Raw genomic sequence first — 142373 nt, 5'->3', positions numbered from 1 at the left:
GACCAGGTCCCAGCTGCTGCTCGTTCTGCTCAGGCACAGCTTGACTGATTTCCAGCTTTTAGCTCCGAGCACATCGGGATAATCAAAAACCCATCACGAGCACAAGCAGTTCAGAGTTCGCTGTCTCCAGGACCATCCAGGCCCGTGTCTGAGCGCGGTGTTTTGGAAAGGAGCCAGGTCCTGTGTCCAGTGCAGCCGGGCAAGATCCTGGGGGGGTGTGCAGCATGGGGACGTCAATAGCATCAGCTGCCAAAACTTCATGAGGAAACGAGCCCAGGAGGAAGGCAGGAGGGGTTTGGCCCCATCAGAAGCAGCCACAAGCTGCCCAGGCAGATGAGGTTTCCCAGCCGGCTGGAGGAGCTGTGCCAACACCCCACACTGTACTGGGGCAGCCAGGAGGGGACACTGGGGTCCAGCCCCTCTCTGCTGGGTCACACATGGTCAGAAACGTTGTGCTGGGGCTGTGCACACACAGCATGGCACGAGGAAGGCTGCATTTCACAGTTCTCCACCGTCTCCCCAAAACCTCTCCAATACACCTCGCCACGCTGACATCTCGTGCACCCACCTGAAGTTTGCTCCACTTACTCTGCTCTGACAGTTTTCCTGGCGTGGTTTATCTGCAGCATCCAAGGGCTGCAGGACGTGGGGTTTGCAGGAATATTTGCTGCTGTCAGCAGGAAGAGCTGGAGGCAAACCCTGCACCAGACACCTGCAGGGTGCTGCAGCCCCCAGCGAGGGGACCCAGTGCCTGATGTGGCCACGTGGGATCCCTAACGGGGCTCAGCAGAGCAGGAGCATCCTGCAAGCTGTTCACGTGCAGGGCTGCAACCAGAGACAGGCTGGTTTTTGCTTGTTTTGTTTTGTTTTAAATGGTTTACTCAAACATTGGTGACAAGTTTTCATCCATAACCGGTTATCCCCAGGCGGTAATGCCTCCCCTGCCTGTAGCATGCTCCTTTCTCCAGAGGGTAGCCTGGTTTAATTCCTCCTTCCTAGAGAGAAAATCTGCCCTGGATGTGGTTCTGTTCCTGTCCCAGCACGGTGCCACCAAGGAGGGACACGGCTCTGACCCCAGCCTTCCCAGGGCCTCAGCAAGCCCTGGCGGCACCGAGGACCTTGCTGCGCTGCTCCCTGTGTCCTGACACACAGCTCAGCGGAGTAAAATAAAAATAAAATCAAAGTGTGGGGTCTGTGATCAACACTCTCAGTCTGAAAGGCACAGAATCATGGCAGTTCTGCAACAAGATGGTTAAAACCATCTGCAGAGAGAGCTATCCCCTCTCCAGAGGCTGAGCAATTCCGGACGGTTTCTATTTCTTTGCAGCTTTCACGCTGAATGGAGACAGCTCATATACCAGGCTTTCAATACAAGGGCCATTTAGGATTGAAAAATAGAGAGAGGTTTATATACAAAATGGAAGCATTTCACAAAAACTCTGCCTCTCACTCCCTTCGAGAATTATTGTCCCTTATTATACCCCAACAATGGAAGGAGCCGCTTCCTCACCCAGGCGAGCACGATCAGTTCTGCTGTCATTTTGCACAATGGAAGAGGAAAATAACGTTGACCTGAAAGCTGAGCTGAGGGGCCCGTGAAGAGCTGGCACCCTTTTTGCCTGCTGCTCCCCACCCCTCCGGGGCAGGAGGGCACAGCAGGATGCGGCCACCTCCAGCTGCCCGGGGCGGGGGGCTTCATCCTGCAACGGGGGCGGCGCGGAGCACGGCAGCAATTTCTTGCCATTAGCAGCATCCTGCAAATGTCACTCAAAGCACCCATCGTTTTTGTAGGTATTTTTGGCTCCCAGCAGCACTGAGGTCCGTTGTATAACCCCCTCGCTGCCGTGGCTCTGTGTTATCTATTTATATCCACGCGGGCAGGGAGAGGTTGGGTTCTCCAGACAGCCAGGAACTGAAGAGCTGTGGTCAGCCTGCTGCCTTCTGCTTGATGCTCTCTGAAACCTGCCCCAAAGCAACCCAGAGACCCCAAGCCGGGCTGGGCACCCTCACCTGGATGCTGCTGGACACGAGCAAGACTTGGAAGGGGTCTGAGAGTCCTCGGCCTCACCCTGCTGCGGTGCAGCTCCAAGGGCAGCCGACCTCTGCCATGCCACAGGGCCCCACGGGCTGGGCAGGAAGGGCTTCAAGGGCTTCTGCTCAGTCCCCAGGGGATGTGGAGCTGGCTCCCAGTGCCCCAGACTGGTGCAGCCTCGTTGGGCTGTGTTAGCGGGGTCGGGAACAGGCTAGCATCAGAACCACGCCTGGAACAGATGGAGACTTCTGCTGCGAGCACCAGCCTGTGCCCCAGGTTTCTCTACAGCGATGGAACCAAACTGGGAGAGCTCAGATGAGCCTGCTGGGTTCTGCACAGCATTTCCCTGCCCTGTGCTTCCCAGAGCAGCAGCCGCAGAGACCTCGGGAGGGAAGTGATGCTGCAGGGAGATGACTGGGAGCAGCTGCTCCGTGGGCACGCACCCATTCTGCCCATTAGTGAACTCCTTGCAGGTACCCTGGGGGTGCCAGCAACGTCCTCCTTCCTTTGCTGGAAAGCACCAGGAGATCCTCAGGTGCTAACACATCACAGAGACAAAGCAGAAAGGAGCCAGGCTTTAATCACACTGAGCCCGGGCACGGCTTTCTGCAGCACCACAGGACCACGAGCAGGAGCAGCTCCACAGCACAATGTGCCCATAGACACCAGAACCAGCAAATCCTTCCCATACAGCTGCCATATCAGGCCTTTTAGGTCAATTTTGCATGCAATTGGAGGCAGCTACATTTAAAAAACGTGCCCAGAGCTTGGGCGTTCAAGGAGCAGCAGCGAGGCTCCGTGTGCTGCTGCATCGCCGCTCTGGTGTGCAGCCAGCTCGAGGAACTGCAGGACTTCTGAAGTGCCTTACCAGGCTTTATTAATTCTTTCTAGAAAGTGCTGCCAAAACAGACGGTGTGCAATTATCCGCAGACGTATCCGCCACCAGGAATAAACATCTGCAACGAGACCTAGTAAAAAAGCTCTCTTCCCTTTGGAAACGTTCAGTCCTGAGAATTTACAGCAAACAGAGGGAAAAAAGGAAAGTAGTGAGGGGGCTGTAGCAGGAAGGGCAGAGGCAGGGCTCTGCATCCCGAGCAAGCTGCTGCTGTTTGTGATGGAGCCCCTCCACCACCAGGCTTCCACCTCCAGTGGCTGCTCCGTTACGCAGGGGAACAAAGCAAAAGGCGAGACTTACAGTGCCAAAACTCTGAAAGCAAACAAACTGCATCTTTTTGTGCTTTCCAGCTGGGATTCCAACGGGCACCTCTCCAAAACAAGGCTGAGGGGGGGTGTACCAACCTGCTGGCCACTCGTCTGCTCCAGAAACTATTTCGCCCTGGATGTTTTCTACCAGGCAACTCAAGCTGTGACTCAGCTTTATGCCTGGTGCACAGGCTGATGAGAAGGACAGGTTCAGTATCCAGAAGCAGAAGATGACTTGGCCGGCCTGACCCATGGGACCTGGCTGTGGGACAGCAGCGCCCAGCAGACCCCATCCCTTCCTCGCTGCAGCCGCACGCCCCAGTTCTGCTGCTGGAAACCTGACTGCAGGCAGCAGGGATGCTGAGGGCAGGAGGGCTGGAAATCCTCCTTGTAGGGGCTGCAGCCCTGCCCCATCCCAACCCCAGAAGCAGCAGCCTCATCTTACCTAGGGGAACGTTTCTGTTTGTGCGAGCCTGGGAAATAAAACAGCTCCATCCCCCCCCCCAACGGGCATTATTCACCGCTTAGCACAGGTGCTCCAGTTCTTCCTCCCCCAAATTAATGCCTGGCTCTTTGGATCTTGTTCAAGGTGTCTCACCCTGCCTCCCTTTGCTCCTCGCGGTGTCTCTGCTCCAGAATATAGCAGCTGAACGTTTTTGCCTTAGGTCTTTAATAAGAGGAGTTTTGCCATAGCTTATTATCGCTAAAATTAAATGTCACCTTGGGTTTTCCTCGCTCACTTTAGCACACTTTGCTGCTGCCTGCTCCATCTATAAAAGGAAATTTTATGGCTCTTTGCTCTCCGCTTCTTAAAAACTGCATGCAAAGAGGGAAATATCACCTTTCTTTCTTCCTTTTCTTTTTTTTCTTTTTTTTTTTTTTTTTTTTAAATACGCAGAAATTGTTTGTGAAGTTGTGTGTTCATCACACAGTGACCTTCTGGGAAAAGCTGCGCGACCGCGCGTGAGTGATGCAAATGAGGCTCTACAGCAGCAAGGGGAAAACGGGGAGGAAGTAAAGATTCTTCACCGATTTTTCAGGCCTCTGGGACTCCACTAGCTCATAAATGCAGGTAGTATTAACCTATAAAGCACTTCATCCTGACCTGCTTTTACTGCTTTAACCCTGAGCTGAAGGAAGGTTTGTCTGCTCTTGGTGGGACAGGGACCGCAGGGGTGCCTGTAAGGAGAGTTCTGGGGACGTCGCTCCTGTAACAACGGGGATGTTGCCAGACAAGCATTTCAGAATGAGATATTTAAACCCAAATCCCTTTACTGCTTTCCAGCAACAAGAGCCTCATCCCACAAGACCGCTGAATTAACCCTGTTCCCTTTTACTAAACCATGCTGGGGCACGAGAAGCCACTAAATAGCGCTCCTGCCCTTGATTAAATCCAGGGAGGGGATGAGGCTTCCTCAGTCCTTCACCACTGAAGGAAAACAAGAACTGGGGTACCAGTAACCTAACACAGAAGTTCATCTTTTATTCTACCCATTTATTCTACCCATTCACTGCTCTTTCAAGCCCAAAGAGAGCTGGAGTTGGATGATGTAGCACGGACTCTCCATGGATTCCACCAGGATTCTCCATCTCTCATCATTTGCACAATTTCTCCAACTTTACTTAGAAAAAGGACAAAGATTGAGCTAAATCGGAGTCCTAGCACTCTGATTTGCTATACAGGCTGGCATGGATGTATGGAGAGTAAAAGGGCCATGTGCAGAGTGACATTCAGGGAGATATTCGGGAATTTCCTGGCTGGTCGGCTCCTCGATGCTATCAGCCGCCCTTGGACCCATCCAACAGACTCAAACCCTCTGCACTAGCACAGCATCACATTAAGCATCGCTGCTCCCGTCTCTCCTGCCTCAAAGCAACACTCGGCTCTGTGCGAGCTCCGGGGCTACCCCCAGCAGTTATTTACAGGCTCTCCAAAGCCTACAGACAGATTTTTATTCATTTGTTTTCGGGAGGATCCCTAGGCAGCCTTCCTTTCGCCTGTGACCAATCCTTCCTTTAAACTATTCTCAAATGGATTCTTTCATCCGACGAGAACACAGCTCCTTCCCCCCCAAAATAACCGGAATACTTTTGAAGTTGTTTTGCCAGCATCCAGATCAAGCTGGGTTCATTTTTAATGATATCCTTATGCTCCTGTTACACAGCTACAAAGATTGTTTTGATACTTCAAGAATATTTGACTCACCCATCAAAATAAAATACTGGAAACGAAATAAAAAAACCACCCTCGAATGCAGGAATCACTTATCATTACCACGAACACGTTCCGCGCGACGCGATCCGGCCTGACTTCCCAATTAGCTCCCATCCCAGAATCTTCTCTTGGAACCAACGTGCACCAGAAGTCGGGCTATTAATTAACTGCAGAGGCTTTCTGCAGCTTTTGTCAGCTCCTAAATTGGTTTTTCCTCGACGAGACGGCGCGCACAGGTACGACGAGCGGGCAGCTGAGGAAGGGCGGCAGCGCGGGGCAGCACCGCATCCTCGTGCCTCCAGGTTTGGAGCTGTAGAGGTGCCTCCAACCTCCAAGTTCGGAGCTGTAGAGGCTCCTCCAGCCCCCAGGTTTGGAGCTGTAGAGGTTCCTACAGCCGTGGAGCCCCTGGCGAGGCCACCGAGCCAATTCCCTGCCCAGCAGCCAGCTGGGGAGCTCGCTCTGCCCCCGTTCCCATCTCAGGCACGGATGCAGGACCCCTCCATCCCCCATCCCACCCCATCCACCTCCCGCACCCTCAGCCTCCAGCCTAATCCCTTTATTATTGCTGAAACACACACAAACCAGCCCTCCGGGGACCTTGCAAGTTTTTATGATTTTTTTTTTCTTTAATTTCGCTAAGCTGCATTTCCCTTTGCCAGGAACCTTATTTTGATGTAAATCTTGTAAACAGGGGACTGGCTCGTTCAGATGCTGAGAAAAAACAAAACAAAAGCTCTTCCAAAGAAGTAGATCAGAAGTCTGCAGTTGGCTTAAATAAAGCCAGACTGACAATTAGGTTGGGAAATTCGGCATGGATTGAGGGGGGAGAAAAGTGACAGATTTAAGGGCTTTATTAATAGGAAGGAGAGGTGCAAAATAGCAAGAAAGGGTAGGGGGGATGAACACATCTTCAGTTTTATTGCCATAAATACCCTCCTGTAAAACGCCCATTGTTCAAGCCGGTACAAAATGGCTGCACAAAAAGCTAAGTGCTGAGGCAAATAGAAAATGTAGACCTTCAGAAAAAAAAAAAAAAATGTTCAATATTTAAAGTGTTTTCTTTGCAATCAGGTGTACCCATTTGGATTTCTTTTCAAGTTGTGTGCCATTCCTGAAATGACTACCAGGGGATAATTACAGTACTTTTCGCAAATGAAGTATAGACGATGCAAGGAAAGAAGCCAAGCTGTCAATATCATGGCAATAACGCACAGACATTGTCTTGCCTCCACACAGAAAGCATTGATCCTCCCTTCACCACGACGAGCAACATAAAAGAGAAACGAGCAGGGGAGGACCCCGCCGCGGTGAGGCACCCCGCTCACACACCGGGGAATAATGCTCTCAACCAAGGTCTGAGCATCCCCCAAAGCCGTGGTTTGCATGGCTTTGAACTTGGAAGGGCTCAGTCACTTCTTGTGGAGGGAAAATAAAGCCTACTGGACACGCTCCGTCATTCTGCTGGATGCCAGCACGGTGCCTGTAAGCTAAATTCATCTCCTTAGGGCTGCCACCATGCCAACGGAGGGCAGGAGGCTGACGGCACATGGTCAGCAGGGAAGTGATGGACTGCTCGGGTCACCTAATTGAGAAGGACGAGGTTTCTGTGATGGACACAAAAAAAGTTCAACCCAAGCACAACCCAACCGGCCGTCACTTGAAGCCATCCCACCAAAGCCAGGCAGGGAATTATCGCTGCCCCAAAAATTTTGCTAGGAGATTTCTGCACTTCACACCACAACCTGAAGGAGGTGGCTGCTGTAGCACCTGCACCAAGCAGCAACCACCCAAAAAACAGCCATCCCCAGTGAAATCTAGAGCCAAGAGGAGTGCGTTAAGCACCGAGACCTCATCTCTGGGTAAGGAGAAGGAAAACAGTTAATGCTGGAAAGGAAGGAAATGATCCTGCTGTTATCTGATCTTAGCCGGACACAGCAGATTATGCAGAATACCAAGGAAAGTAGCATAAGCAAGATCCTTTGGAACTTGAAATTATCCACGTTATCTTAAAAATAGATCAGGCCCAGTGCCCCTTTGAAGTTCTGTCACTATTTTTAACCGCAGAGTTGCGACTTGGATTTTTAGGTGAATTCATCAGTAATTTATGCTAATGGATCTCTGTGCTAACGCTCCATGCCTATCTCCAGATCTGTCTAGATGCCAGCACCACGATAACCACGGGAACAGCAGTGCAGACCCCTCGAGCCCACAGGAGCTGGAGCACCCCTGCTCTGCCGCAACCGGGACCGCATCCTGCCATCCCCTACGCATGGCTCACATTCACCCGTGCTCTTCCCACTGCATCAACGCTTGGAAAAACTTGAGTTTTCTTCTTGGCAGGCCTGCACCTTTCTGTTGTGGCGTGGTGGAGACTGAGCGTGCCGGGGGGCAGCCGATGCACCAGGGGTTTTGCTGCTCTCGCTGCCCCCGCGGCACTCAGCAGCCTCGTGTAACTCCAGCACTAGATTTTATTGACACATCAAAGAGCTCCCTGTAAAACGTATTGAAGTTATGGTGCTGAAAGGAGAATGTTTCAGCAAACTTCTTGTAAAATAAAGCCGTAAGGAAGAGGAAGCCCCCAGCTGGCTGCACGCACCCAGCTCTCGCAGCAGCACACGCTCACCCAGCTCAGCGTGCTGGAGCTGGCCCAGGAGCAGCACCACTTCCACGCACCCTCTCCTGAGCCACGCCACCAAAAGGCACCATTTAAATCTCCACCTTGTGCCTCCTGGAAGGCAAACAGAAGGAGGGCTGGAGCCCAAGGCTGCTGGTTGCTGGTCTGGGCAGCATTCAGGTGCAGGAATTTAAGAAGGGGCTCCTGTGAGCGCAGGCAGGTAACACCAAGCTGCTGTGAGCCCTCTGGATGGGAGCAATCACTCCAAGGAGCGATTCATTCTGAAGCAGGAACAGAGATGGTTTCTTCTGAACACCAAGGGCTGCAGGGCTGCAAACACCACTGCTGGTGGAAATCCCACCCAACTGCCTCCCTTCGGAGCGCAGAGACCCCAAGCAGCCGGGTTTGCTGCCACCGATCCCCTCTCCTGCTTCCCTAAGAGCTGCCAGGAGAGCTTGGTTGTCCTCTGCTGACTCCTGAAATTAAATCAAAACCACGAGAATCCCTTTCTTGGCTCATAACATTAACGTCTTGACTATTTTTTTTTTTTAAATATCTATAAGAGCAACACCTCCAGGTGTTTTTCTGCTTCCATTGTCACTCGAGTGTCACTGCCAGCAAACAAGGATTTTCTCCTCTCCCATACTGCAGGGTTGTTTTGTCAGGAGTGTAACAAGCTGTCTGTTAGCTTGAATTATTCAGCCACACAACATATGTAAATCTGACCAATTTACAGCAGCTGCAAGCCTCGAACCACCTCCAGAGTTGACCCTACAGGTGTTTTACCATTTTGATAAGGGCCTTGGAGGTAGCACCAGGTATCAGCCACCCCAACCCCAGACAACCCAGGGTCTCACATCTATACAAAGCACAGGCACGACACCCGCCTTGCACCAGAGAGAAGCGAGGAAGCATTTCTTTGGTCCCATTACTCAGCAACAGGCGCATTCACGAGCACTCCAACACCCGCAGCGTGCTCGTGCTGAAGCAGTGTGATGTCTCGCCCTTCTCACCCGCCTCCTCCTTTTAATACAGGCACTAAAAGTTTAAAGTGAACCCGTTTAATGTAGAATAATGTGAAATGAATCCCCACGGAATATCTCACCCATGAAGGGTGATTACATCCATCGTGTAAGAAAGACCTTAAATAATATCGGGGCTTACAGTCCTCGCCTTTGGTTTTGGGGAGGACGAACAGATGCGTGACCTTCATGGGTGAGGGGCCGTGTATTTATTGTTGAGCGGTGCAGGGACAGAAGACCAGACCAGATCTGTTTAGAGGAAGGTTTGTGAAATTATTCAGACAGTTGGCAGCAGGGGGACAGCATTATTTAGCACTGGGGAGGGGAAGAGGATTGTGCACAGAATCCCCCATCCCCAAGCCCAAACCCTTTGAGCCCCCACTCAGCCCCATGAGCAGAGGGACAGAGAGAAGCCCACATGAGCAGGAATTGGTGACAATTACCACACAACCTGCCCAACACCAGCAGTATCTGCCCTGTACAACTCAGATCGGACTCGGGATTCTTTTTTTTTCCTTGGCACTCTGGAGAACCCGTGAAGCATCCAGTGTCACAGCAGCTCGTGCCTTTTGGCATAAACTTTCCCCACGTTTCAGTTCAGCTCCACGCTTCCCAACTTGTTCGGCAGTAGCACAGAAGTGGAAGAGAAAGAAAAAGCATTAATAAAACCTAAATTAAAATCAAATCTCAAATTCTACTGGAATTTGCTCAAAAGGAAGGAGAATCAATTGCAGCCCATTCCCAGTTCTTTAAGGCAGTCTCATATTGTTTCTAACGGAACAGAAATCAATGAGAAATGCTTCTGATGGTTCATTTTTTAAACTCAATACCAGCTATGCAATTTGGTTGACAATTATGAATGATCTGTTATGTCATCCAGCCCTTTTTCTGCTACCCAGCTTGCCAAATCCTGCAATCATGTGTTATTGCTTGCAGGTACATCTTTAAATATTGGTTTGCTTTCCACTTTTCTACAATGATCACTCAGAAATAAACTGAATTCGCTGATCAATTCCATTGACTTGAAAGCAAAAGTTATTAATGCCTTCAGTTTGATGCTGGCTCCTAAACTTTTCTGATCCATTAGTTATGAGAGCCCATTGATTGAAAGCACACATCCTCCTTTCTTTGTTTTTTCAATGAAAAAACAATGCTCTTTTTACAGCCCCTCTTCCCCAGGAGGCACAGCTTGGTTTTTCAAACCAGCACGAGACGACAACGTAATTCCACCACAATAACCTCCTTTGTGGGTAAAAGTGACAAAGCTATTTTTGAAGCGCCTCATTACGGATGATTTCATTTTATTTCCAAGCCGTGCATTCTTCTTTCATCTCCTGCATGCGTTTTCCTGGATCTCTGCGCTCCAGTCTTTGGGAGGGTGGATGTGCAGCTACAAAGGCAGGGTGCTCCTCAGCTCCGCTCTGCAACGCCTGCAGGAATTCGTGTTGGCTTCGCTGTGAGCATCAGAGCAATCACGGTGCAGCAAGTTGGGCTTCAGGCCCTGCTCTGGACCCCGCTCGATGCAGATCCCGCAGCACTGGGCTGTGCCCCAAGCTGCCCTCGAGCCTTGCTGCATGTGAGGGGCTCCTCCAAGCCTTCCAGCCCCAGAGGAGAGCAAGAGCACGTTCATTTCTGAGCAACACATAACCGAATGCTGCCCTCGGCGAGCACAACCCTCCTCCTGTCCCTGCTCAGGCAGATTTGGCTGCATCAAACAGAGAGGGCAAGGGAAAAAACCTCTTCCTCCTTACCCAGAGGGAGGCACCAACTAGGAGCCTGTTGCTATTAAAGATGCTTTTCTTCTGAATTTACCCCCATTTTAAGTTACTATATTTTTTTCTTCTTACAGAAGAATAATATTTGAACTGAAGTGTGCCTGTTCTGAAAGCTGCTGTTGATCAGTGGAGACACGGGATGGACTCACCCAGTCTCTGCTCTGAAGGAGGTCATAGGAACTGCCACAGCCTTCCCTCCAATGTCCTAACCATCTAATCAACCTGAGGAAAAGAAAAAAACCACACTGACATACATCTAATTTGAAAACCACACTGGCTGGGCTCCATTCTGCAAATCATTAAGCACATCCTTAACTCGAAGCTAATGAATCAACTTACTGAAATCAAAGATACTTAAATGTCTTTGAAGCTCCAATCTGAAGCGCTCAGCACCTTACAAGCTCAGAGCCCACCAGAGGTCAACAACAACAAACTGCTCCAACAAACTTGTTCAAAGCTCACCGCAGGCCAATGCAGAAATAACAATTTCTACATCTCCACGCTACAAACTTAGCCGTTTTCAGTGCAATTTACAAGTGTTTAAAGTCGTCATTATGTCTCATTTGGTGATGAAAAAAATCACGTTTTAATTTTATCAGTCAGCTTCCCTTAATATATCTAATCATGGCAGGGAAATCTTGTGCTTGAGCAAGTCTGACATCAGTTGCCTTTCCTTTCAGCTGAAGATATTCCTGAAAATGTCCTATTGATCCTGAGGAGAGAGCCATTCATTCTCCCCTGAAGGCTGAGCTGGAGCCGATCAACGTGCTGACATGAACGTACAGCATTAGATCAGCATCAAGGGAAAGGCAAACCTATAAAAAAGGCAAACCCAAACGCCACGCCAGAAGCCTCCACGAAGGCTCTCAGGATTTTCCCTTATTAATGGCTCATAATCTGGAGCACGCCACGTGTGCATTTGATGGTGGACCAGAGGGGCAGGAATGAGAAAGGAATGGGAAAGAGAGGAAAAAACCTCCCCAAAGCCCTTTCTGCTGCTTCTTTTTTTTTTGCTTTTGGAGCATCCTCGGGGATTGCCCTTCTCATGGAGGAGTGTGGTTTGGAGGAGAAAGAGGGCGACACGTTCTCAAGGAGGTTATTTACAAGTGCTCTTTCGCTGGAGATCAATGTGTTGAGTCTGGTGAAGAACGATTTCAATTTTGCCTCTAGAACTTGGATCAAACAATGCTGACGATGCAAACTTCCCTGCCATCCAGAGATTAAACTTGTTCTGCTGTTTTTAATAGGGGGCTGAGCACATCGCTTGCCAGCGGGCACTCAGCGCCGTGCTGCTTGTCTTTAAGCAGGCTCTGGGAGCAGAAATAACTGATGTGCGGCTGCATCCTGCTCGAGATGCTCCTGAGGCATCAGCGCAGTGGGGGGAGTGCCCCACAGGATGGAAAAACAAAAAGCATTCCTGAAACCAGGTGCAAAGATGAGACAAAGTTAGGGCAGCCAACCAGCCTGGATGTCATTCTGGGCTCTTCCTACGACCTTGAACAACTCTCAGTGATTGAGGGCAGGATGACAGCGCAAGGACACAAGCGTCCTGTGCAGTGCTGGAGTTTATAAGAGGTCTACATTCAACCATCCAAAGCCATTTATAGCACGAGGTACCCTTGGCATGCAGCATCCCCTGGGAACTGACTGCCTCGCTGAGGCTGATCACCCTTGACTTCACCTAGAGCTGGTTCCTCCCTGAGCCAGGCATTAATCCCACTGCCTCCCCATCCCGGACTCAGCTGTCAGAGGCACACACCCAGTGAGTGATGGGCTCCTGCTGATGTGAACGGCAGCTCCTACCTAGCAGGAGCTGCACCTGCTTCTGCAAGATCCTTCATTCCACCAGTGTAACACAGAGCAATGCAGAAGTCCCAGGACCCCAATGTTTCAGTAACCACACAACCCAATTCTTCTGTTTGCAAGGGCTCCCCGATACACACAGCTCATTGTCCAGGAAGGACAAGGTCAGAACCCCTGCCTGTCCTGCGAGGCATCTCCTGGCCACATCTCCACGGCACTCAAGCACGAGCCAGGTCTGCCAAAGCCTTCTCTTTCTGAAAATAAAGATGTTCCTGCTGTTCTTCTGTGCCTCAAGGACAGATCGTAATCTTCTGCTAGGATTATGTTACGATATTTCGGTTGGCTATAAAACAATAATAAGCGCTGGATTATGCTTTGAAGCACGTTAATATCAGCTCAGCAGGATCTGCGGGCGCTCCACAAAACCCTGGAGAACCTTCAGCCTTCGCAGCCACCCGCGCTAGCAGCAGCCCTCTCCGTGGAACGCTTCCCAAAGGCTTTGATGACTCATTAGCTGCCTTCAGCTAACTAGCAAACAGCAGCAAACACAATAAGGTGCATTTTGGCTTTTTCCAGAACAGCACCATTCCAAAAACATACTTAGAATTACCCCTAGGAGCAGATGGCAATGCCTCACTCCCTGTTACTTATTCCAGCACTATTGAATCCAGCACCAGTTAGAATAGCCTCAGCTCTATCCACGCCACTTTGAGAGGGGCATGGACTTAATGCCAAGGATCTCAGCTCTCCTTCCCTATCTGCAGGGCAGGACTGCACAAGAATTTTACCTTTTTATCTTTACCTGCACAAGAATTTTGCCTTTACCTTTACCTGAATTTTAGCACAGCCCCCCAGTAGGGAGGACCAAGCCAGGAGAGCACCGTGAGTGCCTGCACAGAGGCTCCAGCCTCCTATCACCATAACCAGCAGCTGAGGCTCCTGCTCATCCCCCATCCCCTCTCCTGCACTGTTCTGGAGCTGGCAGGCGTGCTACTTTTCCCTTCTCTTCCTGCAGCCTCTGCATTGTAAAGCAATATTAAACTTGTCCTTAGCCCCCTCGGTGCAGCAGACGAGGCGGCCACGCTTCACCAGCGGCTGATTAGTCAGTCCTGCAAGACTTTAATCTACTCGGAGGGTTTTTTCCTTCTCCTTTCTAATTCATAAATGGCTATCTTTATATTTAATCTCTAGCCAAACCACTCCTTGCTTGATCTTTAAACTGCTAACACGAGGGGATGTAATTGCATCTCTCCAGGGCCGCCTCGCCCAGCGGTGAGCGGCGCTGGCAAGAGAGCCGCAGCGTGCTGCTCTCGCCCACTCCCGGGCTGCATCTTGCTGAGATGTACTGAGATGTGCCAAAATACTGCCTTAAAATTGGGATCGCTTTTCGGGAAAGATGTACTTTAGATTCACTTCCAATCTAAACATCAAGGAGCCCGACACCCGCGTTGCCCCCAGGTATGACAGGCAGGCAAGTGTTAACTGATGGATTTGGGGTCATTTCATCCCTAATTGATTAAAAGCAGGTGCCCAGCATGGTGTGCCGCCACACTGGGATGGAGCAGGCAGCACCAGGCACTGGCACACCTCTGGGACACAAACAAGGGGATAGATTTTGATTCAACAAAAAACCCATCCAGAATGCTTCATTTTGCTTTATTCCCATTCGAGTCTCCCTCCCCCTCCCCCATATAGAACAGAAATAGTTATGCAGAATTAATCATTTTTTTTTTTTACATTTGAAAAAAGCCGACATGAAGTACTCCTCTATATGACATCTTACTTTAAATATCCAATGTTCACTGGTTTACTGGACACGGTTCCGTTTTTTCCTCTTTGCATTTGAAAAAAACCCAAAAGCTTCCCATAGAAAATTATGAAAATAGGCTGTAAAGAGAGGCTCTTTATTTTCCAGTCGGGTTTCAATATGCTGGTCATGTTCTCCACCATGAAATGGAAGCGGTGAGGAGCACAGATACAATGCAGGGAAGATTCTGCACACTGGCTAAAATAAAGCCTCATCAGCCCTGTTTTATTTGTACTAAGACCCGCTTATAAATATTATTCTTCTGTCCCACCATCAAACGGAAAGGGTATGTAGAAATAACAGGGGTCAAGTTTAAGCAAGGGATTTCCAAGCCTAAAGAGTCCCTGGTTTTTAACCCAGAGCTCCATTGCTCCGGTCCCTCCAGCTCTTACAGCACAAACACGACTGAGCGCTTGGAAACTGGGCAAATTCTGAGCCCTCCGTCTGCTGCACGGCCAAAGGAGGTCTCCAGAAATGGTGCAGAAAAGAGACACAAAGTGCACGGCCCGAGGCATGCGAGGTTTCAGCTCCTCACTCAGGGTGAAGCTGGCAGTCCCCAGAGGAGCTCAGAAAAGGGGTGCTGTGCCGTGCATGCCACCCCAACACACGCATCCATCCCTGGACACATCCACCCACCCACCCCAGCCCCTGGGTGCCTCGGAAGAAGTGGGGAAACCAGAGCGCATCTTACAAGTCCTATTTCAAAACGCAATGCATTTCCAATCTTTTTTTTTTTTTTTTTTTTTTTCATTTTCTGTTTTCTTAACACTTCCAAAATACCAAATAAACATCAGATTTGAAGAAGTAACAGCAGAACATTCCTCCCTTCCTGCGAGGAGGGCCGCAGGGTGCGCAGGAAGCCTCCCACGCTCCCCTTTCACTCCACGCACACCACGAGCTCCCTTCCAGCAGGAGAAAACAGGAGACTTTATTGCTTGCTAAGCTGAAAAGCACCAGAATTAACCCTGTGCCCAGGCTCTGACGGGCATGAAAGACAAGCATTTAGCTGGTGCAATGGCTCAGCACCAGCTTTACGAGGAGCCCACCTGAAACCTTTGCTGCAGGGACCGGCGCTGACATCTCCTCGCAGCTGGTGCGCCGAGTTAGGAGCCAAGTGCTGCTGCCAGCAGCTGCTGGAGGTTTTTTTCCCTCCCTGACTGCCTCCATCTGGGCCATCACGTCCAGAAGAGCATCTTTCCCCATGGCTGATGTTTCTGGGAAAGTTGTTTTCCCCCCAAATATCCCGCCCCATGCCCCACATCGGGTCATGATGAGCAGTGATGCCCAGCCCTGCCTCGTTTTGTTCTGTATAGGAAAGGCCAGATGCAGGCACAGATCCCCTGCCCGACATTTAGACTTCCTCCCTTGTTCCAGCACACCCAGAGAAGTTCAGCACGAATTGGAAGCAGGCCTGAGTTTGTCAGGGGACTGGGAAACACGGACGGGCTGCAGCTGGCCAAATTAATTCCCTGCGTAATTCCACCGACGTCTGATCTGAACAGGCATCTGAAACAACATGCTCTTTCCTTGCCCTTTGCATGCGTGGTAGGGAAAAAAATAAAAAAAAGGTATTAACAACTCGTTCTGCATCTTGGCACGGGTAATTAGGCACGTGGGGAGCAAAGAGCCTTGGCCACTGGCAGGTCACAAACCTTTTGCTCTGCCACCATGCGAGGAAGTGAGGAGATCCTTCCCGGCCTTCAGACAAGGGGACACACCTCGATGTTGACAGGCCAAAAATAAACCACTGGAGAATTTATCAGAAAGCCAAGGAGCATACCAATGTTTTATGTTTTATTTTTTCTGTAAACCGGTTCCATGTAAAGATAATTGCAAGCAGAGTCTAATTCTGCAGTCTCTAATTTTCTTGTCTGACTAAGCAGGCATAATTTACACCCATCATTCGCAAATGGCTTCTCCCACCAATCCTAAAGATAGGGATTTTTTTTTTTTTAAGGAAAAAAAAAAAAAAAAAAAAAAGATGATTTCCTACCTCTGCAGAAAGAGGACAAAAAATGCACGCGAAGACCATTTGGCATGGGTGTGCATCTCCGCTCAGCCTAGTCCACAAGATTATATTGTAGCGCAGGAAGGGGAGCGCTTGACAGAGCTGACTGGCCAAAACAGCTCCTCCTGTCAGGTGCTGGGATAAAGATAATAATTTGCACTGGTCTTACTTACTCATTTGTTCCCCGTTGCCCTTTTCAGCCCGTAAGACACGCTACAATTTCACAACCCCGCCTGCTGCTGCGTGGACCCTGGGGTGCTTGGATGCCCAGGCAGCTCCTCCCTCACCCCAGCACCTCCGTGGCTCCAGGAACACCGAGCCCCAAATTCCCCAAATTTCTGCTGCCTCTGATAACTTTGCTAAAGAAAAATAACTGCTGATGGGGGAGCCAGCTCCGTGCTACATGGCACCATGCCGCAGGGCCACCGACCCTGCTGGGCTCCTGCCTGGAGCTTTACGCAGGTAGGAGCCACAAGGGCATCTCCAGATGTGTAATTAAAATAAAAACCAAGATCTCTTCCTGCCCCAGTTATTATTTTCTTATTTAAAGGGTGTCTCTCAGGTGTAATTAAGCCAGCCCCAGGTGACAAAGCCCGGCACACATCCCCAGCATTGTGGTTGCCCCAGTGGCTGCTCGCTGGGCTTCCCAGCACCCCTGGAAAGGGCACAGCGAAGCAGTCAGGACGGGTGCAGCACCAAGCAAAGGACACACACATCCCCACCTCCTGCACACCCAGGAATGGCTCCACCACAGAGAGGAGCCCCCCGGGACCAGGGCAGCCCCAACCCCAGCTGCGTCACCGAGCAGCAGTGACAAGGTTTTGATCCCCAGAGATGTGCCGGCCACACACCGGGCTCTTGTCGGCGTTTTCACTGCAGCATCGGCTCCCCGCGAGCACCCATGTAAAATTAACGGAGCACAGCAGCAGGTGTCAACGCCCTTCTCCTTCTCAGCTTCTGATCTCGGGTTTGACAGGAGCTCACATTCTCCCAGTGTTTGCCTGACTTCCACGATAATATATTCAGCAGAACTGGATACATTTCAAACCAGCTATTACACCACAGTGTGTTCCAACACAAATATATGCAGTGTAGCACAGCAACAATTCTGCTAGGAGCATTATTCAGTAACACAGATTGGGGGAAAAAACCATTTCCCTCCATTCCGGCATCCACTCCACCTGCCCAGCGGCTGCACGGAGCAGAGTGCGCCACAAAATGTGCTTTCCTGGCAAACTTGCATGAAGTTATTTACAGAAAATAGACCTGATAAAAAAAAATCTAAGAAGTCGGAAATCCGCAGACTTTTAAAGCACCCTTGGTTTGAAGTCTGGTCTGTTTGCTTCTGGCATTTTCCTAAGCCCTCCAGGGCAGGAAGGGCAGAGCAGGGCAGCAAGAGCCTGCACCGCCTGCTGTGCAGGGACAGGACAAGCTCCCCCATTACGAGTGAGGATTTGGAGGAATAAAATCAGCACTGCAATTGGTTTGTGGGGGCCAAAGCGGTTTTCTTGCTGTCTGTTTTCACAGGAGCCCCACTGGTATGGGTTCTCTGTGGCCAAGGCACCAACACGAGCTGTCCCAGGCAGCACCCGACTCTCCCCAGTGTGGTCCTCGGCACCTCGCCAGGCATCTACAGCTCCCCAGAGGACCACTGCAGAAGGAAACCTCACGTACCTGTGCTCACCACTCAGCAACAGATGCATTACAGCACGTACAGAGCTGCAGGAGCCAGAACCAGAACCAGAGAGGTCAAAGAAGAGAAGCGAGCGTATGCTGAGATGAGAGGAAGAGGAGCAATTTTTCCCCGATGGGTGAACTTGCCAAGTGCAGGTTTGGGGCTGGTTCAGCAGCCCATCCATCACGCCGCGAGGTGTCCGAGCTAAGGGATAGCGGAGAACGTTTCAGTAGAGGGCACCCAAGCCCCAGAAATGTGCGTCTGCCAGCCCCCGTGTTTACTCGCCGGTGTTTTAGGAGACGACTTCGGCACATGAATCTCGGTAATGCGAGCGCTGGGCCTCATAACTCACCCTGATTGTAGTTGTATTACACTGGATGCATATAAATCTGAACAAAATACATGTGGATGCAGCTAATTCAAATGAACCCGTTTAGGTGCCATTAAAGAAAAAGAAGCCTCTTTTTCTTCATTAGTATGGAAAATTGTCAGAGCCATAGAAATGCTTGCGTCTCTCTCCGAGGCTCATACGTCCTCTTAAGCACAGATCTGATTTGGAAAAGTCCTTACTCAACCAGTATTTTCCCCTAGATATCAATGAAATCATTTCAACTTCTTTTCCTACTTCTGCAAGCAGTTCCTTTCATACTGAGCAGTGAGAAGCCTCGCATTAAATTCATCTTCTTTAGAACAACCACAAGCCTACAGCTTTATTTAGGGGCGAGAGAACCGAGGCTTTATGCATCTAGGAAGTGTAAAGCACACTTGAGGATCCTACACGTGTGGGAAACAGAGCTTTAAATACCACAGGCAGTCACTGCGAAGAAGGCAGCATGAAAATCCCAACGTATCTCAGCGCCTCCCTAACTTGGAGTAACCAAACAGTCCTAGAGCACAAGTGGCACCCTACAAGAGGAAGTTGTATTTATAACAAAGAATTCACACTAACTGGTACCAAACACACTACGAAGTGATGAATCACCACGGTGAAGCCACTTGCGCATCAGCTGGGAGCTGGACAAACACATCGTATTTTTAGCAACACAACGGGGAACCATAAGAGAACACCGGAGCCCTTCTGCTGCGTCTGGATGTCCTTCAGCAGGGCGCCAGCACAGACAGCTGCAAACGGCCCCAACTTTATCCTCTACAAGCCCACCCCCTGGTGTCCCCCACTCTCTGTAGGGTCAAGGACCACCGTGACCCCACAGCTCACGCAAAACCCCAGCAGCAGCACCAAGCTGGAGCCCTGTCCCCAGGAGCTGCTCCGTTCATTTCCCAGACACCCTGTCCTTTGGCACATCCATTTTGCCATGCTTTAATTACAGGATAACGAAGTAACCCCACCAGAGCTGATGGGAAGATATGGCCTAATTGATAAAGATCATTACTCACAGGGGGGTGACAAAAAAAAAAGGGGGGGAGGGAGAGAAAAAAAAAACCCTAAGGCAATTATGGCATGTCACCTGGTAGCTTCAAATCGCCCCTTTTCCATCACTTGAGGAGCAGCCCAGGGATGGCCCTGGGGGGCAGCTGGGGGCTGCTGAGGCTGGGGGCAGTGTGGGAGCTCAGTACCAGGAGGGGGGCAGGATGGGCAGCGCTGCATCAGTGTTCGGCTTCTTAGGGGAGGGGAGGACGTGCAAGTCCCGGGATGGGGCTGAGTGCACCCCTGCCTCGTGTCTGAGGGTGTCTGATTTCATACACTCATCAGATGCTAATCGACTAAAACAATATGAAACATGTTTCATATGTTTGTGCTGTTCCTGCAGCAGATTCCAGAAGCTGAAGCAGAAGTCAGAGCCTTATTAGAGCCTGGTGCCAGCAAGCAGCAGCACCTCGTCGCTAATGAGCAGAATGCATCATCCCAGCAACTTCTTAATTTGAAGTTTACAAAATCAGAACTTCTTGTCCTGAGTTGCTGAAAAGCAAACTGTTGTCGATGTACAGCCTCTAAAAAGAGTAAAATAGTAACAGCCCTCTCTGCCCTCTTCCTCCCACTGGATTATTTTTTACCTCCAGGTGCAAAGATTTACCAGATTGTGACATTTAATTTTCTAATAATTCCCCTGCAACAGCTGTCCCTCATGTAAGCAATAAGTAAAGAAAATTCCTTGCATGCACTTTTGCCGAATCTTATCCTTTCTGGTGCCCTGAGAGATAAAACTGCCCTTAATGCAAGGCTCCCTTTTTGGTAACTCTGATTTGAGCACGGAGATTTCCTGCTGGCAGTCGGAGCCCGGGCTGTCCCCAGGAACAACAGCCCCGGAGCTCCTCGGAGGCTGGACATTTGCACAGGGCTTTGGAGGCGTTAAGCAGTGCCTTTGCCTCTCTGCCTCGGCTCTTAGGGAGGAGCAAGCAAAATCCCCTCCGTGGCGAAATAAAGCGGAGAGCCAAGGTCACGCTGGGGGGTGCCTTCCCCTGCCCCAAAGGAAGCGCAGGCAAAGCCCGAGTTTTTAGGACAGTGGGGCCAGCATCTTCCAGAGGGGCTGGCGCTGCCCTGTGCCTGCAGCTCCTCCCCAGCCCCTCGCAGCCTTTCCTTGGGGCTCGTGGTGGCTGCAGCCGCCCTGCCCAAGCTCCCTCCCCAGCGCAGGGACCTGGCGCCGCACTGATGGGCGCACCGGGTGTCCCCGCGGCGCGGGTGCCTCGTCGGCGTGCTGCGTCTGCTCCCGTCAAATGCAAACCCCGGGAGCTTTGCTTTGGCTTTCAGACCACAGCGATTCGCATTTATCCCCTCCTCCAGCTCATCAGAGGCGCCCCAGCCGGGGTGAGCCGCCCGCAGACAGGACAGAGCTCTGCTTTCCTCACGGCGCGGAGCGCTCCGAGCTTTGCTGCCGAGGAGCGAGAAAGACAAGGGAAATTAAAAGGATGAACAGATACGGACTAATAGTATGTTTGTAAGAGAATTAAAGATTTGCTCTTCAGATGTTCCAGGCGATGTAGTTAGCAGACAGCTGGCAAATGGGAGCGATTGGAAATGATGGAATAGATCAAATTATTTAAATGAGAAAAAATAAATTCACCCTAGCCTAGCCCAGCAAGTTGACAAAGCAGCCTACTTACCCGGTGCCTTCGCGGCGCTTTGTCTCCGTCACCGAGGTCATTACACTTGGCAGTGACAGCCCACGGGCACCAAACAGAACCGTCCCCAGGCCCCCTGCACCCCCCAGCTTCAGCCCCACTGGCCCAAGCCCCCAGCCCCACCACCTCACCTCGCCCTGCACCTGCTGTCAGGGACACTGGGGACACCGGGAGCTCTGGGGACACAGCAGAGAGGGGGATTCCCAGGACACAGGGGACAGTGGGGACCTCGGGGGACACTGGCACGGTGGGGTGGCCGGGGCTCAGGGGGGAGCTGTTGGGGTGGGTTGGAGCCACCCCTGTGTCCATCCTGTGTCCCCCGTGACCTGCGTCCCCTCTGTGTCCTGTGTCCCCTGCGTTCATCCCACATCCCCTGTGTCCGTCCCGTGTCCTTCCCTGTGTCCTGTGTCCCCTGCGTCCATCCCATGTCCTGTATCCCCTGTGGGTCCCATGTCCTATACCCTACATCCCTTCTTGTGTCCTGCGTCCCCTGTGTTTATCCCACATCCCCTCTGCGTCCCGCGTCCCCTGCGCCCCCCTCGTGCCCCGTGCCCCCCTGAGCTGCTGCTGCGGTGCGCGCAGAGCTGGGCGCAGCGGTGCGTGTGCGCGCGTGTCCGTGTGTGTGTGCACACGCCTGTCTGTGCGCGTGTGCTTGTGCTTGTGCTTGTGCTTGTGTGCGTGTGCGTGTGTGTGTGTGTGTGTGTGTGTGTGTGTGTGTGTGCCCGCGTGTGCACGCTCCGCGCCGGGGCTTTGTGCGAGCTGCGCGCAGCAGCGGTAGGAGGGGACAGAGCCGCTCCGCACCGCACCGCCAGCCCCGGCTCCGCAGGTGCCTCCCGACCGCCACCGGCACCGGCCCCGGCCCCGGCGGGACGGGAGCCCTACCATGAGCCCCGGGCCGGAGCCCCCTGCCCCGCTGCCCCTGGGGCCGTAGGGCCGAGCCCCCCCCCCCCTCCGCCCCAGTGCCCCCCCCGACGATGCCCCGGCTCTGGGCGGCTCTGGGCGGCGTGCTCTGGGAGTACTGCGCTGCGCTCCTGCTCGGCGGCTTCTGGGGCCAGGGCTCGCAGGGGATGCCGCATGTCATCCGGATCGGTAAGGGGGGAGATGGGGGGCTGCGACCCCCCGGGGTGGGGGGGACGGGGAGCCGGGGATGGGACCCCGGGATATGGGGGGGGACTGGGAAGGGATGGGGGGGGATATGGGGACACAGAGGGGACGCGGGGGGCAGCAGCACGGTGGCCGGAGCGGAGCGGGGTGGCCCGGGGGGGGTGGCCCCTGGTATGGGGCAAGGGGTGAAAGGCTGGGGAGGGAGCTGGGAGTGGGGAGAGGAGGGCTGGGGGCTGCTGGAGAGGGGGTGCGGGGATCCCGGAGATGGGGTGCTGTGCCCAGAATGGGGTGCTGTGCCCTCCCAGGAAGGGGTGCTGTGCTGCTGGACACGGGGATGCTGTGCTCCCGGGGAAAGGGGTGCTGTGCGCCTGAGAAGGGAGTGCTGCGTGTCTGGATGGGGGGATGCTGTGCCCATGGAGAAAGGGGTGCTGTGCTTTGGAGAAGGGGGTGTTGTGGCCCTGAGAAAGGGTGCTGTGCTTTCAAGAAGGGGGTGCAGTGCCCCTGGAGAAAGGGGTGCTGTGCGCCTGGACAGGGGGATGTTGTGCTCCTGGAGAAGGGGGTGATGTGCCCTGGAAAAAGGGGTGCTGTGCCCCCCAGATGGAGATGCTGTGCCCCGGAGAAGGGGGTATGGTGCCCCAAAATGGGGATGCTGTGCCGCAGAGAAGGGGGTGCCACGCCACGGAGAAGGGGATGCTGTCTTCTTAACGAAGGGGGTGCTGTGCCCCAGAGATGGGGGTGCTGTGCCCCAGAGACGGGGGTGCTGTGCCCCAGGAGAAGGTGGTGCTGTGCCCCGGAGAAGGGGATGCTGTGCCCCCAAGAAGTGGAGTACTGTGCCCTGGAGAAGGGGATGCTGTGCCAGTGCAAGCAGCGTGCTGGGCGAGTGGTGTCAAGGCTGCTGTAGCAGTGGTGCTGAGCAGAGGTGCAGGGCCAGGAGCAGCCCCTGGTTTTGGGGTCCTGCTGTGGGGTCCGTGTGCCCGGTACAGGGCTTGGGCTGTGCTGGGGGCCGAGGCTCGGAGCCCCGCAGCAGGAGGGTGCAAGCAGCTGCCTTTGCCGCAGCCGCTGCTGGGGGCCAGGCGTTTTTCATTAAATTGCTGAGGTTCTGGGAAAATTTAATTTTTAATAATGTTACATAAAGTAATTGCACAGATAACAGCTCGGGAAAGAGTCTGCGATCTTTCTTTTCTCTAATTAAAGTAGATTCTTAAGTGTGTCATGTAAAGAAAGTCTGATTTCCAGCTCCAGCCTCTGCACCTCGCCAGCAGCGCGCGTTCCCGGGGATTTGCTGCCTGCCCAGAAACACCGAGGACGGCTTTACCTGCCTGCTTGGGGAGCAAATCCTAAGCCAGGGAGGGAAACAAGTGGATAACAGAGAGATGTCTGAGTGTGCTTGAGGGAAAAAACGGATCTGATTTATCCCGGTGCAACTACACGGCAGCCCAGGGGAAGGAAGGAAGGAAGGAAGAGAAAAGGGAGCGCCCTGCGGGGCAGCTGCTGGCTGCCGAGGTGCCGTCACCCCTTGGAGGGCTCCGAGGGGGTCGTGGCCCAGAGCAGCTCACAGACTAGGGCCTGAGCCCCACAGGGTGACCGTCTGCCCCCCCACGGGCTTCTGTGCGGGGTGCTTTGCCCGCAGCCGTGGTGCTGTGCGCGCTGCAGCACCACCGATCGCGGTCGGAGCTGCCTGGGGGGCCCTCGGGGCTGCCCAGCTTCCCGCAGTGCCCAGCTGCTTGCTGTGCTCGGACAGACATGGGGGCTGCTGGAAGCATTTCGGGCAACAGACCCTCCAAAAAGGCTCCCCAAAAAGCCCCCGCTGCCACGGCCGGGGTGCTGCAGCGGCGCTGCGCAGGCAGGGGACGGAGGCTCAGAGGGGGACAGGGCGAAGTCAAGACTGGCGGTGCCGAGAGCCCTGCGAGCATCACCACGGCTCCAGGGGGGCGTTGGGGGCCAGGAGAAACCCCCAGGGCTCTGTCCAGCCTCCCGTGTCCTGCAGATGGATTCAGGGCAGGTGCAGGGCTCAGCGGGTGCGATCAGGCGGGTGCTGCAGCGCGGCCTCGCTTTGTCCCGGAGAAACGACGGCAAATTCAGCCCCTGAGGACACCGTCCCTCGTCAGGAGGGAGAGCAGGGACCTAAAAGTCAGGGGGAAGCTCTCGGTGGGGCTGCAGGGAGCTCTGTGTTCACCTGTGCTCTCGGCTGCAGCTGGAATAATTCTGACCTCTCTCTCAGTTGGCTGGGAAATTGCAGCTTTGTGTGTCCCCCCCCCTCGCATTAATTTGTGCAAAGCTGCCCTGGCTTTCAAGTAATTCGTTTAATTATTAGGCTATGCCAAGACGCGGGAACAATTGCATGAGAATTGTTTTAAAACGGCAAATTAAAGCAGAGGGAAAACAGGTAACTTTTCAAAGCGCCCTTTTTCTCTGTGAAGCTGACTATTAAAATAAATACAGTGGCGTTTTTTTATCTACAAGAGATAACTAAGAAAAGAGAGGAAAAGCCAAAAGCGCCCTTTTTCTCAGAAGTAAAATATAAATATTTAATCTGCACATCTAAACATAATCTACACGTACAAAGAAAACCTATGCCTCATTGCTGGATTTTTTTTTTTTTGGCTAATAAGTAGGAGTTTGCGTCTGAAGCTCGCTCAACAGCTGTTTAATTATTATGCAATCTGCTAAATATTTGAGAACGCCGGAGCAGAACGCAGTGCCCAGGTCTGCGCCGTGCTCCTGGTGCTCGGTCTGGTGCCGTGTTATCCTGGTATAAGGATGGATAAGTAAGGATGGGAGCGCAGTTACTCCACCTTTACACCGCCATGGCTGGGAGCCTTACTCTGCGTTTACACCTCCGGGAGCAGGCTGAGATGCGCGGATTGTACCCGTTGTAAACACCACACCGAGCGGCTGGGTATTTGCAGGATCATCCCCTCGGTGAGCGCACGGCGATTGCTCTACCCACGACATCCTGCTCAGCTCTCCTCCCTCCTGCTCAGGGGGTGGCTGTGGGACCCCACCAGGGACAACCGGGGGCTCGGTGCCGTTCTGAAGGGCCCCAGAGGGGAGGCCTGGGGTCAGCATCACGCTCCCCAGCCCTTGGTGTTGGATGGTGCCGTGATCCCAAGCGCCCAGCTCTGCTGAGGCACCGCCAGGAAGGACTTGGCGCCGTGAGGGATGGCCTGCGAGCAAAATGCATGCATGGATCAGACGCGTGCCAGCGACGTGAGATTAATAAGGGGTTATAAAAACCAGACAGCGGGGGCAGCCCGCCCCATTCCACCACTCGTGTGTGTGATCTTTGGGGCTGTTGGCACTCGGGAGCTGACGCCCAGGCGGTGCAGCCCAGCTCTTGGTGCTTCCCTCCCTGTGGAGGCAGCAGCAGCGGTGGCCACACAGAGCCCCCAGTGGGTCCAGCACCGTGGCCCCCCCAGCCCTGCACCCCCTCGCCCTTCCTCTGCTGGAGAAGCTTGGCCTGGAAGAGATTTCATTTTGCTTTCTACTTTTTTAAAAGGAACCACCTGCACCTCTGGCTTTTTGCTTTTTTTCTTTCTATTTTTTTGCCTTTTTTTTTTTTTTTTCTATTTTGCTTTGGTTGGTTGATTGTTTTTTTCATTTTTTTTCCCTACGATCATATTGCTGCTGATGTTTGCGACAATAATCATACATCAAGAGGTTCTGAAACTCCCCCTCTCGCCTCGCTGAAGTCTCCATGCACGGGGCTGGGTTTTGGCCGAGCTTTACCTGAGCAGCCCGGGTTTGGTTCTGGCTGCCTCCTTTGAAGCTCCGTTTGCCTAGGAAAGGGGTCAGGGCATCGATTGTTTGTGTGATTTGCAAGTAACACAGAAAAGACAATCAAATTGGATTGGAGTCTGTGCGGGAAAAAAAAAAAAAAAAAAAAAAAAAAGCATTGATTATTTTGTAGAAATAGGCAGAAAACAAATTCTGCGGGCAGTAATCCTCCGCCGTGCGATTGGCTTTTCTGAGGCTCGTTCTGCCTGCCTGGAATTTTATTTTGCAATCACCTTCCCACACTCTGCAAATGAAGTTTCACATTAAAAAAAAAAAAAAAAAGACAAAGCCAGGCTTTTCCAGGCTGAAAAAGGCAGTGGGCAAGGGCTGGGGACCGCAGTGTCCCCAGGTTGGGGAGCCAGGAGCCCCAGATGGGATCAGAATTTGGAGCACGAGTGCCCAAAAGGGGAGCTGGGGCCGAGCTGCAGAGCATCGGGACCCCTCCTGCCACTTGTGGGGTCAAGTGCTCACATGGGTTTCTTTGGGATTCTGTTTTCTGCGTGTTCACTGCTGCAAGTAAAGTGCTTTTTTTTTTTTTTTTTTTTTCTTTTTCCTATTTTCTTTTCCTTTTCTATTTTTAAATCACTCGATTGCCTTTGTGGCTTCTGCAATATTTCGGTTTGTCCTCCCGTGGCCGTACACCCACTGCTCCGGCACTTGGTGGCTGATGAAGTTATTTCAGGTCATGAGATGCTTTGTGTGTCAGATAACGTATTCGAGTAATTTCAGCAGGATATAAGGACGGCAGTGTAAATTGTTTGGTGGTAAATTAATTCTGAATACATTTGAATAACAATGTTACCTCTTTATCGCAGAATAGTCTAATTATTTGATCTTGGCATCCTCTTGAGAACTTCATGCAGGAAATTAAGATCAAACCGCAGAGCAGAAAAAAAAAAAAAAAAAAAAAAAAGAGCCCCTCATTCATCCTGGGGGAAGGAGTGCCGCCAAAACACACAGCCCTGCTTAGTGCTGGGCTGCTTCCTCGGACACAGCGCGTGCTTTCTCCTGGCCGCGTGCCCAAAACCCGCAAATTTCTGCAGAATTTGGGGGCTGGGGGTGGCTCGTGGGGGTGTGCAGGGACCCTCCCTGCTCTGTCCGTGCCGCCGGGAGCCCCGCACTCAGGCGGCTCCGCGGTGAAGCCGTGCGCTCGCCCCGCGCTGCCGCTTTCTGCCTCGTCACCAGCAGGTGCAAATCCTGAAATCCACCGCTCGGCACTTCATTTCTCTGTCTTTTTTTTTTTTTTTTACCAACGGGGCCAAACGGAGGCTGGTAGCACGGGAAGATTTTTTGGTGAAGCCTTCGTGATGCAGTCCTGCACAGGACAATACAAAAGGGATGGGAGCAAAGCTTGTCTCGCCCCGGGAAGCGAAGCGCTCCTCGGGCACGGGTCGGCAGCCTCGCCAACTTCGCAATCCCAATGCAATGCTGCTCTTCCCTCTCCCAGCTCCGGGCCCCGCAGCAGCAGAGGGCACTGTTCCTCGCCGCTCCTGCAGCTGCAGGTGGGAGGCAGCCGCCTCGCCGGCCACCCTCCTGCCAGCTCCTGGGTGCTGCTCGCCTGTGCCAGCAGCCAGCAGCAGCTCCGTGGAGTGGCTCTGCCCGAGGAGCCGCTTCTCCGGGGTGTTTTGGGGAGACACAACACCAAGGAAAGCCCGGCCCCATGCAGGCTGGCTGTAGCAAGCTTTAAGCCTCTTAATCCTCTGTATTGCATTTCTCCGCCCGTTACGCTGTGCAATCGTCTTTCCCTCTTTCTGGCTGGAGGTTTAATGGGATGCTGTCTAGACTCCTTTTCTTTCCTTTTGTTTTTTTATTTTTTTTATTTTTCCCTTTGCATAATTAGAAACCGGAGCGGTTTAAGTCTCTGGGCAAGTCAGGAAACAAGCAGAAAGCACCAGAACTCGATGGGCGTGGGGGGAGAGAGGCAAACGATGAAGAGGAGCTGGGGGCTGAAGGCGAGGCTAAAAGCTCTGCTACCAGCGATGCTGCCAGCCAGAATACACATGAAACGAGCAGTGCTGGCTGGCAGAGCTGCTGAATTTCAGCTGCTGCGGCTCTGCAGAGGCTGCTGTTAGTGGGGGCTGCACAGGCAGCTGCAATGATCCGCTGCTGAACAGCGCAGGCTTGGGGGCCCAACTCGAGGCTGTGTTTTCAGACAGGAACTGTATTTTTGGGCAGGGATAGTTTTTTCAGGCAGGGATGGTCTCGTTTTGGATTATGTAGAGGGGATCCAAGCATGTCGGGGTGGCACAGTACTACCGATGTTCATTAACAGTAAAAGCAGATAATGTGCTGGTGTTTAGTGCTCCTAATAAAGCCCCAGATGGATTCAGGTCGTCACTGTGAGGATGAACCACCTTGTCCGTGGCTCCTTGAAGCACAGCCAGGCCTTCTTGCTGAAGTCACACCAAGATTAACACCAAAACAAAGAGTATTTGCACCTTGGATTAGGTGTAGTCAGCGCAGGTACCACGTCAGCAAAGCACCCCCAGCTAAAAGTCTTTAGCCATTGACATAAAACCAACTAATATCAAGGAAATAAAGTAAACACCCCAAAATACAGAATTGCCCAGGTGAATTCTTGAATGAGCACCTTGCTCCTGGCTGGAAAATGGGCACCGGGGAGCCCCGTAAGGGGCCCGCAGAGTGCCAGGTGCTCCAGCAGTGAGCCCACACCAAGGCTTTTGAGGCTGATTGTTGAAATTAACCTTCCCCATCCTCGACATCTGCAAACAGCAGCTTCAGGAGCTTTCATTAGTGCCGCTGTGGTGGTTCAGGTTATCAGGGTGGTTGGTGATGTCCAATAAGGAGCAGGAAGAGGCCATCAGCTGCTCGCACATCGGCCACGGGGTCCTCGTTAGCGGTAATGACGTTTGATTGCTGCAGCACGTCCCTTGTGCAAATCAGGGCCGTAGAGGTGAACAGCCCAGCTCTTTGAACTCACCAGCGCCCAGGTGAGTAGGAACAGAAGCCGTTCTTAAAATAACAAAGCTAGTACTGCGGAAGCCAAATTTGCTTGAAGACGTGGAAACGCGGCGCGAGAACCAGCGCGAGCTGTGGGCGGCTTCTCCCCCACTTTAATGACTAGATGGCTGTCATCTCTTACTGATCTCCGGGATGAAACAGTAAATAAAATCTGGTATAACCCACAAATTTAGCTGAGTTATGACTGTCTATTGGGACTGAAGTGTTAGACTTGGTGGTTAGTTCTGCAGCAAATTCAAAGCACTCAGTAAGTCACGGCAGTGATTTTGCATTCCACCCCCTGCTCGATGCCGGGCTGCCTGGCTGCAGCCTTAGGTAATTTTCCCTGGCTGCAGCAGAAGTTGCATGCTGAAACGGGGCTGGTTTTGTTACCAACAGAGCAAATGGCTACAGCACCTGCTTAACTCAGGACCCCAGAGCAGATCTGCAGATTTTCGGGCTGTGCTGCCCGCCTGAGCCCTGCCGGGGGCTGTGCTGGGGGGAGCACACCTTGCAGACATCCACCCGAAATGGTGTGTCCTCGCCCCATGGTGCTGGGGGCTGGAGAAGCAGAGGGCTCTGCTCAGAGCCCTATAAATAAAGGGTTTCTGCAAATTGAGCAGGTGCTGCTCGGCCTGAGTGTCTCTGATTCACGTCCTGCTAGAGGTGAATTATTAATCTCATATATTCTGCGCAAAGACGGCTGGTATCTATCTTCTAGTAAAAGCCTGAGCAGATCGAGACCATTTCCTAATGGTTTCGGTAACTATTTGCTTTCTTACCTCCATTTAAAGAGTTCTGACAGCATTACAGGACTGCTGCGGGTTGGCTGACAGCCTGACCACAGCACGGGCAGCGAAAGCTTCTGGGTCCTCCATGGTGGAACGAAGGAAAAGCTCTCCCCAAAGAGCTCAGCATCAGCTCTCACCTCGGTGCCTTCCCTGCCCGCCACCTGGCAGCATGGCCAGCACAATGACTTAGCCACAAATTCATTTTCCTGCAGCATTTGGTGTTTCAGCCGTCCGGGGTGGTGTCAGATCCCCTGCAGGACGTCCTGCAAAGGTTTCCATCACCACCAACGCTGCTGCTTTGTGTGCTGACAGTCACAGGCGTGTTAAGGCACCAGGATATGATCTAGAGGTTTTTAGAAACACCTGAGCTCTGCAAGATCCTAGCCCTGACCTGCAGAAATATCTGTACTCTTTCCTGCAGATTCCTGTTACAGGAAGTTTATCACAGACTGTTTCAAGTGCTTTTCCCTAGGGGAAGCATCCAGCCACCAGGCATTTCCTTTCTAAAGCACGGCTGTTATCTGAGCTTTTGCTGTTGTTTATTAATACTGCTGTAAGGCATTCCGACGACATGCTTTGCCTCAGTTTTTTAGAAGCCTCTCCCTTCACCTGTTTCCTCCTTCTTCCCTTCGGAAGCAGATGTAAGCTCACCATGGAGAAAAAAAAAACACAAGAAAACCAGCTAGAAACAGACCCCAAAAACCTACCGGCCAGATCCCTAGAGTGACAGAGAGGCAGGTGGTTTTTCTGAGCCACTTTTCATTTTGATTTCCCTTTATCCTCCCTTTCTGCTCCAATTCTTGTGATGCTCCTGCTTCCTCTGCCCGTCCCCTCGCTGCACCTGACCCTCTGGCCCTGCATCGGTGCCATGCATCGCGCTGCAGCACCGAGCCCAGCTTGGGGCAGGTACAGCCACGCTCGTCTTCACCAGGCTTTGAACCCAGGCCTCTCTGCAGCCTCGGATTTGATGCTGTGTTTCGGGGCTCTTTCTTCCTTTGCAGTGATCTTCCCTGGCTCCCCAGCCTGGCAGCAGGGCAGTTTGGGGTGCCCAGGGCATCCTGCAGGACTCCCACCTTGTCCTGCTCCACTCTCAGCATGTTGCTGCCCTTGGGAAGGGCTCAGAGCAGTCCCACAGCCCTGCACCGATGGCAGCTGCAGGTGTGGGCACTTCCCAGAGAGCCTGGGCAGGAGAAGTGGGAACAGAGCGGGCAGGAACACAAGGCGCTCTTCCTTCACTGGAGGGGCAGTAAAAGCCACGCATGGTTAACCTTACAAGTGGAGGCTGCTTCTTTGCCTGCACAAGGCAGGTTTATAATGTTTTCCCTTTTTTTTTTTAACACTGGGTCCTTAGTGCAGCTGGTGATGTATTGATTCAATCCATTTCCTTATTGACAGAACCACAGAATCATAAAATCAGAGCGTGGGTTGGGTTGGAAGGGACCTTGAAGCCCACCCAGTCCCAGCCCCTGCCATGGGCAGGGTCCCCTCCCACCAGCCCAGGCTGGCCCTGAACACCTCCAGGGCCGGGGCATAATGCACTGAAGTGCCCCATCAGTGCCAGATCATCAATCCAGATTGTGATTTTAAGTGTGCAAGAGTACACATCTGCGTACTTGGATATATATTTTCACCCTGCACCACGCCGTGTCATTGTCAGAGCAAATACAACCTGCCTCGCTGTGTTCCCTTTCCAGTGGCTTTTGTTTATGGTGTGTAAAAGAAAATCACGACGTTCCATTACACCTTGTAAGTTTTACGGTACTTGAGAGGTTTATGCTGTATGAATGTAAAGGGCAATGCAATAATGCAAAGGGCAGTGAGACATTTTTAAGCACAGACGGATACACAAGGAGCTGCAGAGATAAATCTGGGTGGATAATCATCCCAAAGTGTCTCTCCTGTTTATGGGATAAAAAGACATTCACTGCAAATCGTGCTCCAGGTCACTTCTGCCCTGCTTTCTGGCTCTGCTTTGCATTATAGGCTGGCTAAATTGTTCTTAATCGTGATCTCTGCCCTGGCGTGCAGCCCGGTCTCTGCTGTGTCCTGCGCACAGCGCTCACCCCGGGGTGATGCTGCAGCTCCCCATCACGGTGTGGCATGTTGGTCTTGTCCGGTTCAAGGACTTGTGCACAAGGATTGCTTTGTTTGTTGTCCTCTGTGAATTAGGAAGGGCTCATCTAAACAATTAATGACGGGAGGAAGCAAAAGGAGTTGAAATTACCACGACTGATGCTCACAGAGAGTTCAGATGAGAAAGAAGAGCCAGGGTTCAATGTCTCCTCGCTGGCTGGGTGTTCGCTGCTCCGTTTGATATGGGCAGAAAATTGCCTGTGAGCACAGGTCAGGAGTTTTGGCAAAGCGGTGGTCATGCTAAAACATCAACTTCACAGCGTACTGCTGCTCGCAGAATTTTTAAATGGTCGGTCCATGAACCCTGCTCCAATTTGAATGCTCAGAATGAGGCACTTGTAAGTAGAATACGAGACAAAATGTCATTACTTTCAGAGGTCACACTGGGTGGTACACACGGGTCACTGTTCCAAGTACTTCATGAAAAATCTCATTTAATGTTTTGTGAGCTCACAACATCAGAACCCCTGATTTTTTATGCTATCTCCATGTGCTCAGCACTTTCTGCTGCGGGTGAGGATTTTCCCTTCATTACATTCAGTTCTACCAGCCTGGCACAGAGACAGGATTTTCCTGGCCGCAGCCATCTCACCACAAGTTGGGAACTGAACTGCAGGCTGAGGTCCCGAGGTGAGGAGCTCCCGAAGCAGCAGGCGCAGGCTGGCTCCTGGGTCCCCACCTGATGGCAGGGGGGTGGCATCGCTTCAAAGACCCCTGCAGTCTGGATGCCATCCCTTCTTTTTCCTCCTGCAGTAATCCCATCACAATTCGAAGCTGTAAAAGGGAGGTTCTCAGTTTAAATTTCTGGTCTATAAATTCTTTAAAATCTTTTCTTCCCTTATAGGGAAAGAAAACCATTTTCGTCCTCATTTTACGCACTTTTCTTCTTACAAAGTTTTATTTCTGCATGATCAGATTTTGTCATCTTTACTTTGAAGAAATTCAAAGCGAACCCTTGGACGTTTAGCTTCAGGGTGCTATCTAGGTCTGCCTCCTAATATTTGAATGGAAATTGGCACTTACATTTCTTTTCCTGTTCACCTCCAACATGGGGAAAGGGTTGTCCAGAAGGCATGCTGCATGACGTTAGATGAAGCTGGTAACATTTTTTAAAATATAGAGCTCGTCTTTGCGCAGGAATCAACTTCAATTAAGATTTAAGTTATAAATAAAAACGTTGAATAAGAACAGTTCTCTGCTCTTCTAGCAGCTACCTTCAGCCCGTGATGTGTTTCCGTAGACAAGGCTGGGTTTGTACACACGCCCATCTGGCTGTAGGCTGCTCAGTAAGGCAGCAGTTATATCCTGAGATCCGCTTCTCCTTCATTTACTTCTACATTAATGCAGTGGTGGTGATTTGAGGAAAAACGTGGCACATTTCCATGTCTGCAGTGTAACTTTAGATCTTAAGTGTGGCAATCTGAGGGGCTGGCTCCATCTCCTCCAATTAGTCGGAGAGCAATGGCATGCTAAAATCTGAAACCCAGCCTGATTCGCACACCGTCCTCTCCACATTACAGATTCCCATTTAATTTTCACACTTTTTGGAGGCAATTCCAACCTGACTAGCTCCTCCCCTCATCCCTTCTCATCCCCCTGCCTGCTGCTGGGCCACAAAGAAGCCAACGACATTCATTTGGGATTGGCAGAGGGGATTTGTTGCTCAGCCCCGCGCAATTAACCCCCGCTTCCCTCCCACCAAAACGCCCCTTCAGTCTGGATGTCCAGCTCCAGCCCTCACCCTCTGGCCTCAAAAGCAGAGGGAAGAAATCATACAGTTGAAGTCCTGCACAAACCGTGCTTTCTCCTATTTTAGGACTAAATAAATAAAAAAATAGGATTAGAGTTAAGGTTGGGTTAGTGTTAGGGTTGGGTTAGGGTTAGGGTTGGGTTAGGGTTAGGGTTGAACCGCATTACAGAGGTCACTCTATGTAGTTACAGACCTTCGTGTGTTCTGCGAGTTTTTGTGGGAAAACCTATTTTGGTGTGAATTATGGAAGTTTATGCCGACAGGATTGTAATTCGTAAATCATTATGACAGCTGCATTTTGAAAAAGGCACAGGGAAACCTGAGTAATAAAACTTGCTATCGAGGGAGCAGACTTGTGGGTCCTGGAAAGAATTCTTGTCCAAGGGTTGTTTATGATTATTGCAAAATAAAATGTGTTTTTGCATTGTTATTGCTAGCACATTACCTGTAACCCCACTAGGGAACTAGTAATTTTTCCTTTGTGGCCATGCTACTTCAATTTAATTTTTTTTTTCTATATACAATTTTCTGACCAGATAAGCCATCGCTTTTGATTTATAATAACAATAATTATTTCTAAGTGGTCAAGATGCTGAAGGGTTAACCACCCTTTGATTTCAGCTGGCAAAACCCAGGCACTGACAGTGATGGATGTCAAGGGGGGAACGGCTGGTGGCGTACGTGCCTTTTTTTCTCTGGTTTGCTTTAGCGGTGCTAACGGACTCTAATGGGGAGCACAGATTATTTATGTTCTTCAGCACTTCCTCATTAATCTCACACTGTACTTGGTTTGGAGATTCCTGATTTCTTTGTTTCTTAGTTAGCATTACACACTCAACAATGCCGAGCGGTGGAAATGACTTCGGAAAGTGCAATCCATTTGGATTCCCATTTGGAAGTAAAATGATGCAAGAACGCGAGAATGCAAGAACGGAATCATGGCATCAAAGCCTCACCTGAGAGCAACAATCGTGGGGATAATTAACCCTGAGAGGCTAGCGAGGATGCAGGATTGATGCCCAGGGTGGCATCAAGTGGTGACCTCCTCTAAATACCTCTGCATGCCATGGATGGGGATTTACTGGGACTACAACAGAAATTATGGCTGGAGCAGAGCAGGACAGAGCTCCAGCAGCTCTTGCCGTCATTTCCCTGTCCAGAACATGCCGGGGATTTTCCTGCAGCCACTGCTCCAGGGGCAGAAGCCCGTGCCCACACTGTGAGCATCTCCTCCAGGGCGCCGGGAGGGACCCGCGCACACCCCGCTCCTTCTCCAGGTGCTGGCAGTTGGCTGTAACAACCCTGCCTGCAAAAAGCAGCAGGAAACTCAAGATCAACCTGAATATGAAGGTGAAGCGAGTCCTAAATTATTCATTGCCATGGTTACCGGGATGATTACACCTGTTGTTTCCGATGTGCTACCTCACAAGGTCCCCCCAGTGCAAGGTGGTGGCAGGGGACCACGGCCCCTCACCCCCCGAGCTGCCCGCAGCCCCCAGACCCGCGCGCCCTGAGCACGCGATGCCACGTCCACGAGGTGCTGCCCATGGCAGGGACAAAACCAGCCCGTGACTAATTGCATCTCTGATGGCAACACAGCGATTTGTTAGAGCTGCATTTCCTTTACAGCCTTTCAAAGCCTTATTTTTAGAAAAGTATTTTTTGATCTTTCGCTAGCTCTCATTGCGCGCTGTACCAGGCTCCCCGCTTGGCTTTGAACAAATGACTTTGCTCTTCTGGGCTTCAATTCCGTGCTTGCACAGGAGGGCTAAGCCCATTCCCTGCTCCTCTGGGCTGTTGGAATTGGGGGGTTTAAGGCCTGTGACATGTGTGTGCAAATAGCTGAGACTTTGGGGTCTTGGAGGCAGAGCAAGTAGACGGGAGCAGGCACAACCCTATTAAGTGGTGAAATAAGGAGATTACAACCCGGAACTCTCTCAGTTGAGTCGTTTTGAAAAAAAAAAAAATATAAAAATAAACATGTATCCTAAATATGCTTTACTGCTTATTTAATGTAGATTTAAAAACTTGTTTATTGAAATTTAACAACTGTTTACTCAATATAGGACTGTAAAGCCTGAAAAACATACTCTTAATAATCCCTTGGTATTTAACTAATGTACAATAGCATGTGCTATTACATCCCAATTAACTCCCTATTCGAGACACTTCATTAAAAAGGAGGCTGGCTTTAAAGAAAAGTTAAAACATCATTAAAACATCATTGGCTCCCCATCACTTGGCTCCCCCCCAGGATGCAGGGTTCTCCCTGCCGGTGCTGGGGCTGAGCGGTGCTGGGGCAGCCCGGTGGGGGCACGGCCAGGAGACCGGCCTCTGAAGGGCTGGGGTGGAGGCTGGCAGCCAAGACAGTGCCCTCGTGTTGCCCTCGGGCCCTGGAGGCAGCTCCCTGCCCTATAAAGGATGGCTTCGACCCCATGGAGCAGCAGGGCCGAGGTGCGGGCAGCAGGAGGTCGTGGTGCGGATATTTTACGCTTTCTGGATGCCAGAGCTCTGCAGGGACTGAATAATCCCACTGGGGTCTGCTAAGGTTAAGAACACCCCGCAGAAACAGCAACAGCAGCTTGGGTTTTATCACTGTCATGGGCCACGGCACAAGGCCACCCCCCTGCAGGACACAGCCACCAGCCTCACGGCCCCTTTTCTGTGCCAGGAGCGCTGCGGGGGAGCAATCCTGGAAGCTGCACCAAGGCCACAATACAGAGCAATATTTAAGGGAATCTTGGAAATTCGCCACTGCTGCCACCCCTGCTGGGTGCCCGAACGGTGCCCTGCCCTGACTTGCCCTGCAGTTGGTAGGAATCGAGCTGGCAAATTCAGCCCCGTATCCTTATCCTGCCCTGTGCCAGGCTTCCTCGGGCAGCCCGCGTTAGCCGGAACCCTCGGGACATTTCCGTCTGCAGACAGCTGCTTGCCATCCAGCCAAGAGGCTTCTCCTGCCTCTCTGGCAGAAAAAATCCAGCCCCCCTCTAATTCCGGCGTGTTTGAAATGAGAAGTGACAATAGCTTTGTGCTAGCTCCCCAGCATGATGTGATGTTCATTTGTCTAAGTGCATTTTTGGGTTTTAATTATCAGCCTGAGATTCACAACTAAGGAGTATGGGGGCCCCACAAGGCATGCCTGACTGCTTCAAGGATGAAGTTTGTTTGCTCATTCAAGTGCTTAAATAGAGCTCTTAATTGTGTGCCTGATACTACAGCACAATGCAAAAAAAAGGGGAAAGATGGGGCAGTGGGATCCAGGAGCCTCAGGTACAAGTCCCACATCCCCGTTTCCTCCCGGAGGCAGATGCACTAAGAGACGGGTCTGCCACGTGGCAGCTCGATGGATTTTGCAGGGGATTTTGAGGCCAGCCCCGGTTTATGAGCAGCCCACTGACACATCGTGTACAAACCCTCAGAAAAACCCTGCTTTCCCCCATACAGCCCACAGCTGTATTTCATTCTCAGCCTAAATCTTAGAAGAGGTCAGCAGAGATTTCGGCAGGGGAACCTCTGCTCCCCCTGCAGCGCCAGCAGCAAGGCACCGGGGATGCCAGAGGAAAAGCCAAAAATGCCCTCCTCTTCTCTGGGATGCTTGGGTCTGGAGGGAAAAGCAGCTTCAAAGCGAAAGGGAAATGCAAACATCCACTCCTTTTGGGTGTTGTTGCTGTTCCAACCCCTTTAAAATAATGTTTGGATTTCGTGTATTGCTAATTACATACACTGGTGTTCCGCGGTACTTAATGCCAGCCCGTGATGGATGCTCTGTAATCTTATATAAGAGAGAGCACATTTGTTTTCTAAGGCTAACTGCACACAATCTGTTATTGTATAATGCTGAATACTTCGAGGGTTGGTGCCTTTCAGCGTGGAGCATAAAAGCCAGGCCTCCCTGACAATAACCTTCATTAATCAGGCCTCCCCAGTCCGTGAGCGCCGGCGACCACGACGTCTCCTTTGTATGGCAAAGCTTGCTAGGATCCCACTTTGAAAAACCTCCCCCCGATCTTCCATTCTTTCATTTTTCTTTATTTGCTTTGGATGGGAAAACATCCTCCCGGTCCCTCCGCCACCGTTTGGGTTGTGTCCCCGACGTGGCAGAATTGCTGCTGCTTTTTGACGACCAGGCAGCTTAAGGGGAGGGGGGGAGGGCAAAGCAGCTGCAACTTGCTGAGAGGAGCGAACTTCACTTCAAGCGGATTCAGCTTCTTTTGTTTTTCACAAGAGCTGTGGAGTGGTCCAGAGCTTTAAAAAATGCGGCCACTTCTCCAGGCTCCTGAAACATAGGTTGAGGGGAGAGGTGTTCTCAAGGCTTTCCGGAGAGTTCGAGGCGCAAGCGAAGGTGGCAGGGAGCTGTGCCAGCGTCCTTGGGGACACTGGGGTAAAATCCTGCAGGAACCTCACCTTTGGTGCCTCACCTCTGGGTTAGGGACAGGGTTTAGTGGGTGATGGTGGTGGTAAGAGGATGGCTGGACCTGATGATCTCGCAGGGCTCTTCCAACCTTATTGTGTGACTCTCCTGGTTGTCTTGGAGTCCACGGCTGTGATTTTAGGTGCAGCCCAAAGTCGCTCTGAGCAGAAGAAAATCACAATATTTAGAAACACCTGAAAATGAGCCTGCTTGTACTGAGGTGCCTGAATATGTACCGTGAACAGGAGCACTGTGGCTGCAGCTGAACAGTTCGGACTTGGGCAGTCTGTAAGCCTGACCTCATCCCAGCAGTGTTTTTCTCTGCAAGGCAACCTCAGCGGTGCTTGCCTGTTCTCTATGGGCAGCTCCTCCGTGCAGGCAGAAGGAGCTGCTAGCCAAAATGATGCTAATTATTAGGCTGTGTCGGAGCAACTCGGAAAGTTGCTAGTAACAGCTATCTCGTGCCATTCCCATCATCAGAGCTTCAGCTTTAACTGCTAACTGTGGCTTCGAAAGAGCAGTTGGCTTCCAGCTCGGAGCCTCACAGTCGCTCTCCCAGGTTTCGAGATGCAGGGAAAGTTTTTGGGTGTTTTTTTTTTTTTTTTTTTTTTTGCACTGTACGTTTCAAATGCTTCATTGTCAAACTGGTTAAAGGCCCTTATTTATAAAATGTGTGCGTCTCTTTCAGCTTAACTGAAAAGGCATTAAAATAACTGCAGCTGTGGAAAGAATAATTACAGCGAGATTTTGTCAAGGACTCTCTTGTCTGATGTTGCCATCTGTGACATGGTGAATGCAAAGATCATTTTAAACATAGGCAGTTAATGTAGAGAATAATTTGAGAGCTTTAGATATTTATGGTAAATTATTTAACTTTATAGTTTGGTTTTATGGCCTCATTATTCCATGTAGGAAGGATCTCTGCATTCTCTGTTGTTCTGCACTTTGATTTTCACTTTGTGACGGAAAAGTACACCGCAGAGCAAGGAACACTTCACGCGTTTCCGAAATGTTTCAAGGAGACCTCGCATTAATCAGATTATTTTCATGCTCTTCACTATCATCCTTGGTGCTTTTTTTAAAAAAAAACCTTCAGGGAAGGATGTTGTTATTGACCAGGTGCTAATAGTCAGCCCTTCAAGCATGGCCGGTGACAGGGGCTTGTGAACACCCCATTTTCACATCAATTCTCTCCCGGCTCCTGGAATATTGGTTTTCAGACTCCCACGAGGACATTGCCGCATTATTTCCTTCACCAAGCCCCTAACTGCCAAATTAAGGGCAGGCTGCCCTACTGGCAGAGAGGAACTGGCTGCCAGAAACAAAGCAAAAAGGGAATTTGGCTTTCCTGATACGCGCTGCTCCGTCAGCGGAGCTCAGGCTGGAGGGAAGCCGGCTGTGCTAATTAATCAAATTAGGGCGCGAGCAGCCCGTGGGGGCCGGCTCCTGCACGGGGCGCTGGGCGCTGCTGTGCTCCCAGGGCTCTTCTGTCTCCTGCTGCCACTTCCTGAGAAGTCATCGTGTCCTGAAACAGGGCAGCAGCCCCCAGGGGAGCTCCCCCCTGCCCGTGCACCCTTCGTGCCACTCTCGGGGAGATTTCGGCTGCTGTCCCCAACCGGTTCCCTCTGCCAAGGAGGACGTACAGATGTATAGACACATATCTAAAGTGAACGAGTGGCTCTTAACGTGCGGTTGGGAGGATGTTTCTGCTGACTGAGGACAAGGTTTGCTCCTTCTGAGAGGCTTTAATGTGGCTACATGTGAAAAGCAGCGCTTCCCTCGGTGGTGCTGCACGTCGTGTCCTTAACCTCGCCGTGCCTCCCCCTGAGCTCCTGTGCCAGGCTCCCGCTGCAGCTCCGCAAGCCCAAGGACGTCCAAGAGGGCACAGAAGCCTTTTAGTGGATGTGAACTTCACAGAGGAATTAAGGTTATTTTTCTGGATGCTGAAGTTATGTGGCTGCAGCCCTCGCCTGGCCTCCTTTGGGACTTCCAACATGTAAATGGAAGGGGAAAGGCAGTGCCCCTTTCCGCCCTGCTGCCTTCAGCACCGGGTTCAAGCACACACGTGGATAATGGTTATCTCGTGGTGGAGACAGTGGGCAGCTCCAGACACCATCCAAGCACTCGGTGACTGCCAGAGGTGGGCAGGGGAAGGAAGGAAGGTTCCCTGCTTGCCCCTGGCTGTGTTGGTGACACGAGGAAACCTCCGGAGCCTCACTGTCCTCTCCAGGCTGTAAAGGAGTCGATGTCACATCTGGCTCCATCCTCCCCATTTCAGCACCGAAAACTAGACAGCCAGCTCCACCCGTTATGTACCTAGCTTCAGATGCAAATATTTGAGACCACGTGAAGGAAGATCTGACAAACAGCATTTGTGAAGCCCTGGAAGCCTGGCACTGCCAGGTGTGGGAGCAGAGGTTTGTTTAAAGGAGGAGTGATTTTGTGTGCACAGGTCTCTCGCACTGTTTGGTGAACTTGGGTGATTTGTGCATCGCTGGTAACCTGCCTGCAAACAAAGCACTCAGCAAGCAGTTCTTGGCCAGCTGCTCACTCCTCGTGCTGCAGCAGGTAAATAAGCGTGGTTTAAACACCGTTTCTCCCAGAGCAGATGTGCCTGCTCCTCTGTGTCACCTTCCCCTGCGTGCTGGGCCATGGGAGATGCTCCCATCCTGCAGCCCCTGGCACTAGCCAGGGAGCCCCAGATCACCCATGGAACCCGCACCCCACTGGAGCTGCCAGAGCTTCGGGCGATGAACACAGAGGCAAAAGCTGAAGCGATCCTGGGTTCCAAGAGATTAGTTTAGTGATGGGAATGTAGAGGCCATGGGAACATCTCTAGGCAGCAAAATGTGCTCATCGAGTGTGTGCTTCTCTTGCTTGGCATCCTTCAGTGCATGCAAGACCGAAGTCTCCACCCTTTGTCAGGTGAGAGGTTCGCTCGGTGTGTTGGCACCGGCATTACTTTGATGGATGGGCAGAGCAGCCTGGCGCTGGCGCTCGTTCCTGAGTATGAAGGGCTGTCTTCTGCTGCCTCCCAGTTTGGGTACATAAATAGAAAATCTAGGAGGTGTTTGCTCTGGAGGTGGAGCGAGAAGCCCTGGCGATGAATGGGGATGTGCAGAGCTGCCTCCCCCTGCCCGGCTCGCGTGTGCACAGCCCAAGGGGGCGGAAATCTCCCCGCGCCCTCACCCCTGCCTACTGAATCGACGTTTGTTCGCAGCCGGCTCAGCCCGTCAAGTGAAGATACCCTTGGCTCTTTTTAACACAGCGCTGCTTAAAGATGTGTCTTATGGGAAAAGCCCTTCTCTGAAGATCACAGAAGCCTGGCCCCGCGGGGCTCTGCCAGCGGCATAGGCTCCTTTTGTCCATACGTTCCTTTTCTCGGTGCATAAAGGCACAGATGGGCAGTCCCTGGAGGCTGCCATGCGGGGTCTGTGAGGACACGTGTGTGTGTGTGCATGTCAATACACACTTGTCTGAGAGGGAGAAGGGGAGCATGCATGGCTCCGAGCACAGCAGTAAGATGCACAGGGAAGTAACAAAAATTCCCAGCCTTGCTGCAGGCTTTGCTGTTGCCTCCGAGAGGAGTTTTCAGCTCGGTACAACTGCAGCGTGAAGGTGTGTAAATAGCTATTTGTGCACAGACCAGGCAACGCACAGCTGGCAGTCACCAGGCTCCTTGGTGAATTGGTCTTCCTTGGACCCGATGACCAGACATTAAGATAAATTTTTTGCTCTTCTGTTCCCACCGGTGTCCTACGGCTCCCCGGGGTCTGCCGACAGAAACACCGGAAGATTTGAGCTACTTTTACCTTCTCTGAATGTGACTTTGTAGCTGAAAATAAGGGAACAGGGGATAATGCAATGGGATCTGGCAGCTCTCAAATATCCATCCACATACCCCCTGGCCAAAGCACGAACCTCCCGCTACATCCAGCTAAACCTGGGAGACCAGAACAGGGAAATGAATATCTGCAGCCCACGAGGCTGTCTGCAACACGTGGACACGCTTTCATGGCCCAGCAGCAGCAGCAGGAGCCTCGGTCCCTGGCCCAGTTAGCAGGAGATGACCCAGCGCCTGTTGTCTACAAGTCCTCGTGCTCTTTGGTTTCTTTTCCTCTAGCTATCTTCCTCGTTAACTCAAATTAACATTCATAATGCAACATCTATAGGAACATGCCTTCCAGACTCGGAGACATTTCTGTTATGGTCAGGATTAATCACAAGGGATAACTAGAGTATTAAATGAAATAATTAAAGCATTATGACTCTAATAACCAAATTCATGGATATTAGCTTCCAAGAAAAGACAAATATCAGAACCAGAGAAGTTTTGATGGATGCCTCTGGCTGCATTTATTTTTCTTTGCATTTTCAATTCAAAAGCTCCCAAGCATCTGCCACAGCAGAAGAACTCACCTTAATTTGAAAAGGCTGGGTAGCAGACAAGCAGTGGGGCTGATAGAGCAAAGGGCTACTGCAGAAATACTTCATTAGTGGTGATAACGAGGGGACGGCAGGCACCGTGAGCTCTGGAATAGCAGAGGTGGGTTGTAAGGGAGAGCTCCTCCATCTCCCTGCCCCTCAGCAGCTACAAAACGCATTCAGGTGCCACCAAGGCCAAATCCCTACCCCGATTCCTTGTCCTCAAGGGTCTCCAGGCTCTGGCAGCTCCACTGAGGAGCTAACGCACGCACGGTCCCCTTCCTGCATCCCGCGTCCTTCTACTGGGGAATAAATGAAGTCTTAAAGTACTGTGCAACTGCAAATATTTAAAAATACCGACCATGGGTATTTATGAATGCCTGCAGAACACAGTGCTGAGAGCACCACGAGCTGCTGTTACGTCTGCCCGCGCATCTTCTCAGCCGAGGGAATGCAAAACGCTGCTGGGAAAGCAGACGCAGGCGCTGGTAGCTATTTGGTGCACAGCTCTCAGCACGGGCAGATAGCCTGTTACAAATGCAGTAACATTCAACATACCCAGACTAAGCAATTTCATCTTTTCAACAAGAAATATTAATTCTAGATAATAAATTAGGATTTTTATCTTACAATCCCTCAGTGACTTAGAGCACGGCCAAATTTATATTAATACTGCATAATTCCTCTATCAGGCAACAAAAGAAGAGTTCCCTTTGGTGTCTGGAAGCGGTTCCTGCGGTCGGTGGCAGGCATCAGCTCAGTGTGAACTACTAATGCGCCGTGCTCCACATGCAACCTCGCATCTCTGTTTGCAGCCTATATATGCTACTCGTTGGTATCGTTCAGTTCCCCAATAGAGATATGACTTACTGAGCATTTACACTTCACAGCGTGCATCCATATGCATTGTTTCCTGTGGACATGCAGCTCTCTTTCTGTGCCCCGAGCCCTCATATTCATGCGCAAGTTCCCCCCGCACAACGCCGAGCAGCAGCTCCCTGCTTTGTATTTGGGTGCCACTCGAGTCCCCTGCCTGCAGAATACATTACGCCACTTCAGGCCCTGAATTCCTTCACAATATTACACGACGAGAAAATTTGTGCAGAGTTCTGACAAAGCAGACAAAATCCAGTTGCAAATGCTGCGCTGTTTATTGATAGCTCCATAATACCGGCGAGGTGGCTTGCCAGACAGCTGCATTTCCTGGCATTTAAAAAGAATTCACTGTAATGTATTGTAATACATTAGCATAATAATTGGTAAGCATTCGCAGATGAATAGTTTACTGACTGATAGATTTTGTACAGAAACTGTGAAGGTTACGTGGAGGGTGAAAACATTTCACTGTGTCAATGAACACACTTAATTTTTCTGGAAGTGCTATTTAAATTGTGCAGTGCTGGGACATTAGCATAACAAAGACATAATGCATTAGTTTGTGCCGTAATAGGGAACACTGCCCTACAGTGCCTTCACCAGGTGACCCATAAAAGATGGGGGTTCGCAGTGTTCCTGTACCTGCTACTGGAACGTGGAGAGATTCCTCTCAACCTGCAGCCCCGTGGCTGCCTCCTGTCCCTGCACTGCCTTCTGCATGGGCAGAGCTGCCTCGGCACACTCTGCTTCCCTGCCAGATCAGGTCTGGATCCTGCTCTGCTTTCCCACGTCATCAAGTCTGGAAGTCCCTGCCACTCTCCTCCCCATCCCCTTCTTGTCCTAATCGCTTCCATCTCACACAATCACAGAATCTCACATCCCTTGGGCACGGACTGGGTTTCTCCCTGTGCACATTCATCAAGAACCACCCTGTGGAGGACCCCCGATTCCTCCTGCAGCTCGCAGCGAGCGCCCAAGCCCCAGCAGCCACAGGGCTTGAGGTGCCCAGGGGAAATACAGTCCCCTCTAACCTCATGTCATCTCCTCCTGGGATAACTTGGCTCCCACGTTTTCTCTGGGTCTCCTGCGTTCTTGGACATCCACAGATGTCACCTGCATCCCCTCAAGACACTCCTAACACTGGCAAATGGTTTGCACTCGCTGGCTTCTGCCTCATTCTTCCTTTCCTTCAGCCCACAGCAGGCTGTTGGGAGTGACAACTTGGCAATTACCTTACAGAAACCCAAAAGTGAATCGAAAGGGACAGAGCTGAGTCTTTTGGGCAGAAAGTGTTTGTGAAAACATTCTAAGTCAGGTTTTTGCTTCCTTTATGTATTTTAATTCCACTGGCATCTCGAATAAATTGGGAAAAATGGATGTGGAGAGGAATGAAATATTCCTGCAAGGAGAAGACGAAGCTTTTATCTCCGCTGTGACCAAGCAGAAGATCAGACATACGTGGAGACTTTGCCCGATATGGGATCCCAAATCATTTTACGACGCGGTTACTGCTCATCTCCACATCAGGAATGTGTTTAAAGAAAATAATCAAAGGAGCTTTTTGCCCAGGTGACAAACCATAGATCCTTTCTTTCCGCACAACTATTTGACCTGCAGTTCCTACCAGAAATGTACAAATTTTAAGTGTTTCAAGCTTTCATCTGAAAGCCTCACGAACAGCAAACTCTGGAGTTCAATGCATTTCTTCCAGGAATGATGGAAGGATGAATCAAACCTCATTTGCCAGAGATCTTTAATCTTCAACAGCATTTGTGGCTCTCGCTTTTGCTTTTCAGGACGTTCCTGTGACATAAAGAGGGAAGGTGCAACCCGACTTGTATTTACCTTTAGTGCTGCTAAGGAACGAGACATCTTTCTGTAGATTCTTAAAACCACTGTACAACAGGAAACACATGGGATATGTATTAGAGATTAAAATCCTTCCTAAAGGTAAGGATATCTAATTGCCAGAAGAGATGCCCTATTAAAAATCGAGATGTTTAGGACTACAGGCAAATGAACCCACTGGCAAGGGGGTCCCATGGACAGACAGACAGACAGACAGACAGAGAGCCCCCCTTGAGGGTGTCTGTCCCCCAGGCAGAGCTTTTCCAGCAGCAGTGCTTGAGCACTGACCCGCTCCCTTGTGAAAGGCAGAGTAAACAATTAAACAGCTCTTGCTCTTGTTATTTTAACTGTGAAAGCTGGCTTCTGGCGGCTGTACACAAATATGACCCGGCTGGCTCCCTCCGTCTAATTGGTAATAAGGAAATTGAAATGCAATTTATAGTAACAAATTCCTTCCTGCCTTACAGCCGCAACGTGTTTCATTAACACACAATTCCACAGCAATTTGCACTATTAGGGACACATTTGCTTTCAGTTAGAAGAGATAAAATTGAACGATATGGAGTGTAATTATGGGGTCAACGCCATACGTGTCAGTCCTGTCGCAACACACCGGGTATCCAGCAGGGAACCGACTCCCGTAAGGCACTGGATCACCGCTTCCTATTTGTGCCGCTGTGTCTCCAGGAGCCACGGTGGTGGGTACAAAGCCTACGAACAGCAGCGTTGCCCTCATGCTCCCAGAATTGGTGCCTGAGAGGGGGTGGCTGGTCTCATGAACGAGCCCACAGGTTTCAGATTTATGTTTGAAAACTGACCCCACTTCTAGAAGCGCATCATTGATTGAATGGCACGGGAATACGGCGTTTCCTGCTCCCTCTTCCCCAAACCCGTTTCTATAACGGCAGTATAACATCATCATTCTTTCCCATTCCCCTTTTTCCCCGCTCACTGATTTCATTGTGGCGAGGGGAGAAAGGGAACAAATCCCCCAGCCCACCCCAGAGGACCAACTGTGCTGTCCCCTCTCACCCACTCCAGCCCCCGTCGGGCTCCACCAAAGCCCTTCGGGACCTGTGCAGTATCACAGAGCAGCCTCCCTGTGCTCCATGAAGGTTTCCAAAGAGTTTAGGGCTGTTCAGACAGCGACACGGGAACTGTGCCAGCACCTAGACGCTGTTTTTCTACATTACCACCTCTGTGCCGTTTTTAGCTGCTGCATTAGGTGCACGATGCACGTACGTCTGCTTCATTCTGCACTCTGTATTTTAAGGGCGCAGCACTAGGCAAGGAAGGGCACCGTATTGCGAGCTGTTTTGTGAACTAAGTATTGCTGTTGATCCTGAATATCCCTTCCCGTGGAGGCGTGAGGCTAGCTTACAAGGAGGAGGAAAGACCGAGGAAACTGAGCGTGTCCTGGTTGGGTTTGATGGGGCAGCTCTGCAGCGGGTGCACTGGGTTTGGCAGCCCTAGGAGAAACCCCAAACCCATCCGGACCAGCCCTGCAGCTCGGTTTGGAAGGGGCTGGCAGTGCCACACAACATGTGTGCACAAAAGCACCGAGCTGCCAGAGCCAAGGAAGGAAGCAGAAAAATGTGCACAGGGCAGCTGGGGGAGCAGGCGGCGCTGGGGGCGAGCACGATGCCTGTAGGGCAGGAGGCAGTAGGGCAGCTTCAAAGGGAAACCCTGCCAAAACAGCAAACACTCATCAATTTTTACTTCTGCTTCTTTAGAAGATATCTATTATTTATTTCTGCTCAGACGTATTTGATAATTAGCAGCAAAGGGAAGTCTAGTGGCAGATGGGGACATTCCTGGGGAAATTTCAGTGCTGGATATTTCATGGAGTACAAATGTAACTTTCAGCCCTTTGCTTTGGACCGAAAGTGTTTGCAAACAATTTGAAAAACTGAAAATTAAAAAAAAATAAAGTTATTTGCTAAACAAATAAATTGTACTTTATTAAAACCACAAGATTTTGTGTTGTCTTGAGGACACTGTTAAAATTCATTTCGACACTTTGATGTTTTACTCCCGATGAGAACAGATCACTCCAGCAAATGGAAATGACGGCAATCCCTTGAGAATGCAAAAAGGAAAAAAAAATCCTGAGTAATTGAGTGATGAGGAAATCCTGCTGGTAATTGGGATTTTACAGAAAAGGAAGGAGACGTCTGCAGGCACAGGCACCCCGGCACCTTTTCAGGACTGGCGGGGCGTGAGCTGTGCCTGGCTTCAGACAGGGACCGCAGATTACTGCACTTAATTACTTTCTGTCCCAAAGGACGCCAATTGTGAAGTCTCATTCTTGCCTTTGTTGCTCGGGGTGAATCACTCTGTTGCTCAAATCCTCAACTGTCAAGTCGTCATCAGGAGACAGTAACGGGGCTGCTCGGCAGCAGCTCTGCAGTGCTCGCTGTGTGTTCGTGGGACAAATGCCGGCTTCTCCCTCCTCTTCTGGCATGGTTTCCCCTTGTCAACGCAGAGGGGGAGCCCACAGAGAGACAGCCAAAGCCTGATCGGTTCTTTATTTAGCATGCCTTTCACGTCTTCCACGCTCAATATCTATCACTTTCCTCTCTTCCCCTGCCTTCTTACAAATTCGCAGAAAACTCAACTTTTAAATGTTACATTTTAGTGTAGCAGATACCGTTTGCCAAAAATACTGACGGTCTGCCATTGGAGACTCGACAGATGTTAGATATGGCATCAGGACAAGAAGGGTGCTGCCCCATAGCGCAGCACCAGGACACTGGTGACTCTCAGACCATGTACATTTTCCTGAGTGCTTCCCTGTGGGTTTCATAAGGGCTCAGTGAGAGCGGTGAACGGAGTGATGCAGGAACAGCGAGAGCATGGGGGGAGCAAATCTGCAGTTACATGGTCAAGGAACCACCGTGAGACTTGGATTTCATTTGAGAAGCCCAAGTAGCAAAGCGAGAGTGCTAAGACAGTTTGGAAACGTCTGTTGCATTCTTCCTTCAACACTGCTGCTTTTCCTGAGCATACTGAGTGCCACGAGTGCTCTTGATTAGGAGATGAGCTTTTGGGGAGGAGAAACAGCCTCAAGTGTCACGGCTGGAACAAGCTGAGCCTGGGCAGCGTGGCGCAGTGGGATGGAGAGGGAAGGAACAGATGAGCAAGCAGAAACTGGCAGAAACCACGTCTCCATCCACACCAGGAGCCTCCCGCAGAGCCCTGGGGGTCCCCCCATGGGGAGCCGTGTGGGGACGGCACCATCCCCTTGCTGAGGACACAGAGAGTTTGTCACAGCACGGCTGGCACCAGGCAGCAGTGACTGAGTGCACTCAGGACTGAGAACACCCTAGAAATGAACGGTGCGGTGCCACGTCGTAAAGTTGTATCCTGATATTAGATGCTTTGTGTGTGCAACACCAGGCTGCCCCCATATATATCGGGTAATAAATGCCCCTTTGGTAGGAGGAGACCGTATTTCATTGCAAAAGTAAAAAATAATAACGGGGGAAAGTGCTATCTCAGCTTGCTGCATAAACAGCTAAAATAAGCAATATGCAGGCGTATCATTTCGAACACAGATTAATAATTTCTGTTCTGAGTGGTGGTAGCAAGCCTGATTTATCGTGGCGATGGTATTATGGTCCCAGACTTTATTGTCCTCTAAATTATACCGCAGTCTATACAGGAGGCAGACAGGGATCTAAATCAAGGATTATTGCCTGTAAATTTGGAAACAAATAGTAGTTTTCCCCTCTTTAAATCACTGAGTTTGTGGCTTTTATAAGGTGAGCGTTACGACTTGTTATGCGACCGCAGCGCTTGCTTCCCTCGGTGCCTTTTTGCACCCTGTGGAAGCCCCCTCCGCAGGGTGACACCTTCGCTGCTCTCCGTGTGGCTGGAGTGGCCGAGGAGCTCCATTGTTTGAGGATTTTTGAGTACCAGAGATGCCTTTTGACCATCTCACAGCCCCACACGCAACCTCTGGATGCAGCCCGGTGAGCGGGACGGCCACCCCCTGCTCCCTGCCCTCGTGCAGCCGGCAGGGAAGCGATCTTTGCACGCACATCCATGAGCACGGATCGTACAGCAAGCACCACGGGGAAGCCCTTTCGGAGATGCTGGGTGCACAGCAGCACCCGCATCCCCCGGGGTGAGCAGCACAAAGCGAGGGCAGCGCCGGCTCCCTCCGAGCCCCAGCAGAACGATCAGCAGCGCCCAGGGACGGAGAGCTCAGCAGCCCGCTGAGCTGGGCTTTATTCCTCAGCTCTCCGAGGAAGGGAGGACCAGCTGCTGGTCTTTCAGCCGCTTTCTGTAAGGGCCTGTGACTTTTCTGCTGTCTTTGTGTGGTCCACTTTGCAGCAGGTAATTGAAAAGATGATAAGAGGAGCTGTCATTCTCCCTGTCAGCCCTGCTCGCCTGGCTCCTGAATTGCAATTCATTTACCGGCACTAGCATGCTGTTTATGTTTTTGTCATCTTCTACCTGAATGCCTGGATCAGACTCCTTTATTTCTGCCTTGCCCTTTGTATCTCTCAGTATATTTTCAGTCTCCCCGTCTGTTCTCTGCCTTGATTACACCGCGCTCCGCTCCTGCCCGTGCCAGGAGCGCAGAGCCAAGGGAGGGCTGCCCCTGGCAGCAGTGGTGATGGGAGGGCAGAGACCACCTGCGGCAGCGCCATGCCCAGTGCGACCCCTGAGCAGATCCAGTCCCAAATTCATGGCACTGCTCCTGCGGGTGCTGTGCTGGGAATGCCAGGAAGGGTCCTGCTGAGAGGGGCTCTGCCGACACGCTGCCAGACAGCAGCAAAAGGGGATGGAGGAGGGGAAGGAGCCTTGTGCCGCAGGTGGAGGAAAGGGTGACGGGAGTACGGCTGTGGAGAGGATGAGACATAGCATGGCTGCACAGCTAGACTTGGAAAACGGGTTCAGGAATCCTTGTCTGAGACTTCCCTAAGCAGAGTATTTTGGCTGTGGGCTCAGTACAGAGGGAACAGGGCAGATCCCGGTGTCCTGCTGTGGCAGGGGGATTGGACCTGATGATCTTTCAAGGTCCCTTGCAGTCTCTTAACATTCCGTGATGCTGTGATTCTGTGTCACTTCGGTCCCCTGCTCTGTCCTGCCCAGCCCAACTTTGGGCAGCGCAGGGCACAGACCGGGCAGGGCAGAGGTCACCAGGGGCAGTAAGAGCAGTCCCCAATCCACGTCAGATGTGGCCAGGCCATAGCGTTTTCCTCCATCACTTGGTGGCTGTGGTGTTGCTTTCCACAGACCACCACTTCAGGCAAAAAGGAAGCCGGGGAGATTCCACCAGCTAAGCAAGAGGCGGGTGGGCACCAGCATTTGTTTGCTTGCCGTCTGCGCCGGGCCGTATCGTCTCGCTGCTGTCTGCTCCCCAGTCTATCAGGAGTGTGGGTGCCAAATAGCTCTTGGCAGAGCTGCCAGGCAGAGCCCTGCCAAACTCCCCGTTGGCACCCGCGAGTTGCTGCGTTTTGGTGGCGAGGGAGAACACTCCTGGGCTGGGAGGAGGCTTGCACCCGATGCTTTGGGTCCCATCCTCTGCCTCTGGTGCAAAGCTGCCAAGGAGCTTCAGTGGTGCCCACCAGTGCGCTGGTCACAACCTAACTAAAAGGTACCCGGTAATGCCACCTCGAACGCCAGTAGAGAACAAAGGATTACGTGTCAGTAAACTCAAGACTTACACTATCACACTTGCACCTTTTAGTTGAGCACCAGCCAGAGTTACATGCAGCAAGAAATGGCCTTTAAGTGGAACAAGAAAGCTAAAACCCCAGCAGTAACCCCTTCCTGATTTACAAGCGCCCAGTGCCCCCGTAGAGCAGAAACAACTGAATAAATCCAAATATATAAAGTCCCTACAGCTCTCCTAGCATTCACTACCCACACCATCAGGCAGCTGGGCTTCCAGCAGCCTCTCAGCTCATGCAGTGCTGTCACTCGGGGAGCCCCCTGGGTAGGACAGGCAGGACCCCGCTGCTCTGCTCCGTGCTGAAGTGGAGATCTGCACTTGAGAGATGCAAAGAAGCTGTAAAATACTGCTTTTCAGAGGTGTAAGTGTCCTACGCTGCTCTTGCACAGGTAGAAGTGATGATAAGAGGCCCTAGGCCTTGGACAACTGAACGGTGTTTCTCCTACCCTCTTCTGCTCCTTTGTTCAGGCACTCAGAGCGATGACACAGGCGCAATCAAGGCTGAACTTAAGACGACTGAGCTGAGTTTTGAGCCCCTGCTTCTTGAGTGGGCTCATAATTTAGGCATCACATGATTCTTTTTATGCTTTTTTTTTTCCCCTTTGTGATCTATAAAAAGCAGAGTGAAAAGTGCTCCAGCAGGGCATCAACACCAAACGTCATCATTGTGAGAGCAATTTCCCTCTGGCTCCTATTTTTAACCAACCTCCCGGAGTCCCTGCTGCCCACACTCTGGTGAAAGCTCTCCAAAGCTTAACAGGTTTGACATTTTCATTTCTGTTTTCCTTGAAATCCCTAACATCACCGGATTGAGCATTACGGCTTGTTTGTGTCCTGCTGCCTGCAAACATCTATCCCAAGCCCTACTACCGAGGGAGGCCGGGTCGGAGACGTCCCGATGAAGCAAACGACCGCAGTCGAGCTGCTGCCGACCACCCCAGCTTGGACGATCCCTTCTGCAGCTGATTTGCTTTCTGGCTAATGGCTTCTGGCACGTAGCTCGAGAGGCGTGTTTTTATTTCATGAGTGCCGTGGAGGCTGCTGCCCGGCTCTGTTTTGCTGCTAACACAACTTTGCACTTTCCTTCCATCAGCACTGCCCGCGCTGCCTAATGGTAGCCCTCGGCGCCCCTCTCGTCCGGCACAATCAGCTGGGAAGGAGAAACGCAGCCTCTTTGAAGTCAGCACTGCCCTTGACTGCCTGCCAGTGCTGCTGTGTCAGTAGATGGAGCTCATTTCAACCGCTTTTACTGCTGGGAGCTCTCTAACTAAAGAGCTGTTGTTGGGAACACTGTCCTGTTATTAATACTCCATATAGCTTCGCATCCAGACGCACTCCTCACAATTCTGTGTTCTTGTCTCGTGTTTCTGAGGCATCATTTTCCATGGAATCAGGTCTCTTGATGTGCCGAGTGCCTCTCGGCGGGGTTGGGTCCTGTGCACAGAGCTGGGGCCACGAGTTGCAGCCAGCAGTGCCCCGATGCACTGCACTGCCTCCAAGGAGGCTGGAAGCAGGAGGCGAAGCAGCACCCACCTGGCCCTGCTGCCTCCCGAGCTGCACCACCTGCTGCAGCACTGATCTTCCCCCCACAGCCTGCTTTGCTCCCCCCTCCCCGCCTTCAGCACATCCATCACAGACAAAGCGAGGGCTACAGACTCCCCATCCATCCAGGAGCTTGTCCAAGTCCCATCCAGCTCTCAAAGGCACCGAACATCGTAGGAACCCGGTGTCCCTTTCACTGAGCAGCAACCACTCCTGCCAAAATCATGGTGATGACTGTCCTCGTTTCAGTGCTGTGCGCTGCTCCCCTGCAGGGACAGCGTGGCAGAGGCGTGACATCAAGACATGCCCGTGTCCCTTTCCCAGGACACATGCCCCGGGTGTTAGCACATCCCAGGAACAGTTTCACCTTTAATCTCTGTTTTTTAAACAACTCACCTTGTGAACACAGCCCCAGACCTCAGTGTTAGGGCAGCCTCTGCCCAGCAGACACAGCGTGCTCTCGGTGCACGAGCTTTAGACACGAGCAGCTCTAGCAGAGGTGGCCCTGGTACAGCCGCCCCCACGTCGTCTGTCCTCCATCCGGGGGGCCCAGCGCATTGCAGGGTTCAAAGAACCCCTGGCAGCATGCTATCATCTCTGGGAGTGAGATTACAGCTAGTACTGAAAATTGCACAAAATGCCTCCCCAATGATGGAGATTGCAGGGAGGCTGGGAAAATTACCTTTTTCATTATGTCTTAAAAACACTGCAATCTCAGCCTGTGCCTGAGATTCTAGGAACCGGTACGGTGTTCAGAATAGCACTGCTGGAGTGGGCTTGCAGAGAGCAGGAAAATGGAGCCTTCTCTTAGACAGATACATCAGGACCCTCAGGACTGCTCCTTTTAAATCCCAGGACTTTGTGTATTGGTGGTTGCTGGAGAGCTTTCTGCAGCTCCCAGCAAACAGCAGGAAATGCTGCAGGCAGGTTTGCAAGAGGAGAAACTGGCCCCCAACAGCTGCTTTTGGAGGACCTCAGAGGGTGCTTCCCAGCCCTCTGCTAACCCAGTACCGGTCCGGAGAGGACCCAGGCACCAGGGACACCCAGGTGCCAGCACAGAGCTGCTGCATGGGGGGCTCAGGGTCCCTCGGGGTGCTGCATGCTGCTGGGAGCAGGGCAGCGGCTGTCAGCACTGCAGACAGCAGCACTGCTCATCCCCATTAGCAAAAAACAGCTTATGCTAACTGGCAGGGAGACATATGCTGAGGTGTGAGTGCTGAGGTTGCCAGCCAGGGCTCTGCACAGCAGCCTTGTTACCGTAAGCAAAGATGTGACAGCAGTTTTGCCACCTCCATCCTCTGGGACAACTGGGGAGAAGCACGGAGCCAACCTAACCCCAGGCAAATGCAGACCACGGAGCACCTGCGGGTGTGGGTATGGGCTGCCTGGGCTCAGATCCTACCTGGGAAAGGGAAAAAGCTCACGAGGAGAGGGGACCCTGCAACAAGCAGCAAATGTAGGTGGTGCTCTGTGAGCGACACGTCGCTTCCCCCAGATCTCTGGGAAAATTTACAAGGAGAGAAATGCGGGAGATCCAGAGAATTTACTGGAGCCTGGAAATACATTTTCTTTGGCAAATCAGAGAAGGAGAAAGCTTTGGCTGGGAGCCCATCTTGGTTTATTGCTGAACCGAAGCCAGTAATAAAATTAAAAAACAGGAGAAAGAGAAAAGACATGAGAAGCATAAAGAAATGGGAAAATATTAAATCGGTAACAATAAAGGTAAATTACGAGTTAGGCAAAGTAGAAAATTTATAAGAAAAGTAAAGGCATCGTGGTAAAATATTCATGGTTAGGAAGGTAAAGAATAGGTGAAATCCTATGCAACACTTATAAATCAGGAGGGCATTGTCAGCTGAATTTGGTGTAATTGCTAACTGCAGAAGTAATCCACAAATGACTAATAATTATTTTCTACATTTTATGCAAAAGGAAGGATGATGTTTATTAGCACTGAGGGATGACGAAATCCATTCCTTCCCATCAGTAACCGAGGGGGAGCCAAGGCTGGGGCTCCACGGAGAGATGTCCCAAAAGAAGTCAGCAAACCCAGAAAACCTCCCCGGGCCCCAAGGTGCTGCCTGCGGGTGGCTCTGGCTGACTGGGAGCTGCTTGGAACAAAACCTGTAGGAACAGGGAACAAAACCCCAAACCTGTAGGAACGGGGAACAAAACCCCAAACCTGTAGGAACGGGGAGGTTTTGGGGGCTGGGACTGTCAGCACGAGGAAAGTGGGGCAAGGTGGGTAGCACGAGCATTTGCAAGCAGAAATAAATGCCTCTCAACACGTCTTTACAAAAAATGGTTGTCAAACCTAACTTCATTCCTGATGAGATTTGGGATTTGTGCAGTGCAGCCCCTCTTTTATTCTGTGTAGGGCTGTAACATCAGTCTGTGTGCATGGCCCCTAAGGAAGGACTGCCATAAAGCAACAGGAGGAGCCCCCTGGGAGGATGCCCAAGGGGCAGAGTGCCCGGGGAAGGTGCCTCTGGATGGGATGAGTGGCACAGGGTCTGGTACCAAGGGCAATTCTTGCTTTCCTGACAAATTTTATCAAGAAGTCACCATAAGACCAACTGAAGCCTCCCTAGAGAAGACGCCACCCTGGAGGGTTAGATGAGTGGAGGCAGCACACAATTTTAAGAGCGAGGGATGAAGGTTTCTGTTTCTTACAGTGGATATCTGAAAACTGAAACATCCCCCTGCTTTGGGGCATCAGAATCAGAAATTTGATTTTGGAAGAAAAGGGACTCGAGGGCTCTTTCCCTCTGCTCATGTTATTTGGTGTAGTCATTCTTTTTGTCCCCTCGCCCTCCCCACCACGGGCACGTAACACATCCTACGTGCTCTTGAACGGAGAGCTGGAAACAATGTGCCATCCCCAGCTAACTGTGAATACAGCAGGAGTCAGCACATTTCTGAAGCAGTTTGTGTTTCTGCTATAAAAAGTTGTTTAAATAAAATGCACGAGCAGGGCACAGCTGCTCAGGTTGCTGTTGTTGCTCCATACAGACTTCCTCTGCCTGGCTCCATTTTTTCTGTCATTTTAATCAGCCAGTGAATCTTATTTCCCCAAACAGTGTAATAGTAGGGTGCTAAATAATGTCATTAAGGCAGGTGAGAACAGATGCATCCTGTTTGTGAAAGCGTTACTTCCAATTGAATCAGCCGGGCGAATTCACTCCCTGTGCTACGGGAACACTTAATAACGGTGCCTCCTCTCCTTCACTCGCCTTCCTGGGGCACAGACCTGACACACCACTTCCCAGTCTGCTCCCTACTCAATTTGCACAGTTTTCGTGGCTACCAGAAACAGTGAGTGGCTCCAGACTCGGGGTTTTGTGGCAATGTGGTGGAGCCAAACATCCCCCTCCAAACCCAATGCCCCCAGGCACCAAGGAATCCCCGGCTGAGCTCGGTGCTTAGCGCAGACCCAAGCAGCACTAAAAAGCGAGGTACAACCTGGCAGCCCTGGGACCAAGCAAAAAGGGCAGTGTCATTTCAGAAGGCTGGCAGGTGGGTTGCTTTCCGTGTGATTACTGGGGTACTTTCCATGGGATTACTGGGATACCCCAAACCCGCAGGAATTTATAGTCCCCCAGATCCCTTTGTAAGGAGGGGAAGCTCCTTCCTAGACCCCATTTAAACCCGTGAGGTGGGCTCAGTGCTGGCCAACTGCAGCGACACCCAGCTGCTCCTTCCTCTCTTTGAACCAGCCTTAGGGAAAGGCATCGCCGGGTCCCCTGGCACTCACTACCAGCATTTTCCCCAAACAAAATGTACTGCTGCTGCTGTAAATGTTTTCCAGAGGAGACTCCAGATTGTCATTTTTCAGGGAAAGACGTGAAAGCAAATAAAAAAAGAACAAAAGCATTTATCATCAGCATTAACTGCTGCTACGCCTGAACGTTTCAGCCACCATCACCACGGCGTTGCTCCAAGATCCCGGGGCAGGTATCGCACTGTGGAGAACAGAAAGGCATTTCTGCACGGAGGCTCCGCGTCTATCACCACCCATTAATTGAAAGGAGTCCTCGCCCCATAAAGCATTCCATTAGGGAAGATGTGCAGAGAGCTCTTTTGTTGCCACTTGACCCTCACAGTCTGTCCTTTTTGCCGCACGCCTCCAGACCTCGTTGCACGCCCGATCGCTCGGCAGATAACCGCGCTGAGGCTGCAGGAGCACACTCAGGGAGGTACACGCGGACCTCGGCTGCTGCCCGGAGCTCGCAGGGCTCCAGGAGGTCCCAGCCCCGCTGCGGAGACATGGCCGGGAGGGCTCCTGCACAATGCAACAGCAGGCAGACCTAACAAAGGAGCTGGGAGGCCTCAGACATCTGCTTTGTAAGGAAAACCTTTGCTGCTCCTGTATTTGCTTGCTAATTCAGAAGAAGAGATGAGTGAAACCAAGAGGGTTCGAGCAGCTGCCCGCGCCAGCCTCGGTGACACGTTCAGTGAGCGCTGCCCCAGCGCTGTCCCCGCTGCAGCCCTGTCCCCAGAGCCCCACGAGCCCTCTCCCTGCTCCCTGCTGGCCCCATACTGGCTCCAGCCCCATCCTACTGCAGTCTGGTGGGAACAGGGCTCAGCTCCCAAACCCTGCAGTCACCCCGACCCCAACCCCAACCCTGTGGCACAGCCCAGCAGAAAAACTGCGGTGAGCTGCTGGCATGGGACAGAGAAAAGCCCCTGCTGCATGTCAGCTTGGCTTGTGCCACGTGCAAGAGGTGAAAGACCACGTGCAAGAGGTGAAAGGGATGAGTGCTACAAAGCCTTGTGAAGCACGACGGTTGTGGCACAGAGGCAGGAATGACCCAGCAGCCCACCAGCAGCCCAGCAAGGCTCTGCAGAAGGCTGCATGGGGTGCTCTGGAGAGGGGACTGTGGGCAGCGCTGCTGCCATCGGTACAGACAGGTCCACTGGGACACAGTGACACCTGGAGTGAGGTCACCGAATGCCTGGCACGAGCTGAGACGCAAGCAAAGCTTCCAAAGCACCTCCCAAATCTTATCTGAGCAACCTTTTGTTCAGCCAGACCTTACCTGCCCTGCCCTTCTCCTTTGCTTACTGCATTACGCTCGCAAAATAGATTCAAAGCATTCCAGGGCATGACCTTGTCTAACAATTTGCCCCGCTGGGTGTCTGAAGCGCAGTTTAAAATAATGAATAATAAATGTAATCATCAAAATGCAGTAAGGCAGAAAAAGGGAGCAGCAGGTATACGTGACCTAGCAGAGACGGGAGGGCTGGGCTGGCAGGAGGGGTCAGCCTCACCGCGCAGCCCCGAGGCAGGATTTGTCCCGCGGGGAGCTGGGCTCAGGCTGGGCTCAGGCTGGGGACGTGGGATGGTGAGCAAAGCCCTACACTGAGATCCACAGATCCCAGGGATCAGAGGATATTCGTCTCTTGTGCTTATCGGGTTCCTAATGGAAAACTGCTTCTGCTCCGGGTCTTTATCCACACGTGTGTTATTCCCACGGATATTTATATCCTGCCACTCACTGCTCTTCCCTTTGCTGCAGCTTGCTGGGACCAGACCGGGTCCTTATGGGGCAAAGTGTTTTCCCTTACTGCCCAAACTAGCCAAGTATCATCCCCCAGCTAAACACACAAGTGAAGGCGCTCATACAAGACCGATATGCATAAAAGGCTTCTTTTAGCTGGGTTTCTGAAGACATTGCATTTGAAGTTTGCGTCTCCTGTAAGTGCTTGGCAGTAGAATATCAGTGATTACGCATTCTCATTAGATTTTGGTGTTAATTGAAAATGCTGTTGAAAGCTACGGAGTGTTGTTGTGCTGCAGCGTAAGCGACCTCAGCGAGGTACGAAAAAAGGAGCCTTTCCTTTGAAGAGCTCGGGGAAGAGATGTCTGTCACTGAGATGCTGAGAAAATGCACTGCATTATTACTTTAGGAGCAGAACAAACCTGGCTTGGGCACCATCATTGCACAGCGGTGTGCAAGTGCCTGTGCTTGGTCCACCCAGAGGGGCTCAAGCCCACAGCCCTTGCACGAGATTTTGGGATCAGCTCTGACCTGGGAGGGGAGACGTCCTCCTGCACAGCCCCTGTCTGCCCGAGGCAGCCACGCGGGCTGGAAGCCAGCAGTGTTTGACTGATGCAAGGCTGAGCCTTTCTCTTCCAAGCACTTTCCATTTCCTTCATATTTAGCCTGACAAATGCAAGAAGTACTCGACTAAGTCAGACAGGGCTTCATGCAGAAATAAAGTAGAAGCTATCGCGTAATTCTGCTCTGACAGGAGGCAAACACAGTAATCTGGGCAGTGTTTTCCTTTAAGTTTCTTCAGACATAAAACCTGAAGTGACAAGGAGCATGGCAAGAAGAAAAATTGCTCTCATGTATCCCCGGAGCTGAAACTGCTGAGTGTGGCAGAGCTTCCCCAAATCCCCTTATTCAGGGCACGCTGCTGTAACGCGGGGATGTGGGGATGAGATCTGCCCGCACCACGTTCGGCACTGAATGGGCAGGGGCTGTTTTCTGTCCAACTTGTGCATAGTAATGAGGGCTAAGGATGGCGTTTCACAGGCAGGAAGGTTTCATGCAAGCTAATTTTATCATCCTGTGAGCTCACACAGTCACAGAAAATTGGTACCTGACCAAACGAGGTCTGTACAGCACCAGCAGAGCGGAGAATGTGCGCTGGGCAACTTCTGAAGAGTTCAGCTCTCAGTACCTTGTGCCATGGGGCCATTGAAGCCTTGTGACCAGTACGTCAGCACCCTTTCATGTTGTCTAGAGGAAAACTACCAGGCTCGGGGAGCCAGGGCTCAGCTTCAGCATGATGAAGTTTCTCCTTCCTCGAGATGAATCACTGAGCGCCAGCGAGGGAGGGCTGTGATGCACGCATCGGCTCTCCTCGGATCGGGGTTGGGGTGGGATCTGCCTTCTGATAGGGTTAGTAAACAACGCTCTTCTGGCCCTGGGTCGCTGCTAAATATACCGTCCTGTGGGAGAAGGTCATGCTAACAGACAGCACGCAAGATGCGTCTGTCAGGCAGCTTTAAAAACGAAGATACAAGAGGGTGTCTGCAGATCTGCACCGCCACGCACCACATACATGGCAGCGGATTTAGAGAAGAGGCTCCATAAACAATGGAGCATCTGTTTGCAAAAAGCAGACAAAGCCAATAATCAGGCCTCTGCTTATTTTTATATCATAATTCACTGCTGGAGCGCGAGCGCGTCTGCGGCTCGCCTCCTGATAAGCAGCAGGCAGACAGGGACGTGGCCACCAGCTGCTGCTGCTGGCACCGCTGCCTGCGCTGCAGCACGGCGCGAGCCCCGGCAGCACGGCGCGGGTGGGAGCTGCTGGAGAGCAGAGTGATAAAAAAAAAAAGTGCAATTCTGTTAGAGGTGAAGGAAGGGGGCAGGCAGCTGAATTGCGTCCCTGCTGCATGGATTTGGCAGGGACAGTCCAAGGGCCCTGTGAGACCCATGGTGTGCGGCGTGACCCCCACCGGCTGCCGGGAGGGTGCTGAAGGCTCACGAGCCGGAGGAGAGAGGTATTGGCAGAGAGAAGAAAAACGACCCAAATATAAGTGACAAGTGGTGTTCGAGTAGGAAACTGCGCCTTGCTGAACTCTGCACATAAAATGAGTGGAGAGAGTGGAAAACGTCTGAAGCAATTTGAGGAAGTTTATTGAATCCCCACAGGGAGCTCCAGATGGTTCGTGTGGCTAGCGCGGCTTTTGTTGCTCAAGGAAAAGCTGCCCTGAGTTTTCAAGAGCCTTTGTGATAATACCGGGTCTCCCTTTTCCCCACGGACACGCGGATTTTGTCTCTTTACCCCCTGAGGCACTACCAGGGGTCCTCACTCCCCACCCCAGTGCCTGAGCCCCCCCAAGAGGAAGGCATCTCCCTGAGCAGCTCGCCGCTGCGGGACTCCTTCCACGTTCTTGCAAGACTCCTTCTCAGCTCTGCATTTCTGTTTTATGATGCTTCAAGATGTCTTTGTGGCACCTATAACCAGACAAGCTGTTGCTATCGCGCTGGGGGTTGTTCCCTGAGGTTTCTCAGCCATCCTAACGCTGTGATGTAGCAGCTCCCCCAGCAGGACAAGCCACGGGGCTGGGGACAGGCTCCTGATGCTTCCCCTGCTGGTGGCCCTACAAGCACAAGCCCCAACCTTGTCCCATCCCCAGCCGGAGGTGCAGAAGCAGCAGGTTTAATGACACCCACACTGCTCCCAGCACCTCACAGCACCACCACCACGGAGGTGGAGTCCCTGCAGAGCCCGGGGAAGGGCGCGGGGCAGGTGAGGGGAGGTGAGGGCAGCTCTTCCCTGTGCTCCGCTCCCCATCCCATCCCAGCCTCACGCTGGAGCAGAGCCAGGCACGTAACTGGTGGAAAGCAAATGAATCATCCAAGTCCAGGGGCATCAGCAGCTCAGGAGCAGCTTGCGACTTTGCAGGCTGTCTCAGAGGCAGGGAGAAGTCTTTAATCAATCGGACACGCACGCCGTTATTTCCTTGCACTTTCCCGTGGTCTTTCCCCTCGCCAGAGATGCCGCGTGCTCGCTGTGTTCTACCTGAAGTGGGAACAAAAGTATTTGAGGTTGTCTCTTTCCCAGTTGTGCATTTTTAATTGGGCTATAAATTCCGCTTTGTTGTGGTTCAGAATGTTATTTTTATTTTCCAATAGAACTGTCTCTTCTTTGATGAGGGCAGAGATTTATTACCCAATTTCCAAGTTTTATGTCTCCCTTTTGGTGTGTTGTTTTAGCTGCTTCCTAGTTATGCACACAACCCCTTTTCCCCATCTTTTTATAGTTGCATTTCCTCAAGCCCTTACTCTGTGCTGCTCCTTAATGCCCGTGCCTTTTAGCCAGTCTCCTTAGGATTCATCGTGGACCCATCCGCCAGCCTCCGTTCCCCCTTTACAGCTTCTTGAGGATGTCTTTGAGACTTCCACAATTAGGCAGTGTATTGCCATCGAGCTGTGCCATGTTAGGATGATTTTATGGCCGTGTTTATGCTCTGGCCCTGGGCCCTTGCACAGAAATACTGAGAGGACATCTTGCGTGTTTATTTTTATACACCCGTGGAGAACATAACGGTGACCTTCAGTCCAGCTCCTGGTCATTAATCAGTAGATAAAGCCGCAGCAAAATACTAGAGGAACCGTTAGAGCCCACGCCGTTACGGGGTGTGCTAAGTTTGTGCAGTGGGAGAAAAACAGAGTCACAGCTAATTGAGGCACAAACACCTCGTAATGAAGTAATTAAACCAAGTCCTTGGGGTGCTGCCCTGGAATGCCTCGCCACTGCTTGGTGTGGGGGGCAGAGCTGTGTGCAGGACACGGGCAGGACGCCGGCAGTGAGAGCAGTAGGAACAGCACCGTGCTGGCCTTGAGGGTGCTTACGGGGACCACGAAGGGGCTCCTCTTCCCCCCAGACCTCCCTGGAGGAACCCTCAGAGAATGGAGCCTCGGGGACTGGGGCTGGAGCAGCGAGGAGCACACAGGTTGGCACAAGTCAGAGGTGCGGCCACGGTCCGGGATGCTAAGCCTGCTGGGGCACAAGAAGCGTTTGGACGATGCTCAGATGTAGGGTTTGAGTTTTGGGTAGTCCCACGTGGAGCCAGGAGCTGGCCTCGATGATCCTCGTGGGTCCCTTCCAACTCGGGACAGCCTAGGATTGCCACCGCCCATCACAGCTGTGCTCAGCGTTGGAGCAGGCTGGGTTTATCACCAGCCTCTCTCAGTTTACTGACCTTTCTGCACACATTTGCTGTGTTTGTTTAAGGAAAAGCCCTTTTTTTTGCTACTGAACTGAGGAAAAAAGCATCATCCCTCAATATTATTTCAGTCTATTTATACAAAGTATCTCAGGGCAGACTTCAAAGGTCACAGGAAGACTCCAGGAGCTAATTGGCCCCATTGTCTCTACCACTGCTTTTGACATGGGGAAGGCTCCTCATTATTAAACCCGGAGAAGCCTTGGTTATTAGTATCTGATACTTCTTAACAGAACAATTCACAGCGAGATTCAGTGCGTGCAACTCCTCAGCACAGCTGAGAAAAATGGCTTTTCTCCCCTGTCCTGTGGTTGCATTATTTCCACTAGTGGTAAGTGAGCATCGAGGGGATGAAAGAAGTTAAGAGAGGCATTTGTGTTTATCCCTTTAGCTCCAGACACAGCCATCGTATGTTCTCCCTGTGACCTTTAGCTTATGTTCCTCCTGCAGAAATAGGGCTTTACGGATCTTTGTCTCAGTACTTAACAAGCAAAGATTATTTGAAGAACCCTGCAGAAAAAAAAAAAAAACACACACACCAAGTTTTTCACATTCTCGTAGACTTGAACACGTTTCAGATTTGCTAGCAAGTTATATTTGAAATAGATCAAAAATACGTGCTTGTGTGAGTTCCAGAAGGCAAAGCTAAAAATAGAACCAAGAGTAAAATCTGCATGGGTGGAAGAAGCAGCGCCCCGGCACCCGCACGGCCACCCGCGCTCTGGCACGCTCCTCACCCGCAGCCAGCGGGACGTGTCCTCGTGTCCCCACGGGGGAACCAGGAGAGCTGTCGTGTCCCGAGCACCCAAAGCTCTGTCCCCAAAACCCCCAGCACCCAGGGGCTGCATGGTGTGCAGCACCGAGCTGCCCCAGCCCCAGTGGATGCGTGGAGCTGTTGCCGCACCTTGCTTGGTTTGAAATCAGGCAAATCGCTTCAAGTTGCCTTTGATGAGAAACTGGCACTGTGTGAACCTGATAATTAGCAAAACGCTCTTCAGCCCCTTGATTAGGGGAGGGCTACGGCAGCAGGAAGCTGCTCTCGGCGGCGATCATCAGTGGCTACTTGCTTACATGAGGGCGTGCAGGAGAGATCCCCAGAGCCATCAGCCCCCAGGGACCTGTGTCATGGCCCTGGGGGGCAGAACACCCCAAAAACACCCCAAAAGCCCTGCTCCAGCAGCAGCACGGCCTGGGGACACCGGGCACAGCTACACGATGCAGCAGCTGCCCAGCAAGGTGGTCCTCAGCACCGGGTGCTGGTGGTGAGCCGTCCCCTGCAGGATAAAGGCAATGCTGCTGCCCACCCCGCTGCGTGCGCCCCGCCAAAGGATCCTAGTGACCAGCTTTAATTGCTGGAGATCAACCTGGCTGCTCCCAGGACTCGCATTTGAATTACTCCATAGGAAGAAATTAATATTTGTATGCTTGCTTAGTTGAGGAAAAGACCAAACTCATGTTTCAAACCTACCCAGTTGTTTTAGCAGCACATGAGTGAGTTCAGACAAGCCCCTATGAGCTCTGAAAACTCAGCTGGAATAAACAGTTCAGCATGCTAATCCAGTTAGGGTTTCCATACTCCTCTCTGAGGGTACTGCAATACCATTACTGCATTAAGGCTCGGCTACACGAACCAGAAGGAGCAGAGGTTGAACCAGGGGGATTTGGGGTTTCATCAAGCCTGCTGTCTCTGAGATACCACATCATTTTCATTTCCGTTTGAAAGCACTAATAAAAATCTGTTAGTTCAACGTGAATGCTTCAGAAGTGCTTCCTAAATCCCCAAAAAATGAACACATGAGCTTGGATGCACCCAAATTAACTCATGGGTTTGGGGGAAGCGAGCACTTAATTACTACAGCATGGAGAAGGACTACGGCAATGGGAAGTTCTGCAGCGAGCACGGAAGGGCACTGCTGTGGCTATGGCAGGGGGGGTGCAGCAGAGGATTTGAGATACTTTCTGTGCTGAAGGCTGGCAGGGGGAAGGGGCAGGAGCTCTCCTGGAGGCTGCAGCAGGCCTCCAGGCACAGCAGGACCAGGGGTTGGGACCAGGGAGCTGCTCCGCCAGGCTCAGGCAAGGCTCACCTGGGCTGGGTGGATGTGGATGCGCACGGCATCGAGCCGCGAGCCTTCACGTGGGCTTCCCGTGTGCAAGAAAATCTGATTTCTCCTACCCCATGCATTTCCCTGGATCTGTGAGTTATGTACTTCACTTTGCATTCAATTCCCGAAGTTTTGATGTATTTGCTGTAGCTTTCAGCTGCACCAACAGCCGCTTTCTGGGCTGCCATGCTGCCATCTAGTTACGTCTGGTTACAGGTAACATCTAGTTACCTGCACACGCTTACAAAGCGGCTGTCATTACAAAGCACCCACCTGAAAGGATGCACAGGCGTCTGCAAACACGGCTGGGACAACAAAAGCTGCAAAGCAGCTCACTATCAAAGCCCTGGCAGCACTGAACGAGAGCACAGCGCTGCCGGTCGGGTGGCTGGGCTCGCTTCTTACCCTTTGCTCAGTGCCTTTAATGCCTGCCCGGAGCGGGGGGGTTAACACCGAGCACAGCTTCTCCTTCCACATGTGGCTCCGTGCTCCTCAAGGGTAAGAAACACCCGCAGAGCAGCAGGCCACTGGCAAAAGCTGCTGTCTAAAAATAAAAGTGCTTGCGAGCTGGAGCCGGGCAGAGCCGAGCCCCCCAGCACAGCAGAGCACAGTGCAGCTCCCCTGGGGGAGCAGGAAAACTCCAAGCACCCCCCCAGCCCGGGGAAGCCCCCTGCAACACCCCCAGCCGCGTCCCATCAGCAGGAAGGGGCTCGTCCCCAGCTGCCAAACGTGCTACCACAGCTCCCATTTTATTCCCAGCTCCCACCAGTGTTACTTCTGGGAAAAAAAAATAATAGCAGAGAGTCTGCACAGCGCTGCCTCGTGCCCATCACGCTGGGGAAAGCTTTTGGGACATGAATTCCCCGCTGCACTGCCACAACCTGCTAATGAAGGTGCCTCAAATCCAGCCTGCCGGGAGCTAACACCCTGAGAGGCTCACCCTGCCCGCTGGGCACATGGATGCTACCCTGGATCTTCAGTCACTGCTGCCAGGTCGCAGGAAAGGAGAAGGGAGGGAGCTGTAAATGCGGTAATACGGATAACTGGAGCAGGTTTCCACCCCAGGGATATCTGTCCTTCCTGCGGCTGAGGGAGGCTTTTGGTGTCCTCGAGCTCCTTGCAGGAGCTCAGAAGCAACATAAAACCCAGGGCTCCTGCAGAGCAAACCTGGGATTTTTTCCTCCCGGTGAGCTTCCAAGTGCTTTCCTGGCTGGCAGCATCACGAGGCGTTACAGCACGCCTCGGAGACTGGCTGCTCCACTTCTCTACAACGTACCAGGAGAGCATTTAACAGCAGAGTTTCTTTTAAGATGTAAAAGTGAGGGTTTCTTTTGCTGCAAAGTGACGGGTTACCTGCTAAAACAGGCGACCCTTTGCCCCAAACACTCATCTGAGGCCCTGTCCCCCAAAAAGCCTGAGCAGCTGCAGTGACTGAAAGTGGAGCGAGGAGTCAGGAGACAGACAGATGCGTGCACAGAAGCAGAGTGGGACAACCAGGATGGGTTGGAGCTGGGTCTCCAAGGGAGCCCAGGCTGCTGGGGATGAGGAGGCAGCTCCCCAGGGCTCGCAGCCAGCCCAGGCTGTGACAGTGCTCAGCACGGCCAGCTTGCCTCTTATGTTAATCCTCTCATGGTCAATTTAGAGCGAGGCAATGGAAAAGCTGATTTACCTAATAGTTGTCAGGCACCTGGTGCTTCTGAAATGATTCCTCCAGAAGCCCCAGATGCTGCCTTGTCTGCACAAGTGGGACAGGCATCACCAAGGGGGTCTTGTTCCTTGCTCTCCCTACATGGCTCTGCCAAAGCAAATACCCGAGTTAGTGCACTGCTTCTGACCCTGCCACAGGCCTTGGTGCACACCCATGGTGATTTGGGGTTGTCTGCCAGCTGACAGCACAGCACGCCTTCCCGGCTGCACTGGGTCCCTGCCTGGTCTCTGCCAGGACTCTCCTGAGGACACGGACCAGGACAAAGCAGAAATGGGGGGACAGCCCCATGAATCCATCTTGGCATCACGACAATTCCCATCCTTGGGTTGGGCAGGACCATGGGGAAAAAGGGAAGACGACACCTGCATGAGGGAGCCTTGCATTGCACTTCATGGCTGAATTTCAGAGCTTTTCTTCATTGTTGCTGCATTTGAACAGCAAGAGCTGCAGCACAACCAGAGGTAACGCCACTGGCTTCCCATGCTAACTGATAAGCTTTCATTATCAAGGCCCCAAGATGTTGCTGGTTGATTTTAACCACAGCAACCCCACAGAGTACGCAGGCTGAATGCTCACCCTGGCAAGTTTCGATACCAGCTTTCAGAGAGCACGCATAGGACGCGAGCGATGCCGACACTTTGGCTCCCCAGGTTTGGGCACAGCCACCCAGACGAGTCCCACTAGAAGGTGCTGGCAGCGACTCCTCCGAGCAGCCTTTCCGTACATCACAGGCAGCAAGGAGAGAGCTGGGGATAAAGCAGATGCTCTGCACGATACCAGATACACCTCTGCAGCATCCTCGCCAAAGCTGCTTTCCAACGGACCGCTCTCTTTATTCATCTCATGTTTTCTTGCCTAGCTCTTTGAAACCAAAGGGATTACTTGGATTCTGCACCAGTGATCTGTAAATTAGAGGCTCAGCCAGGACGTCCCAGGGCTAAGCCCCGAGCCCAGGCATGGAGGCAGCAACGCCCTGAGGGTGCCCGGCCCACACGGGAGGAAGACGAGGAGGAGGAGGAGGAGGAGGAGGAGGAGGAGGAGGAGGATTGTTTTGCCCAACTTCAGGAGGTTTCCACACAATCTGTTGACTGTAGACACACTGTGGGGAGGAGGAGGAACGCTAGCTCATGTTCACTGATTATAAATAGGGTGGGAAAGGGGAAGCCTTCACTCCCCAGCTTTCCTGTCTGTCAGAAATCTCTTCCTTGAAGACTCTTTTTAATTAAAGTCAAACTCAGCTCAGCTGTGTACTCAGCGCCCTTTGCATCTCCCCCAAGCCTCCCTTCTTCCCCACTTTGCTCAGCTCCCAGCACTCCTTTTTTCCATCGAATTCCTGCTCCTCTGTCCAGAGCTCCCAGTTTGCTTTACGTCAAACAACCCCTACATAGGAGGTTATCACTGATTCACCTAAAATGAAGGAAACGGCAGGAAAAAGCCAGCAGGGACAAGGTTATTCCTTGCCCCCCTGGCACAGAGATCCCCATCAGGTGCTGAGGAACAATAATTCCTGCACGTCTACCTGCAGGCTCCAGGCAACAAAAAGCAATTCCTGCCTAAATACATTCAAAATCTAAAGCTCTACCTGGTACCTGCTGGCCTGCCTTCCCCTCCCAGTGCTCCCCCACCACTCTGGGAGGCCCCAGCTGCCCTGGGGGAGGCAGAAATCCAGCTAAGGAGTGACAGGGGCAGCCTGAACTCAACCTGCAGCCCCCCCACCCTCCCAGGTGCAGTTTGCCTGATGCTGCTCCTCGTTCATCAGCTCTGTGTGAATCCGTGTGGGCCACTGAACGCAAAATCCTCGGTAATTCATAATGCCGGGTCCTCAGCGTTAAATAAGCACCGATCGCTGTGATAAATCCTAGGATTATCACAAAACAGCGAAGCTTTGGTGCGGACGGGTGCGTGGTTGGGTTGTTGCCGAGCACAGGAGTGGGGCAGAGCCGTCCCATGTCACTCCTGACAAGGTGTGAAGCACCAGACAATGCCTAACATCCCTTTTTAATTGGACTTGAATCCATTAATGAAGTTTCCCTACCCCACCTCCTCTATAATTGGAATGTTCTTGAAATTTCCCCTTTTCTGAGCTACCAAACTAATAATTTACCCACTTTAATTTGAGATTCGCTTAGTTTGTTTAGTCATAATAATGAATATTCAGCTTCATTAGCACATTTTTGGCTCAATTCATACTTCAATGGCTCTGTCAATGCGACACTTGGATCGCTGCAGAGGAGGCTCCCGTGCTGGTATGGACGTGGTGGTTGCTGGTGTCCCCCCTCCATGAGTGGGAGCAGGGGATGTACAGAGTCCTGGGGCTCCCGATCACCAAGCCCTGGGCTTGTAGGAGATGGGAAGGATCTCTAATTGATCTTCTGATCATTTAGGGAATACCAAAGTCTTTTTGCAGTCATGCTGCTGGGCAGTTTTCAACGCGACCCTTTGCGCTCCCCGCTCAGTGTGTGGCTGTTGGTAAACTGAGGGACAGAAGACAGGAAAATAATGGAAGTATTTTGCAGACCTTTTTGTCATTCCCTTTTCTCTTTCATTCCCCAGAATAAAGTGCTGCTTTTAACCCAGCAATTCTTTCAGCCATTATTACCCTGGACATTCAGAATTAAGAGATGAAGAAATACAGATAGAAAGGAAGGGAAAGCAGCCACTCATAACGTTTTTCAAACAATACAGGTTTATAAAACGCCTCCCCTGGCAGATCTTTCCTGCTGTGAAAGTTGTTGCTGAGGGCAGATTGTGAAGGAATTTCTATGAAATCCCCCGGTGCCCAGTGCCCCCAGTACCCACCTGGAGACACGTCCCATGGAAGATGGGCTCGTTGGGCTGCCCCATCCTCTGGGCACGTAGGACGAGCCCCAGACTCTGGCAAAGCCTCCTTTCTTTTTCTCTGTTTAACTCCATTAAAACGGAAGATAAAAAGGCTGAAGTAGGGATCTAAATCTCCCAGTTACATCTCTCGCCTGCCCCCGAGCACCAGCAGCACAGGGCAGTTTAATCACTCAGTGCCTTGCGTTCACTCCTGCAGCACACAGCTCTTGGAAACCTGTTGAAATCTATTACAGACCTTTGATCTTTTCCTACATAAAGGTTTTTCTGTAGGGAGTAGATGGGATTAAGCAGAAACAATTTCGCCAGAGAACTCTGTGCTTTTCCCCCCCTTTCTCTCTGCTTTCTTTTAAGAAGAGTGGGGGGAGAAAACAGACAAGATGCTAACAGAAAAGACCCTGACAAGGGCTTGGGATTTTCAGCTCCTGAATGGAATCCATTTTGTCAATCAAATTCAGCATCTATCAGGAGCAAAGTCTCAGCATGTGGCAGAAAAATCTTGCAAACCCGAACTGTTAAATATTTAGGGCAGATGACAAACAATATGTCATAATATTTGCAGAACCGCATTTGCTATTCAATGCATCATCTTCCTTAAAGTGCTGATTTTTGGAGGCATCAACACAAGAATGAGAAACAATCAGTCGACTGCCGGTATTTGGTTACATTGTAAATGAAGTGTAGGATTTAATTGGGATTTCTTAAGTCTAATATTATACGCTACATGCCAGGTGGGTATTAACATTTATTAGCTGGGGCGTAGCAATGAATATTTAAGAAGAATGTAATTAACATGCGGCAATTCTAATTTTAATTGGGTTGAAGTTTTATTTCAGACTTCACGCCATTGCAGGACTCCTTCTACTGCATAGTTCTGTTTCCAGGTAAAATAGGAGCAAGTGACTGGCAGGCAGGGAGGGAAAATGGGGACCCTAAATCCCCCAGTCCACCAACCTGCACCACTCGAGGCTGAGCACTCGGAGGAGCCCCGGTGGTCAGTGTCACTGCTCTGCCTCCGTGTTCACCCCGACAGCAGGTTGCACACATAGGAATGAGTCCTGGCTCCTTAATTTCGGGACAAGGTTCAGACTGGGCACGGCTGCTGGTGACAGGGGTGGGTCATTGGTGAGCACCTGCGCCACTGTAGTGCCGCCGGCCACAGAACTGCCCGCTCCCGTTCAAGGAGAAGGCAGCTTTCTGCCAAAATGGAGCACTTCTGGCTTTCAGCGCTCTGTATTTGGTTTGGTTTTCACAAATTAAGCACTGAGAGCCACTTGTGAGAAGCTCAGCAGAGGCTCGGGTGCACCGGCACGGGGACAGTCCCGCAGCGAGCTCCGCAGCGCAGCATGAAGACAAATCCCGAGCATTTCATCATCCTGCACTTTCTGCTACAAGCCCGGTCAATCACAGCCACGAGCCTGGATTTATTTCAGCTCTGGCCTTGTTTCTCCGCTTCATATTTTGCTTGAACCGTGCGCCAGATGGACATCACATATAACACCAGATTACACCGCAGGGCAATAAAACACGATAGAAAAATGTACTTACAGCTGTGTTGCCTAAACCCGGCATCGTACATCCTTAATAATTTTAAGCTTTCAAACTTTTTTTTTCCTCCCATACATTACAGTTTAAAATGTGCTCATAGCCCAAAGCACGGCTGTAAAAATGACACCTGAGCGTGCCTGATTTATTCCACCACCAGCCATTTCCAGGACGGCACTGCCGATCTCACAGCCACGGTGAGGTTTTGGGGAGGGGACATCCCATCTGGACTCTTGTGCCATCAGGGCAGCAACAACACAGGGGGTGACAGCCCCAGGGAGCACTCCCATGGGCACATTTGGGGATCAGACCCAACCTGCACCTGCGAGCATGACCAAATCCATCTCTTCTCCCCTGGGAGCGGGGGCTATTAGCCAGAGGCAGGCACAAACACTGGGATTTAATTCCACACTGGCAGCAACCCATGCAAAACGAGAACCAAATGAACCAAAGCGAGCGTGTGGTGAGGTGTCTGACAGCAGTTTGCACGTGGGTAGCCCCAAACTTGCAAGTTTGATTGTTTTGAGAGAGAAGACAGCTTAAAGCCTAACTGCAGCCCCGGGGGAGCCCTTCGGTGCCACCGTGAAGGACACTGGTGGTGTCTGTCACTGGGCACCTTCCGACAGCTCTTACCCATGGGGATTTCTGGGGCTGGCACCCAGCGACTGGAGCCACCTGGTGCTGTGGTACACACAGTGGGACCAAAAGCTTCTTGGCATTGCCATTGCTGCATCTTGGTAGGAATCTACTCCTCGGAGATTATGGGGACGCGTTTTTGTTTTAATTAATTAACTGAGCCTGCTTTAAAAAAAAATTAAAATGCCCGTTTCATTTTAATCATGTATTATGCAAATTAGAAATGTAAATATCATTAAGAAATCTGCTGCTAACTCAATTTATTTCTGCTGTAGCACTGCTGAAGGCCTTTGATCTCCGATTAGCGCTTTGATCCGCTCGCTTGGTCGGGGTTACGCACTGCTGCTGCGGTGAGCGTGCCGCCCGAGATGTACAACATGCAGCAGGGGCAGCTCACTCGCAGAGCACGCGATGCCAATCAGGTCGTGTGAGCTGCGAACCAGGAGAAGTTCACTGCCAGAAGCTGCCAACAGCACACGTGTGTGCAGACAGGAGCCTGTCCCCACCCCTCTGTCACCGCTCTGACAGCCCCCGGGGTGGCGAGGACACAAATCCCTGCACGCCCCAGGGAGGCACCGAGTTGGATGCATCCCGTGCGCCGAACGTGCAGGTCCTCTGTGAGGGCACGGCTCTCCAGAGCATCCCTATCTGCTTTCCATTACAAAGCAAGGCGCCATATTCCATTAATTTCTCATTTAGGGTGAGTAAAGTGCTGATACATACATTTTAGCTACAGTGCTTGTAATCAGTTAATTTAACCAGAAACATTAATAATGTATTTCTGTGCCACTTGACTGCTCGTCCATTAACAGCTTATACATAGGAGAAGAACGCCACCCCTTGTGCCACGGAGTACCTAATACAGTGCAAACGAAATAAGGTTTTGCATATTTTATATCAAAGCGCAGAAAGAGGGAGGCGCTGTCTCTTGGGAGCGCAGACTTTGGGATGGATCAAACTACTGCCATGGGCTTCCTGCGCTGGCAGGCAGGACAACCCCTCCTTACGGGACACAAATTTTGCAAATTTCATTCATTTTCTGCTTGAATTCATCCCCTTGGCATTACTCAGCAGATACCTGGCTTGGCATCCTGCCGCAGAGCGTGGCTGGGTCTGTGGTGCTGGGGTGCGACTCCCCACCTGACAGCCAGGGCAGCAGCCTCGGGGCTGCGGTCAGAAACCTCAACTTTCACCTCTGTCCTCTTTATAAAAGAGAAGTGCGATGCACTCAGGCAGCCCGGACACAGCAGCTTTGAGGTCGGTGCTTGTCCCGGGGTCTGGGCCCCAGCTTTCCATCGGCAGCCCCGAGGGAGCAGCCTCCGTGGTCCGGGGCCGCACCCTGGCACGCGGCGTGTTTATGAGGCCTGAAATTGCTTTGGATACTCGGCGGTGTTGCATCACATTAAGCGGCGCCACGCTGAAGTGACAGGGCTGATGCGTGATCAGGAGCAGTTTAAGGGGACGGGAATTCAGATCCTGCCTCTCTGTCAAAATCAGAAACTGATTGATGGACCTACGGAATTATTTTCAGTTCCTTTGCCAGAAGGTTTGTTTCAATAAGCCTGGAGGGCTGCTCATTGCACATAGCCGAAGCTGGACTGCTTCTGCCTTTGCCCCGTATGCTCTGACCACAGGATCACGCCGCGGGTTGGGGGCAGAGGCTCCACACCAGGCATGGGGAAGGTCCCCAAGTGAGTGGGTGCTGGAGGCTGGGAGCTCCCGGTGCCTCCCCAGCACTGCCCTCCTTGTTTGTCAGCTCGGAGGCTGATTTTGTTCCTGTCTGGAGCACAGCAGCTGGCATCAGCCCCCGGCTGAGCAAGGGAGCAGCTCCAGCTTTGGCTGCACTTTGGTTCTGGAGCATTTTGTAGCAGCAGCTCCTTGGGGAAAAGTGGAAGGAGAATCATTTTGAGGGAATAAATCAGTTGTTGCTTTTTTTCTTCTTCTTTTGTGTTGTTGTTTTTGTGCGCCGGTTTTGTTTGCGTGTGCTATTTATTGCCTTCTGGATTCTGCTGTTCTCACTGCATCGGTGCCGCTGTGCGTGAGACCATCACGTGCTGAATGGGCAGCTCTGTGGAGCTCCAGCTCCGTTCCCAGTGCCCAGCCTCGTGCTTCTGAGATCTTTCCTTTACCTCCCGCCAGTGTGGTCTCATTTCCCTCTATCAGCACCAACAGCAGCCCTGGAGGAGATGTGGGGCAGCTCAGCAGGATCTTCCCTGGCTCATCCTGCAGGAGGAGGCTCTGGTACTGGTCCCATGTGCTAACACTGCCCCCAAACCAAGCACATCAGAGAGGACAAATTGCCACGGCCCAGCTGCTCGAGAAGACAGGCATTTTGTGGCCTTGGAGAGCAGACACAGCAACCAGAGCTCTCTGGGCACAAGAGATCGGTAAGAGGAGGCAGGAGCTCTCGAGTCTCTGGAGGAGCCGAGGCTGGCTGCATCCTCACTACGAGCTATTTCAAAACAAGTATTTCTTCCAGGATGTCACATGGAAAGAGACTGTCAGAAAGCTGTCTAAATGTGTTAACAACACTGTCAGCGGGGGAGAGAAAAGTGTTATCAGAAATAGTTGTTCTTCAAAGCTAAATAACTCCGTGATTTTATAAGGAGTAAAAGATAAGAGATCACACCACACACCGAGGGCTGGAGGAATTTTCTTTCTGAGAAGGAAGCCGTTTGTTTTGTTAAAGAGAAGGAGAGGGGACAAAGTGAAAACCCCCAATACTAAAATACTTTGACTTTCTTGACTTGGCTTTCTACGGAGCTAAAAATAACCGGCTGCACTCAGCCTGGGCGGTTGCAGCTACAGGTAAGGGAAATCACGAGAAAAGGATTTCCAGCCCGCTGGCCGAGGCTCCCTCCTGGCTCCCTCAAAGCTCGTCCAGCCAAAGACGGGAGGGGGACAGCAGATCTGTGCTCCATGCAGATCACTTGGGCCTGTTCTGATGGCCATCGGGGGGAATTTTGGTGGGATTTGGGTTGTATCCTGGGCAGAGGGGTTCACCCAGTGCTGCTCAGCCCCTGTAGGACTCCCTTCCCGGTGGCTGCCCCTCTGCTCGGCGCCCAAGGGACCGTCTCAGGCATTTGCTTTGGATCTGCTGTTTGAATTTTGTAAAGTCCCCACGTCAGCACCACTGTCAGTGGTCATCAAATCGAATCAAATCGAATCAAATCATACAAAATAATAAGACATGCAGTTGATTCTAATTAGTGTGTTTTCTCGTTTGTGGATTGACGTTCTCTGGAGAGCAATTAGCCTACTTTAAAGGTAGAAGACAAACACTTCTTAAACGTGCCTGGCGACTGACGTCTAAAACCCAAGCAGCCAGAAGTAACAATGGAGAACCCGCACAGTTTCCCACTGTGAGGATGGCCTCACCTTGTCCTCCCCGTGCCTTTTCCCATCTTTTTTCCACAACACCAGAGCTGCACCGCTTTGGGATTGCAGTTGGAGGAACGCAGAACAGATGACACTCACCACAGATGTGGAGGAAAACCAGTTTGGTTCCCCATCCGATAACGCCGGAGCCTTTGTTTTCCCCCAGGCTTGCCAACGACTGTCCCAGGTCCTTGGTTTCCCAGTTCTCCCAGTTCTCCCAGCAGGGACCACGACGTGCCATCCACCTGCGACCTGCAGCAACGAAGCCTTTCTTTGCTGTGGGAGCAGTGGAAGCATTGCAGAGCAGTGCAGGACATGAATCACACAGCCTTCGGGTTGCTGTGCAGTCCCAGGCTTCAGATCTTCAATGAAGAAAACTTCAAACGCCTCCTTCTGCCTTTTTTTTTTTTCCCCCATTAAAGCAGTGGGCGCTGAAGCCTGTGGCAGCCGTCTGTTGAAGTGGGGGACTTGTACCCTTGGCTGCCGTCCCCAGGAGGGATGAAGGGCTCTGGGCACCCTGCCCTGCTGGGAGGTGTCCCTGCCCATGGCGGGGGTGCAGTCGGATGATCTTGAAGGTCCCTCCAACCCAAAGCACTTTCTGATTCTGTGGAGCTCACCAGCACGTGTCCTGCCTCATGGCTTCACGCCTGTCCCACCAGCTGGGCTTTGGGGTGCCAGGGGGATGCTTTGAAGTGCGTGGCTCTGCTGGCTTTCCAGTGCCAAAACAAGGAGGATGGATGGCTCCAGCACCAGAAATGTAACAACAGTAAGAACTGGTAGCATGTGATGGTATTCTGCCTGGGAAAATACCTACAGGCTGGACTGAAGCATCTTCTAGAAGGCTGATTCCCAGATCTGGTTCCCGTCGTACTGACTGCTGCACAAACATGGCATAGAAATGAGGTTTTCAGGAAGAAACACACATGCAAACAAACCCAACCCCAAACTGCTAAACCTCAGCGTGTGTCCAACAACCCGTGGCATTGCAGGATGGGGTCTGTGGGCTTCCCTGCCTGGGGAAGGGAACAGCACGGTCCCTGCCTGCACCAACCATGCAGGCAGTGCTCTGCCGGGCGCTGTGGGGACGTGGCAGTGCTGGGAGCTGTCGGCGTGTCAGACCTCGCAGCCACCTCTTATCTGCCCGCCAGGCTGGGGAGGCGAGGCAAGGAGGACAAGGGAGCTGTGATGTGAATAGACAAAGAGGCAATGCCGAGGAGAGGTCGTTAGCACCAGCCCAAGTGAGCAGCAGCAATTCATCTCCCCGGCGTCGGGAATAACTTCCCAAGCTGGGCGGGGGCAGAAATGGTTTCAAGAGACAGCAACAGCAGAGACCCTTCAGTTTTACTGTCTCTGATGAAACTTGTTTATAGGTATATAAAAGTGGGAACTGTTTTGTTGTTGACTTTTTATAGCCCGTTGCCTTTCTGTATCTCACCAGAGTAAAGCCCCGGGGAAGGTCCTGGCGCAGCCCCACAGTCGATGGTGCTCCCTGGGGAGCACAGGGAGGGCTGCAGGCATTTTGCAGCCCCCCCAGACTTTCCCCTGCTGTCTCACTGGCTGTTACAGCTCCTTTCCCCTTTCCTGGCACCAGCAGTGCTGGGGAGAGACAAGGAGAGAGCAGCACAAAGGGGAGGTGGCTGGGCCGGTGGTGGGGCACCGTGCCCAGGGCAGCTCCTTATCTCTTGGGGAGCATTAGTCTGTCTCGACTGTGTGACTGCTTCCTTCCCAGCAGTGTCTCACCACGTTCACTGCCGATGGATTTTTGTGATTGGAAGTGGTGAATTCGGCGAGATTTGCCTCATGTTGTTTGCTGCAAAAAAATAGCAGGTGTCCAATGTCTTTTGTTTCAAGGGAAAAATGGGTTTCTGCCTGGAAGTGTAAAGGCCTTTTTATGGACTTTAAAAGAATCCAAAGTGAGGACGGAGAGAGAAAAGGTTTGGCTTTCCTGCGAGCTGGTGGGAGCCTGAGCTCCCTCTGCTTTCACCATGGGCAAGGAGAATCCTTGTGTGTAAATACAACCAGGAGAAATATTTCCTTTAAACAGGAGCAGTGACCATTTTGAGGGTGAACGTACAATTTTCAGAACTGGTGATGACTTCACCGTGTTGCTAACCGAAGGGCAAGGGAGGTGCCTTTGCCCCGACACCTTGCAGCAGATTGCCTAGTTTAGTTTTAACCGTGGTTGGTTGTGGGGCACACACAGGGTCCCCAAAACCCTACGATCCACAAACCGATGCCACGTCCCTCATCCTCTCCGCAGCACGAGCTGCTATTCTCCATTTTGCTAAAATGGAAGAGCTGCAACAATTATTTTCGTAATTAGCTGGCTTTTCAAATTAATGCCAGTTATGCTATGTAATCATGATGAAGATTATGCATTAATCAGCTGTTTCAAGCCGGTTATTAGGCTCTTTAAATAATGATTGCAATGAGCAGATCTGAAGGAGAGAGGCAGGAGCCAGCGAGGAAGGGAGGCTGCTCGCGGCGCGGCGGCTGCAGCGCGAGATCTGCCATCAGATGCTCCCCTTCCCGCCGCGCCTCCGAGAAAAAGAGCAGTCTGTTGCATGCGGTGGCTGCTTTTAACACCTTAGCAAATGCCAGAGATTTCACATTGTCCCGCTATTTTCAGCACCCAGCAGTGTAGCCAGAAATATATTGCTTGTGCCTGTCTGCTCGCTCGCTGCCTGGTGCTAAATTCAAGCTATTGGGTGGCTGCACAGAAAATCCTTCTCTGTCGAGAAGCCCATTACATCCAATTGCATGTCTGGGAGGTGAATTTATTTGGGCTCAAGCACCAGTAACCCCCATACCCAGCCCTCCTGTATCCATCATCACAAGGTGTGCTGCACAGCAGCCCTGCGAGCTCGGGGCTGGGAGGCTGCCCAACGCCAGCTGCTTGGGAATCAGCACAACACAACCCCGTTAGCGCTTCAGGATGATGCTAGAAAACAAAAAATGCTTTGCTAAAATGTTCTGGACAGCAAGGCTTTGTACAGGAAGGATGAATCTCATGCTCACTTTATTTCTGTTTATTGTTTCTGGTGTAATATAGAGCACGAACCTTCCCTACCTTATGAAACTTGGATGAGCTACCAGCATACACAAACACTGACGTGGATGAATCATTTCCTGTGCACCAGTCAATACCCAAAGGTTTCAGCGTGATACAGTGAGAATGAAGCACCTGGACAATTTTTCCAGGCTCCTGTCTATATTGCTCGGCATTCTGGATTAAAAATGTGGTCAGAAGGGATTTGTTGAAGATCACATGGGATTGAAAGGGGGCTCCAGAACAAGCACCCAGCCCCTTTTTCTCTGCTCTTTCCCTTTTGCCCACGTTATTACTGAGATCAAAAACATTTCTTCCCATCAGAGACTTGCAGTGAACACCTCAAACGTTTCTGCATGTTTATCAGTGGAGATTAAGCACCATGTGCTACAGCTGGGGACACAGACACACAAAGTGTGCAGGGAAGAGAAGGGAAGCAACTTGCCGTGATCACAGCGGGCGCTTCCTCCAACCTCCCTCGTGTCCTCGCTGTACAAAGTGCCGTTAGTGCTAAGGCTCCTTCAGCCCCGGCTTCGGGTGGGTTCCTGCAGGGGGTGCCGAGTTTGGCTGCTGGCAGGATCGTCAGCTTGCCTCTCGGCACAGCAGCAGCCTTGGCTAAGGCCAAATTGCCACAAGAAGTATGGCTCACGCCTTCTGGCTCCTGGAGGAGGATTCCTGCAGTTGCCTGAAAACTAGGAGGGCTGACTAGACATCTGTTGTCTATAACAAAACATTTTAGGACTACCTTAAATTGAAGAGGAAGATTTTCTTTCTGCTAATGAACCCAGAGACCATCTGTTACCAATTGCACTTGCTTATCTCACTCATCCATTAATTATTTTGGTTTACTTTTTAATAAGACAGAGTGAGGTTTATGTGTCTTTCCATGGTTCTGGAAGGGGCACGGGACTGTGCCGAGGCAGAGACAAGGACGTCCAATTACATAATTTACGCCTGCACTGAGTCACTTCAATTAGACCGTCTGTCGGTGGGGAATTGAGGACGAGACTTAGAGCCACGGAGCCGAGAAGCGCAGCAATCCTCCGACATGAGCTTGTTGCCCTTGGGGAGGTGCCGTGGCATTAACAGCTCCCGAACACTGGGAAGCGTGCATCCAGGATGTGCATTACTGAGCAGAGGAGCTGTAGGGTTGGCAAATTCAGAAGTCTCTGCTGGTCTGAGTTACGAACCTGGATAAGCTGGCAGGAGGAAGGGCAGAAGATGTGAAGGGCACTAAAAAGGGCCCCAGAGCAGCCAGCAGGGACAGGGGCAGCTCTAAACACAGGGGCCCTGAGCACGGCCCCCCAGTGCCTTCACAGCAAAGTTGGCAGTCCGAACACTGCCATGAACGAGCACGTAACAAAACCCCAGATGTTTTTATGTGCTTACTCAGAGGGGGACATGTCCTTGTTCAGCTGGCAAATGTCACGGGTCCAGCCAGGGCTTTTCTTGTCCTTGTGACACCAGGGGATGAATCCGGCTTCCCCCGGCTCACTCCTGCCTCTCTCTTGTCTTCCAGGAGGAATCTTCGAGTACACAGATGGCCCCAACACCCAGGTTATGAGTGCGGAGGAGCAAGCCTTCCGATTTTCCGCCAATATCATCAACAGGAACAGAACCTTGCTGCCTAACACGACGCTGACCTACGACATTCAGCGGATACACTTCCACGACAGCTTTGAGGCAACCAAGAAAGGTAAGAGCACGGCACACGCCTCGCAGCTTGGTGGTATTTGTTCAGCCCAAACCCACGTGGCTTGGCTCTACCCCAGCGCCGTCCTGCTCCGCTCAGCACTCCCAGTTAGAAGTCTGCCCAGAGCTGACCTTCCCCAGGCATTTTAGTACAAGGAACGACTATTTTTTCCTTTTTCCTCTGAAAATCTCACACAGCTCCTTTCAGTGTTTGCTTCTTATCCTGAGGGAAGGTCTGCAGGCCATGCCTGTGCTTATTTTATTGTATCCCCAGCAATTTGCACACCCCAGTGCAGGAGGTACCGGAGAGGAGGGCAGGAGCAGGACCGCACAGCACCAGCACGACCTGGGGGCCCAGTGAGCCTGCTTCTGCTCTGGCAGCACCCAAAGGTGCTGTGGGAAAGCTCCGTGGCAGCTCCCAGTTCGGAGGGAGGCTGCAGAGGGAATGGAGAAATTGTGCTCCTGTGAAAAATTTGCACATTTTTTTTTTCCCCTAAAAATGCCTCCAGTCCTAACTGCAGTTGTTCTGCTTTAATTTCTCAGTGAGAGCCACGGAAAGCATTATTCTGCAAAAAGCAAATTCTATTAAATGTGATGGGAAGACGCATTTGTCAGGGCAACGCCGATCGCCTCCGTGTTCGCACCAGGCAGGGCCCCGCTGGCTGCGCTCCCCGGGCAGCCCCTGCCCTGCTGGCGCTGAGCTCTAATCGCTCCCCGGAGCACACTCAGCTAAGATCGATGGCAATACTTGCCTAAACGTGGCTCAGGACGGGTGGTGTCAGTCCCCCGAGGATGGTTTCATCCCTGCAGAGTGGATGAATGGCCCCGGTCGTGGCTCAGCCCCATGCTGCTGAGGAGCGCAGCGGTGCCGGTGGCCTTGGCCCAGCTTCTGCTGGCTGGGAGCATGGGAGGGAGGGGGACACCAAAGGTTTGGGAGCTCGGTGATAAATCAGGAGCTGCTGGGGAGCTGCAGGAAGAGGCTGAGGAAGGAAGAAAGGGCAGGCAGCCTTCTGAACACGTGCAGGAGGACGGAGATGTAGGAGATGTACCTTGGTCATGTTTCTGGAGGCTCGGCCAGCTCCAGCACCATCCTGATGTCCACAGGTCCAGAGCCTGCCTTCCTCCCTCTTCCTGCCTCTCTTCACTGCTGTCATCACCCGGTATCTGCACTGATAGAGCCCAGGATCTTGTCTGTCCGTCTGTCAGTGCCCCCGTGTCCCCCAGAGCTGCCTCGTGCTTCTCTAACCTCCTCTTCCCTCCTCCTCCAGCCTGCGACCAGCTCGCCCTCGGGGTCGTAGCGATATTCGGCCCGTCCCAAGGCTCCTGCACCAACGCCGTCCAGTCCATCTGCAATGCCCTGGAGGTCCCCCACATCCAGCTGCGGTGGAAGCACCACCCGCTGGACAACAAGGACACGTTCTACGTCAACCTGTACCCCGACTACTCCTCGCTCAGCCACGCCATCCTGGACCTGGTGCAGTACCTGAAGTGGAGGTCAGCCACCGTGGTGTACGACGACAGCACAGGTAGGCAGAGGGGGTGCTTTGAAAGGGGGGAGCCAGGGTTTTGTTGTTGTTGTGGGTCCCATTTAGGAATTTTTCTAAGGAACCTTTAAGGGGCAAAATGACGTCATGTGCACTAATCCCCGGGACCCTTTCTGAAGCATTTTATTCACAGCCCACTTAAGCAATGGGTAAATCCTCGGCACCAGTTCCACCAACAAAGGGTCAAGGGGAGGATTAAGTGTCTGGGGCACGCTGCCCCCACCCTATTGTACAGGGCACCCCCGTGCCAGCAAGGAACCCGCTCCGTGCCTGCCACTGGGGATGCATTTTCCCAGCTAAAAGCACAAGTGGTTCTGGAAAGTTTTTTTTTGTTTTCTGGCTAATTCTCTAAAACACAGCTGACAAAGTTTTTCACATGAAGAATGCTGTTGATGCTTAAACAAAGCAAAGTGCTGCACAGCACTGCAGATAAAAAGAAAGGGGGAGAAAAAAAAACAGAAACAAAAGACACATTGGGTAGCCTGTCCAACCTAATTCCACTAAACCAAATGGTTTCTTTAGGGGAGGGCTGATGAGAACACAGTTTGACATTCCTGTTTTGCAAATGTGGGTCACAGTATGTTCCCTTCATGGCATATTCTAATGCATTTCTTCTACTATGCACAGGGACATGCTTCTATTTTCCTCCCTGCAATAGGCATCTGCTGAATTTCTTCTTGCAACATTAGATACCAATAATTCCTGTGCAGCTGCATTCTGCCTGGCTTTGTACCTTCTGCATAAAATAGAAATGAATTCCGAGGGCAGCAAGACAGTTACAAGTTGTGATTAAGTGACCGTTATGAACTATGCTATTCATAAATCTAAGTGCTTTTTTTTTTTTTTTTTTTTTTTTTTTTTCCCCTTTCCTGTTGTGTATGGTAAATAATGTGGATTTTAGTTTGTTGTGTAGATGATTATCACAGCCTGTCCTTTCTCAAGGGCGTATCACTAAACAAAAAACCAGCGTGATGACAGAGATGGCAAAGGTTAGGATGGATCTGCTGCTCTCCTCTTCCTACCCAGTGCAAGGACCCCAGCTCTGCATCAGCTGTGTGCAGAGGCAGCAGGAAAATGCCAGGAAAAGCCAATCTGTCCCAGGATAACCATTCTGGAAATCTCTGTGTGTGGTTTTTAATGATTGATGCACACCTTTACCTTGCTATGTCTTTAGCAATGGCCATTTGGGCGAGGGAGGAAAGTCTTGATGATTTCCATACAACAACCAGCAGAAACCCCCTTCCCTGCTGTCCCGTAACGCTGTCCCTTTGTCTTTGTGCCATGCCCAAAGGCCTGATTCGGCTGCAGGAGCTGATCATGGCCCCGTCGAGGTACAACATCCGCCTGAAAATCCGCCAGCTGCCACTGGACACGGACGACGCGCGGCCGCTGCTGAAGGAGATGAAACGGGGCCGGGAGTTCCGCATCATCTTCGACTGCAGCCACCTGATGGCAGCTCAGATCCTCAAGCAGGTGAGCAGGGCCAACAGGGGCTGTGGTGGCTGCTGGAACGGGGCAGGGGACAGCCCCACGGGTGGGTGTGTGGACCTACAGCTTTCCTTTCGGGTACGACGGGTGATTTTACTCCTAGACCCCGCAGCGCAGCCTTTGAAACCAAGGGCTGTCTTATTGCAGTTGGGAAAGAGGCACCCGTGAGAGCTCAAAAAGCAGCAAAGTCAAGGTTAGGGTTACGTCTCGGCATTCCCAGCATGAAACAACCCCAGCCCCGTCCTGGTGAGACAAACACCTCGATATTTCCTTTTTTAAGAGCGTGAGCCAGAGCGCAGGTAACGGGCTGCTAATAGAGGTGGTGAACAAAACCAGCCCACGCCTTTTTGATCAAAACCTGCCATTTTCACCCAGTGTAATTTTACAAGGATATGACTGGATTCTATAAAAAAAAAAAATAATGTAGATTTCAATGAAAAAACACATCGCAGAGACACAGACCCCTGGTAAGAAGGAGCAAACGTCAGGGGAGCAGCCAGCGTGCCAGCCCCATGCCCCCAGCCCATCCATTGGGCCCCCTCTGTGGCTGCTCATTTAGCCTGACACGAGCTGTTGATGCTCGCTGATTTTAAATTTTTTCTCTCCTTTCTGTGCTGCCGCATGCCCCGGGGCTGTGACTGCACGCAGAGGGGCAGGGTGTGACGGCTTCGTGTTGGTGCTGTGCAGGGCTGTGCTCGTGGTCCTGTGCCTGGCTGCAGCAGGAGCGGGGCAGCACAAGGAGCGGCTGCGTGCCCCGGGTGCTTCCCAGCACCGCGTGCAATTCTTGCGCTTTAAGCCAGATGTCAGTGATTTTCCGTTCGCTGGCCTCCCGTCTGCCTTTCCCTTCTGCCACTGACGTTTCTCGCAGACTGAGAGGTTTGATGCTCGCCCTGACCCCTCGGACCCGAGTGCCAGCACACTGTGGGGTCACTGTGAGACAAGAAAATGGTCCCAAAAAAGGCTAAAAAGCAGCCAGCGGAAGAGCTGTTCCGAGCTTCTCAGCAAGACGCTGCCACACAGATTAAATAAATCCCCTGAAGGGCTGAGAAAGCAAGCGCGTAGAAAGAGACTTCTCCTGCAACCTGCTTGATGCAAAATGAAGAGAAATCAGAAAGCCTAGGAGGGATTATTAAAGAAAGCAATAGAAGGGACTCATTGTCTCCTGCCTATTATTTTAACATGCTGGCTGTGTTTGGTGCTGTTCACTTATTATGCGGTTTATTATAGTTTATTGTGCCATCTGCTCTGCTCAGCCTTGCGAGCACAGAGTGAGGAAGATGGAGGAGAGGGGGGACTGGAGGGAAGGAACTTCTCCCAAGTCCTTCTGGCTGGTTTTGGGGGGCAGTTTCAGGACCCACAGCCATGCATTTCTGCTTAGCAGTATTACACAGTGTGTACAGGAAAAAAAAGTAAAAATAAAATTAAAAAAAATAATAAATCAAATATTTTCAGAGTTTGGCAAGCTGTACAAACCCAAATCACGCCCTGACTGCCCTCTGCCCACATCCATGCAGTGTCGAGGCTCCAAGCAGCACACGACACAGACCCCTCGTCTCTGTCATCCTCATTTGCTGAAGAATTAGGAAGCTCAGGAACCTGATCTCCTAACTTTTCTACCCAAATGAGAAATGCACACCTGGAGCTGCCAGCTTCCCTTGCAGAACAGCAGGAGGGGGCAGGAAAAGGCACTTCCAGCCCCGACTGCCGCTGCCTCTTCCCGCTGAGCCTCGCACGCAGCCTGAGCCTCCTCCCTGTGGCAGAGCAGCCAGTGCTTGCTTTGTGCTGGTGGAGGAACAACGACACGCAGACAAAAACTGAACGGCAAAAATATCAGGGAAAAATGGCCCGGCACTCTGTTTGTCCCAGCAGCAGCAGCGCTTACACGCCAGGGTTATCACCTGCTTTTTGTAGCCTCAGTTAGCTCTGCTTCACTCAGCCTCTGGTGTCGGCTTCTCCCATGGAGGTTTTCTGCTGCCTGCCCCTGTGTAGTGCCAATGGATGGCAAAAAGGGCTTGTGCTGAAATTCCCAACGCTTGGTACTGGTTTTAACTTCAGGTGACATAAAATGGTTTGAGCAGCTACAGCCACCACTTGCAAGGGCAGCTCTGGCTGAGCACACAGCACCAAGCCCGTCCAGGTTTTGCCCCCAAGTAATTCAGTGGCAAACTGTCCCAGAACACGAGTGGCAAGCAGTTCTCTGGTGATGTGGACAGTGCTTTGAAATGTTACGAGTCCAGGAATCACAACCCGAGAGCTGGCACAAAGATGTGCAGACACTGCCACGTCCAGCCTGGGCTCCTTGGAGACACCAAACAACTTCACCCTCTTGGATGCACAAATCATTACAGAAACCCATCAGAGAGCTACACCCACTCATGAGGCCCTCCCAAGTTACCTGTGTTTCTCTAGCCTTGCTCATTTTTGGTCCCTTTTTAATGCTTTACACCTGTTTTCCTGCTTCCCAGCTTCTCCGCTCTCCTTGGCAGCTGTTTCCGAGCAGTTGCCGCACTCTGCAGCGCACAGATGTGCCTGTCTTAACTTTAATGGAGCTCCCGTTCCCATCCTGGGGCTCGCCCATAGCTCATCCACAGGTTTATCATTTATTTATTTCCCCCCAAACCCAGCTGTCTGCTGCACGGCCAGCACAGGGAGCTGGGGCTTGCTTCTCCCAGCAGCACCGAAGCGCACGTCTTCCTCCAAAAGGGCTCTGCTGGGGAACCACCAGAGTCCCTGGGGGGTTTCATGGCACCTCCCTGATGGCTCCTGTGCTGAGTTGCCCAGCTGTGCAGGGCAGACACAGTCCCATAGATCCACAGGCACCGGGCTTTCTAAAAGGTATTTCCAGGCCAGGAAACAAGGGGTAAAGACCTGCTCCAGCCTTACAATTTCGAGGCTTGTAATCTCAATCCTTTCCCTTCCCCATGTTTTTGACATCCTACTTCTTTGCAAACTGTCACTTCCTTCCTCGGAGCTAAATTCTGCCCTAGTAATTTTAGCAAAAAAACAAGGGAAGCAAACATTTCCTGGGGGACTTGAAGTTGCTTTCCCATCAGTGGAGATTTTAAAGTGGTCTCGCATGCGTTTTCTCCAGAAAACAAGCTCACAGAGCCGGCATCACAGTGCAGACCTAGAGCATCTCCCGCTGCAGCCACCGGCCTCAAGGTGACCTGCTCCCGGGCACGAACCTGAGCCCGATGTGCTCTGGAGGGTCTGCACGAGGTGACCCAGCCTTGGACCCTCTGGGCCGTAACGATTTGTGACAAACCCCACAGATCATGGCGTGCTTATGCAAATCCCAGCAATCTGCATGAGCAGAGCCGTGTCGGGCTGGCACATGTAGGGCTTGGAGGGGACGCAGAGCACCAGAAAGACAAGAACTAAAAAGCCTTTTACTTTGCTTCTAGCCTGGAACCCAGCTGCTGGGCCTCTGGGTCTGCCTCCTGCCAGACTCCTGAGTTTTATTTTGCATGGCTGGTGTTATATTCTTGTGCCCACTCTTACTAACCTCCTTTCCCTGCTCTCCCCAAGGCCATGGCGATGGGAATGATGACAGAGTACTACCACTTCATCTTCACCACTCTGGTAAAGTATCTCAGCGACTCAAAGCCCTTTTGCCCTTGCTGCTGAGCCTGTGGGGAACGAGGAGGGGCCTGGAGGGGCCAGGGAGCAGGCTGGGCGCCCATCCTCTGCGTGCACTGCACGGCTGCAGGGCATTACTGCGGGGAGGGGAGAAGCAAGGGGAACAGGACCAGCACCCCAAGAGAGGTGAGAGCAGGGCCAGACTCAGCTTTGGGTTAAAACCAGACAATTTGGTCATCCCAACTCCACCACCGCAGCCCTGAGCACTTACTGTGAGAGGCTTCAGTCTCTGCTTCGCTGCTCTTGGACGGCCGCAGCCCTTTGGAGCCGCACAGATTTGCACAGATGCAGCCTTTGGTTTTATTTCCCCTCTCGCTCATTTGATTTCAGTGCAGCTACCCGCACACTGAAAGATGAGCAGACGGGTGAGTCTGTGAGGTTGTTGGGATGGGATGAGACCACGTTTCAGTAAGACCCGGGTGTGTGTTTTTCTGTGCTCATCTTGGTCTCCCTTAAAACCCAGCCCCAGCCCCACCATGGTCAGAAGTTCAGTGCTGCGGGTTTATTTTGCATGAGAACTCAGCTTGAGATTAACTCCACTCTCATTAAACACGGGCCAGTTCTTCTCTGACACCAGGAGGCATTTTGGTTTGGGTTTTTTGGCATGCCACTTTTGTTTCCATTTAGGATGCTATTGTCTGGTATACTGTTGAATTTTGTGTGATTTCAAAAATCCAATTTATCTTTTTGCCTTTAGGAAAGAAACAGAATAAACTAACCCTTAAAAACTGCAAAATTTATTTTTCAAATGCAAAAGACATGTTAATTACCCCTGCTGCCATTATCTATTCCAGGCAGCTTTAAGCATTTCCCAGATAACCTCCTATTAATCAGCCCCAGCTGAGCCTAGAGTACATTTCATGTGTAGGTACAGCCTGGAGGTGGGGAAAAAAAAAAAGAATTATAATAAATTAATAGATAAGCAATCACAATTAATGCCACTTTCCTGAAATAACAGTTATATCATGGGAAAGATATTTTAATCTGTCATTCCTTAAGGCAATGTTTTCCTAGCTTGCAATGCATGTGCTGCAGCGTCTACAGTACTAGACCCATGGGGTGCTAATGAATTAGTCTATTATGTTATACTGAATGTTTCTAAAAGGTCCCTAGTCAATACTGAGTACAGTGTATCAACACTTGGCATGAAATGCTTCAACATTTTGCTAGGCAGCAAGACTACAGTTCACTGACTTCAACGTGATGAGCCCTACCGCAGCCTCTCTGCCACAGCAACCCTTCTGCGCCCGCGCCTAACGCACGGGAGGCATTAATGTCCTACAGAGCCCTGAGCAGGGACAACCCCTTGGAGCTCCACGCTTCTGGGAATTTCCCAGCAGCTTGTGCAAACGAGTCCTTGCGAACCCAGGGGCCTCCCTAATGCCTGCTGTCACTTCTGCTGCGAGTTAGGGAGGTGGAAGGGGGAAGCAGGAATCGCCTCCCAAGCCTCGGGCTGCCGCAAGCAAAAACCACAAGCCCAGCCCTGCTTCAGAGCAGGCACCGAGCTGGGAGAGCATGGTTCCCACTGGCACTGGTAGTCAGGCGTTCCTGCAAAGCTCCTGAGGCTCATGACATGCTTCCTGCTTCGGATGCTCAGGCACGATGAACTTCGGCTTGAGATTGTAACTGGGGAGGTGGGAGAGCGAGGGGAAGACCTGGCAGAAACACTGAGCAGAGAGCTTGAGAATAGATGGAGGGGAGAATTATCTGCGGTAAAAAAAATAGCAGAAGAGAATGTAGATGAGGTGGAAAATAGAACCAGATGTTTCAATTTGTGGCTGTGCAGGAGCAGAAAATGCAGAAGAAACTGATACGGCAATTCCCCCCCACCTCTGCACGTTCCGCCACGCAGCCCGTGTTCATCACCCTGCTAATGCCAGGAGATGCTAACGCGGGTTTGCAGCTGGGATTTGAACCAGCACCACGAAGGGAGCTGGGAGAAAACTGAAATGGAGCTCAGTGGCAAGCAGCAGGGGGAGGGCGCCCCAAACACCGGTCCCATCGGGCAGGCGGCAGTGCTATGGCACCGCGCTCTCTGGAGCTCGGTGGATTCCCCTTGTCATGGCTAGCCAGGGGGGAACAATCGACTTTCTGCAATCAAAATTTATTTGCCCACAGCAATTTCCAGAATACAGACAGAAGTATCCAACAAAAAGATCCAAATCCTGATAAAATAACCCATTCCACTGGTCTGGCACAGTTCCGCTGCGCCCCACGTCTGGATGCCACCAGCACGCTGAGGTCAGGCAACCACATTCGCCCTCAGCTACCAGAAGTCATCTGAAAGTCAACACTACGGCCTGGCCTTCACGATGCCCTTTAACAAGACGTGGAGCTTTATACTTGCGATTTTTCAGGAAAAAAAAAACAACCAACAGCCGGGTTAAACCACAGCAACCCTGCGCTCTTTGGTGGGTGTGATTAATGGCTCGGGCCCGGGCTGCAGCTGTGGACCGCACCATGGCATCCATCAGCAGCCTGCCTCGGGGGTGCGAAGTCAGAGGGCAGCACTTAAGGAAAGATCAAACCCCCAAAGCTTATTAAAGCAAAACAGCTGTACCAATTCCTAGCTCTCCCACTGAGAGTGAAGTCTCGGCTGCTGGCAAGTGCGGATTTTGCTACGCTTTGCTCAGGGCAGTGCATTTTAGGGCCAGTGCTTTCGCAGCCCCTGTGGGCTGAACAGAGCTTGCTGCCGTGTCTGGGTGAAGCCACAGCCTGCTGCGTCCTACTGGTACGGCCAAAGCAGCAACAGCCCCACATCTCCTGCTGCATTTCAACTCTTGGGCTTCATCCCTTGTGATCCATGAACACCGTGACCGCATTCAGCCCCCAGCCTCCATCACAGAAGACAGTGGTGTTGCCTTTCCATCTCCCTCCAATTTTACTAGAAGACATTGTTCTGGATAAATTCTGGTTAAGCTCCATCCACCAACAACTCCCAGACTCAGAGCCCCTCCAGCCTGCCGCTCATCTCACACGCCCCTCGCCCTGCTCCATCCCCCAGGCAGCTCTCACTGCTCCGGCTTTTCTGGGCAGGCCAGCTGCTCCTGGCACCTCGTCTAACCCAAAACTACTCCAGCTAGTGACTAGGCATTGAAGCCAACCCCTGAACTGAGCTGACTGTGTAGATGTGCAGCAGAGCCAAGAGATGCATTAAGAAGCGCGCTCGCAGAGAGCTCCGAGCGCCCCATCTCTCGCTGCCTGCCAAGCCGTGTCTGTGGGCTGGCTGCCAGCAGGGCTGAGGGCTGCCTGGCTGGGGGGGGTTTAAATAGCATAAAGGGCACCCTCATTCATTTGCAGACTGCGTAGGCTGGTCGTAATGTCAAGAAATGCGTCTTAGTTCCTCTTTGAGAGCTGTCTGCAAATTGGCATGCCGAATCCGGAGTTGCTCTGCCCTCCCCAGCACGCTGCGGGCCTCAGCACCGATGGCAAATTCTCACGGAGGAGCCCGAGGGAGCTTCCAGCACAGGAGCTCTGCTTCCCCCCCCCCACTCCTGGGTACCAGCCTAGTTCCTTGTGGTTTCAGCTAACTCGATGCCTTGGGGTTGGGACTGAATTGTCCCAGCCCCAGGGAGCAGACGGGGAACTGCAGCCACTGCCACAGCCCCACGGCAGAGCTTTCGGCTCGTGTCCTGGTGCTCGTACGCTGTACCCGGAGCGCTGCTGTCACTGCTCTTACTGCTCCTGCCCTTACTGATGTCGAGGGACTGGTTCGGAGCATCAGGGATGTAGGATCAGCTCCTGGCCCCTCCGCAGTCACCCCAAGGGGGTCGTTTCACCTCCCGTAGGCTCAGGGAGGCAGAGCTGCCGACCCTGGCTTTCCCCCCACCACTCATCCATCCCCCTTACCAGACAGCGAGCTCGCAGAAAAGACAAGCACAACAGAGCTAAACAACATGTTTAAACTGATTTCTCTCTTTTAAGGATCTTTATGCATTAGACCTAGAACCATACCGCTACTCTGGGGTGAACCTGACCGGATTCCGGATCCTCAACGTGGAGAACCCGCACGTGGCGTCCATCATCGAGAAGTGGTCCATGGAGCGGCTGCAGTCGGCACCCAAGGCGGAGCTGGGGCTGCTTGATGGCGTGATGATGGTACGAGGGGCTTAAAGGACGCGTGGCGATGCCTGGGGAGCGAGCCCGAGGGGCAGGGAGCCTTTGCTAACGCCTGTTGTATTTATCCATATGTATAGATTTATGTATGTAATGCCCAAATGTTATATAAATGTCCTGTACTGGTCCCAGCTCACTGCGGGTGTCTTCCCCAGGCAGTTACTGGCACTCCAACATCTGTCCCTCGAGTGCAGCGAGTTCTGCTGGCGAAACCCCTGCCCCACACACCCAGCTGCCGACTGATGTGCCAGTTTGGGAAGCTGGTGCTCCTTCGCTCCTTCCCTCCCTCCTTGCCAGCACAAAGCTGCCTCCAGGACCTGCAGATTTCAAAGCTTTCCCTTCCAGCAAAGCCGTAGCACAGCGGGGAAGTGCCCAGGCTGTTTCATGCTGGGAGCAAGAGGGAGGATGCTGCAATCAGCTGCCCTTTGTGCCCCTTGCTGGAGCTCAGCGGGGTTTCCCCAGGCTAGGAGCGCCTGGCAGGAGTGAGCTGTGTGTGCCCCAGGCCCCAGCACACCGAGCTGGCTGGGGAAGCCCCTCTGCAGGCACTCCCTGGGGAAGGGCAGGCTGTGCAAGTCCCTGGAGCAGTGCTGGGAAGCAGAAATGCTCCAGCAGCCAGGGCCTGCCCCCTAGCAGGTGCCAAGGCTTGCGTGGGTCCAGCCCAGGCGGGATTACTTCCCCAGGCAGTCCCCAAAAGGAGCCAGACTCCTGGCTCCCCAGGGCTGGGAGCACAGCACGAGGCTGGACTGGGCCAGGCAATTCACCGAGATGGATGAGTGGAAGAACAAGGCAAAGCTGTGCCCAGAGATGGGCTCTGCTGCAGCTCCGATGCCTCCTTTTAGGGCCCAATGGCAGCTCTGCTCCACCGAGCTGCTGCTCGCAAGGTGCAGCACCTGCTCGCCCATCTGGCTTCCCGGCAAGGCTGTCTCCGACCCGTAACTGCCGGCTGGCTGCCTCCTTTCCTCCCCTCCTGCTCTGCCAGAGCCTTCCCCACATAGCAAAGCCTCCCAGACCTTCACCTCACATCCCTCCTGTCCTTTTTTGTTTTCCCTTAGCGGACAGATCTTCCCCAGCTGCCCCTGGTTCCTCTCATCCTTGTCCTGCCTGCTCCCTTCTGCACGGGGTTCTCCTTTGGCTGTTTTTCCCTCAGCTGGGCACTACAGCATCCACTTCCCCATGAAATTGCATAGCCAGATCCTTGTCCCCACTCTAATTCGCCATGAAATCGCATAGCCAGACCATTGTCCCCCTCTCTCCCAGCCCCAAACTCCCCAGATCTGTCCCTGCAGCCCTACAAATGACCCCACAGGTGGATGATCCGGTGCCTGCTCTTCATGCTCGGGCTCTTCAGGAAGGGAAGGTCACGGGGATGGCTGCCAGTGCTGGAGGCTTTTCTCCACGGCCACGTCCTGACAGATATTTGCCCAGTTGTTTGCTGTGTTATTTTGTTTTGTTGTGGTTTATTGCTTTGCTGCTGTACTCACATCTGTTTTGTAGCCTTGTGAAGCCAGCAAACAACATGTTTTCATTAGCAAGACCGACCACATCGGGGGGGGAAATAAACGTGGTCAGTGTTTGGAGGAGAGAGGGGGCATCTCAAATGGAGTCTGTTAAATAGAAGGCAAAAAAAAAAAAAAAAAGAAAGTTCTCCCTAGATCAAATCACTGGAAAGTGGGAAGGTGTTACACACTGTGATGCTCTGATTTCAATGCCAGTTTGGGGCATTCTGGAAAATTTTGAATGCCCAGAGACAAGCCACTTAACTTTCCTGATTCCTGTTTCCCCACACATAAAATAGCCTGGATAAGATGTTCCCATGTAAGTTGCTTTTTGCACTGCCTTGGACAAAGCAGACTAAATAAGAAAACCTTGTACCTGCGTTTAGAAACAGCTAGCTTCTTTGTGGCCACACAACAGCACTAAAACAACCAGAATAGCTGCAGATGGACAGATGACATTTTCTCAGTCTCTGCCTAAAGAGCTGCGTAACACAGAAACACGCTCGTGGGGCTTTGTCATGTGTCTGAGGATGAGTTTTGCATGAGAGGTCAGCCCAGAGCCTTACAGAAGTCCTATTTGGTGTTAAAGCTTACGCACGCATGGCAATCTCTCGAGATCCCAGCCCTGCCTCTGGTGGGGACTGCACCAGGACCCCTCTGCTGGTGGTTCCTGCGGCTTCTCAAGGAGATGCCACGAATTCCCCGCGTTGCTGTATGAATGCCTCCTCGCTGCGGAACCACGACCAACACAAATGCTGTTCCCTTTACTTTAGACAGACGCTGCCCTGTTGTACGACGCGGTCCACGTGGTGTCTGTGTGCTACCAGCGAGCCCCCCAGATGACCGTCAACTCCCTGCAGTGCCACCGGCACAAAGCCTGGAGGTTCGGCGGCCGCTTCATGAATTTTATAAAAGAGGTAAAAGCACCATTTGCAACCATGATTGCTTCCCACTGCTGCAAAAGCTCCCCAGCAGGAGCAGTGCAGCTGCTCGGAGCGCAGGTACTGAGGCCCGTGGCAGAGGGGTTGGCAGTTACAAGGCTATAAAAAATCCTCCCCTGCCTGAGTAGGTACAAAGGGATGGAAGTGTGGATACACATCAGACTGCTGTGTGTCCAGAGAGACAAAATCCTGTCTTTGCCTTCAGAATAACACTCACACTGCCACAGCAAAACATCCAAAACAAGCCAAGCACTTCCATGGTGTCACCGAGACTGGTCCTTGCCTCCTCTTGTGTCAAGAGCAGCTGGACCCCTCTCTCTGCGGACACCCCTGCCCCAAGCCGTTTGCTTTTTCTTTTCCAGCACCATTTGCTCGGGGCCCACCAAAGGCTGTCGGAGCAGACCCTCCCGGTGGCTCAGCACACCCCTGCCTGCGTGCTGAGGAACAGCTCTGGCAGCGCACAGCACTGAGCGAGGGGGAGCCAGGGGAGCCGAGGGGGCAGCCCCGTTCCCTCTCTGTTTTCAGTCATTATGATTTCTCACCGTTCAGCCCATGTATGGTTTGTTTGCACCTGGCTTAAGCACGCAGGCAGACTCAAGCGGCGGCTGTCTGGGTGCGGAGAGCTGACCGAGGGAGGGGAGCAGTGGCAGGAGGCAGCCAGCCCTCCCGCAAGCCCCAAGCACCCAGCCCAGCACGCAGCCCCAAGTCCCCACGCTCACACCCCATGCTCTGCCTTGTCTGCAAAAAGCAGCCCTCGCCTGAGGAAAAAATGAAGGCAGAGCCGCAGGGAGATACCGCAAACCCTGCCAGATATGTCTTCGTGAACAGTAACACCCTGTTTACCCCGAGGCCTTTTGAAACTTCTGTGGCTGCGGCTCTTCACGTGGGAAGTTGTGATACCAGCAGCAGTATGGGATACAAGACGGGGCCACACTTAAAAGGCTGGGGATAAAATCCCCTCAAGTTTTTAAACATAAAGGAGCAGAAGCACACTGTTAATGGTTGTTAGGACTGGTGCTGCAGCATCACCTGCAGACCACGCTGGCGCTGAGGCCGGGACACAGCAGCAGTGACAGGGCGCCCACCCAGGGGCTGCCGGGTGCACGGAGCGCACGGGCGTGGGGAGGAGAGGGAAGAATCGTTCCCATTGCAGAGAGAGAATGAACTTCTTCTTAATAGGCTCTGAAGACTGTATCTCCTCTCTCTCTCTCTGCCTCTCTCTTTCCTTTTTCATGTTTTGTTCCCTTCTGCGGAAAGCTGCTCCAGCTGGCTGCCAAAAGAGAGTGTAAATAATTTGTTTGGTTGGCTCCTTTTGCAAATTACCCTGAGCTCACACTCCGGTGCCTGCCTGTTGTTTCCCTTCCTGGCACCGTGTCAGCCGGTTGCAGGGACAAGCCCCCCCACCAGCAATCAGAACACGCCATAATTGCTCCCTCTAAACTCCTGCCCAGACAAAGCAGGGCACGTAGTGGGGTGCCTCCCCGCGGCCACCGGCCCCGCACTCCTCGCAGCTACAGCAGTGCCTCGGGCTGGATGAAGACACGCACGGAGGGGCCCCCAGCCGCCCCCATCGCCGCAGTGTCGGTGCCCCATGTGCCCTTGGGGTTCCCAAGAAGTACGGGGTGGGCAGGCAGAGCAGGGCACAGCCCCATCTAGGTGTGTTCCCCCCAGCTGCCGGTGCATCCCCTAGGAAAAACCTGCGTGCCGAAATGAGCAACGGAGCACAATCTTCTCCAAAACCCAGGGGTGGCGAGGAAGCTGTCATTACTCCTTAGGAATTAATGAGGACGAGCCAGAGGAGAGTATTTATGGGAAAATATGCCAGTGGTTCCCCCCTTGAGAATGCGTTATGCCACCTTTATCACAGCAGGTTATTTCGAGCTGTCCTTGCCCATGAAGGAGGCAGCTCCACCAGAGGCACGTCCAGCGCCCAAGCAGCAGTGGGAACATCCCCGAGGGGCCACGAGCACCCCTTGGTGGAGCAGCCTCCACACACCCCGCTGTGCTGTGGTGCCAGTCTGCTGGCACAGCTCCTGCCTGGTCTGGGGGCTCTCCCCAATATTCCTGTGCCTGTTTCAGAGCACAGAGCCTGCCAGAAGGACGGGCTCCCGGCCTCTTGTGCTCCGCTTTCCATCTGAAGGGAGGGAGAGAGGAAGTGTTTGGGACATTTGAGCTTCCGTGCCCCTCTTTTGCTGCGAGAAAGGATTCTTTATTCATGAGCTTGGCTGGAGTTGTCCCAAACCCAGGCTCCCTGCAGCCCGGCATTTATCAGGACTACAAGGATAAATGCAGCCCGCAAGGATGCCGTGATAAATGCAAGGAGTTTTCTCCTGAGTCATCATGTCCTGCAACAGCTGTTGAACACAAAAGGTGCGAACGGAGACGGTAGCAAGGACTGCAGAGAGTGGTGAAATCTCCAGCCCCGTCTGCAGTCTGCACAGCGACGTTGGTGATTATTAATTAATCATGCTCTTTGGGGAGAAAGAACTAGTAAAAGGACTAATTAAAAGAACACAGGGTAGAGGGCAAAAGATTATTCATGATCCCAACTAACGGCCCGGCTACTTCTTCCTTCTGCAGGCCCAGTGGGAAGGATTAACTGGACGAATTGTCTTTAACAAAAGTAGTGGCTTACGGACAGATTTTGACTTGGACATCATCAGCCTCAAAGAAGACGGTCTCGAAAAGGTAAGCGGGGTTTGTCTTACCTGCGGGATGCGGCTCGGCACAGCTCTGACAGCCAGATGGAAGGGGAGGTGGCTGCTGGTTGTGTTGTTTCTGTGTTTTCTGGTTTTTATATGAAAGGAGATCTGTTCTGTGGGATTGCTCTGATCCTTTTCCATGCCTCGTCAGTGACTCACTAGCCCCGAAGCGACGTGCAGCGGATTAGAGTTCCCAGCTGCAGAAGCTTGGGGCACCTCCCTGGGACACGGCACAGCAGCAGGCGCACAACCTCACGGCTCAGCCTCTACCTCTGTGGGCCCAGGCCAAAGGGGATGGAATAAAACCCTCCACCTCGCTGGGCTTGCTTACAAAACCTTGAACAACTCCTGAAAGCATCAGCTGGGGGTGATTTCCACCAGGAAAACTGCCCAAGGCTTGGAAATAGGGGGATGGTTGGACCCGATACCGGGCATTCGTGGGGATTTCATCCCCTTTCTTCAGGTATTTTTGAAAAAAAGAGCAGCACGCAAAGCTCTAAAGCTCCTAAACCACTGGTTTCAAGGCGAGGTCTGTTCATTTCAGACAAAACACAGCAGCAAGGGCTGCACTGCAGCCAGCTGGGCCCCAAAGCCACCTCTACCATGGATCAGGCTCCAAATCACGGCCATCGAGGCTGCCGAGGGTCCCGGAGCCCAACCCCTTTTTGAGAGCGGCTCTGAGCCCACGTCCTGCTGACGGACATCCTGCAGACTTAGAGGAAAAAGCTGTCTGCAGGGCAGCAATTCCCTGCCCAGAGCACAGTCTGCTTTTAGACGCGCGCAAGGTGCCTGGCTGGCAGCGAGGGACAAAGTGCTGAGCTTGTAACCTCTGGGCACGGAGACAGGTTCGGAATCCCGCAGGAAACGCCAGCTGGGAGCAGAGAGGAGCAGTTTTCAATTAGCCATGCAGCAAGCGGCCCGAGATGCACAGATGACTTCTCCAGTTAAGGCTGGGGAATTAATCACAGAGTGCTCGCAGGCAGCCCTGGGAGGCTGGAGGCTCGCTCAGCCCCGCCGGAGCGGGCAGATCCGCGCTGCGGCTCCCTGGGACCCAACAGCCCCGCTCCCCATCCCCCTTCTGACAGCCTGGTTTTCCTCCTCCTTAAAATAAATTGTCACCGTGCTTTCACACCACTGCGGTAGGTCTCTGCTTCACGTACAAAATCTCAAGGTCACCACAGCACTCTCCTAGAGGGTATTTTGGGTGTCAGATGCAGAATACAGACAGCGTCATCCCAAATAAACCCGACCAGCTTCAGGCTGCAGCCAGCCGAGCCTGGGCAGGAGGGAGGCAGGCAGAGGGGCAGAGGAAGATCCCATCTTTTCACACAAACCAAGCACCAAATGATTTTTGTAGCTTTGTTTTCCCAGAAAACATTTTGTATAGAGTCTAAACCCCCCAAAAAAAAACATTATGGCTTTTTGGAGCACGGTGCTCAGAGCACCAACAGAGTGCCTGAGAGCGGCATCAGCAGGGTAACAGAAAAATGTGCAGGTATCTGGATACCGGGCGAATCTAAATGTTTAAGTACAACTGCAATATCTGTCTGTCAACCTAATCCTCCTCAGGTGTACCGGAGAATAGCTGGCACTAGCTGCATTTATTACTGTTGTGTGTCACATAAAGCCCGCAGGAAGCCACCAAGGCTTGATGCATATTCCGTGCACTCGTTCAACTTTTGTCTCCGACGACTCCAAGACTTCACAGCTCCCACTATTATTTGCCGAAAGCTTCTTGTCAGCTCTAGAGGGGGTTTAAAGTATCGATGTCAAATCTCTGTTGATGCTACGGTTCTGTCAATAGTTAATCTGAAATAACAAAATGCCAAACTACAAACAAATCCCAGATGGATTCTGCATTATGTATAATAGCTTATGTTTGTTGAGCTTTAGGATTGAACTCCTGATCCTTATACCTCCTGGATGTTTCAGGGATTACAGCAGTATTAACTAAACCTAATTACATGTAGTTTGACTATCTGAGTTGCACAGTTCTCTTAATGCACTTTTCTCTTTTTCTTCTTTTTTTTTTTTTTCTTTTTTTTTTTTCTTCTAATATTTTAAACTGATTAGTTCAGTCTTAAGTCCCGAGTATTTCCTTTTCTTAAAGAAAGAAGTCTGCAGAGCTGCTAGCAGGAGACTCTTAGCTTCTTGCTTCTCGCTGCCCATGCGCAGTACAATCCTTCTGACATTGCAGCTGTTGTGTGATTGAAAGGAGACGCAGGGGATTGCTTGGGTTTTACCTGAAATATTTAGAGCCTTTCACAAAGTTCATGGAAACTCTTTTAGAATTTATGAGGTGGTTGGCTGGTTGTGGGTTTTTTTTGCCAGGCAGCATTGCTCATTACAAAGTCTCTTTTTTGGGATAGAGAAAAACCAAGTCGTCTCCTTGGACTGATGAAGAAGTTGGAGAATCTTAAAAATAGCAATAAATAAAATATGGGAAGTTCCTGGCTCCCCACGGGTTCGAGCTGTCTGCCTTTGGTTTCTCTCTAAGCCCCATCTCCCAGCATGACCCTACAGATGGGTCGTTCTGTTCCCGTTTCCACCTGCCCTTGTGTTTCTTCTCACTGCCAGGCTGGCTTTCTGGCATATTCCTCCAGCTCTCCTGACACTTTATCTCACCGTCACAGTCCTTTAGCCAGCTCTGCCTTCGAAGATTGTTCTAAAGCCTCCCCTGCACTGCGGAGATCAGGTTAACAGGCTTAGAGTTGCCCAGATGACTTCTCTTAAATAGAGACATGTTCTGCTATTTCTGGGTCAACAGGCATCTTCAGAGTCTAATGATACATTAAAATTGACAGCTGGAGAAAGGCCGAGCACCTCCAAGAGACGAGGACTGTGGCTGCGTGTGCCGGTGCCGGAGCAAGCCCAGGGCCCTTCCCTCCATGGGGCTCACCACCAGCGCCGAGACCTCTCGCTGCGGAGGGGTCGCTGGGGGGCTGCGCCTGTGGGGCTGCCCCCAGGTGGGGTCCTGCTCTCAGTTGAACCCAGACCCAGGCTCTGACCGATCAGTGGGTGTGCACTTACCCTGTGTGCTTCAGAAGCTCCGAGCTCCTTCCTTGGGAAAGGCCCTGCCGGCTCAGGGTTGATGGGGGATTAAAAAATATTTTCTGTTTTCTCTCGTTCTGCTTTGGCCTTGCCCAGAGTTGACTTTTCAGTGTGTTTTGATTGATTGCCTGCTCTATGCAGTACTGTTCCGGATTGTTCCTTCAGCTCCTAATTCCAGCCATCGTGGTCCTTCCTCAGTGCACCTGCATCTCTCAGAGGGCAGCACGAGGGTTGCTAATTGTACACGTGCAGCTGGAGTGGCCTGCAGCAGAAGAGCTAATGTAAACCTTCTGTTTAGCTGAAACAGGATGGTAATTCCAACTCTGCTTCTGTTTCTTGCAATGCAGGAAGCAAGCTCCCTTTTCCCAGGCCAGCAGGATCCTGAGAGCAATGAAGGGACGCAGGGCAGGTGGTGATGCACTTTGTTTCGTTTCAGGTTGGCACGTGGAACCCTGCCAACGGTCTGAACATCACAGAAATTGCCAAGGGACGAGGGCCCAACGTCACGGACTCGCTCAGCAACAGATCTCTCATTGTCACCACTGTCCTGGTAGGAGACCACAAGCCCATATTCCCCCCCTACCCACAGCCCCCGGCGTTAGCTGATCCCTCCAAAAGCTGGGCAGGGGCATGGAGAAGCCCTGAGCCCTGGGGCGAGCTGAGCCCCAGACAAGTTGTGGATCGGAGCCGGGTTTGTGCTGGGCTCGTGCCAGGCTCTGGGTGGCCAACAACCGGGCACCAGGCGCTGCCTGCCGTGAGTGGAAGCACTCGGGGTATGCCAGGCAGCACCAGAACACGCGGGGACCTTGGCTTAGCTGTGACAATCCTGTTTCTTTCCCTCTCCTAAGTACGTATTTGATAAGCTGGCTAAGAGTAATGCCATTATCCAGCAAAGCACGGGTGCTTAACAGGGCTCCTGCGCTTCCAGCTGTCACGTTGCATTTTGCTCTCACGTTCGCTATTGGATTTGATGGCAGGCATCAGATCAGAATGAATTTTTATTTTATATCTAATGAATTATGACTAGTGGCATTGGTTTCTATACAGCTGTATTACACAGTGCAGGCTCGTGGCGTGCTACCAGGAGGGAACAAAAAATATCAGTCCCTGCACAGCCTGCTCACAACTGTGTCTGAATGATAGCTCTGCCTACCCAAATTTCCTGGCCCTTTTGTATTCTGTATTTCTGGGGACTGAGGGTAAGGAGCTGCCCGCTGGGAGATGTGTTCCCCAGCCCCAAGCACCGTGACCCCTCCTGATGTCCTCGCCATCCCAAAAGGACTAAAAGGTCTGTAACACAACGTGAGGGGCTTGGTGCTAGGGAAGGAATGGGGCCAGGAAGTGCCAGACAGTGCCACCCTTTCTAATGAACTCCCCGCTCATCACACAATAGTTATTCCACTGAAAGGCTTTCACATGCCAACATGCAGGGGAGACTGGAAAACAAAATCCCCCCCAGCTGAAAGTTTCAGACCGTGCCACTGGGTGAGGCCGTGGGTCGCACACACGGGGCTGCCTGCCCGAGGCGGTGCTTGGTGCCACGTGTGTGGGCACAACCAGTGCCAGCAGCAGCTCCCCACCGGCTGCAGACACAGAAATGAATCAGGACTCACATCAGGAGTTCCCGCACAGGCATCAGAGAAATGACAAAGCAAAAGGCACCGAAACAACTCAGCGTGCATCAGATCGGGAGCATGCTCCTGCTCAGAGCCCTGCAGCAGCGGGTGCAGGCAGACACGACACACACCCGCCTGCTCTCACCGTGTTCCTTTGCATTTATTGGGGGTTGTTCAGAAAACAGAGGCTCAGGTCGTGTTTCTCTGCTAGGTCGAACAGACACTTGCCAGGCCAGGGTTAGTTCATCTCAGCAAGGCAACCTCAGGCACTGCCTGTCCCCACACATGGGAAATGCAAACATTTAGGGCACTGCAGCGAGCTGCTCTCAGGTGCAGGCTGAGGATCAGCCATAAGGGAACTGGTCAACCCATACTGCAGCTGGAGAAAACTCCAGAAGCTTTAAAATGACTTCTCTTCTGCCCATGCTCACCTTTCACTGGCAATTACTGGGCCAGGATGGCTGGTGGTACAGGGAGGGCTGGAGAGGCAGCAGCAGAGGGGCGCTGGGAGGTGGAGGAGCACCCAACAGCACGGCGAGGCTGAGGGATGGCAGGTGAGGACGGGAACACAAGAGGGAATTGTACAGTCAGGGCTACGGAAAGCAGGGAGGGCACATCTTGCCAGGGATAAAACCATGGCCGGAGCTGGGGACGTGTTGGGGTTAGAGCGCTACCATCACTGCACCTCAAAGACCTCAGCACGATGCCAGGTGATGGACCAGAAGGAGACCTGCCAGCCACCTGCCTGTGACGGGCTCCTGCTGGGCAGGATTTGCATCTCGCGGTCCAGGAGCAAGCACAAATCACATGAAGCACAGGGGTGGTACCAGTTCCTATGAACTGTGCCGTTCCTTGGGCCTGCATGCGTGCCGTGGGGCATCCTCCTGCAAGCCAGCACTGCCCTGCAGCCTGCAGGAGCAGGCAGTGTGCTCGGACCCGAGCTCTGCACTAACTGCATTTCATATCCTGGCTTCCAAAACATAAAACACAGCCCTACACTTCATTTGCATTTGCGACATCCCTTTGTCCCTTCGCATTGGTGTAACCGGTTGTAGGAAAGCCAGAGGAGGAACCTTTAAAAGGGAAAGCAGGAAAGGTTATTTTTTCCCCTTTTGCTCATATTGCAGTGACTTGTTGGAAGAGAAATATTACCCCAGCAGCCAGCGCCACTCTCCCCAAGCAATATGGGAACTGTGAAGTTATGAAATTGAGGGCACCTTCACTGAGAAATCGATTAGCAAACCGAGAGAGCTTGTGAATTGGATGTCTGGCCATTTTCAGTAATAAATTGTGAAATAGTCCGTGAATAAGTGGTTCACAGAGTTCAGAATTACCCCCTAGGAAATGTTTGAGACCTGCAGATACATTACTGAAGCGAGTGGCGTCCTAATGTTCAGCGCTTCGGCTGTTAAATATGTATGTAATCCCTACAGCGCTTCCCAAAATTAATAGTGCTTTATGGCTGCTCTGGAGCTGCTGTATTTATAGCGAGATCCATAGATTCAGCTGATTCACAAACAAAGCACTAATTCCAAAGGAAAAAAAAAAAAAAAGAAGAAGAAAAAACTGAGGTGGTGGCCAGGGAGAACAGGGTTTAACAGAGCTGCGAGTGCCAAACCAAACTCTGTGGGCGTGATGTTTCCCACTTTGCTTTGTAATTCTGCAGTTCCAGTCTCCGTGAAGCTCTCTGGTCACTCCCCGAGGCAGAGCCACTGCTCTGCAGCACAGCAGGACCTCGGTGCCACCTTACGGGGGCTCCGGCCGCCTTGCAGATAATTTTAATTCCAGCCATTCATTCACTGCCTCCCCCTATCTCAGCCTCCCCCTGCCGTCCAGTTTCTGCCTGCTGCTTGCCATTTTTTGCCACTTCCATCTGTGCTCTGCACATTGCTTCCCCCTGGCTGCCCCGGTGTCCCTTGTCCTCAGCCCCTGGTGGCTGCCCAAGCCTGACAGCCACCAAAGGGTTGTGCCGCTTGCTGCGCGTTCCTGCCTTCACCTGCAAAGAGGCAGCAATCCGTAGGGCAGAGCCAGTTGGGAAGCACTTTTTTAGTTATTTTCACACGTGCTGGTGCTTGGGGTTGCTGTGACCAGAGACATCCCCACTGTGCATACAAACAGAGCCCAAGGCAGCGCCTCTCGGGGCAGCAGCAGGGCCCTGCACCCCTTCAGCTAGAGCTGGCAGAGAGGAAGCAGAGCTCATCTCGGGGACATTTGGGGCTGGCCAGCAGCTGAGCACAGTCCTGCAGCTGGTATTTAATCCACCAGCCTCTTAAGAGCCAGTACCGCTGCGTGTCGGTGGCGCGGGGCTCGTGGTTCGGTTTGTTCCCCCCCCCAGCCTTTTGCTGCTTCTCAACACTCTTCATTTGCAGAGCATGAAATGGTTATTTTTCTCCCTGAAATTCCACCAAATGGAAAACAGTTGGCTGCTCAGAAGAGACAAAATTAAATTTTGTGGGGTAAACAAGGTTGCTAATTAGCTGATGCGCTGTGCAAAGCTAATTTATTCCCAGCGTGTCACCGTGCCAGCCCAGCCTGCAGAGCCGGCGCTCGCGGCTCAGGTTGGCCGCAGGGGTGGCCCTACCTGGGGCAGGAGCTGGGACCACAGCTGAGTCCTAACGGGGTTTTTGCTTTGTGGTGTGCAGGAGGAGCCCTTCGTCATGTTCCGCAAGTCCGACACCGCCCTCTTTGGGAACGACCGCTTTGAGGGCTACTGCATCGACCTGCTGAAGGAGCTGGCCATCATCCTGGGCTTCACCTACGAGATCCGGCTGGTGGAGGACGGGAAATACGGCGCGCAGGACGACAAGGGGCAGTGGAATGGCATGATCAAGGAGCTCATCGACCACGTGAGTGAGGCCAAGATGCACGGAGGGGCCCGGGCAGCCCCAGGCTTTCTGCCAGGGGTGGGATGGGGGCTGCAAACGGGGGCCAGGGCGCAGCAACGAGGTGGCTCAGGGGCACCAAACACAGCCCAGGCACAGCTTGGCTGAATTCAGATCGTGTATCCAGAGAGGAAGAGCAGGTGTGTGGGGCACAGGTCTCTCTATATATTTATAAATGCAGCTTGTTTTCCTAAAATCTCCTAAAACACACAGCTCCCCTGCAGCAGAGCAGCTGTGCCTTTCCTTCCATGCTCACTTCTAAAACCCCATTACAAACCAGTGAAGCTCCAGTGGCAGCTTTCCCCTCGCAGCTGCCAGAAGTCACCTGGACTCACGGCCAGCGGACGCTCGGCCTCCTAATGAAGTATTTTGCCTCCAGCACTCCCTGTGATCCCCAAAGCCCACTTAGGGAGGTGAGAGGAGCTGGTATATTTCTGAAGCTCCTATTCCAGGAAAAGGTCTCTGAAAAGAACAGAGACAAGACTCCTCTCTGATCCCCACCCCAGGGAGTGTTATCAGCCTCCCTGGAGGTACCGCATTCCCTCTCCTCCTTCACGTCCTGGCCGCGTGGTGCAGCCACTGCACCACCTCTCAGGTTCCTGGCTTCATTTTGAAAACATTGCCCGAGCGGAAAGGGACAAAAATAAGCCCAGATACGTAGCAGCTGTGATGCTCTTACAGCTGATGTGAGAGGAACGTGTGTGCTGGGTGAGTCACTCCAGCAAATGAGCGTCGCTGCGAGCGGCTAAGCGAGCGGTGTCTCGCGGTGAGATGGCAGAGCTGGGGCTCCGAGATCGAGGTTGTGTTTCCAGATTTGGCTCGTCTGCCTGAAATGACATTGGACAAGTCGCTTCTGTGCAGTATTTCCTCCATCTGCAAAATGCAGATGATCATGATTATGCCCCTTCTAGGGACAGTGACGCTCAATCAGCCGGTGAAGCAGGCAGTAGTCCTGAGATGGCTCGCCCTGGAGAAGCACGAAGGGCAGGCAAGGACAGCCCGGGGTGCTTTTACTCCCAGAAAAGCCCGTGCAGCCCTCAGTACAGGTCTGGTGGTCTCCTACATAAAGGCCTCGCTAAATCAGACAAGAGACTCTCAGCTCCCAGCAGAAGATGCTGCCGTGGTGCCCTCCCCGTACTGAACGTGCTGCGACCCTGCTCTGGGGGCCGGCCTCCCGCAGCCCCCAGGCTTGCTGCTGGCAGCGGAGTTCATGGCTTTTACCGCAGGGCATCCACCCTGGGGGGCTCTGGAGAAGTAAACAGCTCTGACGGAAATTAGACAAGGGGAATAGCAGCCAGGCTGTCATTTCGTCTGACCCATGTCACTTCCAATGTCCTGCAAGATGTTAGAGGCTTCCCAGGAGGTTTTCTGAGCTCCCCAAGGCTGTGGTCAGCTTAAAGAGACAGAGCAAGAAGGAGATATGGGGAACAGCCTCATTCAATGATGCCCTAAATTCATGGCCAGCCTGCACTGAAGTATTTCTTGGCTACCTAATCAAACAGCACATTAACAGACAGCAACAGGAAAGGACCGAATCCCCTCTTCTTGCAGGTTTAACTCGCAAACAAGCATCAAGTTCAAATTCTGCCTTCAAACAGGTGCAGCGGGGTACGTGCCTTGCAGTGATTTACAACCATTGCCCAAACCCTGTATGAAGCCATTATTTTATCTGCATGTCATTGCTTTTTATAGCAGTGTTTATGTAAAGCATTAAAAAGTGAAACTGCAACCAGATGGGGCCCTTCTTCAGCAGCAAAGCATCTTCACGTGACGTGGGGAAAGGAACAACTGACTGGCATTCGCAATGGGAAAGTTCAACCTTATTTCACACCTTGGAGGAAAAGTGTTGGAGACACCACTCAAACAAAGTGGTAATGATGAAAACAGGACTGCCTACACTGTGAGTGTGTCTGGGCTGGCTTCCCTCCAGCATCTCCTCCTCGTAAAGGAATTTGGATCCTTCAGGTGCGAGCCTAAAGCACGTAAGACTTTGTGAGGTCCGAACCCCCAGGCCAAGATTAGCTCCGTGCCCAAAGTCTGTGCCTTGCTGAAGATCCCCTTACCTCTTGTGCAGCTGAGACTGAGCCCCCAGGGCTCTGTGAAGCAACTTCTTGGGGGGTTGAGCTGAAGCACAGGCTTGGTCCCACACCATGTAGGTAGGTGAGGTGTTCCCGAGGTGAAACGAGAGGCTAAAATGGAGGTCGTTATCACATGGAAGGGCTGAGAGCCCTGGGAGCAGCAGATACTGTACCAGGAACATACAATTAGGATGTATAATTAGTGTCTGGGGGTGATGGTGCCCACCACAACCCCCAGGGTACCTCCCAGAGCACATGACGGAGGACTGGCTGTTTACGCTGCAAGCTCCCACTGCTTCTTTTGGAGTCACGCATCCTCCTCCTGCCATCCCTTCTGATCCAGACATGCCTGGCCACAGGCAGTAGCGCCTTGGGCTACAATCCTTTGTAAAATTGCTTTGTTTCTAGTCTGGCCTTAAGCATAAACAGGAAAAGCAACAGCAGTCAGAGCAGCTCCCAGCATGACCCCATCTTGCAGGTCCCCAGCAGCAGAGCTGGAGAAGACAGCTTTGTGCAGTACGATGCAAGAAGTCCTGCCCTGCTGCCTTTCATCTTCTGCTTGTCCTTCATCACAAAAAATATCTGCTTTGGTGTTCAGTCCACTCCCTGGAGAGCCGGACGCTTTCCTCAGCACAGTTTGTTGCTTGTTGTCACTCTGCCTGGCCACTTCTGCAGAGGGGCTGTAAGCAGAAGGGGCTGTGAAAGCTCACCTCGCTCACATCACCAGTGTTTCAGGCAGGTTTGGGGCACCAGGCAATGCAGAGAAGTCACTGTGCTGTACATCAGTAATAAACAGGGAAGGTGGCAACTGTCAGATCTCCTCCTTTCATCCGTAGTGAACTGTTCCTGCTATTTATTCATAGGAATTGTTATTGATACAGGCAAAACTACACCGTGCATTGTGGCTCATCCATTCTGATTTTTAAATTTTAGCTGTCTGGCACCAGAGTGGCTGCAAATCTCCCCCGTTGTTTGTGGGCAGAGCCACATAAAACCAGCAGAATGAGTTGTTCTGCACATTTCGCACAAACTTGTTCACAGATAAAACTTGTCTTCTGCCAAGACAGTACATATCAAATTTCCATTCAGTCTGAAACTTCACGTGGGAATAAAAAAGGCATGAAAAATAATAGGGTTTCTAATGGAAATCCCTGCCAATGGTAACTATAGAGAAGATGTAATATCTATCCTTAGGGATGATTTATGACAGTTGATTTAACACTCTCACAATAAACGGGCATTTATTGACAGTAAATTCTGGCAGAAACACATATTGCACCACATTGCCACATTCCCAGTAATGCTCCTGCACTGGTGGGTGTTTATTTCAAGTGCCAGGGAGCTGGGGATGCATTTGGAAGCCACTGGGCCAGGAAGAGGAAAAAAACATTGCTGTTGGATGAGGTGCATGTCGTCCCTTGCTTACACCCTTCAGAAACTCAGCACCAGAAAGGAGATGGAAGGAAGCTGGCTGCGCTTTCTCCTCTTGGGCTCAGCATCATTAATTTGGTGAATTCACATTTATCACCGTCAGAGAAGCAGCCGACAGCAGCACACTGATGTGCAAGTTGGGAGCCCCAAGTCCTCTGTTTGCTGCTGCAGGTCTTGGAGCTGCTGTTGCCTCTCCTGGCTCGCCCACCTGCCAGGCACAGGGCCTGTCCCTAAAGCTCCGTCTCCTGTCACTGTGATCCCACAGCCTGGACTCTATCTCTAAGGAACTTCTTGAATAAAAAAGATGAGAAGAGGCCCAGCCAGACTTCACGCTCCTCCTTTCTCCCCTTCAGCTTACAGCTAGGTTTTCCCTGCCGACATCCGTTCTGAATTCACCACTGACATTAAATAAATTCATTGGCAAAAATGATGTCTGAAAGAGGGCTGAGATCCTAAGAGCAGCCATTAAGAGCTGGAGGCAGCCAATTAGCGCTGACCCGCTACTCATGGTGCCAGACGAGGAGCGTTTGGGGTGGTTCCTTCCCCGGCCTCGCTCCTCCTGGAGCATCACTTTGTGTGCGGGGTGCTGCCTGCTGCTGGCTGCAGGGCCCAGCAGGATGTTCAGCCACCTGCTGAAGCTGCAGGCAGACCGTGCCTGCCCTCACCACCTCCTCCTGTGGCCCTGCTGGGATAGGGTGGGCCAGGAAGGGAGCTGCTGGCCATGCTGTGCCCCGGGATGCTCGGGAACAAACAAGACTGGAGGATGCAAGCGTTGGTGCTGCCAGACAGACAGCTGAATAACAATTAAATGAGTAAAATATGCACTATTTACCTGTCTCTCAGGCAACACACACATAATTAGTTTATGTAAACACCTAACTCAGATTGGCAAAATAAGCGCCGAGGCAGCTTACTTTCTTGAATAAATATGTATCTTGGTGCTTATGCTGTTTGCTGGCGCTGCTGCGAGAGGCTGTCACACCCAGCTCCGCTCCGGGTGCTGCACGACTCCAGGGACCGTGCCCGAGCTGTTCTGACCCGCGGCCACATTCCTGTGATAACTGGGAACTTGCAGATAAGACCTAGCAGCTGGTGCTAAAGCCAAACCCTTCTGCAGAGAACACGATTCTTCCTCCACTGAACGCCCGGCGAACTCGCATCGGTTCCACCCGAGTGTGAAGGCTGCAGCCTGCTGTGAGAAAGGAGAGCCAGGCCTGCGAGGGGTGCTGGGGAAGTGCCTGCACTTGGTGTGTTGTTGCCTTGGCAAAATTCAGCTTTCTGGCCTCAATTCAGCACCACACTTAAGATACGCAACGCTTGGAGTGTGTGCGAGCTCTGGGAAGAGAGAAGCACGTGCTTAAGTGGCTTTGCTGGATAAGGGCCTTTAAGCCGCTGGCACTTGCCGTAATTCCTCATTTTTAATAAAACCCATCTTACCGTGCAATGGCATAAAAGCTGGGGCTGAGTGAAGGAAGCCATCAGGGCCCGCTACCCGACTGCCTGCTTGGGGACGGCGGAGCACGACGAAATGAAAGCTTCACCCTTGGAGGGTTTTGATTCCGATCCTCCCATTCAGCAAATCCCTAATTAGAGGCCACCTTCCGAAAAATCTGCATCGATAAAAAGGATATCAAAGTGCAGCCCTATAATGCCTTTCAGAGCGGAGGACACAACGCCAGATTGGGCTCCCTAATACCTGCTTCATCCTGCTTGTGTGTGACATTTACTGCCAAGGACGTGGGGCTGTGATCAAATCGCAGGAGCTGCTGAAATGACACAGTAAAATTTTATCTCTGCACTAAAAGCGGTTTGATCTTTGAGCATCCATGCAGACTTTTCTCTCTTCATTTTCCGTGGTAAAGCATAAACTCCTGGCTGTTATTTAGCTCGCTAGATCATTTTGACAAATCTGGCTTTGGAGGATCTCTCAGACAGGCAGCTGCTTGCTAGTGCTGACCTCAGAGCTGCCCGTTTCCTTCTGGAAGAAAAATCAGTAGCCAAATTCTTCAACATCTCCTTCAGTTTCCCTGTTAGAGCAGGACATGCACACAGACGTGATGCAAGAGCTGAACATGACTGCAAAGTGATGAGGAAAAGGAACCAACCAGGGCTCAGTCTGAAGGAAGGACCTAGTTCTGTGCCTCCTAGAGAATCCCTGCACCTCCTCTGCTCAGGACCTGTCATGCTCTGTTCTCACCAGCTTCTGCAGCAAGCCCCCGGTTTCTGTTGGAGCAAAGCAAATTCTAGCAAGAGCGCTAACATTTATGTAAAGGTTGCAAGTCACAACGAAGCCACTGTACCTCTAGGAAATGATCAGTAGGATAAGTGATGATGCGAGAGGAGCTGCATCCCGCGGGGGCTCCCTCCAAGCTCCCCGCACAGCACTGCTCCTCCCACATGCCCAGCGTCCCCAGAATGGGAATTACAAGTTTTGCCATGAGGTCAGCCCACGTGCGGTGCCCAAACTTTGGGGCCGAGCAGCTGGTGCAGCAAAGCCCCCTTGGTCTCAGTGCCCTGGGTGCCTCGCTCACACCCCCACACCTCCAGCTTCTGCTCTGGGCTCTGGTGAGCTGTGCCCTGCTTACAGGGGGAATGGGAGCAGGGAGGAAAGGATGGTGATAATGCAGGGTTTCAGAGCTCCCAGGCGCAGGCAGCGAGGATGAAACCTTTGAATATTTGCAGTATGGTCTCTGCTGGGGCTTTGGAGCCAGCTCCAGCAGGCACACATGGAGCCTTTGGGTTTTGGGGCAAGGCGCTGCCTTACAGCAGCCAGAACAACCCAAACCCAGCCAGCCCTCCTGTCCGGGGAGCTCTGCAGAGGCCAGAGCAGCTGTGCTGCCCTCTGAACCTCGCAGCAGCAGCAGAGCAACCCGGCAGCTGTCAGCTCTTCCCAGCTCCGTTCCTCGTGCCAGGAACAAGACCGACCCCGCAGCAGGGTGTGCTGGGGAGACAGAGGGCTTCTGAGGGATGGCAACAGCTTTCTAATGGCTTCTTTTTTTCTCCCTTTGTGTCTCTCTCCCTCCGTGTCACGCACAGAAAGCTGACCTGGCCGTCGCTCCTCTCACCATCACCCACGTCCGGGAGAAAGCAATCGACTTCTCCAAGCCCTTCATGACCCTGGGGGTCAGCATTTTGTACCGCAAGCCCAACGGGACCAACCCCAGCGTGTTCTCCTTCCTCAACCCCTTGTCTCCCGACATCTGGATGTACATCCTCCTCGCCTACCTGGGGGTCAGCTGCGTGCTCTTTGTCATAGCCAGGTAAGGGGACACCAACCCCGCGCCACCCGGCTGCCACCACGCGATGCTTTCCCCATGCTCCAAATCGTTTCACTGCCGGCACGTCGCGGGGATCTAAGCACGCAGCGGGAGCCGCGGCATTAAACCTGTTTCATTAATGAAATTACTTCTGGCCCATTACCCAGAGGCAGGCTGGTCTGCTAGCGTGGGCTTGCTCACGACTCGCAGGCTCCCCTGCTCTGTTCCATTTCGCTGCCACCCTTCCCGTGGAGGGATAATCAGAGCATCAGCCGAAGCACGGTTTATGGTTTTTCACGGCTTCAAAACCAGAGCACAAATGGCTTTTTGCTCAACTGTGGCGTTGCTCTTTAAGTGTTAAACTAAAATGGGCCTGGCTTTTACCTCCCCGAGGCTGGCTGCACACATTCAGACCAACGCCTCTCCTCCTGCTCTGTCCATTTTCAGCGAGGGCACAGCACGGCTTGCTGTTGGAAGCCCAGCGTCAGCACAGGGGCTCGGTGCTGGCAGCTCGCTGGACACAAGGGGCTCCATTTGAAGGCCCTTTCAAAATGGAAACAAAGAAATTTAGGAACAGGACTTGCCAGAGGGCAGCAGGCTGTAGGCTGTGGGATTTCTATCTCCGAGTGGCTGGAGAGGTGATACAGAGCCAGTGGAGAAAATTAAAGATGGGCTATGCACAGGGGAAATCTGGTTCCTTCTTTGCCAGCTCGACTCCGTTACATCCTTTGTGCTGCTCCAGCACGCTAAATGCAGTTATTTGTTTTATTACCATAAATCCGTAAGCCTCTTGTGCTGTGTCAGGGCAGGCAGCTCCACCGGTTAGCAGACCTTGAGCACAAAAGAATTTTAAAATGCTCGCTCTTTTGTGATTTTAGAAATTCACCTGCCTTTCTGTTTTGTTGCCTGGTGCAACGAGGGGTGAAGGGACGTGGTTTTCCTGCTCATGCTCCCATTAGGTGACCTCTCAGGCAGCCTCCCCAGAAGAGGCTCAGCCTCCCACTGCCCCCTGCCTCAGCTCCTGCTTCTGACCCCCCCAGCAGAAAGCTCCCCGCAAGCCCTCCCCTGTACCAAAAGGATGCAGAGCGCAGGGCGACGATCTGACAGCGTCTGTTTACAGAAATTAATATGCATCTAATTAGCATGTTTAAAACCTCTATATTTAAAAGCAGCGGAATTTGCATCTATTTGCATGAGTTATTAATTTCACAGAGTCTTTGATGCGATTCGCAGTCCAGGGCTGCTCTCAATGTGCAGTGCTGCCTTTCCAAACCCGAAAAAAGCACTTGCTTTCTCCCTGGCCGTGTCCCCAGCCATGCCCAGCTTCCCGGGTGTTTAAATATTTTGGGTGAGAGCTGTGCCCGGGGAAGTTTCCTAAACACATCCTGCAGTTAGACACTCGTTTCTCAGTCCTTCCAGTCCCAGCCATGGCAGCGGAGCCTCAGCAGCCTCCCCGCTGCCCCCCCAGCCGTGGCTCTGTGCGGGCCCCTCCGAGGAAGGGCTGGTGGGCTGCGTTTCCCTTGGAGCCTCCTTCAGAAACCAGCCCCTACCTAATCCACTGACATCAATCAGACAGTCAAAGTGAAGATTAAACATGAAACCGCAGCAACCAGAACGCATTAACCCTCATGTTACAACAAATCTGCAATTTCCAACATCCCTCAGGTCCTCGGAGGCATTTAGAGATGATTTCCTGAGTTTACTATGTAATATCCTAATTACACATAACAGCAGTTGTCAAAGTAAACTCCGCTTAGCAGACAGCATTAGTGTTCTCCAGACCATCTGGGACGGTGAAGCAGCCACCGCTCTGATCCTTCCCCTGCAGAGGTGCAGGGCAGGAGGGGCCACACATCCCTCCTGCAGACACAGAGGGTCCCCAGGTGTCTCCTTCCTACTCTGTGCAACGCAGCTCTCCCAAAGGGGGCCGCTACACCGAGCCACGTGCCAGGCTTCCAGGCACTGTCCTGAGGTCAAACAGAAGCCCTCTGAGCAGGGATGTGAGCAGGCTGCCACTGTCCAGGGCCCACGGGGAGCCCAGCACAAAGCAAGCCACCAAGGTAACCCAGCAGCTTAGTTCAGCCTGCAGGCGGTGTACCACACAGGAAAGGCACCCGACTTGTGGAGAGGATGAGAGTGGTGTTGCCATCACCACCCTGCGCTTCTGCCAGCTCAGAGCCAGCCAGAGCCAGCAGGGCTGGCTGGGGAAGCAGCTGGGGGGACAGAAAATGGGGGGCAACTCGGCTAAATCGCACTGTCCGCGTTGTCAGGGCTGCAGGATGAGGGCCTCAGTGGTTCTGCTTTGTGTCGGAGAGAGAAGGCACCAGATGCTCTCAGCAGGGAAAGATGCTCATCTGGGAAAGTGAACCCAAGGTAATTACAAAAGGGAAAAAATATTGTGGTGATTAATAGGATCTCTTCACTCTGTGCCTCTGTTAGCCATGCAGAACGTAGCCGGATGGACTCTGCTGCCCTAACTCTGGGGCTCCAGTGCCAGAACGATTACACTGCTCAGGCAGCTTGGGATCAGAGCTCACAGTTTTACTTTTATGGTTTTATTTTTCTCTACTCGCCTGAGGCCAAATCCAACCCAAATTATCCAGACCCCACTCTCAAAGCGTGTTAAATGTGCAAATTCCATCTACGCAAGAAATTCCCTGCACTAAATACTGAGAAAAGGCTGAAGGAGATGCTGGGCCAGGCTCCCACGTGGAAGCATCTTTGAAGCCACCTTCTGCAGCCAGGGAAGTCCAGAGGGGCTGTGCAGATCACAGAGGGGCTGCTCAGCCCCCAACAGCCCCTCCACACTGTGAGCAGTGGCCAAGAGACAGGGACCTGGGCTTGCAGTGACCCAGCACATGGTGGCCTCACTCCCGAGCCCTCGGAGTCCCCTTCGGCTGCTCACCGTCTGTGCCTCCTTCCCTTCGTTTTTGTTGTTCTCTCCTCCTACTTTTTCATCCAGGGTCTCTCGTGCTAGTTTATATTGCCACAATGAGCCGTCCTGCAGCACGATTCATGTCTTTCTTACATCGCAGCAGTTACGAGGTAATATAACATTTTTTTCCCGTCAGGCTGCTTTGGGGCTGAAATAGAGTCTCTAAAACACTGCCGTTACAGTTTCTTTTTCACGTGCTTTGCTCCTGACATTTCTTCTGTCTTCATATTCTCTTAAAGAACATCAAGTATTTGGTGTAATTAAGGTTCTGCAGGAATCTCTCTTAGCACACGGAGATGGAGAGCAAGAGATTTCACGGGGAAGATACGGGGCATATTTATTACATTCAGAAGTAATTGAAACAATATCTGCTCTGACCCCAGCGAGGCCTCTCAAATCCAACCCTCAGGAGAAAACCACAGCCAAAATAGCAAAGCCGTAATTCAGAGACGTGAGTCTCCTGAACTAGGCACCGGAGTCCTCTGCTGATGCTATAATCATAGGTCAACGCCACTTAAAACCAACTTAGGGACTATTTAGAGGCAGGCAAAGGATGTGTTTGATCCATCTCTCCTTTTAATCAGCCTTCTTGCTTATCCTCTCTGCTCCAGCCACCTGGGCACCGCAAGCACCCACGTCGGTGGTTTCATGGGGTCTGTCTGGTGGCTCTGGCTGTCGTGAATTATCACCTGGTCTCGGACTCACAGGGCCTTCAAATCACAGCCGAACCCCTTCTGGTGCTCGCCAGGGTTGGGGCATTGCCATTCCTCTTAATTGAAACAAGGACTGGGTCATCCATAGCAGATTTCTCCGGGGATGCAATTTAGGCTCAGAAGTGTTTTGTGTTAGATCTCATCTTTAACTAAACCTTCTTTGAAATGCTCCCGTTTCCCTGCCAAAAGGAGACAGGAAAATAATCGCACTTTTTGATGAAATATTTCTCAGCCCCTGTTTGCACCTGCGGAAGAGGGAAGCCAGCCCAAGGTGAATCCTGAACAGCCCCCATTTATTATGGCTTCAGCTGCATGGGGTCATCGAGCTCCGCTCACTTCTTCCTTCATTACCCCTCTGTTTCCTTTAATGGTCCCACCAGCTTTTCAAGCACTGACGACTGTTGCTGCTTTGCAGTTTTCTGAATATTTCTCTATAATTTGAGCAGCACCAGTAGGTTCTCACTCAGAGACCTTGAAGTTCTTCGGTGTGTCATCTTGTCAGGCTCATTTGATCTTACCAATTCCCTTTCCATCTCGCACTCTTTCATTGGCAGCCCGAGAAAGTTTTCATCTAATTCTTGAACTCTGCCTTTATTCAATAGACAGGGCTTAGGCGCCATCCTTTATACACCTCCGGCATAAATTTACAGCAGGTTTAAAGGACTAAGCAGCACATAAGGCAAGGTCTCAAAACAGCCTAATTTTTGTTTTCCTCTCCAATTTTCTCTTACTTTAAGAAGCACAAGGAGGCGGGCGGTCTGGATGGTGAACAAGTGAGGCTGTTAGGGTGCAGCCCGAGCCCAGCCAAACCTCTCTGGGGACACATGAGCTCCATGCCATGATGGCTGATTGCTCATTCACCATTTTATGGGTTCTGCAAGAAGGTCCACAGCATGAGTGTGCGTGGAAAGCAGAGATTAGGGGTAACTGTTTGTTTGGGGGAGTTTTTGTGCCAGGAGGAGCGTCTGAGAGCTGTTGTTCTGTTCTCCCAAGGCTTCCAACCGCCTGCCAGAGGACACCTGGGAAGTTAAGTGACAAGACATCCCCTTGAGCAGCAGCACGCCTGGCAGAGGATTGCACAGAGCAATGGCTCCTAATACGAACTGGGGGTTGGGCTTGGAGAAAGGGCTGTTGTGAAGCTACAGGGATTTCAGAAGGAAGCGGAGATGATAATTAATGCCTGGTTCAAAAGCAATTATGCCAATTATGTTTTTAATTTAATCTGCGCAAAATTTGGGACTCTAAGAAAACGCAAACAAACAGCTCTAAAAACATTAGCATCTATCCTGATGAGCATCCTCCCCAGATCCTGGCTAAGAGCTGTATTCCAGGCGGTGCTCACATGCCCGTCGCAGGCAGGATTCACAGGGAGATGTGCAGAGAAAATTCCCTTTGTTTTGCCCAAGAACTGCCGGGCTGTCCGTGAAAACATGCCCCCTGCTGAATGTCTGCTCTTCCAGGGTCCGAGCATTGCAGCAGCACACGGTGAACCCACACCGATTCCCACTGTGCTGATGCCTCAACACGCGGGATTTGTGTTTGTCAGGTTGGTGGCGAGCTCGTCTTCTCACCTAGTGAAATCTCACACAGATGCCCACGTGCCCTGAACACATCCTGCCCACTGCTGTGTGCACTGGTTGATGTTGAGTGATGTGGTGCTGAGCAGGACATCAGCAGAGACCAAAGGCTTTGGAGAAGCAACCCGAAACACCTCAAAGAAAGTCCTGGCTCCCCCCAGGTTTCCTTACTGTCTGCAGTGTGGAACATGGGGCTTCCAGCCACGCTGGGCACTTGCAAAAATCGTGGCTGAATTTACCTTTCCTTAACAAGCCGCACACCTGAAGGGTCAGCGGGCCCTGTGCAGCAGCACCAGATGTATTACGACTTTTCTCCTGGCCCTTTAGGGTCTGATGCCACATCCTGACTAACGAGCTCTCTCTTTCCTTGTGCCACCACAGGTTCAGCCCATACGAGTGGTACGATGCTCATCCCTGCAACCCCGGGTCGGACATCGTGGAGAATAACTTCACCCTGCTCAACAGCTTCTGGTTCGGGATGGGCGCGCTGATGCAGCAAGGTACGGTGGGCGGCTCCTCCCCGCACGCCCTGCTGCTGCTTCTCCACCACCAGCCTGTTCTTGTGGCTTTTTGAATGCAAAATTTAATTTAGTGGTGACAGGAACAAGATTAAACATCTTTGTGCCTGTCAAAACCAAGCAGCAGCTGCAAAAAGAATACCGGTGGCACCCACCTCGTGCAGTTATCACGGTGCAGGGCAGCGGGGCTGGCTCCGAGCAGGCACGGTCAGCACCGAGCTGTGCTAGAGGGGGTGGCTGCCACAGGCAGCCCTAGGGTGCCGGCACCCCTGGAGCCCACGGGCTCCAAGAACTGACCTCACCAGGGGGATCTCACGGTGGTCTGCAGCTCAGGAGGGCCCGGTGGCTTTGTCTGCTGCTATCTGCTCACCTGGAGCTGCTTCTCCTCTGCTGGGATGGAGGAACAAATGTGTGGGGCTGAGCCCTGCCTGCAGCCCCCCAGGAGAAGCATCCGAAGCATCAGAGGTTTTCTGTGCCAGGAACACCATCAGATTTCTTCTGTGGGAGAGCAGGCTGGAGCATCTCACCCTTTTTTTTAATTTTTATTTTTAGCACCTGCCTCTCTTTGTGCTTTCCGTGGGTCAAAGCCCCAGCCCAGCAGCTCGCCCCACGGCTGTGGGCACAGGCTCATCGCTCACCCAGCTGCAGCTGGCTGCCCGCACACAGGTGCCCCACTACCAATAATTACTATTAATGATGTGTGCACGCTCTGGCAGGTGTCAGAAGGAGCAGCTCCAGAGTCTGCCATCTGGAACATGCTGCTAGATGATGGAGAGGCGGCGTGTCTGCATGTGCACTGCTGCTGTGTGTGCAGAGCAGCACCCGCACTCTGTGCCCCACGGAGTAATGCTGGCTGAGCCCCCTTTGGCTGTCTAAATTCCCCAAATAGCCCCGTCCCACAGGCTCTGTGCATTTCTGCTGCTGTTAATTCAAGCTATCTGGTCTAATTCAGGATCTCTGTCCTGACTGGCTCTGCTTTAAAGCCACTTTACAGAAGACAGGGCTTCTTGCACTCTGATCTGTCCCTGTTTTTATCCTCTTCTGTCAGTCTGGCCATTTTGGTCATTCTGGTCATTTTATCCTTTTCTGGTCATTCTGCACACTGGGAAATGACCTCCAGACAAGGCAGGTCACAAGGAGATTCTCCAGACAGCTCTGCCTGGCCCTCACTGCAGGCAAGACTGAATGCTTCTCGTGCTGCTGGTGTAGGACACCACCACGGCAGGGACCTCCAGAACAGGACATGGATAGGATGGTGGCTGTGTACACAGATGGGACAGAGCACATGGAGAGGTGCAAGGAGCAGCATAAATCCGTGGGGAAGACAGCACAGGGTGAGCTTGAGAGTGGTGCTGAACGAGGAGCAAAACTCTGCTGTGATCTAACTGCAGAAAATCCAAGAACGGAAATAAGTGGAAAATGAGCAACGCTTGTCACACTTTGATTTATCGTGTCTGGGCAGTCACGGCCAAGGAGTAAAGGACCCGCAGCGCTGGCTTGGCGGCGTGCACAGCGCTGGGGCTCCGTGCTCCTCCTGCTGCAGCGTGGCACAGGCTTCCCAGATCTGCTGCCCTGATGGACAGTGACAGCTCCCGGCAGGGTGGTTTAGCGCGATGAATCATCCTCTTATCAGATGCTTAGAAATGAAAAGAGCCGCATTCTTTTTAAGTCTATTCTGCATCTAAGAAGAAAAATATTTCAAAGCCAGACTGATGTCACACCTTGCAATGCATCAAAGGGCAAGAGATGGAATGGGAAAGGAGCAGGATCTTGAGAAGAACTAAAGCAGCGCTGAGACCCAAGGCTCCTCTGCTTCCCAGTGCCTCCTTGCTGCACTCAGATGGGAGAAAAGCTGTGCTCCACACTAAGCTTTAATGCCACACTGCCTGAAATTGCTTTGCCAAGCCTTATCTTTGTTGCAAATTCCAGGTTGGATATATCCTCTGAATGCAGTTGTTTTAAACCCAGAGCTCTTTTCTGGCTTTAAAAGGTGTCTTGGGTGATTACAAAAATAGCACAACCCATTTAGTCCTTCATGTCTGCTCAATAAAAGTCATTCCAGACCTGTTATACACCTTTTATGCTGCAACATCTCCAGCTTCCCTACTTCTAACCACTATTCAAAGCACTGGACCCTGATAGTTCCTTTCTCTCACTGTTTGATTTTTTTTTTAAATCATGTGTATTTGAACACACTCCCTAGAGTGAGTCCTTTGAAAAGTAATCCATATAAAAGCAAAGCACTTTTTAAATGGCTGGACAAAACACTCATAAAAGTTCATAAATGGCTTGCTATTTAAATCTCATAAAAGCTGCCTAGTTAATTACTTCAGTTTGAATGTTTCCTGTAAATTGTGCACTGTACCCAAGGTCAGCATTAAAGGGAGAAGGTTTTTCTGTGAATGCTACAAAAAAAAACAACCACTGATTTCCTTGCATGCAAGATGTCTGGATAATTTGCCTCGAAAACAGTTGGCTTTAATTGCGTCGCTGTTGCAGTCTGACAGTGAAACCTAATCCTTCATCTGTACATATGTATATAATGTACCCACGTACGTATAAAACGCGTCCTTTCTCGCTTTTGTTTCCTCTTCCCTCCCACTCCCTCTCCCACCCCAGGCTCGGAGCTGATGCCCAAAGCTCTGTCTACACGGATCATTGGTGGCATATGGTGGTTCTTCACCCTAATTATCATCTCGTCCTACACGGCCAACCTTGCCGCCTTCCTGACGGTGGAGAGGATGGAATCCCCCATCGACTCAGCAGACGACTTGGCAAAGCAGACCAAAATAGAGTACGGAGCAGTGAAGGATGGAGCTACCATGACCTTCTTCAAGGTGAGCCCCAGCACAGGCTTTCCACCACCCTGGCAGAGACGCAGCCCTGCCCGGCCAACAGGAGCGAGAACAAGACCAGAGACAAAAAGCCTCTTAAGGCACCACTGCAGAAGCAGGTTGCTTCTGTCTCCCATCTCTGTTAAGACCTCGATCCGTCAGCTTAGCTTGCCTAGATTCATATCACAGCTAAATCCCCCTCTCCCAGTAGCTAACTGAGGTCACAGTTATAAAATCATGTTGATTTTACAGCTCTGGGGACTGTACCCAGCAATCACTCAGACACCCAAAACGAAGCACGCATTAGGCAGAACAGGACAGGTGAATCTTACATTAAAGCCCTACAGAAAACTCTTCCATTCCTTATGCATCACCCCTATTTTTGCATCCCACTGCCATTCCTGCCCCGTGTCTGCACTAAGAAATGCACGGAGCCCCCAAGGCTGCCCGGCCAGCCTGCAGGGGCAGAGAGCAAACAAAAACTGCCTGGACACATGCTGCAAAGGGCTCGGGGCTTTTTAGAGCTGAGGTATCTTGTCATCTTGTCCGCCCTTGAGGTATTCACATTAACACAGCCAGGTTTTATTTATCTCTGAAACTGATGCGAGCTAACACCACCAATGCATCAGACTCAGACTACATTTATTTCTTCTGCTTAAAGCGAGGTTTCCCAAGTTAGTCAACAGAGCGGAGGAAGGTGCTAAGGACACTCATTATTTCACTGCTGCCTGAAAAACTGAAAGAAACTGGGAAAGCTAAAGACACCTTTGGAACCACGGCTGGCCTGTAAAAACACGCTTTTAAAAAAGAGACAAAAAAGGACTAGAATTGAGGGGCGGTTAACCTAGCAATGAGCACCCTGGCTCTGAGGGGAATTCAGGTTTAAAGCAAGGCTGTGGTGCATGGTGCAGGCTGGGGGGGGCTGAGCAGCCCCTGGGGAACTCTCCTTGGCCATGACTTGGTGAAGGAGCCACGCTCCCCTCCATGCTTATTGTGACAGGCAGCAACACAGCCTGGTGAAGCCGCATGGAGGGGTTTGTTTGGTTTGATCTTTAATTAATCCGGGAAATGCAAATATTGCAGGGAAGAGCAGGCTGCTGCGTGCTCACTGCAGAGCTGGGGCACCACGTTTGTCTGCGGCAGGGCCAGCTGCCTCACGCTGCCATCCAAACCCACAGCAGCTGTAGGAGGAGGCTGACTTTTACTAGTGTGCTTTAAGTACCCTTTCCAATAAGAGTTTTATATGGAAATAAAAGGAAACTCTATATTTTTCTTTTTCTTTTTTTTTTTTTTAAGTCATCAAGGCCGTAGCATCTTTATTGCTTCCTATCATTATCCATCAGAATCATTCCTCAGGCTCCTAATGGGCATTTGGCAGGGTTTATTGACGCAGCGTATTTTCCTTTTGCTGTTTTATTATTATTGCTGTTTGGAGATGAATTATCAGGGATGTCCCCTCTGACAAGCGTTCAATTACCCATACAGTGGGAGCACTTGTGTGGGATGCCATGCTCACTTGTCCCAGGCACAGGAAATAGGGGAGAGCGATTTAAGGCCCCCCCAAGCATCCCCCCCACCCCGCAGTGAGTCCTTGGTGAAATCACCGGACAAATCCTGCGGCGGGTTCAGGCATCACACTGGCAGAGATGCCCCCCCAGAGCACAAAGGTCCTGGAGGGTGCAGGGCAGTGACCGACCTTGTGCTCAGTGTTGGAGAAACCCCGGTGGAAAGCACGGTCCCAAAACGCTGAAAGGTTCTGCTGCCTGGTGGAGGGCTGGTGGAGGGCTTGTGCTGAGCCCATCGTGTCCCTGCAGAAGTTCTCCCGTGGGCCAAGCCAGGGCCGTGTCCGTGGGTGTGCCAACACGTCCCCATGGGCTCACCCGTGCGGCCCCACCACCTACAGCAAAGGGGAAGCAGAAGCCAGCCTTATCCTAGCTGCACTGGCAGACTTCGACTTCATGAAAAGAACTTTTGAGAAGCTATTTATTCTCTGGCAATGCAGATTGAGTTACAGGAATAAACAGATCAATTAATTTAGGAGCAGCATCTAGCTTTCATGGCAAATCATGCCAGGAATCCTTCATATCTTGCAGAAGATGCTCTCTCGCTCTGAACAAATGCTGGGTTTAATGTGTCGTTTGGCGTACGGGTGTGAGAGTGTGTGGATGTGTGTACATATATATTCACTTGTACAGAAATGTTAAATCCTCAAGAGTAAGTATCTTCAGTCGGTGCAAATCAATTTATTTTTTCATACAGGCTGGAATTGAAAATCGTAAGCCTGAAAGTTACTTTCTTGCCAATTTCACTGATAAAAAAGCATATATGTCTTGGCAAGATGCCTTATATTGGCTCCTCTAAACTATTCCATTAATTTATTTGGGTGACTGGTCTTGAAGCATTGGTTATTAAAGACAGCTTCTGAGCTGTGACTCTAAAGAATGAGCTTGGAGGCGTTCTCGGTGCCTTTGCTGCATTCCGAGGGGCTGGTGCTCAGCCTTCCCTACACGCATTTCACATGGCACCAGGGCAGGGGCTGATTCAGATGCTGTCTCAAGGCCCAGATTCGGACGTTATTTTACCCTGGCCAAAACTTGGATGAGTCGGTGGGAGAGGTGCAAGCAGGAGACACAACCCCCTGGTGCGAACCCCGGCGCTGATTAACAGCTTTCAGCCTCTGCCCCCGCTTATTAGCAATGATCTGCACTATTCCCAGCACTGGGGAGCTGCCGATGGAACTGCTCTTGGGGGATTCATCTCAGAGCCACCCTGCGGGTTCTCTTCATCTGCCCTGGGCAGCAAAGCGAGGATCCCATGGGGCAGGAGAGCCAGGGCGTCCCACAAGGGCTCGCTGGCTTCCACCACCTCACCTCCTTGTATACAGCTCACAGCAGCACGCGTTGCTTCCATCGAGATGAAATGTGCACCTAGCCACCACACCACAAATACCAGTTCACACCAGTAACAAACCCCAGAGAGGATTTTTTTTTCAGGTAGATGACGAGCCATAAAAAGAGAGGTTCTACAAAATAAAACATCCAAAAAGAGCCATCCAAAAAGAGCCAGCGACATCAACGCAATTTATGTGCATTCCTTACTGGCAATTAATTTACTACTAATGAGTTGTTATGCCTAATGAAGATGGTTTTGCCTATCTGAGCGGTATGTTCCCAGGTGCCATCATCCCCGTTCCCATAAATAAACAGCCACCTCTGAAGTATGGCCGAAGAGCTGAGGAGGGAAGGCAGGAAGGAGGAACTTTGCTCCCTGATAAGCACAAAACGGATCGTGGCTGCAGCTCGCAGGAAGGAGCTGGGAGCTGGAGCACCACACGCTCCCCAGAGTTGCTCTTGCAATTTTTGACTGATGACTGCTCTCCCGACGACTGGCAATTGCTCCTAAATTGGACTTTTAACAAATAGCCGTGTCCATCAACCTGCTAGTCCCGCGCTGAGAATTACAGCTGGCGGATTTGTACTTGGGAAAGAAGCGCTCTTATCTCCCGGTAGCCAAGTTAAAGAAATGAATGGGAAATAAATTCTGAGGAGGTGGTGGCAGGTTTCAGACAACAGAGAGAGCCTGCATCGCCTCACCTTCTCTGTGGGTTCGACCTGCCCTTGCCAACACCAGTGACCACATCCTTCTCTCTGGGGAAGACGAGGCCAAAGCAAGCAGCGGCACCCGCTGCGGGGAGACACAAGGCCACGAGGAGGATTGGGATGGGAATTGCTAGGGCAGGGTGTGCTCACCGCTGGCTCCGTGGTCCTGCAAGCAGCTCTCACTGCAGGGAGGCTCCTGCCCCAGCCCACACACCCCGAGCAGTGGAGGAGCTACGAAAGCAGCGCTCATCCTGGCATCCCAGAACACAATTAAGTCCTTGGAGCAGGTCAAAGGGAGTGAGTTAAGAAGAGAAAAGTGTTTTTTCTGTTCCAGGGAGCCCTGTCTCATGTAATTTAAGTTGCCTGAAGAGCTACAATGCCTCATGCAAGTCCTATTAGCTTCACTAAATGCAGCCTATTGATTTTTTGCCAGTTTATTTTGCTCTGTGCTTTAAACTGGGAGAACACTGATGTTGTTTAAGAGCCCTGTGTCAACACCCGAGGAGCATTAAATGCAGGAAGAGAAAGAGCAAAAGGGAGAGCCAATGAACCCAGAGGCCTCTGATCCGAACTATATAAATGTTAAACAAGTCGTTATCAGCAAGTCGAGTATGCTATTCATTTCAATTACCCATCGTAATGCACAGATATTTAATAATCCTTTTGGAGGCTACATTTCTTGCTGCTCTTTGAGGCTTGATAGATGCCACAAATCTACCTTACAGGCACTGGACCGGATTTTCGAGTGAAGGAGATTATCCTGCCTCTTGAATGCAGTTTGCTCCAGAGCTGCAGGTTCATCAAGTGGATTATAGCAAGTATGAATTTTAACCAGCAAGAAATGGGTCCATAATAGTATGTTTGTTAAACACACTGAGAGAAGGAGGTGGCTAGGCAAAGCATTTGGAATATCAAGCATGATGAGGGACTACACAGCAACAGCCTACACAGGGACAATTCAGAATGTGGCCGTAGATAAATGCTACATTCAAAGTGTTGTGGAAAGATATAAAATATCCATATTCTCACCCAACACATTTCTAGAAGAAAAAAACATTCATATGAGCAGCAAGCTAGACAACACATCCCCCCTTTTCTAACACAATGCCTACTGATAGTGGAAGAATGTCCATGTTTATTTTTAGCCGTAAGACAATCTTCTTGAATATTTCTAAGCCTCTGTTTACGTGGATATGTTAAATTTGTTTGGCAGTTGCACATATCTCAGAGGAGACATGTTTCCTTGTGATGCTTGGGGAAAGACAAAAATATAATAGAGTGTGTGAGAGGGAGAAAAACATGCCCTCTGAAATGTTGCCTGTCTTCTCTCATTGTGCAGAAACATTACAGGATAAGCAAAATTCTGGTTAGGAAACTAATACATTCAAGCAGATATACTGATAGCCTGTCACACCAGCAGGTCTGCAGGGCATCACGGCAGGGCCTTGCTGAAGGGGAGGAATAGTTCAGTTCCACCTACAGCTCCTGGTCTGCAGAGCTGTGACTCTTTTTGCTGAGCATTTATGGTGAAGTGTGCTGGAATCTGTCTCTTTTAATGGCAATTTGATGCCACACATTAGTGGGCAGTGAAAGCAGAGAGGTATTTAAGACGTGGCAAACTGGCAAGGGTCCCATTAGGGAGCCTGTTCTCAAACTGGAATTTATCTGTTTATTATAAAAAGACCATCTTTTGCAGCAAATAGGCTATTAATTTGTGTTTTGGGGATGGGGGGTATTGTTTTTCCAGAAATCCAAAATTTCCACGTTTGAAAAAATGTGGGCCTTCATGAGCAGCAAACCCACAGCACTGGTGAAAAGCAACGAGGAGGGCATCCAGCGAACGCTCACGGCCGACTACGCCCTGCTGATGGAGTCGACCACCATCGAGTACATCACCCAGAGGAACTGCAACCTGACTCAGATCGGGGGGCTCATCGACTCCAAAGGCTACGGGATTGGGACTCCCATGGGTAAGGGGCACTGGAGGGGTCAGTAGGTAGCCCAGGAGGGGGGCTGCTCAGCAGACATACAACGGGTGGGATCACAGAACCCACTCCCAACTCTCCATTCCCAAATACCCAAGCTCACACTGTCTGCCTGTTGCAGGGATGTCTGAGCAGCCCTCCCAACAGACAAAGTCCCTACTTGGTGTGATTTTTGTCTGACTTTCCCATCCGTGTGTACTGGTGTTCCCCCTCCGTAGGCTCCCCGTACCGGGACAAGATCACCATCGCCATCCTCCAGCTGCAGGAGGAGGACAAGCTGCATGTGATGAAGGAGAAGTGGTGGCGGGGCAACGGCTGCCCTGAGGATGAGAACAAGGAGGCCAGTGCTCTGGGCATCCAGAACATCGGTGGGATTTTCATCGTTTTGGCAGCAGGCCTGGTGCTCTCAGTCTTCGTGGCCATGGTGGAGTTCATCTACAAGCTGCGCAAGACGGCAGAGCGCGAGCAGGTACCGATCCCCTCCGCCTCCCTGCACCACCACAAAGCAAAGCAACCTGGAATTAGATAGGTAAAGGAAACCTGCTCCCAGCAAGCCCGCAGGATTCGCTACCCCTGACTCACAAACCCAGCAGACCCCAGCAGCCAGCCAGCAGGGAGCACCCAGAGCAGCGGCACTCCAACAGGCACCCCCAGCTCTGCCTTTTGGCACGGTTTAGCATGTCAAAGGCACAGCTCTTCCCAAAGCAGAGGGTCAACCAGAGGCCCAATGAAGTCCCACCAAGCACAGCCGATGCCTTAAATGCAGCCCAAACCTTGTGATTGCCCTCTGCAGAGCCTAGCTTCAGCAGCCTCCTGCTCAAGCAGAGGCGAGTGGCACATTCTGGGGTGATAACGGTGCTTTTTGGAGTGATAATGGTGCTTTTTGGGGTGATAACAGTGCTTTTTGTCCGGTAACAGTGCTTTCTGTCCCCATTTCTCCCCAGCGCTCCTTCTGCAGTGCCATGGCTGATGAGATCCGGCTGTCACTCACCTGCCAGCGGCGGGTCAAGCACAAGCCCCAGCCCCCTGTCATGGTGAAGACGGACGCCGTGATCAACATGCACACCTTCAACGACCGCCGGCTGCCAGGGAAGGACAACATGACCTGCAACACCGGATTGACGCCCGTGTTTCCCTAGGGAATGGGACCTGGGGGGCGGGAGGGAAGGAATCGCGTCAGTCAAAGCTGGATGCACTCTTAACTAGGGAAGAAAGGATTAAAAAAAAAAAAAAGAAAAAAAAAAAAAGAGAAAAAAAAAAAAAAAGCTTGGTTTGGTTCATTTCAAGATCAAGGCCTTTAAAACACAGCTGCATCAATCACCGGCACAGAAGCACCAACTGCAAAGCACGGACTGTAACATGGGTCTTGGGGCTTTTCCGTTTCATTTTTGTTATTTTCCGTTCTTTATTTTTTTACAGCTTAGATCCTCCAGGCCTCATGGAGTCCAAACACACTACCATCCAGGAGTCTGATGTTTACATACCGAACACACGGAGGCAAAAACGAATTGAGCCAAACTGACCCTCGGTGGGTAACGAGGAGCCCCTGAGCAAGGCTTCTTTAGCATGGCAATAAAAAGAAACACTTTGCCCCTCCGGGTGTGGAGTGAGCAACGGTCCGAGTGAGCACCCATCCCAAAGTGACGGACACAACACATTTAGGGCACGCTGGCCAGGCACGGGAAAAGCACCTGCAAAGCTCTGCGATGCTCCAGGCTGCGCCCTACATCAACACAGCTCGTGGTGGCCCTTTGCCCCCCAGCCGTGCTGGCTGGAGTCACCACAGCACGAAGTCCATGCTGGGGCCTGGAGGGAGAAGGCAACAGAAATGCTCATCAGGAGACCCGAGATGGTTGACCCTGAAGGGGAGAACAAGCTCGAGTGACCAGAGTCCCGGCCAGGAACGGGACCATGTGCATGGGGACTGTGCCACCTCTGAGTGCAAGCGCCCCAACACCAGCCCACGGTGACACTGCGGCTCCGTCGTGATCACACTCAGACCAGGAGAGGACAGTACGCGTGGTTTAGGACTAAATGCTCCACGTGGCACCAGAGACCTGCGAGGCGAAGCCTCAGCCTGCAGGGCTAGGGCTGGCCCAGGACAAACAGCACTGTGTGAGCCAAACCTGACACCCCCTCGCCCTGCCCAGTGACCCGCAGCCCCGCTGGCAGCATCTCCATGCCATTTACACAAACATACTGACATCTTTTGGAGAAATCTTCCAAATCTTCATCTTCCCCGGACTGTGTTCTTATTTTCAGGTTGCTCAACCCAGGAGGCTGGTCCTGTGGATGATCTCATCAGAATTACCAAAGACCCCTCTGCTGACCCAACGCACCGCACGAGTGCCGCTGTGCCGCTCCGTCCCTCCGTGGATGAATTTCTCCCCAGCCATCTGCAAAATGAAACCAACAGAAACAGCCCTGCCCGTGGAAACCTAGAACATCCCAAGGAGTACTGCAAGGTGTTTAAAAGCTCTGCTTCAAACACGGCTGTTGATGAGAAGAGCAACCTCCTTCCCTGGCAGATGTGACGGCGCCCTGCTGCTGGACACCCCCACGCCCCAAGTCACAAGGCTTTCCGCAGGGTTTGTCTGGGCCCCAAGGGACAAACCTGCCTGCAGCCCAGTTCAGGGGTTTTTCCCACCTGTTTCCTTCTCAGTCTCAGTTATTTGAAGGCTATCTTTGGAGCTGATCGGAATTAGCAAATGAGCTGAAGGGGAGATCTCTGCTTTTTCCCCCCCATCACAGACCAAAATTTGTCCTTATTTTGTCTTTCTATGATGTAAAGAACCAGCACAGTGACCCGAAACAAAAAAAGCTGGATTTGTCATATTGTGACTCACGTAAAGATATGCAAAGGATTTACATTTATTTTCACCTTTTCATAGAAACCATGAAAAATCAGAGTTGAAAGCTGCCAACTCAACGCGCATCATCATCATCACAGTTTGCTGACCAAACACCTACAGCAGAGGACGGACTGGGGAATGTGGCTGTTTCCCAAAGCTAATGATGTATTTTCCGTACTTCTTTGCCAATCCTTAGGCCTGTCAGAGCAGCAGAAGTTATGATGTCTTTGCAGATTTCTAAGCTCTTAGAAAGGGATTTTTACAATCACGCCAGAGATAAAAACAAAGCCTGAAACTGGCTTTAAATGTCCTGAGAGTAAAACACCACTGAAAACCATTTTGCTTCTCGGCAGGTTCTTTTTACATAAGTAAATATCACTAACGCCATAAACACCCTTTGTTCATCTCTGACGCCAGATCGATCTCATTTTACTCACCAACATCCCAGAGTGCCAGGTGAGCGGCCGGAACCATTAGTGCTATCCGCCAGCAAGACAAAGCCTTGCAGGTTAACCTGCTCTCTCCCCTCTCCTCTGACCCTAAATCAGCACTTCATGCGTCTCCGTTACGGTTTGCTATTTGAGATCTCGGTCACTGAAGGCTTTGACTCACGGCATCGCCGGCACCGCCAGGCAGGGGGCAGCTGGGACCGGCCCCGTGGCACCGCTCACCGGGAGGGTTCCTGACCTCGTCCTCCTGCAGAGCCCCCGAGGACGTGCAATCACTGTGCTGCTGAACCCAGCCCAGGGGCTTCACCCAGAGCAAGCAGTGCAGCAGCTTTCCATGGAGAGCAGCGAGGAGCCTGACAGCGAGCAGCGGCAGCCGGGCAGCCTCGGAAGGGGCAGACGTGATGCCGAAGTCTCGAAGCCTTTTGCAAGCTGCTCTGTGCCCCGTTTGTGGCTGCTGGTGACTCCTGTCCTGGAACCATCCGACTTCCAGCCTTCCTGAAAGCAGTTTCTTTCTTGGCTTGGTGGGCAGAGGGACTGAAAAAGCGAGGAGGGAAGACAAAAAGCAGGTCTGGGCTATTAAACTGTGTCTAAACTGCTGCCATGTCCGTTCACTGTCCCTTACCACTGCTTCTTCTTCCTGGGTCTCCTGTGAGCCAGAGCAAGGACGCAGCGGGTGGCTTCCGTTGGGGTTGCTTTTCCCTTTAGACTTAATAACGAGTGTTGGGTACAAACGGCGAGCCTACAAATCCACAAAGAAGGTGAATATGCAAAGGGAAGCAGCGCCAGCTCTGGGCAAGTGCTGTCCCCTGCGGGGCAGGTGCTGTGGGGAGCAGGATTCGGCCGGCTGCGGGCACTGGCGGGCTCTGGGAGGTCCCACAGGGGGACCCACAGCCCCTGAGCGGCGCACGGGGAGCATTCCTGCAGCACATGTGAACAAACTGGGACAAGCCCCAGCCCCAGGGCTGGCCGGGCGCTGGCATGGGAAGCCCTTTGCTGTCCGTACCTTTCTTTGACATGTTTCTCAAAAAAAAAGCAAGAAAAGAACAAAAAGGAGGAAAAAAAAAAAAAAAAACACCAAACAACAACAGAAAAGAGTTGGATAAAAAAAGGAAAAAAACTGGTCTCCGTGATATTCAGGGGATTTTCCTTTGTGGACATGCAGAATTTCTATGAATATAGTTTTTTGTAAACATTTTGTAACAATTTTGGTTTCATAGTAACTGTGTTACTTGCTGATCATTCTAGGCTGATGTAAATAAAATTTCCAAAAAAAAAAAAGAAAAAATTCTGATTATTTTCCTTTTTAAGACACTGTGATATATCAAAGTGCACAGTTTGCTGTATGAAGTAATATGGTTTTAAATTTTAAATAAAAATTCATTTCTAGAAAACGATGAAGCTCGTGCCTGTTTCTGCTCAACACCTCCCTCTTCCCTGTTTGAAACCTGGTCCCTAAAACCAAGCTGGTTCACGACATCCCCATCTCTCCTGGTGACCAGCCATAAAAACCCAGCAGGAAAAGACCCAATTCCGGACCAAATGCAACCATCCCAGGAGAAGAGCTGCTGGTGCTGTTTGCTGGAGGGGACCTGTGCTCGTTTAGGGGTGGTGAGGACTGGCTCGGTCAGCGGAGAGGAGCACCAAGACCGCCCTCTGCTTCCCCTTCAACATGCAGGAGGGGACGAGGCTCCCGCTGCCCATGGGTACCCGAGGAGCCTGGCAGCAGCCAAAGGAGTCGGTCCGGCCGTTCCCCGAAGAGCCACCTGCAGAAGCACTCCCCCGACGTGTCTCTCCCGAGGCTCCGTGGGTTTATTCCTCATTCCCGAGGGGCACCTGAGCCTGAGAGCCCCCTCCAAGCCTGCAGGATCCCAGCAGGCTTCAAGGTCGGTAGAACAACTGCTCACCTGTTTTCCTTCTTGCTGTAAGCCAAAAATCTTATTAGCTTGATAAAAGCTGAAAGCACTCTGAAGTCTAGCATTTATTAGTGTGAAATCTTTATGATTCTGCTTTATTATATTGAGGCGGGGAGAAAAAATGTGCAGTTTCCAGGATGGGTGGTAGGAAAGAGCTGAGCTGAGCTGTTTGAGCAGAACAGAAGCAAATAACCCACACAAACAAAGCCAGAGCCTCGTGCTCCTGAGCTCTCCCTTTATTCACTGTAAGAGCCGGGCTCTGCCCCAGAGATGTACTTTGGGTAGGATTTAGGCATTCTTGACACTGTGGTTGTGCATTTATTAAATAATCCCGAAAAGTTGCCATTTCCCATCCCCTGTTTAAAATTCCTTCCCATTTCAATTATTTTTAAGGGTCACCCTCATAAATCTTTCTCATCTCATTCACTCGGGTGCCCTGGAAAGCTGCAGCGTTGCCCTTCCTGCCAAAGAGGGACTCTCAGACCAGAGCCGAGTTTCTCCTTTGTGTTCTGAACCCTGATCAATATGCACCGAATACAGGAAAAAGAAGAAGGGGAAAAAAAGGTAAAAGCAACCGCTGCCTTTGCAAAGCTTCTTCAACATTGCTTAGCACGGGAGACCTGCTTCGGGGAGCGAAATCCCTTCCACGTGAGCGAGGAACCGGCTGGTGCCATGTGCTGGGGATGGCGCGGGGCAGGCCAGGGCCCCGCACCGCAAACCCCGACTGCGCTGCCAGCCCCGGGAATTGTCAACACAAATCGTTATCGCCGCCAACGCCAGGCTGCAATTAACCTTGTCAGTCAGCGGATCACCCTCCGCTGCCTGTGCAGCACCACCTCAAAGCTGCCAATCACGCTGGCCATGAATAATTAATCAGACAACAGATTGCGCTCCAACGAAAGGCGATCCGGTCCCTTTGAACACCAATTAGTCCCGCTGGGCAAAAGAGGGAGAAAATAGCGGAACAGCGCGAGAGGCTTCTCTGCCCAGGCCCCTCGCCTCTTCTACAGGCACCTTGAAACGGTTCAGATCTTCAGCTCAGAGGAGAAAACAGTTTTTAACCTGTAGTTGGCTCAGCAAAATCCCATTTTAAGGCTGTAATTATACATCTGCAGTGCTTTCCTGATCCTGGGTTTCCCAGCTCTGATCCCCACGGTGTGGCACCAGCAGGAGGACAGCAGACACACACGGCCACAGCTCTGCTGTGCTCCCAGGAAGGACTCAGCCAAGTTTGGACCTAAACGTTGTGAACTAAACACACCTGATCTCCTTAATGAAGGTCTGGGGATGGAACCGAGAACATGATCACAACGTGACCCCCAGTGGAAGGGAATGGGGATCATTACATGAAGGAAAGGGGGCATGTGGCAGAGAGCAGGGTTGGATGAATCGTTACCAAGACCTCGTGTGCTACAGAAAGATCTCAGGCACCAACCATGCCATCCTTTTAAGGCTTTTCACCCTTGTGCTCTAGTCAGCTTATTTCCATCCTCCCCTGCTGCCCAGAATTTCTTTCCAGTGTCCACACGTGCTGTTTGTCCACATCATGGCTTTTATTCTACTAACACATTTATCCTCCCTGTGCTTTGTTGGATGCCCCCCTCACTGCTTCTTCATGGCAAAGTGCTGCTCTTCAGCAGTGCATTTTGTAAAGCGGTGACTTCAGGTTGTAGGAAGGGCCTGGGTTTCACTCCAAGTACTTCACTCACACTGCTCTCTTCTTGTGGCCTAGCTGAAACTGCTCCGAGAGACATAATTAAAGTGTTTAAGAAGCATCTGTCATTATTAAAACAAAGTTGCTTTACAATTTTACTATTTCACTGCAGTTTCATTATCTTATGTAAATGAGCTGTCTATTCCCTTCTGCAGTGTGGGCTGCAGCGGGATAGAAGCCCCAGTGAGACAATTTATTACCAGCCTCTCACTCTTGAGATTATCAATTGCAAATGAAGGAGCATAAATACGTCTTCTTTAGCTGCTTATGCCACATTAACGAATATGCTCCGAGCTAATGGCTTTGCCACTCTTTGTCTGCTCAGAAGGGAGCAGAGCACGGGGGGAGGGCTCCTTTGGATCACGGAGGCTTTAGAGAGGCTTGAGGAGCTTGGTGTCAGCAGCAGGTTGTTGCAAGCCACCCTGCAGATTGTGGTGCAGCCACACGAGATACCAGGTGGATTGGTTTGGCTCCTGGATGAAGTCTGGTCCTCTTGATGCACTGCAACGTGATCACACCCCAAAGCCCTGCTGTGTTTCCAGCAGTACAGCTGGTTCACACACATCAGAATCCCCACTTTGCCTCGCTGCCCTGCTGTTTCCAGACACAAACTCCAGGTATGTACATCTCCAGAAGAACACGGACGTGCCAACTTCCCAGATCCTTGCGACGTTCCCCAGGAGGTGGTGGCAGGGTCTGGCTCCGGGTGTCCGGGTTGTGGCACCAAACCCACGGCAGCCCCAGCCCTCAGCACAGAACATCAGCACAGAGGCAATGAGCTCAGTAGACCGGCCGCAGACATCCAGGCTGAAGGCTGCCATCAGTATATGATCTGACGGGCTGCCAGGCCCAGGCTTTCCCCTTGCTGTGACGGGGATGTCCCCGTGCCCGGCTCCTCAGCACCACGGCCACTGTGGGTCTCCTCACAGGGTGCCAGAGCCCTGGCGATGCCCAAGGTACGTTTCCTTTGGATTCCCTCTAGCAGACAGAAACGGTGGCTAAAGCTGCGCCATCCAAACCTGGCAGCCGGCACGCAAACATCCATCAGAAGTGGGTAATTGATGCTGTCTAGGGCCAGTTTATTGCAATCAATACCGAGCTCTCTTTACATCGGCATTCACCACAGCCCTCTTGTGCTGCAGAGGGTTAGAAAATGTTATTATCCAGACAAACCCCTAATTCCAACAAATTCGATTACCCAGGCAAATGAAAATAACACAAACAAAACCGTCTGAGATTCTGATGGCTGAATTGCTTGTTGGGGGCTTTATTTATTTATTTCTAAGGGGATTTACAGTGCACGCCGTGGGCACGTTGGGTTGAAAAGCAGTATGGAGCTGGCTGCCCTTTGGCATCAGCTTTCCTGAACACAAAGCAGTGATTATCCTAAACATTGTGCTCCAAATGGCTTCTCGGAGGGCCCGGCCCTTCCAGACTAATTGAGTGAGGCTTTCGCTCCCTCTCATCTCCTTCAGCCCCATCTGCAGCCAACAGGCATGTTCTGCGAGCTCCAGGCACCCTACTTGGATCTAAAGAACCGCTTAAACGGCCGTGAATTGTAAATACCAGATTTGGAAACCTTCTGAATGTGTTCTCACTCCCTCTACACTTTTTGCAGTGGATGCTGATGGCCAGGAAGGTCTGGTAAACAAATTTATGATCCCAAATGTTTTCTAGAGCAGCACAATTCAGGCAGATGCTGCAGAGTGGTCCCAGCAAGTAAAGCTGGAATTTTTACGCCGCTCAGAGTAAGGTTGGATGAGACAGTCTGGCCTCAGTCACCACCAGACATGTGCCAAGTGATTGCTGTATTCAAGCACGAGAACCAAAATTTCAATTTTCACACCCCTGAAAGCTGTCACGGCGCTCCTTCAAAATGAGCTACCAAGCAAGGATGATTGATGAAGTAAACAACAGAGCTGGGTGGAAAGGGCAATGTTATTGTTTTTCACGGAGAAAAAAAAAAATAATTTTCATTACAAAGCCTCCAATAAGAATTTAAAACCAGCCTAAAATTGTTTAGATTTTCTCAAAACACTACGGTGAGTGAAATTCACTCTCCCTGCTCGGGAGCAGGGACGGTGGCACGGCCATGGCAGATCATGGGCACAGGGCCACCGCGCTTTGCTGTGACCCTTTCCAACACGGGATCAGCTCCCAGCACGCCAGCACTTCCCAGGAGTTAGCATGCTACCTCCCACGTAAAATAAAAATCCCAGGAAAAAAAAAAAAAGCAAAACAGAAAACTAAACATAACAAAAACCTTGTGCGAATGGGGTGCTGAGAGCCAGGCGAGGCGAAGTGCCTGTGGCTCCTCACTGGGACCAGTGCAGCTCACATTCCCAGGGCCCCACACCAAACCAGGTGCTTCTGGCTTCTACATCACAGTGGGATGTTGCCCACCTGTGACTGCAGGTAAAAATAAGTGTAGGTCACTTAACAGCAACCAAACGGTGCAGCCAGTTCTGCTAAAAATGTTAAGAAAGGCCAGCTGTCCCCATCGCAAATGAGAATCAGCAGCAAATGGGGAGGCAAGGAGATTCGTAATACAGGCTGAAGCAAAACAAAAATTGTTTTCTGTTATTTCACTTTCCTCCTTTTTCTTTCTTTCCTCCCTTTCATGGCTTTCAGAACAGTCGAGAAACAGGAAAACCAGACACACCCCAAAGAATAATGTTGCACTAGGCCACTGCAGTCACTCAGCATTTCTGTCAGGCTAACTAACTCTCGGCGCTCTCGTTCCAGAAGTCAGGACCTTGCCCATCAGCATCTCGCATGGCTCTGCTCGCCCTGGCCACCTTGTGCTCCCCAGACCCAGCTCTGGGCTGCTGAAATCCAGGCAGTGCTCTGAGATCATTTGGAAACACTTTGTTCTATTATACACTGGAATATGTATTAAAAAAGGGAAAAAAAAGTCTTCCATATTCTGGTGGCAGGCCTAAGGCAGCACTCTAATTAGGCCATCAATAACCCAGAGCAGCTGCTCAGAAAGAATTCAGCTGCTCAAAGATGGAAAAGTCCATTAAGTTTATTGCAGGAAATGTTGGACATGGTTTAGACAGGGGATCACAGCCAAATTATATAAACTACCAAAAATCTGCCAAGTGAAGGAAGTGGAGGCAGGACAGGGCATTTTTAAACTGTCACTGCCCCCAAAGGGAAAGGAAGACCCATTTATCTCATGCTGCTATCAAGAAGCAACATGTCTGATGACATCTGCAGAGCCAGTACTGCTTGTCAGTGGCCATAACAGAAGACCAGAGCTTTTAGGGGAGAAACGTTTTTCTTCTTGCCAAAACAGTAAGTTAAGGTCTAAAAATGATAAAGAAAATAATCTCAGAACTCAGCTGTGTTTCAGGAGCTCCGAAAATCTAAATGCATCACCAATACGGATGTCTGGGGGCTCAGCAGAAGCTTTTGCTGATCAGACTTCCAGCAGCAGCAACTCTTGTCCCAGGCACAGCGCAGATGTGCACAGGCAGGCACAAAGCTCTGGCTGGCTTTGGTTTATCGAGAATCCAAACTTTCAGAACGTAAAAAAGATTCTGCTTGGACTCAGCTACAAAGAGCAGAGACACCTCGAGGCAAAGACACACCATTAAGAGCAACAATCGGCATCATCTACACCTACCAGCTGCGACATGGCTGCAAGGGGCACTGGTGCAGTTCTCAGCACAGCAAAAGCACAAAGAGTCGCAGGGACCTTAAAGTCCTTCAGCACAACGGCCACCACCTGCCAGTTGTCCCCATGTGCTGTGAGGTGGAGCAGCTTGTGGTGACAGTGCCACCCGACGTGGGCAGAGTGCTGGGGGCAGCTCCCCAACGAGGCACCGACCAGAGGGGACAGCGACTCCGAAAACGTTCGGGGAAAAATCTGGATGTTAAAAGGGAATTAATTTGCCATGTGAAAATAGGACTTGAAATAGTTGGAGTAATAAAGGGATAGAAAAAAAAACCACAGTTATCAATTAGAACAGGAATTTACGAATTTCAGTAACCGTGGAGTTTGAAAATGTGGCAATAAAACAAGCAACACAAAAGGCTCAAAGGCTCTCAGGCTGTCAAGGAAGGGAAGCACATTACGCTTCACCTGCTCATAAACATGATAAACCATACATGGGATTAATTAGCAGCAATTAACTTGTATAGCAAGTTGCTCTGTGAATGCTTAAGAAAAGGGGCTGAGCATTTAAAGGATCTTGGACCACAGCTGCGGGACAGCAGCACCCTGAGGAAGGGTTGCTGAAGGATGGGATAAGGAGCGGAAGAAAGGAAGAGACCTGAGATGCCTCAACAAGGTCCTGCCTGTAGGAAGAGCTGAGCTCTCGCCTCCTGCAGCTCGGGCTGCCAGGCAGTGCCTGTGGCTGGGCACCCCAAACCATCAGGTGTTCCCAGAGCTGTACAAGCCCGGGGAGCTGGGCCACATCAGTGACAAATCCTCTGCAGGGAGACCTGCACACCTCCAGTGACTCCTTCTTGTAACGAGGAAGATTAATTTGTGTGGGTAAAGATTCCCATCAAAACGAATAAATAAATAAAAAGCCCACATCTTATCAAAAAATCCTTTTCTTTCCACTCTGGGTGCCATAAATTCCCACAAAGCTAAGAAAATAGAGAACAATTTTTAAATGCTGGTCCGGCAATAAAATACTGATCTCTAGCAAATGGAATCTGGAACATACAGCAGCGGGCTATACATTATCCTGCCTAAAAACTCCCCCAAGGGAAATAAGGTTATCAAAACTTCGGAGAACTTAATGCAAACCCTGATCCTTCTCCAGTGCAAGTGAGCAGTGTGTGGAGGTATTGATAGAGCATTTTCCTCCACTGCAAAGAGGTTGTTTGGGATTTGAACTTGTTGAAATAGCCCTATCGCCTCTGATTTTTCACTCATGCTGCAGGTACTGCTGGCACTCAGCATTTATTCATGGAGAGGTTATTTCGTGCCACCCTTCCCGCTATGACACACACTGCCGCAGAGTTCACAGCCAGGTTCACATGAATGCTGTGCTTAAATTAGAAAACTCATTGGTAATGCTATGGAGTCTAGGGGGAATTAATCCAAAAGCTGACGAGGTACAAACTGGAGTTCCTCCCATGCTGCTTGCAGTATTTGGTGGGCGCCGGACGCCGCCTCCATCACCTCTGGCTTATCAGAGGAGAAGAAGAGCTGCAGATGTGCTGTCGGACACGATGAGGGGTTGGGGTTTGTGCAGGAGCACCAGCTATACGTGAGCATGGAGCACTAATGAACACAGGAGTGCTAACGAGCACAGGAAATGCACGTGTTAACACAGAGCCCAGTTGGGAGCTGCTGCCCACCACAGGGCCCGGGGCAGCTGGAGGCAGGCACCCCGTGAGCTGTGCAGGATGGCCACAGCTGCCAGCAACCCGCACCCAACAGAGCACCGATGGGGACTGTACAGAGCTCTACCTTCACGAGCCAGGCAACGCTAACAAAGGGACAACTTCACCTGTCCTGGAATTATTTTGAAGGTTTCCCACAGGGACTGACCTCTGTCCGACCAGGAAGGATGGACTCTTGCAGCAGGTGCTGAACCTGTCGTGTCCCATCACATCTGCACCCATCTTCCCTCTGCTCATGCCATCTCCTACCCGCCGTGTTCGAGCTCGCCGTGTCTCTAGTGGCTGCCAGGACCATGTCAGAACTCTGACAACTGCATTTTTAATTGGGATATGTTCTGCTTCTACCTGTGTAGATGTCTGCTTTAAATATCATGTATTTCAAGGGTGCCACCAGAGCCTGAGACACAGAATACAACCCTGGAGTGTTTATTTAGTTCAGCTGAAGCACAATTTCACCATATTTAGCAAGAGGAGACCTTGAGAAACATAATTGAATTAGAGGAAACCAACCTGCACTTTCCAGAAGGAGGCTTTGCCTTGCGAACTTGCTGGATGCAGGCCAAGCTTTTGCAGCTCTGGGAGGGGAACAGAGCGGGCTGCTACATCTGTACACTGACCTGCACACACCTCCGCAGTGCCTGAAGGAACCGGCAATTGGAGATGCTTATTAGGTGATAATTGCCATGTAAGTCATCACTTGTAAGACACAAACATTCTTTCTTTCTCCACTGAAAACTACTAACTAAAAAGTTGAGTACACTTGGAAATGTCAGAAGCCTAAGAAGGATAAATACTAATCGAAGTAATTGATTACATCCCTGTGCTCTGTAGCAAAAGTACACCCAAGCCTTACAGTGCTTTCCTTGAATTATTGTGAAGTGTACTGAAGTGCCATGAAACAGTCACGTGTGAACTAAATTAAAGGGGGGTACAAATGACAGCCCCAGTTCTTGTCCGGCTGTGTAGGGTTTGCTGCAGCCCTGAATTACCCTCAGAGGAAAGGCAGATTTCAGATCGAGGAGAAGCAATGCTGGCCCCATGCAGCCGCTTCAGTGCCCAACTCGTTTGGACATCCCCTCTCTGCCCTAAAATGCCGTCCTTCAGCCTCACCCACGAGGGAGGATGAGCAATAAATCCCGCCCCAGAGAGTTGCTTCCCAACTGCTGCTCAAATGCAGGTTTGTAAGCATCTTGGTTAAAACGCCAGCCAAACACACTTCTACACCTTTTTTTCATTTTTTTTTTTTAGCCAGGCAACATATGCAGGATTTTTTAAGAGCCTCGTGAAAAAAAAACACTAGCCAAGATCTGTGCTTTCAAGAAATTTATAGCAAAATAACATCACCGTTTGTGTGTCTTTTTTTTTTTAACTTCTTGTTGTTCACAATTAATGAGACTTCACATTCTCCTTAAAACGTGGAATTATTCCTTCTGTTATTCCTTCTGTGGTCCCATGAGACACATTAGACTTTTGGAATATCAATCCAATTCATGCCTTCCTGAGATTTTAAATTAATCACACTGATTACAGCTTTATTTACTCACTGAGGTCTACTTAGTCCTTCCTTTGTTGCTGTAAAAAGCTTGTTATTCCCTTTAATTGAACTGCTTTCGTAAACTGCATGCATTCTCACTAATTATTTTCCTTGATGAGAGTGGTGTTCCTAATCACTAATGCTCTCCTGAAATCTGTCATCCCACAGGGACCATCAGGAGGGCTCAGCCCGGGGCAGGGGACACGATCAAACCATGGATGAGGGAGGTGCCAACCCTCCTGTCCCCTGCTGCTGTGCGGGAGCAGGAGGCAAGACAGAGCAGGAGGCAAGACCATGAGATGAGTGGGAAAATAAAACACCGTGGTGAAGCGTGCGAGACTTAGAGCCTGCAAATGAAAGAGGAATGGGGAAGTGTTTCATGTATATCTAGATTATTCAAAAATTTCTGCTGCTTTGTTGAAGACATTAAAAATAAATTTCAAAGGCAGGAGTCAAAACAGAGTGACTTTTTAATGAACGCTTTTTCTTTCAATAAGATACTTTTGAGTTAATTTCCCTCAATCTAATTCCAAATGCAGTATTAAAAAAAAAGGAAAGCATTTATTTCAACTACAAGAAAATATGTGTGCCGTTTGATCAAAGTGTGTTGTGATTTTTCATTTTGGCTAGAAATAAGCTCCCAGAGAATGTTCCAAAAGGATGCACACTTTTTTTAAAGAAAAAAAAAAGTTCATCCAGTGAAGTAGAAACACTTGCAACAAAACAATTATGTTGCCAAACAGAGAAAAAAAAGGAACGCTCATAGGGGATCCCCCAGTCAAAGGACACAACAGGCGCAGACAGGAAAAAGCCAGAGGGGATCTGGCCAGGTCATGCCCAGCGCTCCCCAGGCTGCACAGGCACCCTGGGCAAGGCAAGGTCTTGCACAAAGTCAGAGGAACACAACGAAACGGCTTTGCAGCTATTTGCATGGAGCTCTTCTCCATCCTGAGGCACCGTACAAAGCACAAACTCCACAGTGACTGTCTGAAAATCAAGCAAGGCCCTAAACCCTGCGAGGAGAAGCTCTGCCACCCACAAACTACGGGCTTGGTTCGGCTGTGCTTAGCTCGAGCGAACCAGTGAGTTGGTTTGCAGCGGCTCTGTGCAGGCTCTGTCAGTAGCTGTGAATGCACTGTAAGTGCTTCTTCCCATTTGTTTGTGTGTTTATTCCTCTTCCTGGCAATTACAGGGGTTCCAGGTCAGTAGGGCTGTTGTAATGCTCGGTGATGGTGATAAAGCAGCTTCTGTCTGCGGTCAGTGCACAAAGCATCGATGTTTTGTCTTCCGGCGAATGTTCCCCAGGTCTCGCAGAATGGATCCCGTAACCAGATTAGATGCCATTTGAAATCTCTGGAGAGCACTCATAAATACATTACCGGATTTGCATAACAACAGCAGCTTAAGTGGCACGCAGAAGGAACAGATGATGATCCGCTCAACAAAGCTGCATGTCTGAAAACTCCGCGCTGGGTTGGTATTCACCCCGCACAGCTCCTACCCGCACCTCCCCGAGCCAACAGCGAGGCCTCTGACTTCATCGGCGGGGACTGAGCCCAGCACCTCTTCTCCCCGCCTTACACCACGTGCAGGATTTGGCGCTGGACGATGATGTGGGATCCCTGCTTTATGGGTATGGATAAGAAGAAGAGCTGAGCCCAGCCTGATGGTGACTGTCGATGAGCTGATGTCTGTGCAGGATCCAAGCACAGCCTGCGTGCAGCCCCTGGGATGCCCAGGCTGCAGCAGGCGGTGATGGGGAACGAGGAGGAGCTTGCTCTGCCCTACAAGAGAGATGCAGAGAGGCTTCGGGCAGAACAGTTTCCCTCAGCTGTGCTGTTTTACACCTTCGGTCACTTAAATGCTTTTAAGCATGTGGGCAGGTTCCTCAGCTTGGTGCAAAGCAGGCTGTGGTCCTCCAGCAGTTCCGTAACGCACTGCTGGCTTCCAGAAATGAGTCCTGAGCTGCTGTGAGCGGACATCAGGGTGCAGGAGCACCCAAAGCAGCAGCAGCAAGGTGCTCACGGCAGCAGGGGAGCAGCCCACAGACACAGGGGGAACCAGGGGCAGGCACGAGAGCTCGGGGATGTGCCCTGGCCAACATCCTGGGGACAGCGGGCTGAAAAGGAGCAGAGCTGGGGGAAGAGCCTGAGGTTGCAGCTGGCTGTCCCTGTCGCTCAGTTCCACAAACACTGCAATTATCTCTTCTCATCCAAAGGTATATTCTTTTTTTCAAATAAAATCCGACTGGAAATGACATTTTTCGCTGTGACAGAGGACCATTTGCATTCAATTTTGTATCTCCCCCTTTCCAGATGTGGCTGGAAAATTACATACTCGGCACATCGACACAGCTGGGTGCCAGCCCCAGCCTCACCTCTTCCAGGCCTAATGAGACGCCATCAGCAGCGAGGCTTTGATAGCTCGGCGCATCACTACAAAGCCTCTCAGGTCACGCCTGCAGCCAGCAACATCGAAACGAGACGACCCCGGTTTCAGTACAGGGATCGCTAAGTGGAGAGCTTGCTATTTTGGGTAGACACAGAAGAGTCCCTGGTGTATTTCGAGCTTTAAGAGGACTGTCGTGATGGGCAGTTCTAATGAAACCTCAGCTGCAGAGCTATTTACACAGATGTTTTACCAGTGCAGAGTGCGGCGGGCTCTGCATCAAGACCTTCTGATGGACCCAGGCCCAATTATCTCCCAAATGTTCCTCAGCTTTCCACTGACTGCCACTAATGGACCCACTTACAGCTACAAATAAAAATTGCTTAGCTTTAAATTGGACAAAATACTTTTCTGTGTGTTCACGTAGGGGGCAGGGTTAGAATGGAATAGCAGAGGGACAAAGAGGAGCAGCAAGACTCAGCTGGATTGGCAGAGCATAAAGGAATGAAATACGAGAATTTCTGCACAAGCCCCACTTGAAATGACTATCAAATCATGTTTACCAAGGAAAGCTGTGCAGCAGCTCTGAAACGCCCTTCTTCCGACAAGCACCCACGCAGTACTGCAAGCGAACAAAGCACAGATACAAAACAGATGGAGAAATCTGCAATGAAAGGCAAGTTTTCTATCTACACGGTATGTTTCCTCCCAGTCTGAATAAGCATCTACACGGCGCAGCCCTTGGTGTGAAACAAACCCAAGCCAAACCTCACTAGTGCTCTCTGTGGTTATTCTGACGCTGCCTGAGGTGAGAACAGCAAGCGAACGCGGCTGCAGTGCCGAGCGAGGCACTCACAGCCCTCTGGGTGAAGTTTCCTCCTGGCAGCCTGGATCCAATTTTCACTGCTACTTCCACTGGTCCTGTTGGGGAATGTGCCAGGGTGCCTGCACATCAGGGTGCAGACCCCTCTCCAGATCCTTCTCTTCCTTTCTCTGAATTTTGTTTGGGATCTTCTTCGCTTGGATATGTTGCTCAGCTCTGACCTGGCACTGGTTTTGCTGTTCCTATTTCTCTCCCTTCTCCCCCTCTCCTTCCAGGCACCGGGCTCTGCCACCTCCCCTACAGCACCGCATCTCCATCCATGCAGCTCGCTGCTCCTGCACATCTCCTGAAGGTTCACATCCCCCTTTGGCTTCCCAGTCACAGCCACTGGAACCCTGCTGTGACAGCACATCACACTCGACAAAACCCATCACACCACCCCAACCCCTCCAAAACAGCCTTCAGCTTGGCCTTCTCCTGCACAAAGCAGGGATTTGGCATGGTCCAGGCACGCCACAGAAGGACAGGCGGGCAGACACTCACCCCTGCATGAATCAACCACATTCTCCAGCCTGCTGTCCCCACCACCAGCACCCAAAACAAGCAGTGAGCTCCCGTTCAGCTCGGGGACATCAGGGTTTTGTGCACGTTGCTTCCGCCGTGCCTGGCACAGAGAGGCCAAGTCAGCAACGGTGCTGGTGGGAGCTGTGATGGGAACAGCCCGCTAACGTGGAAACGTTTGTTCTGACAGTGCTTTAGACAACTGCCTCTTCACCTGATAATCCCACATCATTTTTCCTGAAGTGCTTTTAAAACTGAAATAACATGAAGTTGGAAAGTTCACAAACCATATCTGAGATGCGAGGCACTAAAAATTAGCAGCCGACACAGATTTCCTGCAAAGGGTTCACACGATCAGGTAGGACAGAGCTCCTAATTCGAAGGATAAGCGTGTTGATGGCTATTTCAGCTGTCACATCGGGTCACAGCAGAGATGGAAACGCAGCAGGGTTTGAAAGGAACTAACTTTTGTTCAGGAGCTGGGACAAGTGCACCGAACAACAAGAGCTGAGTGAATAATGAATCATTTATTCAGGAACTGTCAGCTTGCTTTCTTCTCTGAATTGTCCTGGCTTCCTCTAGTTTGTTCTTCAGCCCAGTTCCGTGGGTGATGAAACACCAGCTGTAACTCACTGCCGAGCAGCTCCCTGACATCACCAACAGCTGCAGCTGGCCTCAGAGGCCACAAGACACATCGTGTTTCTGGCTGAGTGAACGCAACCTCGCGGCCTCTGGTTTCACACCCAGGAGCCGTACTCTGGTCGGGGTGGAAGCCTGGCGTGCCAGACCTGCCCTCACACTCCTCCTGTGCCCAGAGTGCCTGGTAGCTGGGCAGGGGAAGGGATGCTAAAGGAACCGGTCATCCTTGTGAAAAGGCTCTTTCAGGTTGAGTTAACCGCTCCGTCGGGAGAGCCAAGCACAAAGGCAATTCCTGCCCGCACCACGCACAGGCCGGTTCCCTCCTCACCTGCCCGGTGAGCCCAGAAGCACTGGGACCAGTTACACCAGGAGTTTCTGCTGGTAATGGCCTCGGCCCCATAATTTACCTGGGTTTAGAGAGCCCATGGGAACAGAACCACGGCAACTGACCTCCCATCCGCAGCAGAAGGTTTATTTCAGCGCTGTGGATGTACCT

General features: G+C 51.6%; 1 protein-coding gene across 1 annotated transcript; it reads left to right on the top strand.

The window, feature by feature from the left end:
* The first annotated feature begins 22175 nt into the window (after window positions 1-22175).
* On the top strand, window positions 22176-128442 carry GRIK3 (glutamate ionotropic receptor kainate type subunit 3). The gene is made up of 16 exons (XM_082777786.1): window positions 22176-22321; window positions 79063-79239; window positions 80504-80761; window positions 82071-82252; window positions 85796-85849; window positions 89831-90004; window positions 92292-92435; window positions 95040-95147; window positions 98649-98762; window positions 102471-102674; window positions 109256-109479; window positions 115083-115201; window positions 117839-118056; window positions 123400-123622; window positions 123856-124106; window positions 124582-128442. The coding sequence occupies exons 1-16, from the start codon at window positions 22207-22209 to the stop codon at window positions 124774-124776; spliced, it is 2760 nt and encodes a 919-aa protein (XP_082633912.1). The 5' UTR covers window positions 22176-22206; the 3' UTR covers window positions 124777-128442.
* The last annotated feature ends 13931 nt before the right edge of the window (window positions 128443-142373 follow it).

The sequence above is a fragment of the Aythya marila genome (assembly GCF_965140915.1).
Source record: "Aythya marila genome assembly, chromosome: 22".
NCBI classification, from domain to species: domain Eukaryota; kingdom Metazoa; phylum Chordata; class Aves; order Anseriformes; family Anatidae; genus Aythya; species Aythya marila.
Note: the sequence above shows the minus strand (reverse complement) of the source record. Positions and strands in the feature narration are given on the sequence as shown.

What these genes read in the sequence shown, in the direction of transcription:
- GRIK3 (XM_082777786.1), top strand. Translation starts at nt 22,207, where the DNA reads ATGCCCCGGCTCTGGGCGGCTCTGGGCGGCGTGCTCTGGGAGTACTGC. An exon ending in TGCTTGATGGCGTGATGATG is followed by an intron (nt 90,005 to 92,291) that starts GTACGAGGGGCT and finishes CCTTTACTTTAG; the next exon opens with ACAGACGCTGCCCTGTTGTA. An exon ending in GTGCTCTTTGTCATAGCCAG is followed by an intron (nt 109,480 to 115,082) that starts GTAAGGGGACAC and finishes GTGCCACCACAG; the next exon opens with GTTCAGCCCATACGAGTGGT.